Source organism: Battus philenor, unplaced genomic scaffold, assembly GCF_028537555.1.
Source record: "Battus philenor isolate CCGP_79_NKW_IND1 unplaced genomic scaffold, ilBatPhil1.0.hap1 SCAF_31, whole genome shotgun sequence".
Classification (NCBI taxonomy): domain Eukaryota; kingdom Metazoa; phylum Arthropoda; class Insecta; order Lepidoptera; family Papilionidae; genus Battus; species Battus philenor.
Window position 1 is genome coordinate 1,897,501 of NW_027181695.1, and position 109,908 is coordinate 2,007,408.

Sequence of the window (109,908 nt, forward strand, 5' to 3'; positions counted from 1 at the left end):
AGGTCTCCAGCTCTTCGAGATTGTGCCGTACCCGCCTGTGAGCGCCGTCTATTACTTCGGCTGCTGCTCGACTGCGGAACTTCCGGTACAGTTCCTGCACCCTTGCGTACTGTATTCTTCTCCGATTGCGGCTCGACAACTGGGTCCGTGCAGTGTCAGCCCGAGTCATGTTTGGTTTGATGCGGAGGCGCCTAGCGCTGCGAGATCCCAGGTCGTGTCGCGCTCGCCTCACCTCGGCCCTCCTGAGAAGGCCATCGATAATTCGAGCAGCACACGTGTCAACTGGGACCCCAGCGCGCGTTCCCGGATCATCCGCGACCGGTAGCGCGTCTTCGGCGGGTAGCTGAGGCGGAGCGGGCAGCGCAACCATCTGGGGTCGCGGCGTCTGGGTCGCACAACTGCTGCTGGTTGACGCTGTGCCGCTCTCAGCCAGACCTAACTGAGAGCTCTCTTGGGGCTGGACGGATCCTACCAGCCTTTTGTACTCGGCACAGCGCCTTTTACTTTTGATGGCTTCCAGGGTTCTTTTTAGACCTGGAAGGGCTTTTTGCAGCTCGATATTCGTGCATACGCCCCTCTCCCTGAGTAGCCGCGCCTCCGCGCGCGCCATCAGCATCACCTCCTCTTCGCGCCACCTACACTTCACCATCCTGGGGGCGGCCTCCGCATTTGCTACTTCGGGGTGGGCTCTACGTTTGTGGACACCCAACCCCGTTTTGGTGTTGAACTGACGTTCACACACCGGACAAGTCCAGGTTGCGACCGCCTGAACCGGGGCCGGAGCCCCAGCTCCAGCGGCCGAGGATTGGGCCAAGCTCCCCGACTCCTGTGGGAGGTCGGGGTGGCAAAAATTTTTATCATTTTTACTTGTTGCTTGTATTTGTGCCCATTGGTGGCTGGGGTGCAAGCCCAGCCACCGGGAGCGCCCAACGCTTTTGTACGCCCTACCCGAAGGATGCGTTTGGACTTGAGGTACACGTATGTCCCTCCCTTAGGGCTATTCGAGCATCTCATCTCGAACCTAGCACGGGTTACGCTCCGCCGTTAAGCAGAGCGCTCGCGCATACCAGACGTATCCAGTAAACCCGCTCACAAGCCTGACTAGCGCCGAAGGTCATAGACAAACAGCACTAGTGGAAATTGCGCTTTGTTCCTCGCACTGTAAGGCGGTACCCGCGAGGGGTAGTTCCGCAACGGCCACCACCAGAACTGCTAATTTGGGCCCTCCCCCCCTCCCGGATTAGTCGAAAGCAGCGGCGCCTCGTGCAGGCTCCGGTTAGGAGTTGAGTAGCGAACGTCCGCCGCTCGAGAGAAGCGAACGTCCGAAACCCCGTTGCTAGCTCAGGTACGGGTCATTAAATCAGGCGATCAAGAGCCGGCCGGCGAGCACCGATCAGCACCCGACCCAATACCGAGCTAGGAGCAAGAATGACAACTCCACACCCGTTAGGGGCTCCGGCTATTTCCGCAGAGAGTCATACTAACCTAACCTAACCTAACCTAACCTAACCTAACCTAACCTAACCTAACCTAACCTAACCTAACCTAACCTAACCTAACCTAACCTAACCAGTCCGCCGTGCGCTCCCGAGCAGATAACACGCTCCCACGTGGCCGAGAGTACTACGTAACCCTAGTAAAATCGATAAAAGTGGTTTATAGTGTCAAAATATTAGAGTGCGATACATGAAAAGAAGCGCGCTGCTGCGAGGAATCCGAATATAGTTTCAAAAATAAAATCGGACAAAATCTCAAATTTTTAAAAATAAAATAAAGAAACAGGCGCGGAGTGCGGCGTACAGAAAATCGTAAACGCTGCCAAAAAAGCAGCGGGAATTTGTGTATCGGCAACTGTGGTAAAGTGCGCCACAAAAAGGCCTATCGATTGACACCAAGATCAGAATTTTACGGCCACTATTCGAGGAGCTGCAGCCGAAGAAAGGGAACTCCAATTGGAAAAAACTTCGGAATCCAGTTGGAGCCTTTCTTCGCAAACTACAGTGACCATTTGGAGCCCAAAAGGCTCCGAGAACATCAAAGGAAGCCGCCGGGAGCCGGGAGCACCCTGGACTTAGTATAAGTAAGGTAGCCGCCGAGTATTACATAGAGTTATAAAATAAAAAGTGTGGTGGGTAGTTTGTAAAAGTTATCGCAGACCCTGCGCACATCGCAGGGTGCTATTCACAGGGCCCGCTTAAGGGCGGATAACAAAACAAAAGAAAAGTACTGCCCACCACAGAGGTTAAATTCCGGTAAATTAAATTATACAAACCTAGTTAAATATTAGAAATTATCATACTCGGCGGCTGCCACTGAGTTGTGGTTCTTTTGACCCAACTCATAGTTATTAAGAATAGCTATAAGTAGTCATAAGTACTAATAATTGATAAATACTGACAAAAATTTTTAAAAAGCAAAGGGGAGGGTAGCAGTAAATAAACATAGAACGAGCCGCTTGCAGTTGCCCGCGTGCCGCACCGCGACATCTGCCGCGCACCTGCGCCGCGGTCAAGGCCAGCGAGCCCAAACAAATTTAAACAATAAAATACAACTAGTCATAAATAGAAGTTTTAAATAATTAAATAGCCCTCCCTGTTGCTGTTGCTTTGTTGACTTTGATCTGATTTTATATGCTATTAAAGCATACCGACGAAATTGATAATATATTTTGAAATTATAGACAAGGATTTAATCCTAAAAAATTTTTTTAAAACCTTATTGGGTATTCCAATAGGTTTTTAGTATAAGAAATAAATATTAAAATTTTAGAAAAACGTAATAATAAGGCCCTATTGCCCTAGGTTAAGTAGAAATAGACCGCCTTCACATAGGGTAGAACAAAGCATAATAATAAATAAAGAAGGATCAAACAAACTAAGACCGTATTCAAGTCGACCCCGCTGCCCGCGCGCCGCGCTTCACCCCGCGTCGCCGAGCCGCGCGCGCCGCTTGAATAAATTAGACCGCATTCCAACCGCCCCCGCCGCCCGCGCGTCGCGCTTCACCCCGCGTTGCCGAGCCGCGCGGACGCGCCGTAATTACGTAATCCGCGCCGCACCTGTGCCGGCGGCCGAGGTCAGCGCGCCGGGCGGAGTAATAAAAACACATTACAGGTGTAATAAATTACGCGGTTTTAAAACAAGATTGTAAGAAACTACAAACGGAAAGTCGAGTAACAAAAATAACGGGGCTTGCCATTAGTATTAAGAAAATAAATCTTATATAGTCGCCCTATTGCGAAGGTTAGAAATAAATTAGGTATAAGGTATATTTACGTTTTTAATTAGTTGACAAATTTTATAAACAGATTTAGATATAACATAAATTATTATTTTACAATTGACAAAATAATTTTGACATATACATTTTAACGTTTAACGTTATATATATTTACGTTTCTGACGAGATATAAGATATACACGTTTTTAATAATAGACAATTTTATCTAAGATAAAATAAATTATATACAACTGACTAATAATAAATTGATTTTATATTTTAACGTTAATTTAATATATCAAACTTAACGTTCCAGACGAGTACCCCGACATGATCCGGACCCCCACAAAGGCCACCGACGCGGGCGAGGTGGGCCAGGCAGGCGCTAGTCAGCCGTGCAGGGTGAGCACCTCGCCCATTAGAAGCGTCCGGAGGAGTGTGGGGGAATGGGAGGGACAAGGGAAGAAGCCCAGGACCTCTCCCCGTAGCGTCGTGCCGGCCGTAAAGGTAAAGGCGCGTACGTTGCCGAAAGCGGTGGAGCCGACACCTGCTCTCGCGGCGGCCGGGCAATCCCCGAAAGGGGACAAACCGGCTTCCGCGGACCGGATGAGGGAGGCGCGAGCGTGCCTAACAAAGGCGAAAGTACACCTGGGCAGCTCGCGCAACCTAAAAACGGAAATAAAAGAGCAGGTGTTGTTAGCCATAAATCGGCTATACGAATTGTACAAGGAGGCGGAGCTCGCACATAGGGAGCGAACCCAGGACCCAATAAAGGGTCCAGTAGAGGAACCGGCGGGTGTGGCGAACCGGGTGGAAGTAGAAGCGAAGAATCCACCCGCAAACCCCCCGCCGGTGAGTCATTGCGAGCTCCTTAAAAAATTAGACAGCCACGCGAGACTCCTTGAAGCCAATACCAAAGAATTGGAGGGCTTGAGGGAGTCTCTCGTGGCTGCAAAAGTACAAGAAAAAGTGAAGCCTCCCGGCACGTACGCGAGCGTGGCGGCCGGCCCGGCAAAAAGACCGCCACCGGGGTGCGAACCTAAGCACTCGGTGGCGGTCTCGTCGGGGACAGACACGGGCGAGCAGGTCTTGGGCAAGATCAGGAAAGCTCTTAACGCCACCCAGACCGGCATAAGGGTCGACCGGATCCGCAGAGTGCGGGACGGTCGTGTTATTCTAGGTTGCGGCACAGAGGCCGAGCTGGAGAGGGTGCGCGAGGGGCTGATGAAGGCAGGGAAGGACCTGAGCCTCGCGGAGGTGAAAAACAAGGATCCACTGGTGCTCCTCAGAGACGTGATGGCGTATAATACGAATGAAGAGATAGTGAAGGCCATCAAGACCCAGAACAAACATCTTCTGGTCGACGTCTCTGAGGAGGATCAGAGGGCAGAGGTGAGGTTCAGGAGGAGGGCGCGAAACGTGCAAACGGTCCATGTGGTCATGCGCGTGTCGCCTGCTCTCTGGGGACGGCTGACGGCTGCGGGCTACATGCACGTGGACCTCCAGCGAGTGCGGGTGCATGATCACTCCCCGCTAGTCCAGTGCACACGGTGCCTAGGTTACGGCCACACCAAACGGCATTGCACAGAGAGCGAAGACCGGTGCAGCCATTGTGGTGGCCGGCACCTACGCGCCGAGTGTCCGGATCGGCAAGCTGGGAAACCTCCCGCCTGCCGGAACTGCCGACTAGCTAAGGCAGACCGGTGGGACCACGGCGCATTTGACGAAGACTGTCCTGTGCGGAGAAAGTGGGACACCATAGCACGGGCGTCCGGAGCCTATTGCTAAGGGCGCCCAGGTGACCCACCGCACTCTCCGCGCAGGGCACCACCAGTACCGCGTGGCGCAGCTTAACCTGCAAAGGTCCGAGCTCGCTACTGCCGAGCTGATATGCGAAGCGCCGAAGAGAGGCTGGGCGTTCGCATTGGTCCAGGAGCCGTATATCGGCGCTATTGGCGAGATGAGGCACTACCCAGGGACAAGGGTGGTACAATGTGTCGCACGAGGCAACGGGGAGGTTGTCAAGGCGGCCATTGTACTATTCGACGACACCATCGATATCACTCAATGTCCCCAACTCACGTCTGGCAACGTTGCCGTGGCCAGACTGAGGACTGGGGCTTGGGAGATAGGGGTGGTGTCCGTCTACCTGGAGCCTAATACGCCCGTCGGACCATACCTGGACCGGATCGGCTCGGCCGTGGAGGGCTTGGGGACTGCCAACGTGGTACTGGGTGGCGACGTCAATGCGCATAACACCTGGTGGGGTAGCCGGTCCACGGACCGAAGGGGGGAGGAGGTCGCAGCCGCCCTCGACCAACTGGGGGTGCACGTGATGAACCAGGGGTCTGAGCCGACGTTTGATACGTATCGGGGCGGTAAGCATTACTCCAGTCGCGTCGACATTACTGCTTGCTCGACCACCCTGCTCGACCGAGCGGTGGGCTGGAGCCTCGTGGACGACATATCCTCGTCGGATCACAGGGCAATTGTGTTCAATCTGAAGCTTGACAGGTCCAGAGGCACGGACGTCAAGCGGACCACACGGCAGTACACTACCCGTAGGGCAGACTGGGGCGAGTTCCATCGAACTGTCGCCCGGCTGCTATCGGATCGCTGCCTGACGTCTGCCGAGGTGAATCAAATCACCGAGGAGGGGGCGTTGGACAGCATGGTCGGTCGGTACGTGGAAACCGTGAGGGACGCTTGCGAGTTGGTCCTGCCGAAGGTCTCCAAGCGGAAGAGGACAGAATTGCCCTGGTGGTCCGAACAGCTCTCTCTCCTCAAGGCGGATGTCTTGAGGAAGAAGAGAAGGATCAGGGCCGCGAGGCCGGCTCGTAAGGAGCTGGTCTAGCGCGAGTACTGCGACGCGAAGGAGGCATACCGCCTCGAGGCGAGGCGCGCTCAGACCCAAAGCTGGAAGCGTTTCTGTGAGAGGCAGGATCGCGAGACCATGTGGGACGGGATCCACCGTGTGATGCGTCGCACGGAGGTGAGGCGAGAGGACGTCCCCCTCGTCCAGTCAGGTAAAGTGCTGGACGCAGCGGGATCAGCCAGGCTGCTGGCGGAGGTTTTCTTCCCGGAGGACGACCCCGGGAAGGACAATGCGGACCACAGAACTGTAAGAGCTAAGGCCGATGAAGTCAATTCGGGGGACCATGACGGAACATGCGATCCCCCGTTTACGATGGAGGAGCTCCGATGGTCCGTATCGACCTTCAATGCCAAGAAGGCACCTGGCTCTGACGGACTCACCGCGGACATCTGCCGAGCGGCCGTCGCCGTGGACCCCGTTCTGTACCTCGCGCTCTCCAACCGATGTCTCGCGCTTTCCCGCTTCCCCACGAGATGGAAGGAGGCAGTGGTCGTAGCGTTGCGGAAGCCGGACAAGGAGGACTACACGCACCCGAAATCCTACAGGCCCATCGGACTTCTGCCGATTCTTGGCAAGGTCCTTGAGAAAATGATGGTCCGTAGGATCCGGTGGTACACTGCACCGTATATCAGTAGCCACCAATACGGCTTCATGCCGCAGAGGTGTACCGAAGACTCCCTGTATGACCTGATCCAGCATCTGCGAACCCGGCTGAAGGAGAAGGAGATCGCAGTGCTGGTATCATTGGACATAGAGGGAGCCTTCGATAACGCCTGGTGGCCTGCTATACGGTGCAGACTGGCAGAAACTCGCTGCCCCGCGAATCTGCGGCGCCTTGTCGACAGCTATTTTAGCGATCGCAAGGTGTCCGTACGGTACGCGGGGGCAGAGTGGGCCAGAGAGACCACCAAGGGGTGCGTGCAGGGATCCGTACGCGGCCCAACCTTCTGGACCCTCCTCATCAACCCTCTCCTGGAGGAGGTGGCAAAGACCGGGACACACTGCCAGGCGTTCGCAGATGACGTCGTGCTGGTCTTCTCGGGGCAGAAGGCCCAGGACATCTCGAGTCGGGCCAATGCCGTTCTCGCCCATGTTCATGAGTGGGGGGTCAGGAACAAGCTGAGGTTCGCACCACACAAAACAAAGGTGATGGTGCTAACCAACAAGCTGAAGTTCGACTACCCATTACTGAACATGGGAGGTGAGCCGCTTGGCCGGACTGGGGAGGTCCGGATACTAGGCCTCACAGTTGACGATAGGCTCACGTTCAACAGTCACGTGAAGAACGTGAGCAAGAAGGCACAGGGCCTCTATCGTCAGCTGTGTAGGGCTGCGAAGGTATCTTGGGGTCTGAACTCGGAGGTGATCAGAACGATGTATCTGGCGGTGCTGGAGCCGACGATTTTGTATGCAGCGAGTGCATGGGCGCCGGCGGCTAGGAAGCTGCTGGTCCGCAGGCAGTTGGACGCGGTCCAGCGGGGCTTCGCGCAGAAGATCGCGGGGAACCACAGGACCGCGTCCCTGCACTCGGCCCTTATACTTGCCGGGTTGCTTCCTCTGGACCTTCGGGTCCAAGAAGCAGCCCGCTTATTTGAAATAAGAAAGGGTCATTCCCGGCAGGTGGTAGGGGACCGAGACCTGGAGGTACCGGTCAGCTACCTGAGACTACCGCACCCGTCTGGTCAAGTTGGTGTGGAGTTCTCCTGTCTGGGGGAAAGTGCGGAGGAAGTCCGACTTGCCACCGCGGCTGCCGACTTGGTAATTTATACCGACGGCAGCCGCATAGAGGATAAGGTGGGTGCGGCGTTCTGCGTCAAGCGGGGCGCCGCAGAGCTGTACACAAAAAAGCTCAAGTTGGGCAACTTCTGCACCGTATACCAGGCAGAGCTGCTGGCTCTAGCTGAGGCAACAGGGTACGCGGCCGGCGAGTCAGCGCAAGCCTGCGCCATATTGAGCGACTCGCGGTCCGCCCTCGAAACTGTCGCAAGATCGGACACCCTCCACCCCTTAGCGTTAAGAGTGAAGGAGAATGTGATGAAAGTGAGAGAAAAAGGGAAGGATGTAAGGTTGTATTGGGTGAAAGCGCACGCGGGGATGGAGGGGAACGAGAGGGCGGACCAGCTGGCCAAGGAAGCGGCCCTGAAGAGTAAAAGACGACCAGAATATGAGAGATGCCCTGTTTCATTCGTCGAGCGGCAACTGAGACAGGAGTCGCTCGACGAATGGAACAGGAGGTATGTAGAAGGAACGACGGCTTCGGTGACGAGGATATTCTTCCCGGACGCCGTTTCAGCCTACCGCGTGCTCCGCAGCATCGAGGTGGACGCGGTCTCGGCCCAGCTCTTCACGGGGCACGGGGGGTTCTCTGAGTACCTTCATAGGTTTAAGCTCAAGGAGGACCCCTCGTGCTTCTGTGAACCGGGCGTGGACCAGACCGTGATCCACCTTGTGGCCCGGTGTCCAGCATTCGGGGGACTCCGGTTCGGCTTCGAGTGCCGGTCTGGGGTTCAAATCAGGGAGGAGTCAATAGCCTCCCTGATAGGCGGAGAACATCAACACACATTCTTGACCCTCGCCAAGGAAATTGCAAAAAAAGCTATAGACATAAACAAAAGGCAAATACAATAAATAAATAGAAAATAGAGAATAAAATGATAAAATAGGAAACATATAAATTTGTGATAAATAAAAAATAATTATAGTGTAAGAAATTTAAATGTAAAAATAAAAAAGTAACGTTAAAATAAAAAATGGAAATTGTTACAAGAAAAGAGGAAAGAATGAAAGTTGAATAGAGCGAATGAGAAAGAAAGATGAATTGTTGTATGAAAGAGAGAAAATAGACTGAAAGAAAATGAAAATGTAAAGAAAGAAAGAAGAGAAAGAAAATAAAAATGAATGTGAAGAAATATAAATTGTAAAATAAGTCCCTGTCCCACCATAAGATAGGGGTACGAGAGGCCCCCAATAGCAGGGGTCATAAAAAAAAAAACCTAACCAAACCTACAACTTGAACAAGTGCTTCGTGTAGACTGGAAAATGTGCTTCGAAAATTGGTTCAGATTCGTGAAACTCTACATAGACGCTGGCAGAAAATCCTTTGAAAATATTTAATGAAACAAATGTAAACATTTTTACTCGAATCTTTTGTTACCATTCAGATTTTACATTTCAAAAGTCTAATTTTTCTAATTGGGACCTTTTTATGTATATGTGTTTATGTCCTTGTTATCACCGTCGTTTTAGCCTCTAGACTCTCACTACAAGGCGAAGGTCTCCTCCAAAAATATCTATGAATAAAATATCTGTCTAATTGCCTCGCTTTGGTAGGAGGATTGATGGTCGCAGTGTGGTATTATAGTACACAGAGGACGCTGCTGTCCATATTGGTATATGAAAACTTGCTTGTGTGTAGTAACAATCCTATGTTATTAATACAGTGTCATTTATATAAGATTGTATCTCGGGAATCGAACCCGCGACCTTCCATCGAATGTCTTAGTCCTCTACCGCCGGGCTAGCACTGCTCTTATATATATATATATATATAAACATGTAAATGTATATAATGATAGTAATTATTACCGTGTAGTTTATTGAAGGAAATTTCAAGCTGATATATGAATATTAATACAAATCGATTATCAAATATCAGTTTAATAAAAGGCGTATTTATAAGTTTAGTAATATAAAAGGTTGTGTTTAAAAATGCAGCAGTGTTCTTATATGACACAACATAGGATAAATGGGAATACTCTCTTATACAGCGTGATTGGAAATACGTATACAAGTTATAAAGTTGCATTGCTCATTTTCCAACAAAATATTTTAGATTTTACAACTTTTTCCAATAATACTGCTAAAATAATCTGTTTGATATATGTTACATTAATTTATTTATTCTATTGGAATACGATAGCCAAGGGTAAACGATAATTAATTTTAACATGTGGTTATCTAAACTTTTCGATCGCCTTTTTTGCTTACGTTATTTATTACTTCTTTTATTTTCTAAAGGCGAAATATTTGACCTCTGTCTTGCCTGATGTTAACCGATGACGTGGCCTACGACGGTACATGTTTGCCTAGGAGAAAGCTATTCACTCTTGTCTTGAATACTCGTAACTTATAATTGCAATTGGAAACAATGGTGCCGGAAAATTGATCCAATCTTTGGCTGTACGCACTGTAAAAGTATTAGCGAAACATAAAGTGCGGGCGAAGGGAATTTTAACCGTGTACGGATGTCGTGAATCCGTGCATCTTATTGTCCGATGGAAGAAAGGAGATGGGCGAATTATTTGGTGTAATTTCGCACTCTGCAAATTTTCAAATCCATTGATTTTTGTATAGAAAGTAGCCTATAATGATCGTTAGTAAATGAGCTTTATATAAGTCCTTTCAAAGCTCTTAATACTTATTTGTAACTAGCTGACCCGGCGAACTTTGTTCCGCCTTAATGGCAATAAATAAGCAGATTGTGTTTTTTTTTTGGAAAAAATACAAAAAAAAATTAAATAACTACATTAATCATTCATTTTTATTTCTGTATTTTAGTACATAGGTTGCTCTTCACTTAAGTACCTTGTGATACACGACATTTTTTGTTTTATTATCAGGCGCAAAAACAAACAACGCAGATGGTCTTCCGACCCGTGAACATGCCACGTATAATTGACCATGTGAAAAACATGAATGTTCTAGATTTAAACCACAAACTTTTAAGGATTGGCCTTGTGATTTGTTGATGGTCATGGCAAATGCAAGACGTATCGGAAATTGAAGTCTTTCGTGTAAATTGTGCGGTGGTAAGCCAGGCACGTCCAAAGAGTTTAAAAATTCAATTGGATAGTTGGTGGCTTCATCTTCATTTGTGACGCAGTCAATAGATTTGAATGAATGCATTGTTCCAATGATCTTATTTTGAATTATGTACTTCAGGTCATCTACATCTTTATTCTGAGCCGCTAAAATTGCTCGCTCACTCAACCATTCATTATTTTTGTAGTTAGAAATAATATTTGGAAATACATTGTTAATAAGTTCGTCTTTTGATGAGACAAAATTACAGAAATTATTTGGAAATGATATTAATCCGCTCGATTCATCGACAGGTACTTGACCATTACCGATAGTCAGCAATTGCTCCGAGAAATCTTTAGCAGATGTATCATTAAGCAATGTAACTCTCATGTTTGTTGTCAGCTGCAGTTTCTTCACATAGCGCCATAGATTTGACGATTTGAGGCAAGCGTTTATTTCATCGGCAGCCGTAGATCTTGGAATTACTGGCAGTATTTGGCGGAAATCGCCAGACAGTAAAATCATTGCTCCTCCAAAACATCTCGAGTCATTGCGTAAATCTTTTTATGTTCGGTTAAGTGCTTCTAATGCACGTTTATGCGCCATTGTGCATTCGTCCCAGATGATGATTTTCGATACCGCTAAAACTTTGGCCATTGCTGAGTGTTTTGCAATATTACACGTTGGTTCTTCAATAGTTTGAAGATTTAACGGTAATTTGAATGCTGAATGAGCCGTACGGCATCCTTCTAACAATGTGGCTGCTATTCCAGAAGAAGCAACTGCAACCGCTATGTTGGATCTCGCCCGAACAGTTGCTAAAACTAATGACATAAGGAATGTCTTGCCAGTTCCACCAGGGGCATCTAGGAAATATAAACCACCATTTTCGTCAGCGATTGCCTTCATTAAAGTATCATAAACTTCCTTTTGTTGGTAATTTAACAGGGGTACATTCCTTTGAACTACTAAATCTAATTCCTGGTGATCATATTCACGTTCCCGTTCCAATTCTCGATTAAATGCGTCATTCATTTCACGATTTGGCGCTGGCATTCCTAACCTGATTAATAAATTACCGCACATGAGGTAACACATATCTTCGATCAAGAGTAAAGCACGATTATGTATCTCCTCATTCATCTCAATATCGTGATTTCTGGAACTGACACGACTTTGATGTAAAATATCTTCTGACATACTATCCTTGTATTTGTGCCACAGGTCTCCAGACAGGTTTCCATCAAACCCATGTATTTGATGGAAAACATGTCGAAATTATGATAGCGAATAATGTGCGTATCTGACTTGGAGATGCAGAGATAATGGCTTCAGCGATTGTCATATCCCAATGGGTAGCGTTTTCTCATAAGTTCAATTCTTCACATGCAGCACGATATGTTGGGAATATTACACCATTAACAGTTCGTAGTGTCTCAAATGAAGTTGGCCCACGCACATTTACCAGCAACAACCGCAAATAGAAACATTCATCATTCTTTGGATTAACTGTATACATACGACCAAGAGCATCAGTAGAACGCACATCTGGATACCCAGGAACCGCATCACCTTGCTTCCGTCTTTGAAAATTCTTGGATGAAGCATTCCAAGTATAATAACGTGGCATCTCCGAGTAAAGCAAAGTTCGTACAAACTGATCGCTTTGGCAGATTGCAAAAAAACTGGTCAATGTAGTTGCTGGAGGTGTTTCAGCACGTTGAGTAGCATTCGAAGCCGTGAAATATACTCGTTGACCATTCTCCAGATGCACCGCCAAATGTATAACAGTAGGATGACGTTCGTGAATTGGAAATGCGAATATACGCCAAATCGCTTCATTACAGTTCACATAACGACCAACTTGATAGCGTGAAATTTCATCGTTGGTATTTGAGGACTGCAATCCAAAAACCGCCATATCACTGCCTTTCGTGACATATTTGCAAATATATTTTATGGACTTAACTGAATTGCAGTATTCAACGTTGCAATGTGTCTTGAACGTTTTAGAAATAAGTGGCGAATATGGAACAATCCAACTGTTGTCGACAACGAAATCCATTCTTTTCACTTTCGTTCTGACAGTTCGACCGTTGTCATCTGGTGATCGACGCCGATACAGCGGATACCCATCGTTGCCAGTGACAGTCTCCGCCGTTAATTTCCGTGGATATCGTTTAGAGCACTTTCCATCGACCATGCAAGGTGATTGGGGATTGATGGCACCACACGGTCCATGAATCATATTAGTAGTAACAACATCATGTAGGTCTGGATCGACTTCATGATCAGGAATCTCGGCACATATGATATCATCTATTTGGTCAGGCTGAATTCTTTCCACTAACCAAATAAGAATGTGTGCGTGCGGCAGGCCTCGCTTTTGCCATTCGATTGAATACATCCAGCATCGAGTATCTCCAAAGACGCGTTGTTTAACAATAAAGTTCATCAGGGACCGAATTTTTTGCCTGAATATACGTGCTGTGATGTCGTGTCTATTGTTCATTGTCATTTGATGTTTGTCCGGGAAGCAGCAATTGAGTAATTTCAATCTATTTTGGATTACAGGTAAAAGTAATAAAGAGATCTGGCCGGCCGTAATGACGAACATATGTCATTGCATCTTGTGCATATTCATGCATATGACGTGGGCTACCAATGTACGTCGCCGGCAGAATAGTAAATCGACCAATATTAGCTGCATTTCCTTCAGTACTAACTGCATCACGTAAATGGATGTACTCCTCAGAACGCAGTTTGGCTTGGTTCAACCTAATAAATGTTAAACGTTCCGTTTCTATTTTTACATACATGTCAACGCAATACTGCTGAAACAATCGACGAAACCGCAGCAAATAGTTGTCAGCATTTTGGCGAATCATCAAACGATATGCATAATAATTCATTGAGCTAACTTTCTTTGTAGTTTCTTCACCTGAAATTCAAAATTTGATAATTAACCATTTCAAAGACAAATAATACAGACATTAACCATTATTAAGATACTGATACTTTACCATTCAATGGATTTATCATTTTAATATTAAAATAATATCCATCTTCTCCTTGCCAAAACATCAGTGGGTATTGCAATGCGTCATATGATCGATGAGTTTCAGATATTTGTTGCAGTTGCCCAGTATCGCGACGTGTAAGCACAATATCGCGTTTTTTCAATTGTTCACCAACAATCAGGATGGCAACTTCGTCTACTGTTGGAGCATTAAATGTGCGTTCGTGTGTTCCAGATGGTCGTTTATCTGCTTTGATGACAACTTTATACTCATTTGGCATTTGCTCTAAAGCACTTTTAAACAACCTGACCAACGCATGATGTTCATGAAGCAGACACTGCAAGTCTTGAATAATTGCTCGCTTCATTCCTGCATTGATCCCTAGGCGTCGATCAAGTTGTTCTTTCATGTTGCCCATGAAATATATTTGTAAAAATTTATTCTGTGTATCTTCGAAAGGTAGTAATGATCCAATTCGATGGTGGATCTGTCCTTGTATCTACAAAATAAAAACCAGACAGTATTAACTGGGTTATAAACACTTTTTCTATGGGAGAGTAGAGTTCAGTATTAGCAAATATAATACATACCAATAGATAAAGTAAGTAAGTTATTCTTTAACTACATTCTATGTAAGTTCAAAAATAAATACCTTAAATGTCGGATTAAATCCTCCTTCTTCGATAATGTCTGCCCCAAATGACGTCATTTGGAAACAACTATTGTATTTTCGAGTATTTGCAAGAAAGTGGCGTGATTCTTGTGTTTCGCCACAAAGCAATGAATACAATGGATCATGTGGCGGAGTCAACACTGGCAATTTCACTTTACCATTAAGGCAGCATAATCCAGGCGTTTCTCCGGAAAACTTTAATGCACCACAATACTCGCAAACAACGTCCATTTGCCCAATGCAAACGCTAGGATGCAAGCTGTAATCATTGCTGCAATCGTATCGAAACGCTGCTCGATTCAAATCAGCTAAATATCTTGTTCTGCGTCGCACATTATCTATTTGTTGCCTTCTGTTGTTCGCTCGACGATTCTGCATTGCCAACCGAGCTGTTTCACGGGCTGCTTCACTTTGTTCTCGTGATTGAGAAGCACGAAGTCGAGCCATACTATCGCGGCGCTGTTCACGTGCAATTTCTTGTTCTTCTTCAGTCCTTTCATTTGCAGTATTTTGTATTCTTCTTGCATTACGGCTTTGTCGGGAAAGATTCGATCGTCTTGGTCGCGGCATTATTAATTAAACTTCACTTCACTTCAATCCACTAGTTAATTATTTATTTAATAGAAATAGTTTTAATATTGATTTCTTACAAATATCAAATTGTCATCCATACGTCAAAACATAGCTGTCATTTTACGTCAATTACATAGCTGTTATTTGCGTTTTGTTATTCCAAGTCTGATTCTTTTTTGTTATACCACGTTTTATAGTGACTGACGTTTCATGTCAAGTCACACGGGAACGCTGTCGAACGGGATAAAAAGTATCCTATGTCCATCTCCTGGCTCTAAGCTACCTCCCTACCAATTTTCAGCCGAATCTGTTCTGCCGTTCTTGAGTTATAAGTGGTGTAACTAACACGACTTTCTTTTATATATATAGATTAACCTGTACATAGCGAAAGTTAATTTTATCAAATGCTTAGCGATTTTAGGTAAATGTTCGGTGCTACATTTTAAAAAGTTACTTGTACATATCGATGAAAACTCTAAAATACATTATGTCTAATGTAATAACACAATAAGTTTTGAGTAAACTTTTTGTAAGCTCTATACGAGTATTTAAAATTTAAATATCCAACTAAGTAATGTTACCTTTCGGCTGATAATTTAAAATTTAAATTAAGAATTAACGAATGTTTTTCGTATTAATTTTTGTTGTTTTTTCGATCGTACTAACATTTAAAAACTTCTCTTTTAGAGATAGAGATTGTAGAAGGAGTATTATACAGACATCTCTCACGATGGACACTTTACGAAACTAAAACCGCAAAAAACCATCTGGCTTAATTAAAGAAACGGTTTGGCTTCGGAATGAGTTTTCTGACGCTGTCTCGCTCAATAATTTCGCTGAAAGGCTGTGGTTCATAAACGACCTATGGAAATGTAAATTTTTAAAAGTACTCTCTCAAGTGCCATAGATTTAAGATAGAACTAGATAAAAAGTCCTTCGTTATTTTGTTAGAGTTGAATGATTAAAAACTTGAAATTATTAACCAATAAAGTAACATCTACACATCTTCTCTTAAATATTAAAACAGAGAACATAATAATGCTTATACATACATGAATATTGTCGGCATTTCGTCTTCTTGGGATTCCCGTGCAGGTTACATGACTGCTTCATTTTTCTTTTTTATAATTTGTATATCATAAATGCAAGAACAATCAATTACAAAATATGTACAGCTACACCCGCCTAGTCGTTGGGTTCAAAATCTAGTCACGTACTACGTGCGTGAACATAAAAAAATAAAGAGATATAACTTATAAGCATTGCAAGATTTTGCATGCGGTTGTCGAGTCCGTCGTATATATATATGCCGGGTTAGATACTCCAGTACTCTAATAGCAAGCTTAGACAGGCCTCCCTATAATGCTGTGTTCACCTCAACGTACCAGATTTCTCTTCCTATCTAAACAATTTTTTTAATGATCCTACTAATCCCGTTTTTAAGTCCGGGATAGAAAGAGAGAGACATTATTTTTATTGACATGTCTACATATTTCAGCGAGCTGTTATATGCCCCTCTCTGTTTCTGCCATTGCATACAAATTTACTACGAATTCGTATACAAAAATTTAACAAACCCTTCAATCTGAGTGTATGCATATACCATAAAGTTATACAAGGTATGTTAGACCTTCCTTTTCTTATTCTTAAATCTAAAATTAAAATCATGTTATTAAATAATTCTTACTACAGCATGAAAGATTTTTAGGTTGATTGAAATATGTGGATTCTTTTATAGAATCATAAACTATGAATTTGATCATGTGACGATCTTTAGCAAAGTTGTTATGCATAACTAACTCTAACTTGGTATGACCAATTTTTGTTAGATGGCCACTGTCGTTCCCATGAATTTCAATATTGCCGTGACAGTTTACGCTGATTTGAATTGAAACAGCAAACGAATGATGACGTTTCGAATTGTAAGTGACATAGGAATTTATGTAAATCAAAAAATTCACGTACGGCTCACATAAATAAAATAAAAAGACAAAAATCTGATAAACTAAATATTTATTTTGTTAAATTCCACGCGGACGAAGTCACGGCTAATTTGTTTATAGTCATCATATATATACGTCAAGTTAAGCATCCTCGAAGAGCCTAATCTAAATACCAACTATGATGAAATTAAACTCCCATATAATGTCTACGAGCGTTCAAATGCAGCCTAGTCTGAGGAAAACCAACAACAAATTCAGACGAAGTTTTTTTAGCGATTTTAAGAAAAATCATTCTTAAACTTTGTTATCGTTTAAAAATCTTTTACCGTAAAAGGACTTTTAACAAGTTTTTGTTAAATAAACTTCTTTTATAGATGTAAGGCCGGTTTTAAACGAATTAAACCAATCGGTTTAAAACGAAAAAAAACCGTTTAAAACCGAAAAAAAAACATTTTTTTCGATTTTAAACGTTTAGTGTTGACGACTATGTTTTTCTTAAATATAAACACATTATCTATTCCAAGCGTAGACATTACCTAGCTAAGTTGAAAAACTATTACCTAGTTAACTATATTGGTTATTTTGAAAAGATTTATCAATCAGTTTCATTCGGTTTAAAACCAAACTCACACACTTGCACTTCTCACGCGGAGAGACGTCAAGATGCAACGTTGCCAGCTCGCCTACTCCACACCACACACACACACATACATAGCGTGTTGCGTGCGGACATGTGTTGCCAGTATTGTAAAAAAATGTGCAAATTTGGATTCAATATAAAGGTACTCGTACCAAATATGCCAAACATTACTAAATAACTAAAATGTAATGAGCTGTTATAAAATTAGATTATTAGGTACTCGACTTTTTCTTGAAAGTAATAAAAAAACTGGCTAATCTTACACCGTCCACTCGACAACATGATGATCATACAGTCAAGAAAGTCATGAAAATTTATGAGGCGCCACTATCTTTGTAAAACTGACTGACATTTCTGTCCTAAAATTAAATATGGCAACACTTTATTTCTTTTCATGACTTTCTTGACTGTATGATCATTATGTTGAAACTTTGAACAGAAATTGAGGAGTGGACCTTTGAGTAGACCTTAACTACTTGGAAATAAAGGTCAAAACTCCTATCCACAATTTCTTTATGATTTAGGTACATATTTTAATCTATTGTATGTAATATTGTTTCTTTATAATAATAGTACTTTATATGTAATATACTTACCTACATAGGTATAAACTGCATAGGTAACTAACACAAGACCAAGTATTGTCGATAATGATGTGTAAAAACACTGTTCTTATATTTTAGTAGGGAGTTTTAAACCGTTTAAAAAGATTTATTTGGGGTTTTAAACCGCCACTTTTGGTTTTAAACGTTTTAAATCGGCTTTTTTACATCTATAGTCAATATGATCAAACGTTACAGGCGGCAGTTTCTGTAAATCTCAAGCTACAAATTTCGGCAATTCTTCCGGGTCTACTTCTTTAATTGTGCTTATAGTATCTTCCAACTCACGTTGACTTTTTCCCTCTCGTTTACGATTAACTTTTGTCTTCTTTATTTTTAGTGAGCTAAACAGTAAACTTTTGGCTTCAGAAATATCCTCTGGTTTAAATGCTGTAGTACAAAGGCGAATCATCCCTTCCTCGTCCATAACGTCACATTTATTTTGAATGAAAGTAAGTAATTCATTCACCACGATATTGCAATTAGCGCACTTTAACACGGTGGAGGTCGTTGACCTCACCGGACCGGACATCGTTAACGCGTACAGTCACAACAAAGCGTAAGCGATGATGAATTACAGATGATTTTTTATTTAACATTAGGACTGAAATTCAGCATGTACCTATGTTGCCCAAAAGTATAATGTATAGCTCATACGTATGTCACAAACAAAGGTGGGGGTGGCAACTGCAACTGTTAATAATTCCGTTTATATCAGATAAAGAGTCGCAACATTTTAAGAAATTGTTACCGTTAACTATAATTGTATGTGAAACGAAATTAAAGAAAGTCAAAATGACTTTTTTGGGTATTGTTAAAAAAAGCGAGTAAAGATGCGCGGAGAGCACTTTGATTTATGTGTTGGAGTACCTTGGCATCCGGCGCGGGGTTGTATCCTTCGGCCGTGTGTTTGTAAAAGTCGGGGCAGCAATCTTGATTTGTCAGTAAATGAATGTCGATGTAATGAATATTTGCGGAGGCGGGGTGCGCGCGCGCATCTGCACGTCGTTTGTAATTGTTGGTAGTCTGGCTGCGCTGCGTGCACCTTCCTCCTTGATTGTTTTGTTTTTTTATAAAGTTTTATTTAAATATATTATTATTAATATTGTCGTAAGGATTTTGTTAATTTTTTTTCCATTCATTTCCCCGCATCACTCTGTAAACATATGAAGATCAAGTTGTCATCTCAGTTCTTTTTTTTTGCTACAATTTGATTTGCATGTAAGGGCTCAATTTCATAGACCGTAAGACCAAATCAGCCTTGTTGGATATATTTTTATATATATTTTATTGTTAAAATAACGATAAAATGCAACAACTAATCTTGACTCTCGTTGTACAGTAGAAATCGGCGAACCAGTTGTGGTCGCCTCTTGCCGACCTGGCGCGCGTGTGAACTTCACATTAATACACTTGAAGAAATAAGTATCAATATTAATGTTCATGAAAGAAACTAAACATAATTGTTTCCGATCATAACGTTCACTTCCAGAAAGTTGCGCATCCGGCGCAGTTCCCACTTTGCTGTTCGAATAATCGGCCAGTTTAAATTAAACAAAAAGATTAAAGCCTTGAACCCAAGGACCGAGTAGTTGAACCTTGTGGAAACTACAATGACTTCTCTAATGCGCGCAACGCCCGCAGCGGCCAGGTACCTAAAATACTTGGTTTTCAAAATAAAATTTTTGTATTTTATGAAAAATTATTTTCTTAACATCACAAAAGCAACTCGCGATTACACTGAGACATTGTTTACACTGTCCGATATTGGAGCCAAATTCTAAAAATAAACTTTTTTTAAATCATTTATTTAAGAACTTTTTTCATTAGGAACTATATTTCACAAACATTAGCGTCCGTGCCTTTGTTTTTACAATTACGTTTAATATTTCCGAACATTTTTTTGCTCACGTTTCTGCATGTCGGTGGTCAAGTCTCTCGAGCTTGCTAACTTAAATCCTAAACTATTTACAACTAAGCTGAAATCAACTAATTATTATCATTTTTTTAATTACCAATGGTGTCCTCTTTGTTTTTAACATTGCCCTAACAATGTACTATTTCATCCCTACTCCAGATTATCTCAAATAAGTGTTTATATCAAGTGCAATAAGATATCGGTATGAACTGCACACAAGCGTATGTTGTTCTACGACAAATAGTGATGAACAAAGTGTTTGCAGTGGAATGCTTTGGTTGCATCGCAGGCGCGCGTCTGCGGCGAGTGATGACAGCGCGCTATCGCGTGCATGCGCGGCTCCGGCGCGGCTCCGGCGCGGCTCCGGCGCGACCAAACATATTGTATTTCAAATGTGCAACTCCGCCGGCGGCCCGCGCCCGCCATCGTGCATTAGGCACGCACACTCCTATTGTAATTTGATTACCATAGTTTATGAACTAGTCACGTGGTCTACAAAATGATTGCTTATAAATGTGGAAGCTTCGAAGCGCTAAATACATATATACATCATTGGTCAGCAAGTAGTTGTAATACGTTGACACATTATCAAACACCTGCACAATGTGATCACTTCGGAACATGCCGCTTTAGTTTTTGGTCTTTTAAAATTCGACACGACAATAACTTTTGGCAGCATACTTAAGGACAGACATTCAATATTTAATTTTAATGTGTAGTATTGAAATTCAAATTTTGAATACACCGTTTTTACAATTTCATTACTCCTTAGATCGTTGATCTTCGGACACGGTGCACTATGTGTTGAGAGAAAATGATGAGAATATTCACACATTAAAAGCTTTTACGCCTCATTACAATCGCAAGGTAGTGTGCGTGTGAGGGGGAATTGTGAAAACACATTGCTGTCACTCGGTGAAGCTGCGCGCTGACGGAAACGATGATGGCAAGTGAGAGAGCCGCGGACACGCCCCGCGGGAACTGTGAACACCACTATTGTTTGTTTCAAATACTTCGCGCGTTGACCAAGCGGTGCAGTGCGGCCAGCCCGCGACAGTGATGAATCACTGACTTTTTGACGCAAACACAGTGTGCGGACATTGACGGGCAGGTAGCAGCAAACACAGCAAAGTACTTAATGATTGCTGTGGGTCAAGATCTGAGACCGCTAAAAAGAGCTGCCTCTTGGAGAAGGGATGACAATGGTGTACCGCTCACGTTTACACGATATAGTTGCACATCGTATCTGTATTGTGTAGTGTTCCTTATTTCTTCTTATCATTATTCCCTCTTATCATTATTCCTCCCTATCCTTATTGCTCCTTATTCGCGCTTCCTTTAATCGCGTTTACACGATTCGCGGATTAAAAATTGCGATCCAATTTCTTTGTGTTTGGCTAAAAAAAATTTTATTCGTAAAGTGTTAGGGTGTAATTAAAAGATGTTTGTAACACTTTATCAATTTATTTAACGCACGAACAAATATTTGTTAACGCTTGAGGGCGAGTAAAAAGAACGTGCATTCGCCGTGGGATCTTGGGGCGCACTGAGCTCCGCGACCGAGCGACAGCGGGCAATAGAACAAAGCTGCGCCTTTGTTGTTTGAAACAAAAGGTCTGCGCCCGCGTCACCGGTGCGTGCGCGTGCCCACTGCACTACGTCGGCACACTAGGCTCGCCCGTCGGCTCCGCTCGCCCACAAAATCTTACACCAATTATTCATCCAGACATCACATTAGCGCATCTACGACTCCCACATTCGCAGATTTAATAAGTATAGACAATAATAAAGGGATTTCAAAAGGCATCCGAACCAGTATCCTTTGTAAATGCCGTCAAATCTGTAGTGTAATTATAAGGAAACTATTTGATCTGCTTTATTTTGTGTGTTGTGTGATCGCTGTATACGATCTTACATAATCTATAGAAAGTTATTCCAATATAGTTACCGTATTCAATAATACCGATATAATTAAAACATCTCTTTTCATTTGCAGACATTACACACCCATTATGGTATCGGGACAAATTGCGATGGCAGTTTTGAACCCCTACTTGCAGCCGGGGCTGGTGCCAACTAATTTGAGGATATGCTTCCCGCGCGGCGACTATTTGCAGTCAGGGGTGCAGGGGTACCCGACCGTGGTCAATAGCGCGCAGCCCTTCGGCTTCCCCAACATGCCGCAACACATACCCCAAAACAATATATCACCAAATATAAGCCACAATATTCCGCAGAAGCCGTCAAACTACGTTATGCAAAATTATCCGTCCAACAAATTTCAGGAGATGCCACCTAATGTAATTCCAGACGTGTCACCAAATATTGTCCAGGACTTGTCACCCAACGTGAGAAATATGCCGCAGCACAAGCCGGCGCAGGAGTCAACAATACAACAGAGCAGTCCAGGGCTATACAAAACACATGTTAATATTCAACATTAATTTATTTAAAAGAAAAACTACCCTGCGTTACACTGGTTTGCATAAATTAACGCGAGTAGGAAACTCTGTAGTCCAAATTATATTAGCCATATGCACTTTATACACACTTATATTGCTCTCTTGGTTAGTAAAGCAGACTGTCCGTGTGTTTTGAACTCGACCATGTGTTGCTCGCTAGGTTAATGCCCGTGTGATGCTTATGAACTCTACTCGCATCGAAATTTATCATTCCATTCCATTCCTCTCTGTTGCCATTGCGTTCAGCTCGAAGGCCACCGAATTTGGTAATTTAACCTTTAATTAGGCGCATGGGGTCAGGGCCACTTGAAATTCAAAAAATTATGGCTTACAGTCTTCAGAGCGTACTAACGCTCTTTCTAGCTTCCTCACTCTCCGCGGGGTACGCAAATTAGTCGCATCCAGAACATTAACTCTTGCCCACACATCGCTGTCCTTTAGAGAGCTGACCCCATGCGCCCAGTTACGTTCCATTTTTTGGCGAAGGTAAGTTTTTACTTTTGTGATTTTTTTGTGTTTATATTAGTATATTGTTTACTATTTATCTTTGTATGTGTGTATTTTGATTCGGTATGATTTCTTTATGTATTTTTGAGTTTTTTCCTATGCTTTTTTTTTGAATTGAAATGCCTAACGACAAACAAGTATTGCAATGGCTGGATGAAGTGCTTGATGAAGAGCAAGATGTTGCTGCTTCGGATTCGCAAGACGAAACTTTAAACGATGCTGTCATTAATAGTGCTCATAATTCAGAAAGCGAAATTGAGGAGTCTGAACATATCCAAGACATCCCTGTATCAACGGAAGATATATTTTTTTTCTTGACATACTCAGAGAAATGGCCCGAAAGTGAAATGGTGTAAAGTACCACCATCGAACGCAGTAAAGATCCGAGTACAAAATATTATTTTACATTTACCTGGAGTATAAACCTATCTGGCATCAACGCATTTGTCATACACAAAGCGAATACTGAGAAGACTTTGACACATTCAAGACGGATTTTCTTGAAGAAAATAGCTGCGGAACTTGTGGAAGATCACCAAAAACGTCGCATACAACTACGTGCTGTACCAGCGACAACAAAAAAACGGCTCCGTGAAGTTTATAATGTGAACAAGGCGGTTTATCAATCAACATCTAAGCGCGGACACTGTTCATCATGTCCTAGAAAGGACGACAAAAAAGTGCCAACAAAATGTTTTAAGTGTCGTAAATTTATTTGTCAGCAACACTCAAGGATTTACTGCGTCGGATGCAGAACAGAAGATTCCGCTGATGAGGCTGAATAAACTTTATTTCTTAAGTTGATCTCGGCTCTGCCAAAAAAATTAGTTTAAGGAGAGGTTTACTGTTTTCGTTTTTTTTTAATATTTTTAATGTCATAGTAAGTATTTGTTTCTTAAAGTTAAGTATATTAAAGAACTTTATTAATTACTATAGAAATCCATTAAGTTTTACTCCTTTTTGATACTCCTTTCCCAATGTTTTTTTGGGGTCATTTAAGACCCCATGCGCCTAATTGAGTGATTTTCTTAATGCGCCTAATTAAGGGTTAACACTGCTACAAGCCGATATCTTTTGATAATATAAACTACAGGAACATCGAATGTAATCTGAACTTTGTAAAAGCTTTTTCGTACTTTTTGATCTAATGTTAGATAACTATTTTTGGATAGGGCGTACAGTTCATTGATTAACAGCAAACGAGCTGAACGTATATCACTTAATGTTTTTACATCTATAAACTATAAACAGGGAGACGCATAACGAAATCTATCTATGTATAATGACTATCCCAAAGTTCTGAGAGCCCAACTATGGCGACTGAATATCTCCCACACCGGTGTCATGTGTACAACAGCACGTGTAAATATATATGTTTACAAGTTAAATTAGTTGGATTATCATCTGATGGTAGCCCCCTGTGTGTGCTTATCTGATGCGCGTTGTAATGCAACTTTGTTGTCTCCAGTACAAACTAACCAGCACCACGACTTCCGGCCGCGGTACGTGTTCGACCGGCTGCCGACTCCGAGACAGTTCGACTCGACTTGGACTCCGAACAGTGAAGTGAGTTTCGCATCGATAAATACTGCCTTTTGTCTTTGTTCACAGTCCTCGGCCTGAGGGTGGGTAGAGCCAAATTCTCTACTCGTCACTTGGGTAATACCTGTCCGGCGCGTCCACGTCGCGGGGGTGGGCACCACTCACTCCAGTAGGCCGGAGTGAAATTGGTGGCTGAGTTCGGATAGGGACCTAGTGCCGCGGGGTATAGCGCGGCCCCTTGCCCAGGGTTACGGGTGAAGACCTTAACGGCTGCAAAGGCGGAGATGGAGTCCATTGGTACGGTAGAGCAGGCGGAAGAGGCAAATATCCCAGTCGCAAGCTGCCCTCAAATATTGGGGTCACAGGTTGCTCTGGAGCTACGCTGCCAGGTGGGGTGGTGTAGTAGGGTTGGTGATGAAGACCGCGGTCGGCAGAAGCACCCATAGCTCTCCAAGAGAGTTACTACCTTAGCGTCAGGCGGCAGCCGGCTGTAAAAACCCAATTGCCAAAACAAATTCTCCTTATCATGAAAGTTACAAGAAATAATAGACGAGATCATACTAGGGCGTACCCCACAAGCGACGCAAATACTTTAGAGGCGAATAAAAGGGCGACAAAAGAAGACAACACTAGGGCGTCCCCCGCAAGCGACGTAATTGACACTCTGAGATTCGCTACGTGGAACTTAGGTTCCCTTACCGGTCGCACCAGCGAACTAAGTGAAGTCCTCAAGCGAAGATACATTGATGCGTGTTGCTTACAGGAAACCAAGTGGAAGGGTTCCAAGTCTCGTGATATTGGATTAGGATTTAAACTAATATATAATGGAACATTAACACACCGAAATGGTGTGGCCATAGCTCTAAACTCTTGTCTAAAAGATAGAATCATTAGCATAAATAGGAAGTCTGACCGGCTCCTAGCCATAAAACTAGCGCTTGACAATCAGCCACCACTAAACATCATATCAGCATACGCTCCTCAAATTGGATGCTCTAAGGAGGAAAAACAAGATTTCTGGGAGGACTTGATGATGTGATAGCCTCTATAGGAGTTAATGAAATAAAACTAATCGGCGGTGACCTTAATGGGCACGTTGGCCATAAAACTCCAAATGGCAGTGAACACCATGGCGGTTTTGGCTATGGCAAGCTAAATCAAGAAGGACATAGTATTTTAGATTTTTCAAGTAGACACAATTTAATGATCATTAACACATGCTTTGAGAAAAAGGAAGAGCACCTTATAACTTACAAAAGTGGAGGTAAGAAGACGCTGGTTGATTACATACTGGGGAAGAAAAGCTTAATATCTAGATTCAAGGACTGTAAGGTTTTATCCCAGGGGAAGCATTAACAAGTCAACATCGAATACTTGTTACGAAGTTCAAATTGCGGAAACCACTGAGAAATGTCAAAGATAAAACACCAAAAATCAAATGGGCTAAACTGAACGGACCAGAAGGAAACCGCTTGTTAGAATGTATTACAAACTATTTAAAATCTGACTTGGACAACAAGTACCAAAACGTAAATGAAATGTGGTCCAAATTCGAAGATCTAACGGTCCCGGCAGCAAAAACTATACTAGGAGAGTCAAAAGGCATAATTCCAAATAAAGACCCTAGTTGGTGGAACGATACCGTGAAAGCAGCAGTGCGGAACAAAAAAGAGCATTTCAAGGCTTGGCAAGATTCGGAAAGCGACGAGGACCTAAAGGCATATAAAATAACCAAAGCCCACACCAAAATTATCGTTGCCCAAGAAAGACAGAAAGCTAGAGATAATTTCTATAGACAGTTAGAGGAAAACACAGACGATAATGATATATACAAAATTGCTAAGCAGCGCCAGCGCAGTACATTGGACATAAACATAAATAAATATATCAGAGATGTTAATGGTAAACTCTTGACCTCAAATAATGACATCAACAAAAGATGGAAAATCTACTACGTCGAATTATCCAACGAAGAATTTCCAAGCGAAAAACTCCCCTCCATACGTGTGACCTCAGCGTCCATCGAAGCCATAACAGAATCCGAAGTTAAAGTAGCGATACTAAAGATGAAGAACAAGAGGGCTACAGGGCCAGATCAGATACCTGCGGAGATATGGAAGCGTGGAGGAATAGTAGCTATAAGGTGGCTTACGAAACTCCTAAATCTTGTCCTCACGTCCGGTACAATGCCAGACTCCTGGCGGAAGAGCTACTTAATACCAATTTACAAACGTAAAGGAGACGATTCACTTTGTGGAAATTACAGAGGGATAAAATTAACATCACACACTTTTAAACTCTTCGAAAGAATTATTAATAATAGACTAAATAAGAAAGGACCAATATCTAGCCACCTCCGCACATGCAGTGGTTGTCGTGCATGAAAGTGCACCGCCCGCCAGCCCGCTCGTAAATGCGCATGCGACAGACAATGCCAACTACACAACCGCCACCGTAAATTCACTCAACACGTGTTTCACCCCTCCACGGGGCATCTTCAGGAGTTGTTACACAGATTAGTGCTAAACACCGAGTGTCTCCTTATCAATTTGCGCCAGGCCACTCTATCCTGGGTTGTCCCTGCATCAAGTTGAAGGGTTTCCAGTTCCTTTCTGATATTAGACCACCACGTAGCTTTTGGACGCCCTCTCCCTCTTGGGAATTCTGGGAGGCTTAAGGCAGTTTTTACCACGTGGTCATCTGGTTTTCGTTGAATGTGGCCATACCATCGTGATCTTTTTTCCTGTAATTTGCTGGGGATCGGAGCTACCTTAAACGAACGTCTGATATATTCGTTCCGAATTTTGTCCATTCTAGTGACGCCACCCAACCATCTAAGCATCTTCATCTCATTGACATGAAGTGTTTGCTCGTGTCTCTGACTTACAGTCCAGCATTCCGAGCCGTAGAGCATAGTTGGTCTGACAACTGCTTTGTAGACTTTACCCTTGGTCTTAATGGGCATACGGTTATCACATAGAACGCCTGACACTTCCCTCCACTTCATCCATGCAGTTTGTACCCTGTTCTTGACATCAGCGGTTGAGTCTGCATCGATACTTAAGGTCGACCCTAGGTACCTGAACTTAGTGACGGATGGTATTGGAATGCCATTGAATTGCGTCCGATGTTGATTTACCAGCAGTGAAGCCGAATTGGTTTTCCGTGACCGTTGTTAGCAGCCGCAGTCTATTATTAATAATTCTTTCGAAGAGTTTAAAAGTGTGTGATGTTAATTTTATCCCTCTGTAATTTCCACAAAGTGAATCGTCTCCTTTATGTTTGTAAAATGGTATTAAGTAGCTCTTCCGCCAGGAGTCTGGCATTGTACCGGACGTGAGGACAAGATTTAGGAGTTTCGTAAGCCACCTTATAGCTACTATTCCTCCACGCTTCCATATCTCCGCAGGTATCTGATCTGGCCCTGTAGCCCTCTTGTTCTTCATCTTTAGTATCGCTACTTTAACTTCGGATTCTGTTATGGCTTCGATGGACGCTGAGGTCACACGTATGGAGGGGAGTTTTTCGCTTGGAAATTCTTCGTTGGATAATTCGACGTAGTAGATTTTCCATCTTTTGTTGATGTCATTATTTGAGGTCAAGAGTTTACCATTAACATCTCTGATATATTTATTTATGTTTATGTCCAATGTACTGCGCTGGCGCTGCTTAGCAATTTTGTATATATCATTATCGTCTGTGTTTTCCTCTAACTGTCTATAGAAATTATCTCTAGCTTTCTGTCTTTCTTGGGCAACGATAATTTTGGTGTGGGCTTTGGTTATTTTATATGCCTTTAGGTCCTCGTCGCTTTCCGAATCTTGCCAAGCCTTGAAATGCTCTTTTTTGTTCCGCACTGCTGCTTTCACGGTATCGTTCCACCAACTAGGGTCTTTATTTGGAATTATGCCTTTTGACTCTCCTAGTATAGTTTTTGCTGCCGGGACCGTTAGATCTTCGAATTTGGACCACATTTCATTTACGTTTTGGTACTTGTTGTCCAAGTCAGATTTTAAATAGTTTGTAATACATTCTAACAAGCGGTTTCCTTCTGGTCCGTTCAGTTTAGCCCATTTGATTTTTGGTGTTTTATCTTTGACATTTCTCAGTGGTTTCCGCAATTTGAACTTCGTAACAAGTATTCGATGTTGACTTGTTAATGCTTCCCCTGGGATAAAACCTTACAGTCCTTGAATCTAGATATTAAGCTTTTCTTCCCCAGTATGTAATCAACCAGCGTCTTCTTACCTCCACTTTTGTAAGTTATAAGGTGCTCTTCCTTTTTCTCAAAGCATGTGTTAATGATCATTAAATTGTGTCTACTTGAAAAATCTAAAATACTATGTCCTTCTTGATTTAGCTTGCCATAGCCAAAACCGCCATGGTGTTCACTGCCATTTGGAGTTTTATGGCCAACGTGCCCATTAAGGTCACCGCCGATTAGTTTTATTTCATTAACTCCTATAGAGGCTATCACATCATCAAGTCCTCCCAGAAATCTTGTTTTTCCTCCTTAGAGCATCCAATTTGAGGAGCGTATGCTGATATGATGTTTAGTGGTGGCTGATTGTCAAGCGCTAGTTTTATGGCTAGGAGCCGGTCAGACTTCCTATTTATGCTAATGATTCTATCTTTTAGACAAGAGTTTAGAGCTATGGCCACACCATTTCGGTGTGTTAATGTTCCATTATATATTAGTTTAAATCCTAATCCAATATCACGAGACTTGGAACCCTTCCACTTGGTTTCCTGTAAGCAACACGCATCAATGTATCTTCGCTTGAGGACTTCACTTAGTTCGCTGGTGCGACCGGTAAGGGAACCTAAGTTCCACGTAGCGAATCTCAGAGTGTCAATTACGTCGCTTGCGGGGGACGCCCTAGTGTTGTCTTCTTTTGTCGCCCTTTTATTCGCCTCTAAAGTATTTGCGTCGCTTGTGGGGTACGCCCTAGTATGATCTCGTCTATTATTTCTTGTAACTTTCATGATAAGGAGAATTTGTTTTGGCAATTGGGTTTTTACAGCCGGCTGCCGCCTGACGCTAAGGTAGTAACTCTCTTGGAGAGCTATGGGTGCTTCTGCCGACCGCGGTCTTCATCACCAACCCTACTACACCACCCCACCTGGCAGCGTAGCTCCAGAGCAACCTGTGACCCCAATATTTGAGGGCAGCTTGCGACTGGGATATTTGCCTCTTCCGCCTGCTCTACCGTACCAATGGACTCCATCTCCGCCTTTGCAGCCGTTAAGGTCTTCACCCGTAACCCTGGGCAAGGGGCCGCGCTATACCCCGCGGCACTAGGTCCCTATCCGAACTCAGCCACCAATTTCACTCCGGCCTACTGGAGTGAGTGGTGCCCACCCCCGCGACGTGGACGCGCCGGACAGGTATTACCCAAGTGACGAGTAGAGAATTTGGCTCTACCCACCCTCAGGCCGAGGACTGTGAACAAAGACAAAAGGCAGTATTTATCGATGCGAAACTCACTTCACTGTTCGGAGTCCAAGTCGAGTCGAACTGTCTCGGAGTCGGCAGCCGGTCGAACACGTACCGCGGCCGGAAGTCGTGGTGCTGGTTAGTTTGTACTGGAGACAACAAAGTTGCATTACAACGCGCATCAGATAAGCACACACAGGAGGCTACCATCAGATGATAATCCAACTAATTTAACTTGTAAACATATATATTTACACGTGCTGTTGTACACATGACACCGGTGTGGGAGATATTCAGTCGCCATAGTTGGGCTCTCAGAACTTTGGGATAGTCATTATACATAGATAGATTTCGTTATGCGTCTCCCTGTTTATAGTTTATAGATGTAAAAACATTAAGTGATATACGTTCAGCTCGTTTGCTGTTAATCAATGAACTGTACGCCCTATCCAAAAATAGTTATCTAACATTAGATCAAAAAGTACGAAAAAGCTTTTACAAAGTTCAGATTACATTCGATGTTCCTGTAGTTTATATTATCAAAAGATATCGGCTTGTAGCAGTGTTAACCCTTAATTAGGCGCATTAAGAAAATCACTCAATTAGGCGCATGGGGTCTTAAATGACCCCAAAAAAACATTGGGAAAGGAGTATCAAAAAGGAGTAAAACTTAATGGATTTCTATAGTAATTAATAAAGTTCTTTAATATACTTAACTTTAAGAAACAAATACTTACTATGACATTAAAAATATTAAAAAAAAACGAAAACAGTAAACCTCTCCTTAAACTAATTTTTTTGGCAGAGCCGAGATCAACTTAAGAAATAAAGTTTATTCAGCCTCATCAGCGGAATCTTCTGTTCTGCATCCGACGCAGTAAATCCTTGAGTGTTGCTGACAAATAAATTTACGACACTTAAAACATTTTGTTGGCACTTTTTTGTCGTCCTTTCTAGGACATGATGAACAGTGTCCGCGCTTAGATGTTGATTGATAAACCGCCTTGTTCACATTATAAACTTCACGGAGCCGTTTTTTTGTTGTCGCTGGTACAGCACGTAGTTGTATGCGACGTTTTTGGTGATCTTCCACAAGTTCCGCAGCTATTTTCTTCAAGAAAATCCGTCTTGAATGTGTCAAAGTCTTCTCAGTATTCGCTTTGTGTATGACAAATGCGTTGATGCCAGATAGGTTTATACTCCAGGTAAATGTAAAATAATATTTTGTACTCGGATCTTTACTGCGTTCGATGGTGGTACTTTACACCATTTCACTTTCGGGCCATTTCTCTGAGTATGTCAAGAAAAAAAATATATCTTCCGTTGATACAGGGATGTCTTGGATATGTTCAGACTCCTCAATTTCGCTTTCTGAATTATGAGCACTATTAATGACAGCATCGTTTAAAGTTTCGTCTTGCGAATCCGAAGCAGCAACATCTTGCTCTTCATCAAGCACTTCATCCAGCCATTGCAATACTTGTTTGTCGTTAGGCATTTCAATTCAAAAAAAAAGCATAGGAAAAAACTCAAAAATACATAAAGAAATCATACCGAATCAAAATACACACATACAAAGATAAATAGTAAACAATATACTAATATAAACACAAAAAAATCACAAAAGTAAAAACTTACCTTCGCCAAAAAATGGAACGTAACTGGGCGCATGGGGTCAGCTCTCTAAAGGACAGCGATGTGTGGGCAAGAGTTAATGTTCTGGATGCGACTAATTTGCGTACCCCGCGGAGAGTGAGGAAGCTAGAAAGAGCGTTAGTACGCTCTGAAGACTGTAAGCCATAATTTTTTGAATTTCAAGTGGCCCTGACCCCATGCGCCTAATTAAAGGTTAAATTACCAAATTCGGTGGCCTTCGAGCTGAACGCAATGGCAACAGAGAGGAATGGAATGGAATGATAAATTTCGATGCGAGTAGAGTTCATAAGCATCACACGGGCATTAACCTAGCGAGCAACACATGGTCGAGTTCAAAACACACGGACAGTCTGCTTTACTAACCAAGAGAGCAATATAAGTGTGTATAAAGTGCATATGGCTAATATAATTTGGACTACAGAGTTTCCTACTCGCGTTAATTTATGCAAACCAGTGTAACGCAGGGTAGTTTTTCTTTTAAATAAATTAATGTTGAATATTAACATGTGTTTTGTATAGCCCTGGACTGCTCTGTTGTATTGTTGACTCCTGCGCCGGCTTGTGCTGCGGCATATTTCTCACGTTGGGTGACAAGTCCTGGACAATATTTGGTGACACGTCTGGAATTACATTAGGTGGCATCTCCTGAAATTTGTTGGACGGATAATTTTGCATAACGTAGTTTGACGGCTTCTGCGGAATATTGTGGCTTATATTTGGTGATATATTGTTTTGGGGTATGTGTTGCGGCATGTTGGGGAAGCCGAAGGGCTGCGCGCTATTGACCACGGTCGGGTACCCCTGCACCCCTGACTGCAAATAGTCGCCGCGCGGGAAGCATATCCTCAAATTAGTTGGCACCAGCCCCGGCTGCAAGTAGGGGTTCAAAACTGCCATCGCAATTTGTCCCGATACCATAATGGGTGTGTAATGTCTGCAAATGAAAAGAGATGTTTTAATTATATCGGTATTATTGAATACGGTAACTATATTGGAATAACTTTCTATAGATTATGTAAGATCGTATACAGCGATCACACAACACACAAAATAAAGCAGATCAAATAGTTTCCTTATAATTACACTATCCGTCTTAATGCCATGAGAGATCAATCGTGAAATCAGAGAAGTCGCGGTTCCCCGTGTCGGATCATGAGAGTCCTCATGTATATGCATAAATAATAAGAGAGAATCGTACGGCAGACTGGCATGATAATTCGCGTGATTCTCCGACGCGTAGTCAGCAGAAGGGTACTGTTGCACTGGAGCATCCTGTGGATTAGGCGATGAAGGCATCGCCTGTTGAGCTGCGGACAAAAACATTGGAAATATTATAAAAACTTTAAACTAGGTATAACACATGTCTCAACATATGTAACGTAGTCCCCGACGCCGCAAGTAGATGGCACGGGTAAAAGCACTCGGCCTGGGCTAGTGGACCACCCGCCTAATAAGCCTGTATAATAAAGATCATTGCAAGTTTCCGCCTTCAGCATTATTACATACATTGTGAGGTCGTGCAAAGGGATCATGATCCTACATAGACAAAAGTTGCTCAATAAACTCTATAGCACATATAGGATAAGAAATGCCACGAACATTATTGTGGTGTATTGAATACAAAGCTTGGTAATCTATTCTTTAACAGTTGTATTTTGGATATTTGTGAAAAATGAAACCGCAGCTAAAATGTATCGAGTATCTTGAGATTAGGGCATTAGGAACTTTTGTAACCCGACGTACTATACAAGTAATCATTTATATAAATAATACATGTGTACGTATGTCCGATTATTGACAGCATATATATGAGAATAATTGTATCTGTGATTTTCTTAACCGAAGACCTGATTCAGAACATTGTGATCGTTATGACCCAACATTAAATTTTAATGTAAAAACACAATATTAAGCAGTTCGTAAGACAAGTTGGGGCTGTGGAAGTGTTTCTAACTACGGCAGTCCGCTGGAAATTGTGACGGCTAAATACAACATTAAACTTCACCTAAAACCTAACAAACAATCCGGTATATTGTATGTATGTCAAATAGATATTGTACAACAACCTCGTAAGTGTATATGGTATAAAAAATTTAATCCGAGATTTTACTTACACATCGCTTGAGAGTTTGTAGGCAACGAGAAGCAATTCGGGGCGTGCTGTGACGGCGCGTGCGGAATGTTCTGCGGCAGCGAGGAATAGCTGGCTTGGCCACCTAGCGGCGGGTAGAACATGTTTCCATTCGATGCGCCGGGCTCGGAACTAGCTCCCGGCCGCGTATAAAAGAAGATGCTTTCGTTCGACGCTCTCGGCTCGGAGCTTGCCCCCGGCCGCGAATGAGTAAAGACGCTCCCTCCATGCATTGCCCCCGGCTCGGAGCTAGCTCCCAGCCGCGAGTAAGAGAAGAGGTTACCATTTGATGCCTCCGGCTCCGAGTTCGATCCCGGCCGGGGGTAAGCAAAAAGGCTTCTGTTAGACGCCCCCGATTCAAGGCCCCGCCCCGGCGGCGGGAAAGCACACTTGTTACTAATGAACAAGCTCTGTTCGGGGGCCGACGTTGGCGGCATATGAGGATAGGGTTTTGCGTTCTTCATAAGTTGCGCGCCCTGCTCGGCGGCCGACGTCGGCGGCATGTGGGAGTAAGGTTTGCCATTGTTCATACTGTGCGCACCCTGCTCGGCGGCCGAGGTCGGCGGCGGGTACATCATGGGCTGCACGTTCCACACGCCCGGCTCCGCCGTCGGTTGCGGCGGGTAGGGGAAGAGGTTTCTGTTCACCGGTCGCCGCTCCACCGTCGAAGTCGGAGGCGGATAAGCAAAGAGCACTCCGCGATCAGAGGACATGTTCGGCGGCGGGTTTGGGTAGCGATTCCCGTTCGTAACGCGCTCCCGTTGGCTGGCATTCGGCTGTTGAGCCGGGAACGAGCGTCCGCCGTGCCGGCCTTGGTTCATGGAGCCGGGCGTGTACATGTTTCCGTTAGTCATGTCCGAGTTTGTGTTCATCAGCGCTTGAATTCTGGAAAGAACATTGTCATGTCAATATTCATCGGAGATGCCGCAATTCTTTTAAACAAACTAATCAATATGGTTTTTCTTAATGAAAATAAATAAACTTCTATTTAATAAATACATGACCAAAAGCCAAACATTACATACGTTCGCCTTGTGAGATATATTACTTAAAACTTGACAGTGTAGCCGTGCGCGCAAACAACAGTAAATTAGTTTGTTCCAACTGAACAAAATAAGTACGAAGCAAGAATTAGGTGATGGAGTCTGTGTTTGTAATCGCAAGACGGTGCACACAGAGCGACGCGAAGTCGTCACCGACAACGTTCGCAATGCATTCTCTGCTCGAGTCACCAAATTTTAAAACTTTAATTCCCATTATTTTCTATTTTGTAATCTTTCAATCTTCTATAAGCAATGGGGTAGTTGAAAGAAACTAAAATTGGAGCCGCCATTTATTGATAATATTTAACATAAAATTACACTAAGACGAAGCAAGACGCGTCCTGATATTTGAGATGAACAACCTTTTCATTAGTATTGTATCTTTCACAGATAAAATAAGTTTCTTCAACATTGTAACTTATGAAAACTCTTCGATTGTCAGCTTATCCATTTATTTTATAATCCTATTTTATTTTAATATGTTTATCAACATGTTATAGTGGAAAATAAGCAGAAAACCACTCCACAACACTTTTTTTAATAAACTTTAACACCACTTCATCAGATATAACCTAAATCAAAATAACCAGGCGACATCACTGCCAAGGATTCTTATTTAAATATTAGTTTATTGAATAATAGCCTTTTTCCGCAAACTTATTGGGCAGTCTAATAGTATTTTTCGACTTGTTATAAAATCTGATTCCTTTTATTACAAATGAATTTGAGACATTTTGCTGTCGCTACTTTGTTGCAGACAGTTTATCACGGTGCCTTATAAACTATGTGGGCCTCCTAGTTTTTGAAATTTGTTATAATTATATAGTAATAACGTAGTTAGTACATAAACTTTAGTAGAGAAAAATTAAAAACGCCCGATAAAAGCCTTGATTTAGCCGCAGATTGTCGAAGCATTGTTCTATTTGTTATCCATCACAAGTGGAGAAGGCGAAAGGTAATCTTTAAGCGTGACGACGTACAAGTAACTCAGGCCTAGTAAACATTGAAGCAAACCCTGACGGCAACGCCTTGTCTCGATTCTTACGGGGGTCAAGCAATGAAATCCAACCTTCCATAAGGCTAGTCTAAGCATTTTATTTAACATTAGTGCCGTGGCTTGATTGATTCAGGTGCCACAATCAAAAATAAACTATCCGAAAGTGGATAGGAATTTCCATACAACACTCAGCAGACATGATATTTTCTTCGCAGATATTTATCGCGTAACATAAATAATTGATTTGGCACTGTTACTATTTGTTAAGATATTCCCGGAGAAACATCATAAGGACATTAACAGAGCAGCGCGGGCTATATTTAGAAACCAAATATACACAGCCAGCAATATTACCACGTGCTTCCTCTATGCCCCTGCTTACCCTGTGACTTACGTAGTTTTGGGCTGATTTTCTATTAATAACTTTGCGGTCGATGCTACCATTGCGGCGGCATTCGAAAGATGTAAAGTCGGTATCGCCAGTCTGGCCGCGAGATGTCATTAAAAGGAAAGGAAAGATTTCTGGATCAGTAGAGTTGAGATCACTAGAAAGTTAGCCACACTGAATGTCGCACATTTTATTTTAGAATAAAAAGAACTGTATGTATTACCAAATTTGTGTTCAAAATTTAAATTTATTTAAATTTAAACAGTGTTATTTCCAAAAATGGAAGTTTAGGAATGATTGCGAAGATGAGAGTAGAGACGATTATTTAGATTTTGAAGAATATGATGAAAATATAAAGTGTAAGTGGTAATTACATAGTTCTTCCTAAGAATTGACAGTGACGCGGAGAATAGTGAAGATGATGATGATGAAATACTATTAAACACAATTAATCAGTTTCAAGAAAATCCGAGCTGTCTAATATCCATATATTTGCTTTAAATCTATAAGGGAGAAATAACTTTGTAAAGCTAAATTTTTTCTGACTGGCTTGTGCTCCCGTCAGGGATATTTGCCGATCGCTAATAAAATCTACTTCACTAATATCACCTTATATAATTATTATTTACAATAAAATTAAAATAGAAACATAACATTAAATACTTGTGTTTTATTTAGATAACATTTGATTGCAAATAATAAACACTTTAGCCACATGTTACATTGTTTTTAATGTTTTATAATTCATATGATGATCTCACATTACCTACGTGACGTTTTATCAGATGTGCGACAGAGATAACGCTCTACGAAGCCGAATTTAGTCGATTGTCTCCTTCTAAAAGTCGATTTGCGATAAACCAGAAAAATACATAGTTAAATTTGTAAGCCTTGTATTTTGATATATATTACAGTGCGTACCCTTGCTTGGCTGGAATCTAGGGCGGGTTGTTAGACTCCTTCGCTGTTCGCATTATAAAAGTATTAGAGAAACGCTTGGTGAGGGTGGAAGACGTCAAATGTTTGACTAAAAACTTAAAAGAAATTTTAATTAACCCTGTGCTACGTGTGCAGAAAAAGAATTAATGTTTTAATAGTAATAATAATACTTTTTAATTTTTGCATTACAATTATTCCATCTATTCTCACCGTTAGGATCTTTATCGTGACTTAACGAAAACATAAATTTAAAACTGGCTTAAACGCTGAAGCCGTTCCAAGGTTTTGCTCGTAAGAAGACATTAGATGATTTTATTCATTTATATTACGATATAACAGGTTGTCAAATTCTCCCTTCCGCTTTTTTGCTCTTTATTCAATGCTTTATAAAAAGTGTTACAGTGATCGGATTTAGTTCAAATATGCGCCGTTTTGTTCGATAATCTGTTTCCATCTAGACGGCAACTTCATAATACCTCCTTCGTAGAAGCCCCCCTCCTTATTTGCGAAGAACTCGGACAGCCACTTTTCACAAACCTCTTTTGAGTTCAACTTTACACCACCAAGGGCGTTCGCCATGGACAGGAACAGGTGGTAATCACTTGGCGCTATGTCCGGGCTATATGGTCGATGTGATAAAACCTCCCATCCGAGCTCCCGTAGCTTCTGACGAGTCATCAACGAAGTGTGTGGTCTGGCGTTGTCCTGGTGGAACACTACACCCTTCCTGTTGGCCAATTCTGGACGCTTCTGGTCGATCGCCTGCTTCAAGCGGTCCAGTTGTTCGCAGTAGATGGTAGAATTAAGCGTCTGGCCATATGGGAGCAGCTCATAGTGGATGATTCCCTTCCAATCCCACCAAACACACAACGAAACCTTCCTGGCCGTCAATCCCGGCTTGGCCACTGTTTGGGACGATTCACCGGCCTTCGACCACGACCGTTTTCGCTTGATATTGTCGTATGTGATCCATTTTTCGTCGCCAGTCACCATCCGCTTCAAGAATGGGTCGAGTTCGTTCCGTTTCAGCAGCATATCGCAGGCGTTGATTCGGTCCAGAAGGTTTTTTTGCGTCAAATCATGCGGCACCCAAACATCAAGCTTTTTTTTATATCCAGCCTTCTGCAGATGGTTTAAAATGGTTTGGTGACTAACTCCCATCTCCTGGGCGATGTCACGAGATGCCACATGCCGGTCTAACTCGATGTAGTCCATTATTTGATCGGTATTTGTCGTCACAGGTCTTCCGCCGGCTGGCTTATCCATGGTGTCGTTTTCGCCGGCTCTGAATCGTCGAAACCATTCCTCCGCGGTTCAAAGTGATAGAGTACCATCCCCCAAAACACCATTAATCTCACGGAACGTTTCTCTAGCGGATTTGCCTTTAACGAAGGAAAACTTTAAAATAGCGCGAATTTCGGCGTTAGTGAACTCCATGTTTACACGTCTATAACTGTTGAACGCAATATCCAAACTAATCATGCATAGCGTCGTTTTGTAGGTTATGTCAAGACCTTTCAAATTATGTATAGTATTGCCAGATACGAGCTCTGTAGCGCTTTGTACATAGCCGCGAAATTCAAAAGACAAAAAGGCGGAAGGGAGATATTTGACAACCTTTTATAACATGAAATTAAATATTGTCACTCCTTTTGTTCTCTTTCTCATATAAAGAACATAACAGAACCAATCAGTTGCTAACATATGTTAACGGGTATCTACGAAGGCATTGTATTGATTGCGTTTTATTTATTTAAATTAACATTTTTTTAATATCTTTAATTTTAATTGGAGATTTTATACATCAGTGGACATGTCAATCTCATCAGGGCCATAAATATTCGCCGTTCAAACATTTAAAAATTATTATGAAGTAAGATGCCAATCTGCAAAATTGTTTACAGGCTTCCGACTTATTTCCGACAAAATATTAGGGAGACCTGAAAGTAACGCCTGTCGACATATTTTACAAAAAAACCGATTGATTTGTTACCGCTTCGGCATTGATTCGTATACTATATGGCAAAAGGTTGTTGACAACGAAGGTGAACATATTGTTGATTGGAAATAAATCCTTGTCAAAAATGTAGTAGTGTGAATTTAACTTAAAGCGACATTACTCCCGTTCCCCCGATATAATGCGCTGTGCTAATACCGTAAGGCGTAATTTTATTCGCCACCATTTTAATCGCCACTCGTTGTTTGGCACTGGTCGGTGTAACATCTGTGGATACTCCGCGGAGGGGTGAAACACGTGTACAGTTAATTAACGGTGGTAGTTGTTTTTCGCATTTATCAGCGAGCCGGCGGGCGGTGCACTTCATTGCACGACTACTGCTGCATAGCGGAAGTAGCTATGTATTAGACCCTTTCTTAGTTAGGATTGACTTCCGCAAGGTAACGCCTGAATTTATTAGGTAATTTTAATCGCCTCGATAAGACTGTCGGAAAAGCAGTGGTTTCATCATCATCACAACGCTTCAGCTGATAGTTGGTAGCTGCAGTGTCATATTCAAATCTACCCAGCGGTGATTTGCATGATCATGAGGCCAGTTCAAAGGAAGCCCTTGTGACAACGACCTGCCGCCTCCGATAGACGAGATGTTAAAGCAACTATGACGAGCAATGGCTTTTCCTCGCAAAAGAAAAAAAACTAATTGGCTTTCATAAATTTATGTGCGGTGGTGTAAAGGTACCTCCTTTAGAAATCATTTGTGTTATACCAGGTCCAGTAAAAAGCGGCCATACTTCGATGTCGATTACTTTTAATTCATTTTTTTACGTTTGCCAGAATGTCTAACTAAAATTTTCAATTTTCTTTCTCATTTAAATTCCACAATCAGTTATAACAATGATTGACTAGTTTTTCCTTATATACGCGTTATATCATGTACCACACAGATACTATTAAAGTAGCTTTATTTACTTTGTTTTACGGTCCAGTACCCTGTCCAGTACCATGTCTACAGGTATGAAGGTATTTTTTTTAATATGACAATAAAAATTCAATGTTTTTCGGTAATGCACCGTGTGAACTAATTTGTGTGTATTGATGCTAACATACACTTGCATTATAAGGCAAATAAACTAAATTTAATAATTTCACAATTAGTTAGCTGAGAAACATATTGCATTTTTTTAAATTTTCGATTTAATTTTAACAGTAAAAAAGAAATACCTATATTTATACAATTATAATTTTTTGACACGCAATTTGCGGCAGGTTCCTTGTGCATAATCGTTTAGTTTATATATAAAATTTATGCCTTATTTAACACATTCCACCGCCATGTGGGGCGTATACGACCCCCGCTGCACTTTCCGTTCAGGCCATTTGCAGTTCTCATTGAAAAGCAAAGTATTCTTAAACAAATGTATTGTAGGGCCAAATGTGCATATTGAAATTTATAACTTTTCCCCGCTAATTGTAGGTTTGCAGCATTGAAAAAGTGTAAAGCATACGACAAAATTAGCCGTGGCACGAAACGTGTTAAGTGTGTTATGTTTTTTTGTACACTTTTCCTTATGCGAGTTCAGTGTTATTATTTCGGTGTAGGATATTGAAAACGTGGTATTTTTAACTTTTAAAATATTTGCAGCACCTAAAGCCATTGTAAAAAAAACGTATTTTTTATGTTAAATATTGATTTAATGATTTAGGTTGCGTAATGTTGTTATTTTTTAGAGAAAAATGCAGCTGAGGCTGTTGGCGTGTTGTTGTGTTCAGGATGGACATGCTCCATCAGAAGCAACAGTCATAAATTGGTTTCAAAGATTCAAACGTATTGATCTTGATGTGAGAAAAGATGGACCACCAGAAAAATGTTAAAAAACCGGAAAGCAAATATTATTGAATGAAGATAAAACTAAGAGACAAATGGAAAAAAATGTTAAAGAATAAACAACAAACAATTTCTGAGCGTTTAAAAATAATATGATATGAGAGTATATCAAAAAATCAAATAAAAAAATGTTGTTTAGTTGTTTAGAAAACATGAGAGATTTTATTTCCAAATGCTAGAGAAATGTTTTTACATTTAATAACTTTGCAAACTATAAATAATGTTAAAAGAGTTCAATAAAAATAATAATGCATTTCATGATTTGCCAACGCACCGGACGACAACAAAATGGCAGACGCCCGCGCGACCTACGAAATTATAACGAACACCGACCGAGCGATAAATGAACAAAGTTGTCAAATTAAAACAGTTCGCTTTTAAAGCAGAGCATGCTAAAACTATTGCTTTTAATTTCAAAGCCACAACTCCGCGTGCTTGACACTCGCAAACACAAATTTCACAACAGTATTATATAACATAATTTTGATAATTTAACTATTCAATTTTAACTAACTTTGATTTTAATATTTTATTGTAAAAGAATAATAAACCAAGAAGAACATAAATATGTTAAAATATTTTCCGGCCGCCATTCCGTTTTACCGTCGGCTTCCGGCAGTTAAATGAAATGACGGTCGATGGCGTGGCTTTAGCTACATTACAGGAATAACATAGTTTTTATTAAAAGTAAGTTCGCTTCAAACATTGAAATAAGAGCGGCACAAATACGTTAAATCAGAAGAATTCCAGTTCATGGCGATGACAACAATGAATATTTAAAATAAAAAAATAATAGATCGCGCCGGCTAGGCATTATCAACATTTCAACTGCAGGAACATTAAATAGTTATTGCTTTCGCCAAAAGCCATGACCCGCACATAATATGCACACACAAATAACAATAACTTGATAGGTTTCATAAAATAGGAACTTACCTGTTTAGTTCCTCATCAAAATGGATGTATGTACACTCGTCGCCGTATGGACAGAAAATCCTAAATGGCGATTCGCGACATATGGGCACCTTACATCCTAGGTGGGCTAAGGTGTGGGCCGTGTCTGAAACAAACAGACAACAATAAGACTTCATAACATAAGCAACACCGGACAGACAAATTCCATTTAGAAAAAGGATGAAAGCAAAGGATTGCTGCAAATCAGTGATGAAAACGCAGATGATATGGTGATAATTACTAGATGAAACACAACAACACACTAACTTAAAGTCAATCAATTGAAAAACAAGGAGGCCGCAGCTCAATTTAAAGAAACACAAAGTTCTCCGAACATAGTTAAAAACAAAACAACATTACATACACCTCTAATATTAGAAACCGCACGTTAAGATCAAACATATGCAACACTGCCTAAACCCTATAACTAATATGGTTACACTTATACATACTATTAAAAAAAAAACTTATATGTTTAAAACAGTCCGTGGTTTCTAGGAACAGCTATAAACAAATTTACACAGTATACATGGTTAGTTATGTTACAATGAGAACCTTTATATACATTAACCATTAGCATTAATTGATAGTTAATACATAAAACACAACACATTTGTTACTCTAGCGTTCTTAACTAATAATGTATCTTAAAATACATTACAATTTGTCTTTTAATACATTCCAGACTGTTCCTTACAACTAATACAACTTAACACAGATAACATGTAGAGAGTATTCTTGTAAATTATAAACATAATTAAATATATCAATAGCAGATGTCGGTAAGCAACAATATAACTTAATGGTGAGTGCTATAGCCACCTAATGTCTTTCGCTTAAAACAAACAAAGTACAAGAATGTTTTAAAACAAGTTATTCAGAATCTGAAATGATTCATCACACATTGGATGTTAAGCAAGCCGTGTTAGAATATTAAATGTCTGATTGGTTTCCCGGAGAGCTATGGAACGGTTACAAATCACTTCGATAGCTGAAATGTTAGTTGCAGTCGATTCAAAAGCAATGTACAAGGCTTGGAGCGCGAACAGTGCGCCCGCGCTCATTATGTAAGAGGTGGGTCGCTTGGAACTTACTCGACTGCTCATCACACCTGTCTAGAACGGACACCTTTGGATTGCCTCCGGAGTCCCTCGCGTGCGCCTGCTGGACGTAATGGATCAGTCCGGAGACCACTTCCTTCACGGAGGTGACCACCTCCGCCAACTGTTGCCACGACGGACTCTTCGCGTCTGCAAAGACATAATGGTGTCATTACGTGACCACAGCTCGGGTAAAAATTTCGAAGCCCAAGTCTCTGAACACACCGATGCACTGTGTTCTGTTTACCGCTTCGAAAAATTATATTCAAATTTAATAAGATAACGTACAAAGCTAAAATGCGTGGCGTCCAAATTGTCCAACGCCCAGGCAAACAGCGTATTTCACAAAAGCTTATATCATTGAAAAGAACTTTACAAAAAGACATTATTAACATTTAAAATATATATAAACACATTATGTTAACTTAAAGAAACAATTAAAAGTTATATATTTCACTTATAAAACTTTTCTAACATGCAAACACTCCTCCTCAAGCGCCCGAACCGAAAGAACTTTAGCGAAACAAGGTCAACTCTGACCGCGGCTTCGAGTCAAATATAATTATTATTATTAAAATTGTCTGGCGCCAGTCGCGGTCTCACATAAAGATGGCCAAAGATGGGACAGTAACGGCATATAGAATATAACATAGTATACATGTATCTTTATCAGATGGATCATAGCTGTGTAGTGGTTGATGGCACAGCGGCGCAAACAGGTCCTCGTCGTTAAGCAAGAACTTGTCTTTGAGGAGGACAATGAGCAGTGCACTGGGTTTGTTTGACGTAAGCATTAAAGCAAATGGCGGCGGGTCGGATGGAGGGTGACACATGCGACACCCGACGCTGGACCAACCTGGAGAAGAGTCGATGTTGGCGAGGCGGTCGAGGTGCGCGCTAAGCAGCACGAGGTGCGCCGGGTCGGCGGTGCGCTGCAGCGCGATGAACAGCTCCTGCACGGACTGCGCGAACGACTGCGGCGTCTGCAGCTTGTCGATGATGCTCTGCATGTGGCTCTTGTGCGCCGAGTCGCCGTAGAGCAGCGCGCTCCACTGGTCGGGCGCGATGCGCAGCCCCGCCTCCGTCGCGATCTGCACGATCTGGGCGTCGTGCTCGCGCCGCAGCGCCTCGTACGTCCGGAACTCGTCCTTCAGCTGCATCAGCGAAGAGTCACACTCGCGCTTCGACACCTACGAACCCGCGCGAACACAAAGGTCACTAATCCGCCCTCGCCACACCGCCAGCTCAGCGGGGCGCGCAAATGTAAATAATTATCCTCAGCCAAACCTTAAAACAAGAAGCTCTGTACAGTAGTTGCACTACGTGTCCTATGCTGGTCTTGGAGGCCTGAGGGAAATGCGGCTCCAACCTTTGCACTACGAACATCACTAACACCTAAAAACACAAACGAATCTGAATACACCATCTGCACACGTGTCGCGATCGTTCAGATAAATTAAACGTATGTAATGTTGTGTGTGCAGAGAACAATAAACAGTGTTGGACAATGCCAAGAACAGCAACCGGGTGACCATAAATGTACCTTTCTAGATAAAGCCGAGCCATCTTCTAAGGCAAGTAAAACTAACTTGAGAACCTCTTCCTGCATGGCCGGACCTAGGAACTGGCAGCCCCGTGCTCTTACCGCCGCCCACAAGTTGGCGCTCAACTGCTGAGGGTTCTGAAACAAAAATAGTTTTTACGTTTTTATTGTTTTGCGATGTTGAACATACTTAATATGAAAACACTATATTTTTTAGATCTTGTGGCAAGAAAAAAATGGCAAATGAAACACCCAGCTGTCAGACATTTACAACATATTATTACTGATGTGTTGTCATGTTTTAAAATTTATTTTGTAAGCAATCCTTGTTTATTATATATATACTTTGTTTTTTGTTCAGTTCGCTATTGTACAGTTGCAGATGAATAACTGTTGATAGCATGAAGTCTATTGTGCTGGCATTATAACAAATTTGCTACATTTTTCCAAAGTTTTTCTCATTTATTGTTAAATTTTAATATTCTTTTATTGATATTCATGCCTCACTCGGGGATAGGCCTCCTGAAGGCGCTTTACCTCATCTAATTTTATCCAAGCATTCCCTATTCTCATCAGCTCATGTCTTCTAGGTGCATTGAAATTTTGTTTTCTCCTGGTTATTTGTAGCATATGATCTCAGCAGTCCATCTGATATCAGTGCAGTGTAAAAAGTCACCTTCGGCAGGTATAAGTCTTTGCTTATTAAAAACATTTTATATTCCTGTTGCTGTTTATTAGATTTTTTCTTTGTATATATATATACATACATAAAAATGCAGATGTTCAGCAAAAACAATTTATTTTCACACTTACAGAATCACTTTATTATTTGTTTCTGTGCTCTGAATTTTTTTCTTGTGGATTCTTGTTATTTCTTCTTCTGTCTTTTATATATCTTGGAACAACATTCAAGACAATTTCATTTGGCCCAACATTTGAACGAACACCGAACCACACCCGAGCCAATGTATCAGTTTAGAGTACTGTGGTATATCCTTGGCAAATAAGGGTTTCATTTAGTTTCCATTTTTTTTTAAATCATTCCAACTGTTTTGTTTAGTGCAGGGATGTTACCCACGTAATTTTTTTTCATTTTTTATTTCTATTGCTTTCTCCCCTTTTTATCCTCACAAATTCCAACAGTTCCTCACATCCTGCATAAAATCTTTTTTTCCTCCACGTTCTGATCTTCCTTCATATGTTGCCTTTCTTTCCTCATCTACATTAATTTACTTTATTTTCAATATAGTTTTAACCCGGCCTTTTATTTCAATCCTTGCTCTTGCTCCGAACAATGGTATGCTGTTTAGTTTCTATTTTGATTTCAGAAGTATATTGAGTTTTAATGATCCATTGAGCGTGCTCTGATTGCAGCTTATACTTCCTGGACGGTAGGTCTGTAATTTCCAGCTTCAGAAGTGTGTGTTTCTTTTTCACAAAATTCCCCTATTCTATGTTCTTTCTTAAAGTTCTTAGTTTCTATGTTCTATAACATATATAATGATATTGATATATGTTTAATTAAACCATATGCATCTGATTTAAAAACTTCATTCATTCCGTCCACACCAAGGCTATCAAAGTTCTTTTTTCTGTTCAATGAATGACACATAAGTACTGTTGCTAGAATCCATGTTTGCACTTGGGATTTGTTAATGAAATCAATTTCAATACTATTACAGTCCTTTCCGAAGGTTCTTCATATATATATTTTATAATTTTTGTTCAATAGAAACCCCGGTACATGTTAGCCTGTCTTTTGGTATCATAGAAAATATAATTCTGATGCTTCCGATGATTTCAGTGAAAATCATAAATTGTTTCAGTTTTAGTTTTACAAGATGTATGTAAGTTTATGGAAGTGTTGTCATTTATGGAGATGCCAATTTTTTCATTCACTTTTAAGTTCTAACAGTACCATCAACATGATAAAGGGCAGCTCACTCTTTCTTGCTAACCATGCGGGAAAATCGCAAAGCTGTAACTATATTCTGAAAGTTCAAGAAAGAATTCGAAAGAACCTACTTGATGCTGCAATATAAGTTCAGTGACAGTCCTCTCGCCCAAGGATCTAGCAGCTCGCGCAGCCCTCCCGCGACCCTCTTCATCGGTCATAGCACATTGTAAGAGAGTAACCAGTTTTCTTTGCATAGGTCTTGAAAATCTGTTAGTGCTCAAGCTGGTACTGGCTGAAAATATTTATGTCTAATTTAAAATGAAATAAAAAGTTGGAAATAGTAGACAAATTTAATTCTAAATAAGCAACAATTTTGTCAAAGGAAGATTATTGAAATCTTATCAGTTGATAAAATATACATAGTCATTCTATGGCTATTGCATGTGCACTTTTACAATTTGACCCAAGAATCAAATGTTTGTGCCATAGCACATTTTATACAAGATCACACATCTTAGGGATAATGTGTTCGCCTCCACACTCTTCCAATCTTTATTAAATCATGCAATTTTAAATTATTTAAAATAAATAGCCCCATAGAGTTGCTTTAGCTTCTTCATCGTCTTAAGGGTTTAATCTGAGCAAGTTGTAGACTTTGTTGAATTTTTTTTAATAAGACAGTCAAGAGGCCATCACCGGAAGTATTTCTCCACCAGAATGCCTTTCTGCAGAATCTGATTTGACTATGAACAAAGATGTTCCTTCAGCTTGCGGTTATATAGAGTATGGACTCAGTTCACATAACTATTGTAATTCAAATTGTACAAAGTAAATCACTTATGAAGCCACTATAATAAATACTCAAAAAAAAAAACTCTTAGGGTTTATACAAATAGCACGCAAACACTCACCACTTCCACAAAGTTTAAGATAAACCGCAAGCTGTTCCATGCACCGCACAATGGAGTCATACGCCTTTTTGTCTTGCTCTGGCAATGCTTTGATACATGGCGGGTGATGGGGGTGTTCTGGGGGTGGACATCCCGCTAATAGTAGAAGAGCTGTATTCACTACTAGTTCCTCGGGTTCCGATTGAATTACTGTCTGCAAAAAATCCGATGAGAAAATAATCTATGTAAATGAAAAATGTAACTCTTGTCTCTAAATAGGAACGTAAAGATAAGACAGTCATTCTGATCAATAAGTAGCGAAATTTAAACAAGTTGGCAAACAATTTGAACGTTTTGGACAGTGTTGTTAGTAAAGATTGGAGCAAATTAAATATTAAATGTAAATTTTGTAGTCTGCATGTACACCACACATACCTGATCGAAGGGACATTGCTTTTTGTGTAAATTTTTGAGGCAGTGTTTGCAGAGTGTGTGGCCGCATCCTAAGCTGATGGGGCTACGGGGCGGTGGGCCAAACTCTCGGCAGCACACTGGACAGTTGAGGTAGTCCGTCCATTGCGGCGCCTGAATTGGCATTCTGTAAAAATGTTATAATCATTTAAAGGTTTTTAACAATAAATATTTTAATAACTGTAATAGTCAAACCAGCACTAATGAAAAAACTGTTTATAATTTATCTATGTCAATGACAAAGTATTAAAAATCAAAACCGAGGAAGATTGGAATTGTTTTTCATTAAATTATATAAAATTGACTAACCTACAGTATTCTTATCATTTAATACTATGCAAAGTCAAGTTCGTTGGTAACTGCATTTTATATGCGGCCTCAGATTATAAGGCGTGGTTCACAAGACATGCAAAACAAATACAAAGTAGAATTACACCAATGTACAGAATAGAAACAATTTTTATTTTGTTTACTTGAAAAATAATACACATTTTTAATACATAAGACTTACAAATAAATAAATAGTTAATTTAATACAGAGTTATTATTTAGCAAATTTTGGGAGAAATGGGTTTTTCGCAATCCCATTTTGTTAAAAAAATTAATACACACAAGTCTTATGTTAGGTTACTACAATGCAATAAAAACACCTTAAATTAAATTATATATATTGCAAATGTCTTCTGCACTCTAAACATAACCAATAATACATGATTCATAACAATAATTATAATAATGTTACAATTAGGTAGCAGTAGTCAAGTAATATTTACAAGAAATACCAATTATTTACATTGATCTTCCATACAACTACAATTTATATTTGATTATTAATAGTTAGTAAAGCATAGACCAAAATTAATACTTGTATTGTAATTATTATAAGTACACGATTATTTTAATTGCCCCAAGCATAAAAATGTTAGCTTTACACACTATCCTTTATACTAAAAACATTAAAGATAAGAATAAGTCTGGAACGAGGGTGTGGCTGTCTATATAATAATTCTATATTACAATTTGCACTGATTGCGAAACAACAAAATATTTATATATGCCAGCGGTTCCCAAACTTAGTTAACTCTGAATCCTTGATCTTATAAGCAATACTTCCCAAAATCCAAATAAAATATAATTTAAGTGATGATGTGAAAAATTAGTTTCAAAGCATCCCAATGAAATTATTAACAACGCAACTAAGTTCTAGCATATACAAGCCTTTTGAATCTACTTTTTCCATTGTTCTAGCAGAGCTAGAATACCAATACAATAGTGTTTGTCTTCTAAGGCTTCCTCTGATATATGACCAGATATCATTGATTATATATAACATAACTGCTCATCACTAACCATGTGCCTTCCAACAACAAGTATTAATCAATCACAGTGCAATGTCTGGTGAATATAACAACCAGTGAATATTCTAGCCTGGTGTTTTACCCTGTGACAGTTAAGCTATTTCTCATCACACTTCAACAAGATTAGCACTTTTCAACAGTAACAACATCTGCAAGAGTGAGTCAAGGAATTCATAGACTTCTTTGTCCTGTTCAGGATACTTGCCAGTCAGGGGCTGAAACACAGTATTTAGATGCTCCAAGTATACACCAGCCTTTTCACATTCAGTTCTTGTTGATTTACCATCTCTCATTTTACTTGGAGGTATATGTAGTTCCAGCCTCAATATCTTTGTTATCTTCCAGAGCAAGTAGTTACAATCTTAGTATGGAGTGAGGTTCGCTAATTGTAAATAATTTTGAAGGCCATCACTACCAGCTTCGCAAGTCATGCATTTAAGGTCTTCAGAGGTCTTCTTAAAAGGTTATTTTCATTGCAAGGATATTTTGTAATATGCAATTTCTTTCGCAGGAGCCTTCTCTCATTTAGTGTTTTAACTTGTTATATTGATATTTGTGTTGTTGACCATAGCATGTATGTAAATTATTCTACTACCAGGTAGACAGATCTCTTTTTAAATTTTTTATTTTGTAGTTATTTCTGTCCATTTTGCAGCTTTACAAACTTTCTGTAGGCTCCATCAAGATAACCTTCCAGAAATGGCCATTGACTACGGGTCAACATGTTCTATTTCTTTTTGACTTGACGCTAATACCTTTTTTGGATCTAATGGCCAATAAGCAGGAACACCATGTGAAGCACATTGCAAGTTTAGATTAAGTTCACTCATGTTGTATCTATTTCACATATTACTCATCTCAATAGCAACAAATAAGTCAAAGCTGTTCCCGGTGATGGCTTTGTTTGGTTTCAACAAATCAATACAAATAACACCAATTTGGTCACATAAAATACACTACATAACCTTGGCAGCATGTATATTAATTGAAGTTGATATTGTATCAAGATAGACCTAGCAGTCTCCAGTATTAGCCTTGCTTTGAGTTGCTGTAATGAATTCATTTATCATCACCATTTACATACACAAGGAAGCACTTGCTGATTCTTGAATAGTTGTAGTAGTTATTCATAAGAGAATAATGCGGCTCTGTGTCACTTGGCTTCAAACCATAGTAACAGAAATAAGCTTCTCTTCTTATTTTAACTCTTTTTCACTAGTATGTCTTAACTTTTTCTCATGGAGAAATCCTACATGGAACACTCCTCAGATGCAATACACAACATACAGTACCAGCTTTTTGTTAAAACTATGGCATTGCCTTTAGTGGCGGCAGCCTAGTGACTAAACTTCTTGGCATAGAGCTATCATATACACACGAGATCTAGCTCGTACGCCATTGAAGGAAGTTATATGTGCGATGGATCACCTCAAATCCATATCCAGAGCCATTTTAGGGGGGTTGTAGTAGGACATGGTACAGCCCTCTCCAACATTAAGGTCTCCAATTGCAGATAACTCAGATGTTCTTTCTCTTTCCTCAGCCTTATTTCGCAACATTACTTTTTCACAGAGGTTTATACCAGCGCTCTATGACCGAGGCTTCTGTATCATCAGCCTAATGAAGCCTGGCAATAATAACTCACTATGTCAGTGAATTCTCAGCGCAACTCAATCTAAGCTTACAACCCCTCAATTGTGTTACAAGTCTCATCCTCTTCACTACCACAATTATGGCATATGGTTGATACAGCAACAGAGCTACTTCCTGCTCTTGGATCGCTTAATATTGTTTCCACCATTCTAACAGTAACTGTTATATGAGTATAGGACCACAGTAAGTCCAGTTCATTTTGTGGGGTTCAATCACCAGCCCAAAGCTCCAAGTACCATTCATTGACCCAGGCTTCTGGTCAGGCTTCAAGATCCCATGGAAGGGATCCCATATGTAGTATGTTGTAACCTATGTTAAATCTCTCAATTTTGAAATTATTGTCTCTAATGTTCTACTTGGAGTAGGATTTTCTTCAATATTTCTTAACCATGCTTCTGCTGCTGTTTCCTTTAAATGATAAGAAAAGTAAAAATATTTTTTGTAAAATACATTGACTTGGTATACAATCAGAAATCTTCAAACAACCAAAAGCCAATGATGCCACAATAAAATCACTATTCCATTAGATATTGTTTACCATATTTTAAAATTTGCTGAATAACATTTTAGATGTAATATTTAAAATATGGCCGGCACTTACTGCTGGTGTGATCTATACACAAACAGCGAGAACTTAGTTGTACACTTAATAAAGCTTTCATTCCACTAGCACCACAAATCATAACTGAGGAGTTTGGGGGTCTATAGGAAACACTTTGAGAACCGCTGATGTAGTCTGTAGAATAAACAAAAGTAAATTTATTCTGTAGATAAGACTCAAGTCAGGAGTCATTCAGATATCACAGAAACCACAATATAATGCCATTGTAATTACTGAACCATTTTGTTTTATACACACATTGTGTTTTCATTGTTAACTCATACAAAAAATAATATTGCCTAAGCTAGCATATGTTCCATATGTTTGGTCAGATGTTAGAACATATCTACATGGTGTTAATATAAATTTACTTAAATACATTTAAAAACATCAGATACTCTACCACTAAGCTTAAACATGCATAATGCATAAGTTTACCAAGAATAATGAAAATGAGATATGATTTGTAAGCAGAGGAAGAGTTGTGGACTTTTACATTGGAATACATCACAAAAACACTTTTTCTCCAGAATAACTTACACCTTTGGTATTAAATTACTCAAAATTTGGTGGCTCAATATTTACTGAAAGCCACAAATCAGACATTCAAAATGACTTCATTGAATATGTAAAACAATCACAACAGATGCTGTTTTACAACTAAGGTGCTTTGTAGGTAGAGCAGATGACATTGAAACTAATAGAAATCAATACCTTCTCATCCCAATACTTGCCATAGCACAAGTATTTATAGCCATAAAGCAATGACAGATGTAATCAAGAGGTATGACTTTTATGAATATTTGTTTATTTTGTTAAATTTCAAGTGTATCGCATTAATGCTTAACTACCTCAGAATAGTCTGAACGTCGAAATGATAAGCTATCGATTTTTAGTTGTCGATTAACGAGATTTAATCCTGTTTAAAATATTATGTTTATGGTTGTTCGAACTATAGATGTAAAAAAGCCGATTTAAAACGTTTAAAACCAAAAGTGGCGGTTTAAAACCCCAAATAAATCTTTTTAAACGGTTTAAAACTCCCTACTAAAATATAAGAACAGTGTTTTTACACATCATTATCGACAATACTTGGTCTTGTGTTAGTTACCTATGCAGTTTATACCTATGTAGGTAAGTATATTACATATAAAGTACTATTATTATAAAGAAACAATATTACATACAATAGATTAAAATATGTACCTAAATCATAAAGAAATTGTGGATAGGAGTTTTGACCTTTATTTCCAAGTAGTTAAGGTCTACTCAAAGGTCCACTCCTCAATTTCTGTTCAAAGTTTCAACATAATGATCATACAGTCAAGAAAGTCATGAAAAGAAATAAAGTGTTGCCATATTTAATTTTAGGACAGAAATGTCAGTCAGTTTTACAAAGATAGTGGCGCCTCATAAATTTTCATGACTTTCTTGACTGTATGATCATCATGTTGTCGAGTGGACGGTGTAAGATTAGCCAGTTTTTTTATTACTTTCAAGAAAAAGTCGAGTACCTAATAATCTAATTTTATAACAGCTCATTACATTTTAGTTATTTAGTAATGTTTGGCATATTTGGTACGAGTACCTTTATATTGAATCCAAATTTGCACATTTTTTTACAATACTGGCAACACATGTCCGCACGCAACACGCTATGTATGTGTGTGTGTGTGGTGTGGAGTAGGCGAGCTGGCAACGTTGCATCTTGACGTCTCTCCGCGTGAGAAGTGCAAGTGTGTGAGTTTGGTTTTAAACCGAATGAAACTGATTGATAAATCTTTTCAAAATAACCAATATAGTTAACTAGGTAATAGTTTTTCAACTTAGCTAGGTAATGTCTACGCTTGGAATAGATAATGTGTTTATATTTAAGAAAAACATAGTCGTCAACACTAAACGTTTAAAATCGAAAAAAATGGGTTTTTTCGGTTTTAAACGGTTTTTTTCGTTTTAAACCGATTAGTTTAATTCGTTTAAAACCGGCCTTACATCTATATTTCGAACATATGGAAATCTAAAAAGAATCGTAGAAACTAAATTCTTTCCAAAAAAGAATGCGCAAAGATTGCCAACTAAGCTTAACCTCCTCAGTCTAAACGTCGCCATAAGGCGACATACACCGCCATCTAGGAAAGGTAGGTAAAAGCCTTGTATTTTGAAGCAGCGGCAGTACGTTGTAGTAGTTTCTTGCTCCTCGATAGATGCCGCTACCGCTCATTTATAAGTTTTGTCATAAAATTGCACCGCTAATTTTATGCAAGTGATTGAAAATGAGTGCGCGAAAAAAATTCATAATTGGCGATTCCGGCCAAGGTAAGTGCAAACTGTGTACATTATTTTATGTTTCATAATGAAATCAAAGTAGTTATCATATTTCTCAATAGTTAGACTAAGTATTACGCGAAAAAAATCAATCGAACTTGTTCATTCCTGTCACACGCACACATAGAAACGTGTATGTCGCCTTTTGGAGACTCTGAGTTTTAACCTGTAAAAAAGTACATTTTTGCCATATAATTTCGTACCTCCTTTTTTCCCCCTAATTTAGATATTTTGGTTATATTTCCACGAGATTTTTATTTATTTGGATCTTAGATAATATACTTTTTCCAGATAAGGAACTGGAGGATGCCCTATACGACGTAATCACTGGGGAGGACTCTGATTTAGACTATGATTTTGGTGATGAGGATATCGCGGATGATTCGGCCTATGTTCCCGAAATTACTGAAGAAGATGACGAGGAAGATGAAGAAGAAAATGAGGAAGAGGATAACAGCCTTTCTACAATGGTTCGCTCTCATCAGTCGACATCGAGTCATGTCCCTTCCACACCAAGTACTTCCGAAAGACGTGTATTTTGGAAGTCATCAGATAATTTCGATCCATTGCCACCAGCCCCACGATTCGAATTACTGAACACTGTGGCAATCAATTTGCCTCCTCACGACTATGTGGCAAAGTATTTAACGAGCGACATTTACGAACAAATTGCATTTCATAGTAACCAAACGTACCTTAGTAAGACGGGCACTAATTTGAACACATCTGATAAAGAAATCAGAACATTCTTTGGTGTAACTATCATGATGTCATACCTTCGATTTCCTAGGATCAGGATGTATTGGGATCAGAAGTCCAGAATTCCAGCAATTGCAGACAGAATAACTAGAGATCGGTACTTCAAACTGAGGGCCTCATTGAAACTTCTAAATGATTCCGAAGTTCCGGAGGAAATAAAAAGTAGCACCAAGTTCTGGAAGGTCCAGCCCTTGATTTCTTGTGTTCGCAATGGGTGTCTCCTGAATTCCCCGTCGGCAGATGTTTGCATTGACGAGCAGATGATACCTTTTTATGGAAAACATCAGGCAAGGCAGATGATAAAAGGAAAACCCAATCCAGTGGGGTTGAAAAATTTTGTCTTAGCCTGTCCTAAAGGATTGCCACTTGATTTTTTTCCAATCTCTTTCACTTGATTCCAATCTTTAGATATTGGTGGTAAAGTAATAATGCGCCTGTCCGCCCAATTACCTCCAGGTTGTTCCATTTTTATGGACAGATACTTTACCTCAATCCATTTGCTAGAGTTGCTACATTCTGAAGCTGAATGCACTGGGACAGGCACCTTGCAGAAAAATAGAATACCATCTAATTGTAATTTCAAAACAGATGCACAGCTTCGTAAAGAGGGCCGGGGCAACCACTCTCAACAAATTTTATCCACAGGACAAGTAGCCATGGTAAAATGGTTTGACAACAAGCCTGTTCATATGGCGTCATCAGTCCATGGTGCGGAGCCAACAGATGAGTGCCGCCGATGGGATAAAAAGCAGAAGAAATATATCTGCATTCAACGCCCACATATAGTCAAACAGTATAATGAGAAAATGGGTGGAGTTGACTATTTAGATCGTATGATCAGTTACTATCGAATTTCTGCCAGAACTCGAAAATGGACTGTAAGGTTAATAATCCACCTATTTGACTTTGGTATTGCCGCTGCATGGATAGAATATAAATTGGAACAAGAAAACCTTGGAACACAAAAACGTAACATTCTAGACTATTTGGGATACAGAGAAAAAATTGTCGACTATTTACTGAACTTTGACACTGAAAATGATGTAAATGGTTCTGTTGACGATGATGTTACCATTGCAAAACAAAGTAAGCGTGCTAAAACAAGTCATCCATCTGATTACATCAGAATGAGAAACGTAGATCACATTCCTGTCATATTAGAGACACCAAACCGCTGCAGGATGCCAAAATGTAAGTCTAACAAAGCGAGACATCAATGTCCTACTTGCAATGTGATATTATGCATGGTTTCGGGGAGAAACTGCTATAAAAACTACCACGAATGAAAGTAACGATTCTTTGTCCCAACCAATAACATTGTTTTTTATTTCAGTTGCTTACTGTAATTACTTTTTGAATAAAAGATTTCGGAAAATATATGGAGTTTTTTCAACTTTTTAAAGCATTGAGACCTGATGTCGCCGTTTGGCGACATATTGGAAGGGCATTTTCCGCATAATTTTTATTTTCCTTGGGTCTTAACAAACCTAGAAATATATATATTGTCCATGGTTACCACTTTTTACAAAAAATACAAACAAAAATATACTCGGGACTGAGGAGGATAAGGTCGGAACGGTCGCTGTGATTTACGACATTTCGTTCTTTTAATAAAAATAAAATTAGCATTTGCTGGTTTGAGATCATTTTCTCGCATTACCTTAAAATTAACACGAACAGTCATCACAAAAATAACACATTCAGCTTCTACCCACATCGAAGCATGATCCGTCAGCAGCCCTAAACAGAGACATTTTTTTTACACGTCTTGTTAGTTCTAAAACTAGCTATTCATTCTGCCACTAATCATACTAATAAATAAAATCATTTTCAAAAAGGCTAATTTAGCGCTGCTTAATTAAAATACGTATGAAATTTAATATTAATATATAAGAAAAGAAACTTAACAAATTCATAATTTTATTATGTAAAATATAAAAAAAAACTTTTACGGTTAATATTTCATGAAAAATGTTAGAAAGTATCGATTTAATGCTAGTTATAAAAATGTTAATGTTATAACTTAATAATCCAAAATTTTTATCAATAATGACACAAAACAATCAAATCACAACAATTCTTTGGTTATATTATTTTAACGCAGTTGCCACGGCATTATGCTAATGTTACAGCTCATGAGAATTAAGTCGCAAAAAATAGTTTCTTCCTATATAATAATATTGTTTCACTTACTATAAATAATTTTTAATGATTAATGGCAATTATTCCTTTAATTATTATTTATACTGATTATTACTTATATTTATCCTAATCTTCGCTAGAATCTTAGAGATGGCAAAGATTAATTATAAAATAAAACACTTAAACTCTTTACACAATTTGTCGGTCATATGACGTCACACCTACATAAGCTATAACACAGACAGCCATATAGAAATGCTTAAAAACAGGTCAACATTTAGATGGTTTAAATAATTGCGAGAAATGAGCAGTTAGGGCCTACATACAGGAAAAAATAGTATAGATTTGTTACCTCCTACTAATATAAAAAAATCTAAAATTCAGCTAAATGTGTGATATGCCCATTTCCCTATCAGCCACAAATACACAAAGTAGTAACCTAAACCTGCGAATTCCTTTACTTAAATACATTTGCGCTATTAAAAACAGACACAAACTCTACACAAATTTCTACTTATTTTATCATTGCACTAATTATAACGGGAAATTAATTTGCAATAGCCATCGTGTTCGAAATCTTATTTTATTTCTTATTCCTCACAAAAGCAAGGTAGCCACTATAACTAATAGTTTTAATGTATACCCAAATTAATTACGACTAAACTATTACCACAAATATGAATGTGTCTCAAGTGATGTGATTGTTATATTCCTATCGATATATAAAATTAAAACAATATTTTGAACAAAAATTCGAGTAAAAGATTTCATTTAAAAATTTAGAGAACAGCTAAAAAAATTTAAGAAATGGTAGGTCGTAAGTTGCTTTCAGCGGACTTTACTTCAAACACATTGTTTTATGTATGTGATACAAAATTAGAAGATCTTTAATATTACTAATTAGTACCAAGGTGTACGGTTTACTGACAGAAATTAAAATAAATTTGCATTCTACTGTAAGTAATTCCTGCAAAACTACAGTAACCATTAAAATTTAAAAATTAACAAATTAACAAAATAAATTCAAATGCAAACAATGAAAAAAATGCAAAGTATGTAAAATAAACTTTCAACTGGAAAAAGATATAAAAACTGTACACTTTTTAAGTCAATAAATTTTATTAACAATGTTCTTAATTGTTAAGGTCCATTGAAAAATCAGAATATTTGTTATAATTTTAGGATTCGACAATTTATTAATCCGTTGACGTCCTTAGCTCCTGTTGCTCTATGATTCTATTGATTGGGAATTACTAGCGATAATACGATGAAGCTTTGCAGTTCACGAAGTTTGTTTACTATGTGATTTTAATCTGATACTGATTGGAAAAATAAGGATTGCTCTACACCACACATTCGTTTAGACAACTTGGGGTCAGGGGCCTATTTCTTTTAAATACCTTTTGATTAATCCCCATCTGTGGCGTTTTATCTTAAACTTTGAATATTCAGAATTTAATTTTCTTATTTGTTCGCCTCAGCATTTGAGCTACTATGTAAGTATAATCGTTTGAGCTGAAATTCGTAAATTACTTAATATTTATTAAAAACGTTATGCCTCTTACAAAATTAAATATGAGTTGTAAAATCAGTGCCAAAAATATATTTAATTTGGTGTGCTACAGGCTTGAACCTTTTTAGAAATTCTTGCATAATATAGCGTAATTTTCGTTTCACATTATTTTGGCAACAGTGTACCTGTCGTTATATTGAGAGCAATTATTACATTATTTAACATTTGCCTCTATTTAAAATGCAATTCAATATTAAATAAGTACATTTTAACAGTTTAAATTATAAAATGTAGTATTTAGTATATTTGAATTTTTTAGTTTTACTTTATGAATTAGACATTACATAAATAAAAAATACAACGTGAAATTGATTATAAAAAATTCTAAACAATTTATTGGGTAGCAAATGAATGCAAAGCTTTTGAATAAGTTTTTATATTGTATTGTAAAAATAATATGATTCACTATGAAAGCATATGGAATGTGACAATGTTTGAGTTGGACATTCTCCAAATTATTATATTTAATGGATTCAGGCGTTACATTGCGGAAGTCCATCCTAAATAAGAGAGGACCAATATCTAGCCACCTCCGCACATGCAGTGGTTGTCGTGCATGAAAGTGCACCGCCCGCCAGCCCGCTCGTAAATGCGCATGCGACAGACAATGCCAACTACACAACCGCCACCGTAAATTCACTCAACACGTGTTTCACCCCTCCACGGGGCATCTTCAGGAGTTGTTACACAGATTAGTGCTAAACACCGAGTGAGCTCAGTCCGCTGTCGCTTTATTATTTATATGTCACCTCCTCCCCACCACAACTTAATGTCACGTGACCGACCACGTGGGTATTTTTATTTTACCCTCTCTTACGCATTTGTTATATTTGAGATTGGAATTGCAAAGGATTGCGTATGGACGTGTTGGAACGGCTAGAAATAATAAGACACGCGGGTAGTGGACCTGTATTTAATGAGCAGGTCAATGTCTCCTCCTCTCCATTATTGCAGGTTTGTCTGGGGAATCGGTCGGGGCACTCGTCTATTACGTAAAATCTCAAATATAACAAATGCGTAAGAGAGGGTAAAATAAAAATACCCACGTGGTCGGTCACGTGACATTAAGTTGTGGTGGGGAGGAGGTGACATATAAATAACAAAGCGACAGCGGACTGGAAACAGAAAACACTTGACTCGCTCGCAGGTAGTCGACGCGGACGGACGTGCGCTCCCATAGTGCAGTCCCCGGCAGCCCATGCTGCCCGCCAAAGTTACCGACGAGTAGTTGTGTGTGATTCAGTGTTCGACGCGACAGTCCGCCGGGCGGTCGTGTCTTGTGCAAGTGCGCGCAGCCGACGGTGCGCTCAGAGCGCCCGAGTGTGTGAGTGTGCACGTGCCACGCTGAGGTGGAAAACGCCGCTTATTTCGTCTCCCTTGGGAGACCAACTCGACGCCCTTACCTCCCGTTGGTGGCTGCCGCGCAAGCGAGCAGGCTACCGAGGGAGGAAAGACTCTCTCTCCCTGCCGCTAGGCGGGGAGTAACTGACGCGACCACCGAAACAGCACCAAGATGGAGGAACTAGGGAGGCACCTAGTCCTCTTCCTCCAGGAATCCCACCCCAAGCTATGGGAAGGCTTCATAGCGAAGCATAAACGCTTCCTCGGAAGCGAAACCGACGACGGCACAGCAGTGCCGGAAAAAAACCCCAAGGCCGCACACAGGCCAGAGACCCGTCCGACCCCACAGGGCCGGCCCTCCACCTCCTACGGGAGGTCCAAAACGACCTCAGAGTCAGAGTCCAGCGGCTCCGACATGGAGGTCGAACACGTTAACTCGACAGGTGACGAGGGCTTCATCCTCGTTACTAAAAAGCGCAAACGTGCGCTCAAAAAAAGCGAAACCGAGGACACCTCGGTCCTCCCATCCCCAGGCGCGTCGCCGCCTAAGAAAGTGGCCCAGACGGAGCGCAAGGCTCCCCCAGAGATCGAACACCAGGAACCCAGGGGTCCCAAGCCCCCTCCGCCCATCATCCTGCAGGAGAAGGGCAAATGGGATGAGCTATCCCAGTGGATAGCGAGAAACAAAATTTCATGCCCTAAGGCAAAAAACACCCAACAGGGTATTGTTATCAACCTAGGTACGGTAGAAGACTACCGTAAAGTCACTAAACACCTCAGGGCCCAGAGCATAGGTTTCCACACCTATGCCCTCCCAGAGGACAAGCAACTGAGGGTTGTCATTAGAGGCATCCCCTTAGAAGTCGACGCGGGTCTTGCTTTTGAAGACCTGAAAGCTCAAGGCATTCCAGTCAGGAGTGTCTATAGAATGTCCAATTCAAGGACAAGGGAACCCATCCCACTACTCATGGTGACGATAGAGCTCTCCCCGGAGGGCAAAAAGTGTACAACGTGAAAACATTGTGCAAGTTAAGCGGGATTAGGGTAGAGGCCCCGCACAGGAAGGGCCAAATAGGGCAGTGCCACAACTGCCAACTGTACGGCCATTCGGCGCGTAATTGCTACGCGCGCCCCCGATGCGTCAAATGCGACGGGGACCACAGCACAATTAAGTGCGACCGACAGGCCAACTCGGCCGACCCACCCACATGCTGCCTGTGCAAGGCCGAGGGGCATCCTGCGAACTACCGCGGGTGCTCCAAAGCCCCACGCAGGCACCGCGGGGGAGCTAAGCGCAACCAGCGCTATCAGCACCGCCCCCGCCAGGAAACGCGCGGCACCACAACCGCCACCCAGCCGCCGCCGGCGCCCTGGCGCCCGGCTCCGACACCAAGGGTCTCGGCATGGGCTAAGCCCCTGCCGGGAACGCAGCCAGCTCGAGCTGCGGCGGCCGCAAGGCCGCAACCACCAGCTCCAGCAGCCAAGAAACCAGGTAAGACCGACCTAGGCGCGGGACTGGAATCCTTAACGGGATTCCTGGACTGCATAGACATAGATAGCGTATTAGCGCTCTCAAACGACCTCCACGCCGCCAACGGGTGGAAAGAAAGGATGGAGGTGGTGGTCAAACACGCCGCAACCATCAGGGCTCTGAAAGCAGAGCACTAAATCTGTTACTAACCACTATGGATAGTACGACCAAAACAAGGACCAAACCAAAAACACTAACTGTCGCGTACTTTAACGCGGACGGACTCCAGTCACAGAGGGACGAGATCGGCTTGTTTCTCAGGGAACATGATGTAGACATCATGCTCATACAGGAAACTTTCCTAAAACCCGCAACGCGCGATCCAAAAATAGCAAACTACGACATAGCTAGGCAAGACAGGCTGACCGGACCAAAGGGCGGCACCCTGATCTATTACAAGAGGAAGCTTCACTGTGTGCCTATCACACCCCCTCCTCTAGTTAATTTAGAAGCCACCATCTGCAAAGTGGCATTGACGGGCCATCAGCCCCTAGTAATAGTTTCTGCATACCAACCGTGCGGAAAAACAATGTTAGAATCGGACCTAGAAGCCATTATGAATCTGGGTCCAGCAGTGCTTCTGGCAGGTGATCTCAACAGTAAACACACCTCCTGGAACACGTCAAGTTCAAATCAAAACGGTAAGGTGCTCTTCAGCCTAGCGGAGACACTAAACTTTGACATAGCCGCTCCGAGTAAGCCGACGAGGTACGCGCATAATACCACTCATCGGCCGTCCATTATAGATATAGCGCTGCTTAAAAATATAACGCTAGAAGTAGCAGCTATGAAGGTGGTCCAAGATCTTACATCGGACCACCGACCAGTCATTATGAAACTGGGCCAGTCCGGCGGTGAGGTCCCCCTGACCAAAACCGTCGTCAACTGGCGTAGCCTCGGGATCAAACTCGAGGCCACGAACTCCCAGCATCTGGACGAGATCCCAGACACAATTGACACGCCCGACACAGCATGCCGAGCGATCAAATCTTTAACAGCCCATCTCTCATCGGCGATCGAAGAAGCCACAAGGGAGATACCCGAGTCGGAACACCGACTCGGGGCTCTCCCAGGCTCCATTCGAGGACTGATCAGAGAAAAGAATGCCGTTATGAGGCGACATGACAGACACCCCTCCGGGGAGAACAAACAGAGATTGCGCCGCCTACAAAGGCTAGTGAAAGCGCGCGTCTCAGACTATAGACAGGACAAGTGGGATGCGCTGCTTCGAGACCTCGAACCGTCAAAAAACGCCTTCTGGCGGTTGGCTCGAAGCCTGAAGACCAACAACTGCGCTGCCATCCCTCCCTTAGTTAGGACAAACAACGCCGATCCCGCCTTCGATGATCTGGAGAAGGCCGAATGTTTAGCCGACAGCCTAGAGAACCAGTGTACTCCATCTACACACTACACAGACCCTATGCACTTACATCTGGTCAACACAGAAGTAAGTAGGAGAACCGCCCTCCCCCCGGAGGGCGAAGAATTACCAAAGGTAACGGAGGTAGAAGTCGCTGAGATCATCGACGGTCTCAAACCTAATAAGGCACCCGGGCCGGACGGCATCACCAACAAGGTGCTCCGAGCCTTGCCCGGGCAGCTACTAACTCTGCTTGCAGGTATATTCAACGTCCTGCTGGCCAACTGCACCTTCCCTGACGAGTGGAAGGAAGCGGTGGTCATCGGCATCCACAAGCCGGCCAAGCCCAGGGAGCTGCCAAGCAGCTATCGCCCCATCAGCCTCCTCTGCACCATGGGAAAAGTGTACGAGAGAATCATCCTGTCAAGATTGAAGAACTTCGCATTCGGCCAAAATCTCATCCCGGACGAACAATTCGGGTTCAGGCCGAAGCACTCATGTTTACATCAAGTGCACAGACTGACAGAACACATACTGTCAGGTCAAGCAAGATCCAAGAAGAAACCCGTCCTCACCGGCGCACTTTTCTTCGATGTCGAAAAAGCGTTCGACAAAGTTTGGCACGAGGGCTTAATATATAAGCTCTATCAACTCAAGGTGCCTGACAGGCTTGTGCTCACCATACAAGCCTTCTTGAAGAACCGCACGTTCAGATATCGTGTGGAAGGCGCCCGGTCCTCCAGACGACCGCTCCTGGCAGGAGTACCACAAGGCTCCTGCCTCTCACCGCTCTTATTCTCGCTGTACACCAGCGATATACCGAAAGACCCCCAAGTCGGACTAGCCATGTTCGCGGATGACACGGCCCTGTTCTACACAGACATGCACCAGGGCCGAATCACGATTAGACTCCAGACCGCCGCCAACCGCCTAGGCGAATGGTTCCGGAAGTGGAGAATAGACATCAACCCGGACAAGAGCGAAGCCGTTCTCTTCGGCCAGAAGTTCGGAAGGAAGCAAATGCCCCGACTCAAGCCAATACCCGAGAAAAGGAAACTCGGGAATATCACTCTCTTCGACCGACCAATCCCATGGAAGGCATCGGTCAAATATCTAGGAGTCACCCTGGACTCCCGCCTAAACTTCTCACCTCACATTAAAACCGTGAGGAACAAAGCCGCCTTTGTATTGGGTAAACTCCACCCTCTACTCTGTGCCTCCAGCAAACTAGCGCTGAGGCACAAAATCCACATCTACAAGGCTTGCGTACGACCCATAATGTCGTACGCGAGCGTAGTCTTCGCTCACGTCAGTGAGCCAAAATTGAATCACCTGCAAGTGATCCAAAACCGCTTCATCCGGAAAGCAACCGGAGCGGAGCCCTACCAGAGGAACGTCGATCTTCATAGCGACCTGAACCTCCCAACCATTCAAGAATTCTTCGGAGAGGCGTCAAGGAGATACTTCCAGGACGCCGTACATCATCCGAACAGTCTGGTGGCCCAAGCGGCCGACTACGAACCAGACACCAACGCAACCACAGCAAAGCGTAGGCCCCGCCAAGCAATACCGGACGAGGACGCTCCGACCCCGAAAGGTATTAAAAAACGCCCCCCGAAAACACCAAGGGGGGCCCCCACCAAAAAGGCCACTCTCAAAGTGGCCAAGACACGCCCAACCAAGAGGGCACACCGAACAGCTACTGCCAGGAGGCAGTAGCGAGAAGAAAATCAAGATCAAGACAGAAGACGAAGAAGATAACGCCGACGCAGACTCCATCACCGCCATCGAAGGAGGAAGCCGCAGCAATACCAGCAAGTCCCTCGCAGCGCAGCCACGCGTCGAGAGACGGCAGTAGGATAGTCTAAAAAATTTATTCAGCTCGCGGGTCGAAGACCCGCGAGCCCTGTATCCGACGAAGCTGTGAAAGCCCGCAAGGCTAACAGCAAAAACATTAACAAGAAAACTGACTGACAGCGGACTGAGCTCACTCGGTGTTTAGCACTAATCTGTGTAACAACTCCTGAAGATGCCCCGTGGAGGGGTGAAACACGTGTTGAGTGAATTTACGGTGGCGGTTGTGTAGTTGGCATTGTACATCGCATGCGCATTTACGAGCGGGCTGGCGGGCGGTGCACTTTCATGCACGACAACCACTGCATGTGCGGAGGTGGCTAGATATTGGTCCTCTCTTATTCCAAATTATAATTTTATATTAGGGATACTCATGTAGTTTCTAGGTTTGTCCATAAATAATGAGTTTTATATATGTATATCGGTTGATGGTGCTAAACAAAATATTATAATATATCTTATATAAAAAAGAGAGCTTCTTTATGATTTGGACACTCAGTACCAATCTTTTGCCCGTTTACATTGGAGTAGATCTTACTCATTTAAATAAATTTATTGATTGTTATTCTTTTATTTTCTATCAATAAAACAACTATTTATTTTTTAAATGTAAATAATAGGTCAAAGGAGATATTAGCCGGCTGTTAAGTTCACATATGAGGATTTTGATGTTTGTTGTGCCTTATAACATTTTTAGGGGGTTTTCAGGTACCATAGCTGAATTGTGGCAAAGCCTTGAAATTGGAAGTATGTCCAAAATGGCAGTCTTGTGGAATCCAACAACAACATCTGAGGAGTAAGTGTGTGTTGTTGATGTTTTGCTGTACGATGGGAGTAAATGTTGTGGAATTTAAATCTGTTCACTGTTTCTCAGCTGCTTTACAATTACTTCATGGCCTGAATGGAGACTTAAAAGACACAGTGCCTCTAGTCTTCAGATGTGTATGTTGCAACAGACTGACCAGCTGTTCTTCAAATTGCTTTGCCTTCGGACTGCAATGATTTCACTCAACTTGTAGACACCTTAAACGACTGATACAATTAGTCATACTCAATATTTGATTTCTTGTTTCACTTGTTACCTGTTAACATTAAAAACAATTTTATAACCACACTTTGTAGTACATTTAAGATTTATTGTCAAGACACTGTTGCATCTGACTGCATAACACAAGGCATTTGTTAGGCTCTATATAGCTACTGTTAATGTAAGCATCTATACAGATTGAGTTTCCTACTCATTAGATGGTTCACCAAATGGCAAGTAATGTTTGGCCGATGTGATGTCATATATAGGGACTGCAAATGGATTCTTTATTACCAATAGCTATTCTAAGACTTATGGTACAAATACAACATCTGGTGTGTATAGTTTTTAGAGCGCTAAAACTGTATTATTGGCCAGGTCTGAAGGGAAGGGTCTACGGCTATGACTGATGTCAGGGGTTCTATTTTCTGTTGTATCTCCACTCCTAGCCAAGTACTTTCCCTTGTATTGTTAATACAGTTGTGTGAAGGGCCATTAGGTGGTACATTCACCTAGAATTCTTCGTGCAACGGTATTGTCTTGATAGCGCTCATAAATGAAATGAATTTTTAAACCGCAGGGATTTGATTTACTTTTAAAACGTCAAACAAGTTAGGTTGGAAAATATAACTTACGACTTATTTCAGCGAAACAACTTTCTCTGGAGTAAGCCTCGTTTCTTTTGCATATGAAACCTTCCTTTAACTGTGTGAAAGAAATTATCGAAATAATATGAAAGTTGAGGTTTGTTTTAGTGCTTGACAAATCGAATATTTTTAGGTTAGGCACAATTTATAGTTCATGGGACTTGTAAACAGCTGATATTTTAAAGGGGGCTTTCGACTAGTGTTCGGAGGATATGAGAGGAGTAACCTTCATTGTTTAGTGATGCTGAAATGTGCACAAACCGACATAGCTGTCGAAAACATAGTTTGATCCTTTTTACGTGCCAAGAGACGAGCAGTGCTATTTTACTTTTATGAACGTATATTGTTTAAAATTGAAGTGACCGACGGACTCTTTTTATTCATAAAGCTTCATTGGTCGGACCTGTACGCTCTGCGTGGTTGGCAGGCCTGTTGTCATGGCTAGATCGTTCACTACGAAGTTTGCATGTAATCTCTTTCCTCTCCCCAATAATTTTTCGATATAATCCGATTTTACATTGTAAGAAAGCAAATATGCGAAGGCAATATGTAATATTTTTGTCTCTTCCATTTAAAACCCTCACATTTAACAGAAAATAATATTAATAATCCATTGACAGTCGCCCAAGACCCCGAGCTCAACGCGTTAAGTCTGAAACATTTACTTGTTATTACACAGCAGGGGTGAGCAATCTTTTTAATCCACGGGCCAATTTAAATTTTTAATTTTTTTAACGGGCCGCTCATAATATGATTAATAATTTACAACACTTTGAAAGACCATACACAAATTTTAATGAAAATAAAAATAAAGATGATTATAAAAAATAATCCTCTTGAAAATTTTTAGGAGAAATTTGGAATCTTTTGTTTTTGTTTATCGGTAATTATTTTTAATTAATGGGTTTAACATGTGTCAACATTTTATTATAATTAATTTCATAATAATAAGGGAAAGTTGATAAATTATTTATAGAAATAGTTCAACGGGCCGCGTGTTACCCAACCCTGGTATACGCAGCATATCATTAAACTTAAAGATTTATGAAAACTTATTTAACGGTCCTAACCTTTAATGACCTTGACTTGTAGACTTCGTATTCAATCAGTGTCGCGTATCGATAGGTCCCGCTACCCACAGTACGATCACACCCGGTACATTCGCGCCGTTCTGACACTTAGACACGTGGTCGAGTTTCCGGACGGCGCGACGACTATTAGCCAAGCCACTTCACACCGTCATCGGCACCATTCGGTCTCATCAGAAAGGAGGCCACATTGGTCACCAACATCAGACCATATTAGATAGAAGCGTTGCGGGAGCTTTCCGAAGTGCTAGTAGTGATATTAATTAGGCAATTGTAACCGACCAAGACAAAGTTCGTCTCTTTCGGACGCCCTCATGCCGGAACGCTGAGCGGGTACTATCGATAAGTGACAGCTTAAGCCCGAGGTCCTCTCGTGGGGTTCCTTGCGCCCAGTCATTCTATGGAGCGTACACTAAAGTAATCTATGAGCGTGGCGGACTCCAAGAACGGTAAAATAGTAGTAAGTAGCGGCCCGACCCGAGGCTGCCCCTGGAGTCCTCGGGCTTCGCTACTTTAAAAAAGGTCTTAGATAGCAATCAGCACCCTGCCATCTTAAACCCGCAGAATCTGCAAATACCATTTGGGCAGCAATGACACTTCGGTCCAAAAAATAAACAATATTATAAATATATCATTCTCCTAGTTGGCTAATTCAAATTTATTATGCGGTCTGTGTTTATTTAATGGCTTAACATTAGAATTTTTTAAATTATGAAATGTCGGTATTAATTATATAAGTAATCAAACCATAATGCATTCTGTAATAATATTGCTATATAAAAAGCCGCCAGATGTGAAAGTTCCCGCGGACGTCGTCACAACGCTCAACCTTTTGTTTGTCTCGCCCACTCGTCTCGCTCACTCGCACGGCGTGCACGATACGCGCTCTTGCTTGCTCTTGGCAGGTAGCCAAGACGCGCAGCACGTGCGCCCGCGGCCGTTGGAGTTCTGGAGAGTCGGATTTGAGCCATGGTTCGATGCGCAACCGCGCGTAGGCGAATTATTCATTTTCCGCGCACAAATTGTTTTAATAATTAAATAAACGTTTTTCCACATCACAATTCGAAATATAAAATAGTAACATGACGTTAGGACAGATGTTAATTTTTAAAATTGACGTTATGCACGTTTACGTTACTGCTTCAAAACAGTCGAACATTTAAAATAATACGACTAGTCGGTGCGAATACCATATTGCCAGGCATAAGCCGCCCCCAGGGATCGCTAGGATGACAGGTCCACCTAGTTCTACTCTACTATAAGACACTCCGTCTATAGATTCGTAGCCATCAATCGAAAACCTTTTGTCGCCAATGGCCGGCGTTAAATTCAAATGTAAATAATTTAAATTAATGGTAATATAATATGAATGGTTTTAAAAAGAGATGGCGAAGTACTTAAAGAAATACGAGTAATTTAAAAAAAAAAACGAGAAGAAACAAGTAACCATGCCCCCTTTTATGTTAGCTCGGTCTTCCCTTGCACGTCGTCTCTCTTTCTTTTTTATCTCTTGTACACCGTTCTGTTATGCGTTAAGTTTGGTATGACGGACTTTTTTAATTACACCCCCTTATTAGTTCACTAGCAGTAAAGAGCGCGACGTGAGTGTTGAGTTAGGACGATTCAATGCGATACAAGCTTTGCTTTATGACGTCAGACCCTGTTATCAGACGCTATGCATTCAAAGAGGATACGATACTCATTGCTGCAGAACAGCTTTGTACATTTAACAATTATTCAACAAATTCTCCGTGTCTAATCTAGACATTTAAGTTTACAACTTAATTTTGGACTACAAACACTGCCCAACCTAGCGACAACTTGCTTAACAGGACGCAATTAGGCGCCCAGCCAGCCACCCAGTTTTTATTTGTAGCCAGATGCAACATGTTTTTAAACTATACAGCTTCTTATCGAAGGCACCGAATTATGTGGTTATCATGAATAGTTCGTAGCCGTCTCGACGTAAAAAGTAAAAAAAGAATTGGGTATTTAAGATATATATATCATCTGTACATTTAGTAAAATTACAAGGGATTTTGTTTTGGTGTGAGGAGTGAAGTAGTTTGGACGCAGCTGGGCGGTCACGGTCGCAATCATCGCTTGTCCCTCCCCGCGCATCACACTATGTTCTCCGACCATGGTTTACTTGATAATATATATACAGGATGTTTTCGTTTCATGCGGTCATGTGTTGTTTCTGTCCATTACTTTAAAAAAAAACAATCTCATTATTTATCTTAAGTTAATGTATTTTATATAGGTTAATTAGGAACGTATCTAGAAATAACATTGTTCTACTTTAGATAAAGAAAATTTCGAAAAATTTTTAATATGAAATCGTAATTAGGACGACAGTTGTTGTAAATAGAAATATGTTATAGCAATTAAGAAATAAATTTTGTGAGAGTTGTTTTATTTCATACAACTCCTCGTCCGACCTGCCTGTGCGCTGCGCCGCACTCGTGTGTTTCGTCTGAGCGTCAACGCAGTTCGACTCAGTCGTCGAGGGAATCTGTCTCAACGAAATTCTACATATCTCTGCGTCCGTGAGGCTCGACGCCTCCTGGTGCTGCCTGGTCCTGCTCCTGGTGCGTCTGCACGTTGCAGAGGTAATGCACCTCGCGACGCTTCGCAAAGTTTCTGCCGAGCGTGTGCTCCCCGACGCCTGGCCGATGCGCGTCGCCGAGGCAATGCGCCTGGCCTGCCATCACGCTCCTCTGCTTCTCTGCTTCTCGTCGCACCAGCATCGCGTCCACCGGGAACACAGCGACCAGCTCAACGTGCAGCGAACAGCGGTCATCGCTTCGGACAGACTGAAACGTAAACACCATACAATTAAACGTTCAAACTACCAGTTACAATTTTGCAAAAATTGTAAAACAAATTAAGTCTTGTCAAATTTTGTAGCATGTTCATATTAAAGTGATCTTTCTCGGCGCTTATTTCTTACAACCGGGTCACGTGTAACTGAATTATAAAAGTAAATTAGATATTTTCCGAATTAAAAACCCAGGTAAATATCGTGGCTTCTTAATCCCTCCCCGCATGCAATGTTAAACATGTAATTAATAACCTAATAAAGTCTTAGTTTCAGAGTTGGAGTGACGCCTCGATGAAGTCAGTTGCAGGTCCGTGCGTAGATGAATACAAAGAAAGGTAAATGTGCATATTTTTCTTTACTCTACCAAACAGCAGTACGGCATGTGTTATTGTTACCTTTTCTGTGATGGTTGGTTTCTGTTTTTTAAGACCCCACGCTCTCTGTGATCTCGGCCACAAAAACCACGATTCAGTCGCAATGCAAACGCCATTTATATATCTCCGTTCTCTCTTCGATATATTTTTTTATAATGGCCACTATTAGGAACCTCTTGTACAACCTTTGTCTTGAGTTCTTAGAGACAGGTTTTTAATAAATAATTTATTCTCTTTCTTTTCTTATTATTTCCATACTCTTCTTTTGTCCGTCTCAATATCTCTCACTCCTTTACTTTTCATACATCACCTTTTTTTCTTTATCATTTGCTTCTGGACTGCTTCTTTACTACTTATTATTTTGCTATTTTGTTTATCTATATTTCATTTTATTTCTGTATTACTTATTTTGTATCACGGCTATTTTCCTTTATCCTTCCAAAGATTGTTATGTTTTGCTATCTTTTATTACCTTACCAATTGGCTTTCTGCAATATTCCAGGAAGGTCTTACGACTTTCTTCTTGTTCCATTACAGTTATGTATTACATCGTATTTCTTATAAGTGTATATGCTATACATGTATGATATGTATGTATGTCATGTCCATATGTACACGTTAACTACCCGTTATATATCCCTCTGTAAATTCCGTACTATGGTTGTCTGAAAAAAATTGCCTCTATATTAAATGGACGTATTTTAAAAATAAATTAAATATGTATTGTTTCCTGTCGTATTTTAATAACATATATGTGCCATATTTCATATATCATTGCTGTTTCTGTGTTCTATGTGTACACAAGGTGATTAGAAATTTGAGTAAAAACTTTAGTTTTAGGCTTTCAAATGAGCTATACATTCAAATTTTAAAGCTTTTACAATTATAACTAATCACCCTGTATTTTATCATATGTAATCCGCAAATGTTTAAATCTTTGATCTATATTTGTGATTACATAATGAACGTGATTGGGTTGGTGGTGAGGTGATTAAAGTACATCCCCATGTGTTGAGTCGGGAAGGTTGTAGATATTCACATATATTGAATTAATCAACGTCACCCGGAAGTTGCGTGGGCTCGCATGCGCGTCGTTTGCCCTAGGACTCTCGCTCTCGTCCGTGTTAGTGTTGCCAGTTATATCCTATGGCCAATATATCAGAATATAGTTTTAGATAAATTGGATTTTGAACCTTAAACAGAAGCAGACTTAAATGCATAAAGGATACTAGCTCAAAGACACGGTATGATAAAATTAATTACTAACAGATCTATCAATGATTGTAACTGTACTAAGTAAGGACCGCCTAAACACTCATCCGATGTTTCTCAAGTTGTCAACTTGTTATTTTAACCACAGATGCACGTTATCAGTTATTTAGTCTATGCATTTACTATGGAGTATCTTGAGCAGTGGTAGCCCAGCAGTACCGAAAACAATCTTATATAATTCACACGCTTGTGCATTAATTATATAGTATTGTCCCTGCTCACAAACAAGTTTCCGGAATAAAGTTTAATTATGAGTTTTGATTTCAAATCTTAATTCGATTTTATATTTTAACGTATTTATAACTTTTAAATTTTGTTTAAACGTTTTATCGTTATAATTTTGCATTTGCAATTTTAGACTAAGATTTCAGTTAGTTATTTGCGTACATGATACATACCGGCGCTTGCCGCATTCAGCCATTATGTCGCCGGACAACAAAGTGGGAGGCGATCTTTTGGACAGGCCTATGTTTCTCTTCTTCTTCTCTGTTTCTATCTTGATAATGTTTTACGTCTGAAGTAATTTAAATTAAAAATAAAATATAAAAGTATTCAATAGTATTTATTATATATGATTCAACAAGTTACTAGTCCTGCCATCTACCGACAGAATCTGCGCTTGCTGAAGGCCGACTTTTAAATTGAATAAAGCCTGCGAACTTGCCAAACTATCTTTGGCTGTTTTGAATTAAACCTTTTTTTGCAATGTTTAGGGTGTAATGACAAATAATTATATTTATTACTATGAATATTGTAATTATCCCCAATATTATTTATAGAACGTTGATGTTGTAGTGTGAGAATACATGTATAGTATTAAACTTAAATGAAATTACCAGGGTAGCACGGGTTGCGCAGTGGGTAATGAAATGCTGTATGATATCACACACGGGCAGAGGCTCACAAGCGGTGAAGTATATCAGGTGTTGCAAATCCACGGGCCAATCACGTTCAAAGTCCATCTTCAGTAAAATTGAACTTAGGTATTTGTACTACTAAAACCAGTTTTTTCCAACGTGGGGCCCACAATTAAGCAATTTTATCGTTAAGTGGGGTTATTTCAAAGTTAACTCGACACCAGTTTAACCTTTTCACTTTAATATAAAAACTATATATGTTGCACAGGTCGGCGTAAGAATTAGGTGGGGTATGGCACGAAAAAAATTAGTACATACTGGACTAAAACAAATGATCAATGGCCAAATGAAAACTCCTTTATATATATATAAGTTGTTCGTGCATGTATCGATAATGAATGTAGTATGTAGGTTCAATTTAAACTTTAGCCGAGAGTCTCATACCGCTAGTAGTAATTAATTCACTGTGAAACAGCTGGAGGATATGTAATGGTTCCTACTATCTCTCTGAGCAGTGGTAGAAGACTTCCAGAAGATGGGCAGCAGCGTCCTTTGCGTACCATAATACAACATTGCGATCGCTAAGCCGCCGGCCAAGCGTGACGATTAACGGTTTATCCCCCAATAGATATCTTATGGGATGGCCTATACCCTACTAATCTTTTAATAAGAATAACGCGCAAAACTCTTGTCTCATTATGTATGTCATATATATATATATATATATGACATACATAATGAGATATATATATTTATTTATTATTTATATATTATTTATATATATATTTATATTTATATTATTATTTATATATATTTATTATTTATTAGATCCACGTTAATAGCTACCACAAAACACACATGAATTAAATAGTCGTCAACCACCGATTTAATTTTGCAAACCGTATTAATTTGTGTTTCTGTATATCATGTTCTTATGTAATGTGAGATACTTGAAATTCTCAATGGTACGAAATATTTTGATAAATTTATTCACTTGATACGTTCTGGTAAACCGACGCATCGGTATAAATTGATAAACGACCTACAATAAATATTGAACACTGGCAGTGGCGTACCTAGGGGGGGGCGGTGGGTGCGGTCCGCACCGGGCGGCACTTACCTTGGGGCGGCATTTTTTATATTTACTTATAGTTGTAAAAAGCAACTTTTTCATTTCAAATTTATTTTCTTTCTTGAATAATAAATGATTATTATAAGTTTAATATTTGATTTATATAAATTATGATTAACTTTATGATTTCGAATATTATTCCTCGGTGTATATAAATGCATTTTAGTGTAAATTTTGGATTCTAATTCAAGAACAAGATAATAATTTTATTTTATTGAATTCATTAAAATTCATTGAATTCGTAAAAGGATCTTTACGACTTTGTTCGGCAATTTTTCCTAACTAAAATTTTTTGATGTCAGTTTATAAATGTCATTTCTTTTGAAAAGTTTATATGATTACTTTGAAGAGATGTATTAATATTTTTTTAAATCAAAAACCACTATTTGATTGACATATAATAGAAAGGGCGGCAAACTGGAGATCGCCCCGGGCGGCAAAATTCCAGGTACGCCACTGCACTGGGCAACAAGCCAGTAACAACTAATACAAAAGTCGTATTAAAATCTCAGGCTCAAGAATCCACGTATTTTTATAGACTTCGCGATGTTAACTTAATAGATTACTATGTTTCATGTTACTTGGTGATCTAACTTAACAAAGTAAATAAATTTACAATTTAAACAAACAATGAAAGGAAGTTACAAATAATTTAAAAATTCCATTATTTAACTACTGCTGGACCACTAACCACTTCTTCATAGTATTACCAATAGGACAGCATCTTCGGTCATAGAGGCTCCAGAGGCAAGGATGCTGATGATGAGCTGGCCCGGTCGTTTGCTGCCCGAAGCTCCTCATTCCACTACCAATGGGTAAGGCCAAATCTCTAGTATTGGAGCGTACCAGGAGTCGACACAGTAAGCAATGGACGAGTCATGAGGAGCGCCGATAAGCAAAAGAAGCAATGCCTGCCATAAGCTGCCGGCTCTCTGACGCCTCGCTGCGGCTGTCGCGACCCCGACTACGCCTGGTGGCAGGAATTTTAACCGGTCATGGTCTTTTTAACAAACATCTATTTACATTAGGCGTTACGGATAGTCCTTTGTGAAGTGTATGGTACATGTGGAAGTTAAGAATCCTTTTAATATTTCGTAATATTTAAAAGTAAAAATAAATTTGCTTCCAATTTAAATTACCCTTTTTTGTTCAAATATGATGGTTTAGCACATTGTGTCTTTTTATAGTTTCAAAAAAATACCTGAAGAGGATACCGTTATCAACACAAGGTCGTTGAACAAGTGCTTCGTGTAGACTGGAAAATGTGCTTCGAAAATTGGTTCAGATTCGTGAAACTCTACATAGACGCTGGAACCCAGGGGTCGCCGGCACAGACCCTTGTAAAATCATTTAACAGTTTTGTTTTGTCCCTGTTACTTCAGTAACCTCATCGCTGCCATGCGATTGTTTATATTAAGTAAATTATTTAAAATTAATTTTCACATATAAATACTTTTGATACAAAAAGTAAAAAAATGTTTTTCATACACGTTAGCTTGTAATTTTTTGGTAGTTAATGTTTTTATTTCTCTATAACGCTATAAACACAGTTTGACAATAACAATTAAACGCAGTTCCACGCACGCATGCGGCGTTTCGTCATCCGCATCGAAGCTGATGATATTGACCTGACAAGATCTAACATCATCCTAAGGTTACGAGACCAAACACTGCTTTGTGCAGTTGGACATTCTTTGAGCTTTTTATTTAATCTGAGATGGTAGTCGATTGTCCTGGCACGCGACGGCGCTGGAGGCGTTCACCAGTAGACCCCGGGCAAGCGTCCTGCAGGCGTTACAAGCTTCAGTGCGTTACGTAGGCGCGTGTGCCGGAGCTGAGCGAGGCATGAGTCAGCCCCAAATAAGGGAGGTCGCGTGTACAAATGCACTTCTCCATCGCCGGCCTAAGTTGATCCGCGGGGACGCGCCGGCGCTCCGCCAACTCGGTTAGAACTTAGCGGATGGAGGCTCTTTCTAAACTGGACGGCCGAGTAGATACGGCTGTCCTTTGAGGACTCTATTAAATTGTTTGCGTGACTCATACTTCTGTTTATTTGTGTTTGTTATGATGCCGTCAATCAGTTCAACACTGTCTGCTGTTAATTGCGGCGTGCATTAACATTGTTAACTTCTTTCAGCCGCTACTATGAGACTCTGCGTGTATCTCGTTTTTTGTTTGACGTCACTGCAAGCCGCGTGCTTCGGAATGAGTACGTCGGGTAAGTGCACGATTCAATTGTTACATACGTGCGGAGTACGGACAGGGTCGGCGCGCGTGTGCTGAGCTGTGGTCGGTTGGCAGCAGACGCTGTGCCGCCGCTACTTGCGTGTGTGAGATAAGGATGCAGATGTGTTGCTGATGTATTTTCCATTATAAAATATAATACGCAATCTTTAGACACATTTTTTATTTCACCTTTTCCACATCTAAATGTGTGTAACAAAAAGTATTATGTTCATTATTAGAAATCGTGGTGCTGCGGGCGGTGCGCGGCCGCGATGCCCGGCTGCCCTGCGGTCAAGGGAAGGTGTTCCTCGACGGACCGGACTCCTACGTACTCTGGTTGAAGAATGACCAGGAGTTCCTGTATCGATTCCCGAACGAGGACACGGAGAACAGGTGAGACACTTCCCCTGTCCTGACTTCTGCATTTTTTGTGGCTCCTTATTAATGCTTACAGTTGCCTAGTTCATAATTAAGTTCGCGAGTCGCCTTGAAAGCTTCGTCTCGGTTCGTTACATAGACTTTTTAATCGAATGTAGTCCAAGTACGCCAGTGCATCGAGTAAATATTTTGACTCTGCTACCTGTTGACAGAGATGCGACGGGAATCTAAACACTGCGAACAAAATACTTTCGCCTCTTCTTTTATTTCATTTAATATTCTTTATTGTAGACGCTAGAAAATATATAAATAGTTTCATAGTAATAAACAAAAAAGTACAATAGCGGTCTTATCACACGAGGCAATCTCTTACAGACACCATAGTATGGAAACAGTAGTAATATAAATAATGGGTAGTTAACGAGTACAAAACATACGTATATACAAACATACATACAGAAACATAATTACATATGTATATTGCATTTATAATTATGTAATAATAATAATACATAAAAATACATATCACGATATTTTATAAATATAACACATTAATAAATAAAATATGAACTGAACTGAAATTGAACTGAAACCTACTTAGATCGCAATGTCGCAAAAAGAATACAGAAACAGAGAAAGGAAAAGAAATGAATTAAAGTATAAATAATCATGGGACTAGTGCACAGTGCTTAACCATGTTCTTCTCCTAGCATAGAAGTTTTCTGAAGCATTAGTTATCTCATCTTTAGAAATTTCGTCGACAATCCAATAGCAACAACCGATCGCGAACAGCTCCGGTCGTCGCAGTCACCATCGCCTGATCGGTCAGATCCGGGATGCCCTCGCATCCATCCAGTCATTTTTTAAGAAACGTAGAAATAAAAAATAGTGACTCCTGCCGTGATTTTTATGTAATAATAAAACAAACAATGTTTATATTATTACAAAGAAAAGCAACATTTTTTATTGTACAAATATTAACGACTATTACAGTGTGTTAGTTATATTAATGTATTGTAATATAAAAACATTAAAACATTTAAAGCTGATTGTAAGCGGTCCGCGTCGGCTGCAATGCGGTCCATTAGACGTTGGGGCCGGTCTGCGGGCGAGGTGTTGACTGACAATCGTGCGGATTGTTTTGGGGACTCATGGCGGCGCTTCGAGCGAGCCCTACCCTCTCAATTGCCCACAAATCATCACCCAATAGATTAAGGGAGGGACTAGATGACGGCCAGTCTTCAGCTTTGATGGAGCACGGGTCGTTCGTTTTTACCGTCGTCGTACATGCCGTCCGGCGCCGTCTCGCTAAAAGGACCATCCTGGGTTATTGAATGTGGTATATTAAGAGGCTTCACTACATTGGTATCTTAGCACAATTGTGCCGATGTTTTGATACCTTATTCACAAACATTTGGCTCAGTCGCTCCTTCATAGCTAAAACCACACCAAACCATCACTGAAGTGGAACAATGCCATCGTTGTGTTTTGTTCACTAATTTGGAAGCTTCTTTTGAGCTTCAGCATAAAGAACTTGCTTGTAAAAAGATTGTAAAATTTTTCTAAAACCTAAACAACACTTTTGTGACCTCCCTTTGCGTACCCCTTGAGTTGTTATTTTGATTTCACCACCCTATGTTATTTAAATTCTCCAGTTAAGTAATTACTGGTGCGTGTCTTACAGGCAGGGAGCCCTGGGCTAATACGCGACATGGTTCTATGTGCTATCTTCATGTCCCGAGATTATATCTTTGGCTTTTGTGACAGGATTCGAAATCTTTCCCTGCTGCTGCTTTGCTCGCCTTGTCCGCACGCACCCCGCGCGGCCAGATCTTTTTCTGCCTCAAACAGAGGAGGCTTCATTTCACATGTCAACAGCCCGGCGCGCAACAATTGAACTGTATCTGATGCCATAACTACGTCTCGTAATTTAATATAAAAAATATTTTAGCGTGTCTTGGCGCCAAAATAAGAACACAAGGAACAATTATATAAAAATGATAGATTTTAGATCCGAAACTAATGTTTTGATTTATTTTCAATTACAACTGTGTTTATGGACAGACTGCGTAAGTGCATGTTGTGAACCAACGCACAGGCAACGGGACATAAGCTAAAAATACTTTTCAGGAAGAACATCAGTTGTAATTAATTTATGTTAAAACGCGTTGTTTTGTAAAGTTATTTATATTTTCGATATTAAATCGAGTCCAAGGATTCTCCTAATGCCATAGTGGGACGTACAATTACTGAAGCCACTTGAACGTTCAAAGTAATTAACTTGAAATTATTTATTTAACGGATACGTGTTTGGTATCATACCTGTTTAAGCATTCAGCGGAAACTTGAAGGCGTCGCCGGCGGGCGGGCGGGCACGCCTCTTTGAAATGATTTTGCCGGCGGTGACCGGCGCACGCGACACGGGTCGCCGTAGTATTCCAGACCTTTCTATGAGCTTATAGCTTTTATAAAGCAATCATCTCAGCGATGTGGTAAAAGCCGGAAAGACTAATTGGTTAGGTCTCTGGTTTTGTTGCGTTGGGAGATATGCCGCTTCTCATGAATAATATGCTTCCGCAACACACCAATAGCGTTATTGTCTGAATCAATATTAAGTTTGGTCGCTCACGGCGTGCTCCTCCAACATAAGCGAGCAGTGCCGATGTTATAATTTATTGCACTTTGAAACATTCATTTGTGTACAAGCAGAGAAGGATAGAAATTTCAAACGTGTTAAGATTTTGTTTCAAATTAGGTTTCCAAGACGAATTCACAGAATACAACAACTTCAAAGAACATCCTTCAAATAACAAAGCTAGTAGCTCTCGTAAGGTTCTAACGAAAGTCCACAACAAACACGTCCGAGTTTTAGGTTTTGATCACATAAAGGCATTTTTAATATTATCTTGCACAATAATAAGACATCCTACAGGATGTAAAAACTACACAAGGGGTTTTTACTACTTTATGCTCAAAGAAAAAAATTAAAGTTTATCCCACTTCCTGGCATTGAGTGTGTTTAATAATTCAAAGTTGTAAATATACCAAATGTAGAATAAATGGTTGGTCACTTAACTCCGGAGTACACGAGCATCAGCTTTAGGAACTTAATAACTTTTTGACCTCCTAAATACTAGCGTAACTAATAAAATCCTTATGAAAATATTTCAAGAACTATCAAACTGTAAAAAGTTTGAGGCAAAGTGTCTTCACTTCTATGCTTAAATTCAACAATAACTTACGTGGCGGTTAGCGCTCGTCAAGAATAAATATATGATAGAGTCAGAAGGAGGGGGGGGGGGGTGCGGTTCAGCTAAAGAAAAGCGCAGAGTTCACATTTTGTTGTTGAGGTGGCGTAGTTTATCAATTGTTATTGTCACGCGTGTGATGGGGCTTGCGCAACTCATCTTGTGAGGTTGTTCAAATTTCGCGAGCGACGCTAATGCGGAACGTATAAGGATTGTCGTCGTCGCAACAAAAAGAAGAGCGGCGTCGTTTTGCGAAAACAACTCGAGTGTTGAGTTTCGGCCGCGCGCGCTGCGCAGCACACACATGAGGTCGCGCGTCGGCTGCGCTCCGTGTCATCCATCGGGCTTGTTGTTGCCGCGCGGACCCGACAGAGTCAAAGCTGGTTCATTACATTAGACCATCATGATCCTCTGCGATCGTCAGCTTAAAATGTTAGTTAAAAACGCGCCGCCTGTTAAGAACAACAAACAACAAACTCAATGTGGTTTGTAAAATTTATTTTGATGAACGTTTTAACAAAAAAAAAAATGGTTTGAACAATTAATTTTTAAACACTTTGATTCAGGACGTATTCTGAAATAGAGTAATATGCATTTTGGCAGAGAATAAATTTCCTGAATTTACTAAGAGACAAAGACAAAACCGCGCCGTTTGATAGTTTGGTAGAAAATCGTACACATTGATCCACTTACAACTTTCGTGATTGATAGTAATCATGAGACAGGTGATTATTTGGCTCATGTTTTTCACTGTATTTGTTTTTATTACAAGTGCTAAAACCCATGGTGGTTCACATAATATGTAATAACTTTTTATTTATTAATTAATAAAAATAAAACATACATATACAGACATGTACATTTATTTTATGACATAATAAATAAAAGTTAACCAATTTATGCAAATTTTACAACATACTTTTTAATTTCTTATATTATACCAGCTGTCCCACGCCTCCGTCGTGGGGCAGCATTACCTTTACGAGTGTTATTTCATAAAATCCATTACAGCTAACTTTTTAACAGTAAAAGAGTCATAATTCTAAAACCTCATTTTATGAATGAAACGCCCTATGGGTGGACTTCCGTAAAATCATCTCTTATGAGCATTCTACTCAGTAAAGGGAATACTCCTTATAAATTTCAGGTCTTTAAGTTTCCAAAGATATTGCGAAAAGTATACAATTACTTACGTACATAATAGTAGTAAATTAAATTTGTTTTCTTAATATAAGTAAATCGTCTAGAGTCGATTTGTAATTGGTACTATAAACAAAGGCATTTTTAATGTATGAGATTAAAAATGTAATTCAGGGTTATTTGATATACGATAAAATAAGTGACACTTGAGCGAGCGATCGAACCCGCCGCCTGCGCTGCACGCCGCTCGACACTTTAAAACAAGCACAACTCAAGAATGTTATTCGGAAAAACTTGAATTGTTTTTTTGTGCACTTTGAATAATTCATGGTCAGGAGCAATGCCAGAAAGGTCCAGCAAGGGTATCGGCTATAGATTACATTCGTCTACCGGAGTTCCTTGAACTGAGCACAGTCTAGAACAAACTGAGTGGGGTGCGTTGTGGGGTCGCTTCCAACGTCAGTCAAATATATATGTGATGTGTAATGATCTCGCATTAACTGTTACAATTTCGTAACTGTACATCGATATCGGCACTTTAACAAAGCGAAAGGAAGTCAGATGCTATTGCTGGGGCGTAGTGTTGCACGTGCACGCGCGGCACCAGCGCGCGGCACCAGCGCGCGCCGACGTCAAAGGCGATCTCGGTTGCAGTGGTCTACAGATGATGCACATGACACTTTACATGGCTCGCCGCCAACTCGACCAATGCTGCGGATACTGACCGGCGTGAGGATGCAACGGTTATTCACTTATCATTACTTTGCGTCGTTTAAGTTACATCTTGCAAATAATGTGACTACTTAAAACTTTCGAGCGAAAAAGTTTAGTGCAGAAAGTTTCAACATTTCCGGATGCAGACATCTAACCAGTCCTATTGGAAGTCTATAGCAGACGCCTGCACCCGGGACAGAGCGTCCTCTGGCTGAAATAATTATATTACCCGTTTAGGAAAACCTTCCCTGTGTCTACAGGAGTCACATATATATGCTCCGTGATATAAGTTCTGTGATAAATTTAAAAAGTTCGTAATCGTCCTGACTAATAATGTCAGGGTTAGTAATATTTGTGAAAGTGTTCACAATTGAATAATTGTAATATTGCGCGTGCCGTTGTTCACGGCGGAGCTCAGTTTAAGTAAATTTTTTATAAAATCAGGCTCATTCGGCATTCGCCACTTTATCATCCAAGGCGGAGAATATTATCATTAAATATATATGTGAGAAGTTCATGCACTCAAAATGATGTGCGCTGAATATCTGCATCATCATCAAGTCCGGCGCCGTGTCCCTGCTCCGGAGCCTTGAGGCGCCAGCGGGCGGTGTTGTGGTGCCACTACAACTTGCCAACCCACTCGGCCACTCGGCCACTCGGCCACTCGGCCACTCGGCCGCTCTCATCGGTCTGCGGGTCGCCTCGCTTCCGATTCGAGCGCGTACATGCATCCCTCTCCGAGCGCCCCGTCGTGCGCTTAGTTCTATGAGCGAATACGAGCTTCCTGTGCCAGGAGTCACGGGTAACACATTCCTGCTAGACTTTCATCGAAAGGCACTGAAGGATATCAGACGAGAAAATATTTGGTAGTTCAAAGAAGGAGTGTGGATATTAAATAATTTCACAAAACAAATTCAATTGGTAAGTCACTGCTTTTAATGGCTGTTCGATGAGAAACTCGGCAAGCATTATGTTATACACATGACGACAAGTGCAGTGTGTACATCGCGGTAGTTCGTTGACAGCCGCTGCGCCCGCGTCCGCCCGCGTCCGCCGGCCGGCGCGGCTGTAGCTTGTCTCCTTGCAGGTCAGTGAACCACGACCGCACGTACGGCACCTCGTGCGACTCCGACTCCTGTCACGACGACACCTCCCTGTTGCTGAAGCGCGTGTCCGACCGAGACGGCGGCATTTACAGATGCCGCGTCCACTACCAGGAGTCGCCTTCGCAGGACTACGTCATCAATGTGAGGCTAGTCGGTACGTACCTATTTATATAGTGCACTATGTAACATATATACTATATATATTAAAACTTGGGCAGTGTAAAGAATTTTGAATAATCACACAACTTCGCAGTGGCTTCTTGTAACTACTATCTTTAGAACAATTTTTAAAGTGAACACAGTATAGGAACTCTTTTGAGTTAGTTGTGGCACTTTTCTCAGATCAAGAAAGATTTAATTTGATCGTCAAGTTACCGGGCCCAGCCAAATTTTGTAAGTGGTCTACGAGAAAGACAGTGTGACCTCTGATTTATAAAACGAATGCGCCCAACTTTGTTATTTTCCTTGTCCTCGCCTGGGTTTGAAATTAACTTTGAGGTAATTTACAGATTCTCCAGGAACACCTAAAATATACAGCGACGCCGGCGAGCTGCTGGAGCAGGGGCACGTGGCGCCGCTCAGCCTGGGCTCGAACCTCTCGCTCGTCTGCGAAGTCGATGACGGTAACAAATCATATTTTAACTTTAAATCTTACTTAGCTCAAACTGTAGTCCCACAGAAACCTTTGTACCGTGCCATAAGGCTGCGAGGTGGGAAGCAGAAGAAAAAATAAGAGCATGAGCATTACCTCTGGGAGCTTCGATGACGAAGTAAGGAGCCAGGTGACATGTACACCATCCCCTCCTGTCTCGCGCATAAACAAGAGGCGGTACTGTGGTTTCGGTAGCAAAAGTGCTACATACATCCTAGCACTTAGGTCGTTGTATATTGTATAACTTCTGCTAAGAGTGGGTCACGTCTAATCAGAAACCAAATGAAATAAAAAACTGACAATTGTTTCTTAAAACATTTTTCATAACATAATTTAGATGCTTAAATTTAAAACATATAAAAAATGTTGACACACACATAATATTCGTCTTAAAAAGTTAACAAATCTTTCATGGGTGTACGTATTTATAATAATTTTTCACAAGATAACCTTACTTTTCCAAGTTTTAAATTTAAACTGCGATATACATTTTTTTTTTAAATCTTATTATACTATTTAAGAGTTTCCAGTTGATACAAATGTGTTGTACTTGGTTTGTTGTACTTATTCAAATGGTTGATGCTATAATGAATACATCAACATTAAACATTTTATTAAAAAGAGCTGCTGTTGAGTTTTTGCTCAGCAGATCAGTCTTCCGAGCTGGCTGTAGCTTACTGACGGCCTGCCTACACCCGTGTTTCTCAACTCGGGGCCCACGACCCACAGAGGGGCAATTTGATTGCTAACGAATTCATTTCGAAGTGGACCTAACTACCTTTTTATAATGTTAAAATCTATTGCTGCTCGAATAAAGATATTTTGAATTTGAGTTTGAATGAACAACCAATGGGTGTTTGTGTTGGTGAAGAACAACCGGAAACGCTGGTGTACTGGCGGCGCAACGGAGTGGTGCTGGAGCGCGCGCACAGCGCCCGCCCGGGCCTGCTGCGCACCGAGGTGTTCCTGCGCAACGCCACGCGCGGCGACCTCGACGCGCACTACGAGTGCCTCGCGCAGAACGCGGACGTCACCGAGCCGCTCGCGGCCAGCCTCGTCGTCAAGATGTACCGTGAGTTCAACTGCAAAACCAACCAGCATACACCATACACCATCAGCTGCCCACCGCGCAGCAGCTGCAATCGATGCACACATAGAGTTAAACAAGTTTTCATCATCATCGTCATACGAGCCAATAAACGGCCGCCCTCAAAGATCGCCGCGACGAGCGGTGCAACGTGCACGCGCTCTCAACTGCGTCATCCGTCAATTTAGTCGTTGGCTTACCTCGCCCTCAGTAGCGTCCCCTACGCACCTTAACGCCGCCAAGCGTGCCATGCTTGGCGATTATGGTATATCCCCATAAATGATGAACCACGAAACAAATACACGACTTTAGAAAATCTTTCTGATGTTCATAAATGAAAGTTTCACAAAAAATAATCTACATGAGTCTTAAAGCGAATGGACTGTGAAGTAGTTCTTTTCGACACTTTACGAAATAAAATTTTAAAACAACACGTAAACTTAAATTATTTAACAAAGAAGTAACATGGTTTTGATCAAAGAAGTCAGCTACTCTGGAAAGAACACGGGCGTGAAATTATGCGTTTTGTTTGCGCTCAGTGCCGCCCCTATCGGTGGAAATTCGGCTGAACAACAACTACGACTTCGAGGCGGGGCAGCCGCGCGTGGTGGACTGCGTAGTCGTGGGCTGCGTGCCGCCGCCCGCCATCACCTGGCACTTGGGCAACAATCTTCTCCGCTCGACCGTCCACAAGGTGCCACCACACACACGCACATTGCTTCAGTTTAATGTAATAAGTTACGGAGTGGGTCACAGATACCAATCATTATTAAGAAAATAATGTCATTCTGTACTTTAAAACGAACAATTTCAATAAGGATCTAAAGATAAAATACGTCGGAGCTATTACAAAAAATATGTAATAAATCAACATACAAATGTAATCCTAATAATTAATAATAGACGTAGTGATATAATTCTTCAGTAAGCTTATTTATTCTAAAATATACTTTTATAAAATACAAATCAAATTAATATTAATCCACACTCAAAGAAGCAATTACTCAGAGATTAACGTGGTACATGAATATTATTTTGTTTATTAGGAGTTTACTAAGTACAAAACATTCAAAAATGCAAGGATAAAAGGTCCATTACATAATTTTAATTTTAAAACAATTTAAGAAAATTGAAAGTGTAATAATTTGACATACTGTTTAGGAATATTCGTAAAAAAGAATTTCTAGCCGATATTGACTTTTTTAACAAAGGCACTGACGTCTGTCAAACGAAATGTGAAAATGTCAAATGTGGTTCAAACGAATGCAAATACGTTTAAAATTAAAAAGGGCGTTGAACTACAGATACTTTGAACTTGACTAGATATGTATACACATTCTTTTACCCATTACACTCGGCAGACTGAGTTTTATGTGTAATGATTAGCAGTAAGTTTGTGTGACATCCTTGGCAGCAGTCGGCGAATGTGACAACGCGATGTTTGGTTAAAAGAGAAGATAATTGTTCACCTATAAAAACATTCTACACTGTAAGTACAGACTTTAGAGCTGGGTTTACAAAAGTGACTGCTTAAAAGTGAGAAGACTGTACTGTAAAATTTCAAATGTTTAAAAAATGGATGGTTGACAATAATCGAGAGCTTATGATATTGTTCATTCAGGAGCTGCACGATGGCAACTACACGGTGTCTTCACTGACACTGGTACCATCACTGCGGGACAATGCACATGACCTTGTGTGCCGCGCGCACAACTCCCACCTGCCCTCTGTGTTTGAAGACAGGGTCACCTTGAATGTTGGATGTAAGTCAATTTCCTTCTTTTGGGTATTTTTCAATTGTGATCATCAATAACCAGAGAGATATCAAGTGTGTTTGTTATCTAGGGTTTATTCAAGTTCACACATACATGCACGAGAGAAATTGATGACAAAAATTTATTATTTCATTGTTGTTAAAAACTAATATTTCTTTATATTTACTATTATTTCCTAACAAAAATCTAACCTAAAATTTCTGAACAACTCATAGTTGTACAGAAATTTTAGTTTTGTAATATAGTAATCTTGTAACGCTTTTGGCTGAGATTTCATCAACCTCAACCATCAACCATAGTAGAAATTTGGGTGCAGTGGACATCTCTTTTTTCTTCACCAGATTTAAGCTCCAGTACAATACATATTCACTTTTTTTATGATGTATTTCATTATGCGCCATTGCAAGAGATCTTTTTAACTTGTACCTAAACTACTTTAGTTTGAAAGTTGCTCCGATTAAAAAAAAATCGTCATAAAAGAACCAGCAGTACATTATGATTTTTTGGAATATGATAAACAAAAATCTGTTTACATATAAATACTGTACTCACATTAGTTATTTCACTGTGAATAATTACCATCACCATATATTCTGACTCCTACAAATCCTTTCAGTTTTGATTCACTTCATACTAATGACTTTGAAGAAAGTTTATCTGGTACTGTATTTGAAGTATTTATTGACTTGATGGAATATTTTGGTTCCTGTATGCAGACCGACCACTTTGTTTGTCATCTCGGGACGAGAAGGTTGGCGCTATCCAGCGGGAAGCAGAGACTTTGACCTGTGTTGTTGAAGCTTCACCAGAACCCTTGCAGTTCAGCTGGACCTTTGCTGATTCCAGATCTCTATACACCAGTGTAACGGTAATGAAATTAAATGATATGTTTTTTTAAGTATCACATTGAGTGAACTTCTTGAAGAATAAGCTTTGTAGGATTAGAGTCGATCCTGTACCTAAAATTTAATTGTTAAGCATGATATGATATTTATTTTTCATATTTACATTGAGCCAATTTTCTCTCTAGGAGAAACTTGTTTGTAAAAACAGAATAACTCAAAACAAGGCTTGACCGCTGCTTAGGTTGACACAGAGTTTCATTTAAAACATAACATAAAATGTAACTGAGTTTGTTGTGGTCTTTTTTCGGATTGACTTTCACTTCATCAAATTTTGACATAAAAGTAAGTCGAAATTTTCATTTAAAACTCCCAGGCATTAGGAATGCAGGCACTTCTTTTTCCTATGCTGTTAATAACATTTGCCAAGCATCGGTTTGTCAAAGGTTTAATTATCTCCGAGTTGCACATGTTATAGTCAATTGTTTAAATTTTGCATGTCCGCAATAAATACAGAAGTCGATCTGTTTGGGGCTTCACCTGCTTCGTTGACTGATCAATATGTTTTATTTCTGTTAGTGTCAGCGGTGTGAATATGTTTCGCGAATTGAAGATGCTCCGAGAATGAAGTTGAAGAACCGAGACGAGAATTTATAACGTAAATTCGAATTGGCCCCGGCGCGTGAGACATCACATGGCTGGTGAACGTTACCGACTCAAACAGAGTGCGTCGGGTCGTGAGACGTCACCTCACTGGTGCGCGGGTTCATCGGAGTGTCTGTTATAAAAACAAAGGGCCGATAGCACGCTTCCACAACCCGATACATATCATACATATCAACCACTTGAGATGTACAGTGCCCCTTCAAGTGTTCAAGTATTTTTTTCTGTATTGCAAATATTGTGGCATTTCTCCCATTTATATTTTTTTGAGTTAAAATTAATTTAGACATACGGAACGCCAACATGCAACGTTACAGAGATCCTAGAGATTTATTTGAGTGTTCTGATTCGTCTCCACAGAAAGTCCCAGGGCATCAACATCGCTACTACTCGACGCTGACGTGGTTGCCTAGGAGCGGGGACTTTGGGATGCTGTACTGCCGAGCTTCCAACGACTTCGGGGAGCAAGACAAGCCGTGTGTGTTCGTGGTGACGCCGGGCGGCGTTCCCTACCCGCCAGACTGCGGCATGCTGCGCCCCCACCCTCGTACCCTGCGCATCGAGTGCCTCAAAGGTAAGCTACTAACTCTACCGCAGCAAGCATCTGTCCACGCTCGTCCTCGTGAGTGCATGCTGTACTGTTGTCTGTTTTCCAACGTGGAGCCGGGCTCCGGTCAGCTCAGTGGTTATAGAGCACACCGCATGCAATTAATTGCCTTTGCGATGAAGGAGACCTGACGATGGAAACACTGCTTTCATCCCCTATTGCTAGTTACGATGGAGATATTCAATCAGAGAATCGCTGGTGCCACTTGGCTGCAGGGGTTTAACATACTTATGGTTGGGTGTACAGGAAATTAAATCTTAGTGGTATTAGTTGGTGGCTGCGACACATTTTATAATGTTGGTAAACTGGCCCCTATCTACTAATGCCTGAATTATTACTACTATAATTGCATGTTTATGTAATTGTTCAGGATGGGACGGCGGGCGGCCGCAGGTGGTGCACCTGGAGCTGTTCAGCAGCGAGGGCGCGCTGTTGCACAATCTGAGCAGCGTGGCCGGCGTGTTCCAGCTGCACGATGCTGTGCCCGACGGAAACCTCACGGCCATCCTGTACTCGAGCAGCAGCCGCGGCCGCTCTCAGCCCAAGACTATACACCTGCAGACAATCGGCTCCTCCAACGTCTCCGGTGAGTCCACCATAAGCGCACCGGTTAACTATTGCAAGCCGAAATTAAAATTTTATGATTCAACTATACTCCCGCCGGAAGGCTCCCCGGTAAGAATTTATTGCTTGAACATTATCGGTTAATTGTTGTCAGAGCAGTGTAGTTCATGGGATGCAACGCAATCTGGTGTCGCGTTACATCAATAAGGGTATACGGGCTCATCGCCCCCGTGAAGAAGTATATAGAGGTAGCAATTTTCATGATTAGCAGTGTAATGGCCATTAATGAAAAGATTTTATATGAGAAAATACATGCAAACTATTTCCAGCATGCCACTCCGCTGTTAGTGCGGTTTCGAGAACAATTGCAGCACAATAGCCCGCGCGACCAGAAACAAAGTAATATAATTAAAAGTAAAATACCATAGATTTCTTCTCTCAGTTTAAATAAGAAATTGTTGTCCCGGTATTTATTAAACGAACTTCTAACTCGCAGCCGTGTTTGTGAACGTAAACAGAGTTAATGTATTTAAAATGGTAAAGTCCTATTTTTGAAATTTTTATTATCGATTTTCGAATTTTATTATTCAAGTAGGCAATTTAAAAAAGTTAGTCCTACTAATGGTTACGCGTGTAAAAGCTTCAGGGGTGTGAACATATAGTTCATTTTTCAGCAAAAAGCACCCTGTATGAAGTGTTGTCTCTGAATATGCAACATGGTACAAAAGTTTATTTTTCTGTTTAAAGCCACAGGGCGATGGCTTATGGCAGTACAGCGTCTGCCAGGATAATAAACAATCATTTATTTTAACATGAATTAATCTGAATATTGATAATTCTTTTTATTACTATATCATCATTATATTATTTATTATTTCCGAAACAAGCAAATGATAAAGTCATTCACCTGTTCAAAGATTTTATACCGACAATCAATGATAAATCAATCACCCTGAACACAAACATGTTTTGAGTATGTATAAAAATGTTATATCTGTCTGCAGCGATCAAGGAACACGTCGGGAAGTCAATGTTGCACCAGGGTCTGGAGGCGACCTCCGGGTTCCTGCTGGTATTGGTGATTGTGTTGGCGGCATTGTTCTGGACGCGCTGCTCCAAACCCAGTGACCACCACGGCTACGACAGTCCGGACGTGGTGCCGTGCTCGGACGGTGAGTCTATTAGACCTGCAGTCTTAAGGAAGTGGGTGCGTCTAACATTTGAACAAGTGGAATTGCTTGGAGCTTGCTTGCTGGAAGGTCCAGCGGAGTAACTCGCTAACTCTAAACCGGCGACGCTTCGATGTGTTATCGGGAATCATTTTCAAAGGTTTATCAAAAGAAAAATTATATTATATATTAATATACACTATTTACTGAGAAATAATTTTCACAGTAAATAGTTTCACGAAACACAACGATCACTAGTCTTTCTATCAGTTTAAGCTGTTTATATTAATAAAAACACTCGAGAAACGTTATTTAAAATTCGTCGACTTGTAAAGTTGATTCCGTGAAATAAAATGGAAGCTTTCTTAAAATGACACATTGTTTCTAAATGAAAATCTTGCGAGGTTTTCACCTGCAGTGTACTTTATATTTAAAACATTAAATTGACATTCGAATTATAATGAGTCATAAAGATGTTTAGAAAATATTTGCTAACATTATTTATTTTGTTTTTGCGTTGTGAACATAACGCTGGGCGCGAGATTAAAATAAATAATTAAATATGAGATTTGACGAATGTTTTTCCAAATAATTGCAATTGACAAGACAAGCGTTAGTAATATTGAATTTGTCAATTACCTTACATAAAAAAAACTACTTCGGCCCGGCTCATCCGTATTTTGATCCCGAAAATATATCTGAAATAGAAATGAAGGGGTCTAACAAAAAAAATTAAAGAACCAAAGTCCTGTTCTATAGTACCCGGTGTAAATATTAACACTAGCTATGTCACATTTTGTCGGCCGTGCGACAGAGATAACTCTCTACGAAGCCGAAATTAGCCGATTGTTTGTTTCCAATGGTCGATGTGCAAAATTTATGACACATTTATGTAATATTTTAACTATAGTTATTTTAAATTATGTTATACTTATTTTCATGTTTTTTTTTGTTTCCAGGAGTTATACACACATCCCATCTTAATAGACATGAAGAATAACTCTTTGAAATTGGAGTCCGGCACACTAGGTAAAATCCTTTGTCTGTCCTGCTTTATTAAGTTATAATATTATTATTTAGCTTGGCCGCGTTTCAAATTAAGTTATTATGTACACGACATGTGTCTATCAATTGTTTTGCCTGGCGAACAAGTTTTAATGCATCACTACCTGCTGTGTCTTGTAGCGTCTTACAATCATTTTTCAGTAACAAAAGACGCGTAGATGGTCAGGGGAACTGTTTTTTAAAACAACATACTGTTTATAAATCGATGCTTAATTCGTCGTATTCTAAATAACATCGGTGTCCGGCGCGACGGCAAGTCATAAAAGTTAGCTCGCGAAGTTTTTATATATTTTTACGTGCACGTGTTAATGTCTTTATTTTAGCCTTAAGAATGCAATAGAGGTTGACAAATAAATAAAACACAAATTGCTTAATATGTGGTACACGTGTATAATTGAATATGCAATGCCAAATTACAATCGGACGTTATATTACGAGTGCAATGAATGTGTGCTGTGCGTCTCGGCGTATACTTTTGAAACTTACACCAAAGCTAGTTGCTGAGCTGCTAAACAAATGGATGAGCTCGTATACGTACGGCTTCAGATCCATAAAAAGGTGCATGCATTTTCAATTTCTTACGTATTCTTTGCCCGCTAGAGCTATAAGAACAGATATAATAGAGACTATGTGAATAACAAGTGAATTGATGAATTACAAATGCTTGCAAGCGCTGCGAAGAACCTTTACTCACAAGAGGGAGAGGGAGAGTGACAAGCGCACAACTCCAACCGGCGTCATTAGACAGCACATGTCCTGACGGCTGAAGTGATGAGCGGGCGCAGCCCAAACACCGAATGTTATTTACATTTATTTGGTTTTAATTGAAATCTTTATGCAGTGCAGACTTGTTGTTCGCAGGCGCAGAGTGGCTGCCGTCAACTATCGGTGTCCTATTTCATAAAAAAGATATGTTACAAAGGGTCGTGTCTGCAGAGCAAGAGGAGAACGCTAACGCGACCGCAGTGTACAGGTGCTCACTTGCAGCTACTTATTTATTTTGAGGCTCCAAGCAAGTTACACATTAAAGCAATAAAAATAATTAAGAAAAGCCCGCTAGGTCACACTTGGGTGAGTGAATTAACATGGTAGTTGTGTAATTCGCATTGTTTGCCGCATGCGCATTTATCAGCGGGCTGGCGGGCGGTGCACTTCATTGCACGACTACCGCTGCATAGCGGAAGTGGCTATACATTAGTCCTTTTCTTACTTAGGATGGACTTTCGCAAAATAACGCCTGAATCTATTTAACTAAAAAAAAAATAATGGTGTTAAAATAGGAAAGAAACAAGAAATATAAAAAGTAACAATACTAATGTACCCGATAAGCAAACGAAACAAATTGGAGGACAAAAACAGAACTAAACGTCCGGACAACAAAATGTTCCTATGTTTCGTCTGAAATGGCCCTGAAGTTTTAATAAAATTTCAGATTCAAAATCTGGTGGTGCGAACAGTGGACCGAGGTGGCGGTGGACGACCGGCTGCCCACCGCCCAAGGCCTGCCTTGCTTCTTGCGTTCAACGAATATCCAAGAGCTCTGGGTGTCGCTGCTCGAGAAAGCCTTGGCCAAGTGAGTTAAAACATTAAATTCCCAACGGCGCCAAGTGTCCCTTCGCGTGGACTCTTTGACATTGCTAGACTTATTTGTCAAAGTACACCGGTGTCCCTTACAGGCCTCTACCCGATAGTGACGCCTAAGCCTTAGGTTCGATTCCATTCGAACTGAAACCCAAATGTCAAAACAACATTAATCGAGGAGGAAATGTTTCGCGTTTCGGTTTGTTGACGGCGCTGCCTTGTGGGGCTGTTTCTGCTTAACCAAATTGATGACAAATAAAATGTGTATTGTATCGTTTCAGGCTGGTATTTACAAAGCGTGTGCATTACAGGTTGCACGGCTCGTACGACGCGCTAAGGTACGCCAACAGTATGGACAGCCTCGCGGAACTGACCGGCGGCATCCCGGAGACGCTGCCGCTGGGGCAGGTCGCGGGCGTCGCGGAATTCCTTCACATCTCGCGATACAACACTCTGGTCACGTTGGTGCGTTCCAGGCGTCAGGTAAAAAGTAATATTCCAGCCTTTTTATATTTCAGAATATTCAAGCTCGCTCTTTTAGTAACACGAAACATTCACGTTTGCGCGCCGGGAGTCGTGCAGATAGCTTTTCGGTTAAATTGAAAAGGGTAACGGCATCTTGAAGACTATTTTCATTTGAATGTGTACCTGATATTCGGACGGAGTATTGTCACTTGATCCGGTCGTATAGTTCGTTTGCGTTTACAGTTACCAAAGGAACTTGTGCGCGGCTGTGCTCTTGTGCGGCTGTCTGTGTACCTCTGATCGGACGGCTCTGACGGAGACGGCCTGCACTCCCGACGCGAGCGTAGTATACGTGGCGCAGTGTCCGGCGCGCGATTCCAACGCAATGTCGATACAAGTCTAAAACAAAGTAACTAAGTCACTGCTGCTATATTGAGATGAGCCTTTGTTCCAGGCGGTGACCGGCTACTGTGGACGAATAGAACCTTTTATGAATTATTTAGTGCTTGACGTACAAGAGGTAATGAACCACGTTTACTCAAAAACCCTTCGTTAGCGTCTGTCTCTCTGTTTAAGCTACAAACGATTTGACCTTTGAATGAATCTTGTTATATTCTCCAGGTGACGTGTCGCGGAAAGTCTGAATATTTCGTACTATTCGGACATTTAGCTACAGACAGTATGAGATTTAATCACCTTATTGTTGATGAAAAAAAGTAAGTGCACGTGCCCTCTGCCTTTCTAATGTGTCATTGCTAACTCGCGAGGGACGCCGTCCGACGTCGCGGGCGCCGTCGGACCGAAGCTCAGCGTTCCTTCACCTGCTTCCAGATGGTGGAGCTTACGGACCTTGAAGCGTCTACTGCCGACGCACTTGAATGGGTTTTGGATGCTGTTCTCGGATGTCGTGGACGTGTTCACGCATATGGAAATGGTTCACTTGACGGAGTCATCCCCGAAACACATTCCATGGAGGGTTTGCACGTATAACGGCAGGTGGACGAAAGGCGTGAACGCAGGCGGATGGGCGACCAAAGCGAGCTCCACGGACGGAGGTGAGTCGTCAAGCTGCACCCCCTGCAGTTATTTTTCAATTTGCAACATTCTCTTCAGAAGAGAGGAAAATCGTACGACAAGGCCCAGTGCGGGTCCCAGTGCCCGGACGGATTCCTTTATCGCAACGATTTACAGTCCATGGCTAATAGAAGAAAGGAATTTACGTTTCTTTTCATCTTTCGTTTTAAATAATACCATACACCCATCTATCTATGGCCAGGCATTAAGCAGGTCTTTTTTCTAAACATTTGATCTCTTTTTGACTACTTTCGAAATTACAGTAAACTTTTAAAAGAATTCTTCCACATAAATCCTCAAATCCAATTTAAGATGAAAAAGGAATTGGTCTCGGAGCAGGTGGTAATATAGTTGAGGCATCATTATCCCACAAGGCCAAATATAATTGGGTTCACGCTGTACCATCTGGCGAGGATTCTGAACTCGCCGACCTCGCGGAGCTCGGAATCTGACTTCAAAACCGAGTACATAAACGCGCGCCATACAACCGCTCGGTATATAGCCCGTTTTTAATGAATCAGATAAACTTGTACATGCAGTGGAATACTGTCATAGCCTCGAATGATGACGACAATCCAGTACTCAGACTCTTACTCTCACGCCCCGCTTCGTCTTATGATCCCGCCGCCATACACGTTGCTCTCGTTGCCGTTCTGTCTATACGCACAGCGTCATCTGTGGCCGTCCCACTCTCACGCCCCGCGTCGTGCTATTGTGCCGTATGAGGCTGTAGATGGTAAGGTAAAAAGAAAAAACAATTCGACAACAGAAAATAAATATATTTAATTAAAAAGGGCAGTGGGCAGAGCGCCTGGTCTGATTTTATACCGCAAGTCAGTAATCCGCTGATGGTGGCAATAAGCAGCCGCACGATCTCCCAGGACTGGTCAGGCGACAGCACGTGTTCGTTCCAGTGCGAGGTGATATAAATTCAACCTGAATGACCGTAGGTTATTTTTTTAGTCTAAAACCACTTGTGAATAAGTTTTATGATATATCATTCAATTATGAACCATGTGTCAAGTGAATGCAGGAATGGATTGAAGTGTTTTGGGTGTAATAAGTTTGATTACACTTGCGAAACTGTAGGGTGAACCTAATGCAAGCGTAAGACAGCAGAATTACTTCGAAGATGGCGGATGGCAGGCGCATACAGAGTAACAGCGGTGGTGTTGGAGATCGTCGGGCAGGTTCGGGGGACTTCGGTCGGTGTACGTCTATGTTCGGAATGAAGTCTGAAATCTACGGCAATCCGGAGATGGGCGTGAGAACGGGAGAACACCGAGAACGGGAACGAAAGGAACGACGACCACCGACTAAATCAACATGAGAGAAGAAACGTTAACTTGACAGGTTGATTTTAAATAATTTTGGCTTAAAAACGCTCAAAAAAGAAAACTATGAGGAATTTATTAACTGACTAGCGTGAAAGTCTCCATACCGTTTTACATTGATACTGCATAGATTTAAATATTTTTTAAAATCAGGTTTGTTCTGGCAAGCCTTTGACAGACTATGAGGTTATGTAAAGTGTAAACCAGAGTTTCTCAAACTTTTTTGTGTCGTATACTCCTTGCCATGTTTTTCCGTTTTGGGTAGACCTCCTACTTACCTGATATTGATTTCCTGTAAATTTCTAACTGTAGTGAAGTTTATTGTTAAAAACTTAAAGTAAAAACACATGTTAATTTATACATTTATTAATTGAATTTAAATTAAAACTACTCAAAATAAAATTAAATAAAAATAAAATAAACTATAAATAAAATAACATAAGCAATAAGTCAATATTTCTAGTGAGAAGGATGAACCTGATGCTCTAATAATAAATTATCAACATTTGGCGTCAATTTTGTAAGGGTTAATCTTAAATCTCCTCGGCTAATGATGTCCAGTCTGTTTCTTTTTCTCTTCATAGGTACTTTTAGAAATAATCAAAAAATCGTAAATATCAAAACATTTACGTTTTGATATTATAAGATAGTATGATGTAAGTAAATAGGTACTATCAGTGTATGTGTTGAGATCCACTATCGTGGACCCCCATTTTCATTTCATAGACCCCCAAATTTTTTTTCGCTGACGTAGACCCCTTGCAGGTTGTCATAGACCCCTAAGGGTCGATAAGACCACTTTGGGAATCACTGGTATAGGGTGTCCGGAGACGAATTTGGATTTTAAATTAAAATAAAAAAAAACTATACAAGTAATTTTCAACTATGTTATAAAAAATCCGCACAATTAACAAAGCCAGTCTTGCCCTTTTTTGGCTCTTTTACATAACAATTACGGAAAATTTTTAATATAAAATACAAATTCTATCACTGGACATACTGTAAGTTTAAAAAATATTTCTCATTTCCCATGCAAGCGTAGTATACATAATATAAATAATAGAAACCATAGATAAGTTTTGTGTCTCGACTTCATTGAGTTAGCAAATGTTTGAAATGCTACATTTTAAAAACATCGCACAGAATATTTGTGTCCTACGGTTTTTGGCACCATAAATAGCTTAGCTGTTCACAAAGAAGTTTCCAGAGGAGAGCATCGATCACTACGTACCCTTATACCACACTGCAATCGCCAATCCACCTGCCTGGCGACTATGGTATATCCTGCCATAGATATCTCTGCGTGAGGTTTAACATTTTTATATGACACTCGTTTTTGGGCCTTCGCATTCCCCCTGCCCGACGTTACAAATAAAGATAAAACGAATTTCTCAATTTTTATTCTACATTATTTTACGTGCCCATTATATTTTATTATTTTTTTACACTTCTCGTGATATGTCATTCTTAGCTTGTTTTCTATCATATCTAAATCCTAGATCATAGTTTTCTACATTAATTATTACAATTTTTTAACATGAAATCGTTATGTTTATTTAATTTATTTACATTTTTTTTTGTTATTTTACTGTTAGGCACTGTGTTACCACTTTTTTCTAAAAGCCTTACTCCTCTAATTTATATTCAGATTTATTTGCATTGCAGTGGGCGTATGTGGTCTGAAACGACAAAATGATTTAATAGAAGATATCACATCTTGAGATTAATATGTTGTATGAATTGAATAAACATATTTTTTTATTGATTTAAAAATGGAATACCGACAGAGGTCAAAAACTACAGCCCACGTTGGAGCACTATTCTTTTTATTTATTTATACGATACTATGCACCATAGATAATAACTAAAAAAAATATATACAAAGGTTACAAGAAGCGGTCTTATCGCTCGAGGCTATCTCTACCAGACAACCTTTGGGAGGAAATGAGAAATATGAAGGAGAGGGCGGTTTAGTGTGTATATACATACGAATACGCACACGCGTCTATACAATAACACTTATAAATATATATATACATATATTTACGTCTAAAAGGTATTATGTATATTGGGTTTCGATATAAAACAAGAAGAAGAAGAACCCAGAATGTTCGATATTGTATCCGAACGTAACACTTTTTATTTGGACTTGAGTGCGTGTATCGGAACGCACGGCGTCTTTCACCGGCTTCTAACAAAAGACGACCATTTTTGCATCTACCATCAACGGACATTTTGCAAGTGTAACATATTTGATTTCTTAACATTAAATAATTAACTAAATGTGCTTGTTTTATATCGAAACCCAACAATGTAAATACGAATAAATATCAAATACTACTCAATATCCTATTTTAGAGGTCAAGGAAGTGCTCTTTTAACATCTACTATTTTTTTTTTCAAACCATTGGCATGGTGTCCTTCATTTAATTTCTTTCTTAATTATCATTTTTGTAAACATCGGCCATGTTCTTAACTTCCTTACTTCTTCTTTTGCATCTTATATTTAATGCTGCTAACTTTTATTTCTACTCATGTTTTATTTACAACGCCTCGCTTATTTTTATTAAACAACTATGTGCCTTACTTCACCGGGTCAAGGGAACACTCGTTCATTGTGATTACAGTCTTCTTTATTGTATAACGTACTGCAATACATTACGTCTAATTATCCCAGACGTTTTATAGTCTAGGGCGCCCTTGGAACCTGAACACCGGGACGGGCGGAGCGGGCGCGCGCGGATGCGGCCTTCGTGTATGAAAATCAACGAAGCGGAATATATATATAAAGTCGTTACAACGTATTACACATGATAAATTAATATATTTACTTTTCAATTTATTAATATCATTATTCACTTTGGAATGAAAATATTCGTAGACTGAGGAAAGTAAATGCCATCGTCCAGCAAGTACAAGTTTTAATTGTCACGTTATTTTGGACCTCTGGTTCGCCTCTATCTTAGGGCGGGCAGCGTTTTTTACAATTTAATAATTATTTCACTTTCATTTTTATTTCTTTTACTCTCTTTTTTGGAAATGTTTAGTTGAAATTGCAATAAGCAGGCCTCATACCGTTTCGAACTAATCGAAGTACTAGATGGAAGACCACGGTAACCTTGTTTAGGCTGTCGAAACACGCTGAACGCGTGCCGCTTCCTAACACTTTTATTAGACACTTATTGAAGAAGTCCATGTTCCGCATCAATTATTCACTTCTAACTATTTAAATATATAAATTAAAAGTGGATTTAGAGACTTAATTCATTTTGATATTTATTTTTAAAAATGATTTTGTCAGGTTAAAAAGGTGTTGAATGTTGATCCAAGTACAGGAGCACATCATGAAAAATGTCCCATTGAAATGGGAAAAAAATATATCTCTTCCTGTTTTTAACTTTAACTTAGGGCTCTCCTCGAAATTTAACTACGAATTTGTATCAGAGATGAGACCCGTTGACCGTCCGGTGGGTTGAAGAAATGGCTGTTGCGTCTTTAGAGTTCTGGAGTGGAGACCAGCAAGGAGAAGAAGACGACGGGTGCGGGCTGTCTTCAACTGATACTATTGGAATTATATAGGGGAGGCCGATCTCCAGCGGTGGACGTTATGGTGATGATTTATAACGCGAGTATAATCTATTTAAAAAAATACCAAATAAAATGTCCCTGAATAAAAAATCAAATCAGTCACCAACTGAATGCCTTCAATTTGTGACTATTGAATTTTAATGCGATTTCTATACCGACAGACAACGAGTCCACGCATTTTTTAGCGCGAATGGCCTAAAATTCAAATTTACATATACAGGGTGATTGGTTATAAGGTTATAAAGTGATGACAGCTCATTGGTCAGGAAAATGATTCAAAACTTTTAAATTATTTCTATTCATATAAATCAGAATACATAGATTTATAAAGTTATACTATTGCGATGTTTATTATATCAGAAACCTTTCTCGTTTTTTGGATAGGTTGTACCAAAATAACAATTTATTTAAAAGACTGTTTAGTTTCTGGTTGACTCTTCTATACAGATCAGCGTTCCGAGCCGACTACTGGCTAGTAAGCCGCCAGCTTATACGGTTCAAATATTATAATTAAGACCTATTTCAATATATTTTAAAGTTTGTACATTTTTTGACCCTTTATATCTTTAGCGCAAGACCGATCATCTTATACAGGCTTATACAGTTCAAAGCAGAGGTCAACTTGCCCAAAGCTTCAGATGACTAGAAGTACCGCTACGTTCTACAAGAGCTCCAATCATTAGAACTGAAACAAAAAAGTGACGTTCACTGCACCCCGGCAGCTATAGATAAATACGCCATATTGATGATCTGCCGTCTACAACAACATCTTGCTACTTAAGAAAGAAAATGGAAAATAACCACGCATCCACTTTCGTCACTGTCAAGCCGCAAAAACTCGCTGGTGTTTCCGTAATTTCAGCCATTTTGAAGGAACATTGCTATGGCCTGTTGATTTACTTAATATATAAATTTTAAAAATCGAATAGACTCCGCAGGCGGTAGTAACATTTGAAAATTGCCGACAAAGTATTTAGCAAGAGCTACAACCTTGACTCGTCGAGTCCCTGCCTCGAAGCTCGCAATCATAACCGATGGGTGACCACAGTATGGGTGCAGTATTGCATCAGGAGATCAACAATCTTTGAAAAGGTAATGAGTGCAACTCAATGACTCTACAGCGTGCACGATCGCGAATCACTAGCGATTTACATCGCCGTGAAACACCTGAGAAGAATTATGGTGGCGACGTAACAATGTATACCCATCAGCACCTACCAGCTCTAGGTAGAATCTGCAATATAACAAGGAATCCCCTGTTATTCCCATTCTCTATTTTTATTTGTTTAATTCATATGTTACGTAACCAATACAAAGTTATACATAAACAATTGCTGTGACAACCGCACATTGAATAGAAAATACTAAGATTTTGTAATGAACGAGTTATATGAATTTGATGTTCTATGCTTAGTAATAATTAATAAATAGATTTGTCGATGATATCACTGTATTACTTTAATCATAAACATTGTTTAGTCTTAGGTTCGTATGGAACAAAATAACTAAACGCCAGACAAGCAGCCTTTGGGAATAAAAACCGCGACCCTTGAACATTAATTCGTTCATTGATTTTACATTGAATCGTTTTACTTATAAATTAGTAATTAAGTATTATTTATCTTTGCTTAGGAACACTAATAGCCCGAAGTCTCGACTCTTGAGGTATTAAAGCAAGTAGCTGGGCAGTGTTTGCGTTACGGATATATTATTATATTTATATATCGGTGTTATTATATACAATTTACTGCCTTAACCCTCTGCGGTGGGTAAATTTTTCGCTTGGGAGTACCGGCCAGTCGGCGCAAAGGTAGCTTGTCGGAGCCACTGTTGCTTAACCGATTTAAGTTAGGTGTATTTATATTTAAAAGAACACAATATATTGATGCTAATTTGCAATGTTTAATAGCGTTTTAACTACATTAATATGAAAAGATTCAACTTTTGTAATTTGCCAACGTGTGATATTTTTCAAAGCAATCGCCGATATGAAGCCGTGGTTTCCGAACGCACGTATCACAAAATGTTCGTGTTTCTCGACTTTTACCGGGGGTTTTCCTATCGGACCATACCGCGCAATCTTTTTTAGTTCATGAAAGCATTATATGTAGCTTATTATCTAATATGTTATCTACGAATGATGCGGACGGCTGTGCTGCAGGTGGTGTTCCTAGCAAAAAAGTTCCAACTAATTCGTCGACTAAACATTTCACAAAGTTGAAGTGGTTTAGCGGCTTTTCCCTATTCGTTTCGTGCACCGTTTGGTACATTATGTATGAATTGACGCACGCCTCAATACTCCAGAAAAACATTTTTCGCTAGCATTTTAGCGACTTTCGCAAAAACAGTATGATGCTGCATATTGATCAGCCCGATCGACAGCCCTCATTTTATTTTGGTGTAATTTACAGCTACCACTGGCTGCAACACATTTATCGCACCGCCACCGCCGCGTCTCCTTGCTGTAACTTATTGGAGACTTGCGGTATCGCTGGTGGTCAGGAAAGTCACTACCCGTTTGCTTTTCCATGCGAGAACTAACGTATTATTTTTTTCATACACTACTTTACTTTTTGTTATTCTGGACTTCTTAATTTGCGGTGACAGATATTTTCGGTTTGGCATTGCTGTTCCTGTTAAGTAAAATAACGCGTGAGAAGTCTGAAATGGCTAACTTTCTGTTAATCTCAATTTTTGTGAAATGATCTTTCGAGAGGTGATCATGCCGCCACATGATCGACACCGACTTCTACGACAGATTACAAATACAGTGGCGGCATCGACCGCAAAGGGTTGATACCCAAGGCACCGGGGACAGAACAAGATCGGCCCGCGTCTTTCTTGACTCAGTAGTTCTCACTTCGCAACACACAACACACACCACACTGCACTAACAACACTATACATCTACATGGGTATAGTCCTCCTCCGTGTGAACGGCTCCGATGTAACTGGAATACGTCCACCCAGCGAAAATTTACACCTCGCGTACCTGCTGTATCCGCGGGCTCATTATCAAAGAAACTGCACAAAGCCAAAATGGCTAACAGCAATAACTTCAACTGCAAACAATAATAGTGTAATTTAAATTGTTTATTAATATTTACAATTATTTATATACCATTTACTTAGTTAGATAATAAAATAATTACTGCGCACAATTCACAACATACATACAAGAATTAGTAACACAACAATTATAGAATTTAATAAGCAAAAATTAGTTAAAACATTCTTATATTTGAATTTTTTTTTAAATAATAATAGTAGAGTAAATGTATTTTACTAATATGTTGAGGAAATCGTAAGTTAACCCGTGTAAGTTTATTGAAGACTCTCAGACCAGCGCGCTTGGAACCCGCAAAGCCTTGAGGTAAAGGTAGCCTTAACCACCCAAGAGGAAAATCTGATTTCAGTGCCAGTTGTTACATTAATAAGTGAATGACAGCCCAACAGCTTAAGACTGAGACTTGCAATCGCAGGTATTGGGTTCGATTTTCAGGATACGATAAAATATATTTCAAACATTATACATTAATTACATAGTGTTGCCACTGCTCACAAGTTTGTAGAAGATGGGCAGCAGTGTCCTCTGCTTACCATAATACCACACTTCAATCACCATTCTGTCTATAAAGCGCGCCGATTATGGTATATCTCTACATCGATATCTATATGGGAGACCTGTGCCTTGAAGTGGGCGTCAATAGGCTGAAACAACGAAAGACGACACACTAAACTAAGTACAGACGTTTATAAAATCTTTACCTATCCGTTCTATTTTGGGTTTAACCATAGAAAACCGGTTAATTATGTCGGTAACCGCATAGAAACAAAAGTGCTAAAGCTTGATGTTCTCACTCAAAACTTTAAAACATCCAATGCCACCTGTTAAACGGACGCGAAATATATTTTCTTTCATAATTGTAACCAATAGAAAGAACTAATTATGTTCATTTGAATCTTGTTGATGCCGGCATTAAACAACAGATGGCGCTAAAACAAAACAAAAGAGTATCATACATGGTGTAATATCGTGCGTCACAGACATAAAAAGGGTCACGTTACTCAGTGTTGTACAACGGAGAAGAAGTGCACCTTATCGCTGGCCATCCTGTGCTTGGAGGGCTCCGCTACGATTTCTAGTAAGAGCTGAGAGCAAAAATAGAAAGAGATAACATCACCTCGCTAATAGGCGACGATCAAAAAATCAAAACTTTTTAACGAAGACACGATGTTTTTGTATATTCTGTTATATTTTCTATCCAATTTTTAATCTTATTGATGTCGGTATTCTACAACAGATGGCGCTAAAACAAATTATCAAAGAGCCATACAGATGACGTTATATAGTGCGCTACAAACTTAAAAACGATGATCAACTATGTGCATCGTTCCTAGGTTTTGCGGAAAGGTATGCCATAAATAAAAATATGACTCTAGGGCAGTACAGGGATCGGGCAATACCCGAAGGCAAATAAATTAATTAAAATATTCTAAAAAAGATGTACAGATATTGTGCAAGTTAAAAATTGTTTTTGTGATTTTTTTTTTAAAAAAGTAGGAATAAATTAAATAAAAACTAATCAATACTGGGAAAGCAAAATTTACCTGCGATTCAAACGGTGATCTAACAGCGAATATGAGAGGAAGAAAGCGATGAAAAGCAGATAATATATTAGCGACGGATAGTTAAATATTTCGAAGGATGAAAGGAAAACGCTTAAAAATTTGTAAAGCATGGAAGGAGAAAGAGAAATAAAAATTATGGCTGAAAAGTTATTTACCCGAATATGTAACGTGCCTGCCCCACACGCCCCAAAAACGGGGACTATGTATAAATGAAACGAGGAAGAATGTGACATCGGCAAAGATCATATACTATGTTGTTTTTTTTTGCTTTGTTATCATCTTTTTTGCACGATCACAAAATTTGCTTCAGCGAAAAGAAAAGACTACTGTTGATTACCATTGGCTTTGTCAATATTATTTTGATAAATTGATATTTCTATTCCTCACTAGTTAATAACACAACACAACATTCTAGAAGAGCGCAAATTTTTTCCAAAAATTCTGCCATTTTAAAAATTTCTAAAACAACACCAGAAAGAGTCGTTCTCCGACACAAAGTTTCCTCGATCAAGTCATCAATTTATATCCTGCTCGGTCATTTAGAATACTGCAAGCGCAGGCCTAGCAACAACAACTCCATCTATTGCATATCACACTCACACAAGCGTCAAAAATCAACCTCTACACATTGCGAGGGCGATCCGAGGTGGAACTCGAATCCCACCTTCGGTCGCCTAATAGACCGAGCTTTCATCTTACATCGTTCACTTACACTCAATACCTTCGTGCGAACGACTTAGAATGATTCTGTTAAGTTCATGGAGCCTTCAGTTCCAGTAAGGGAAAGGGCTGCCCTAACTATCGCCGCGATGTACGGTCCTGCGCGGCCAGCAACGAGCGACTTCCCGCGACCATAACTATCTCGTCAGTCCGCCTAGTGAATGGTCTACACAACCCCGACCTAGTGGTCGCATCTCGAGAATATTTCGGCCTCGATGCCTTTCGATTGTATGGGATTATTCCCCCCCCCCTCCCCGTTGCCACTTCACACGAGCAAGTGAAACTCCGAGCGTGGTCCTCTCCATTGTTCTCCGGGTGACCTTGAACCTTCTTATGAGGCGCGTCGTAAGTGAAAACGTCATCTTGGATCCGTATGTCATCACCCATCTTCAAACATCGCAGTATTTTAGACGCGAAGAGGTTTAGGAACTTCCTGAACGCTGTTCATCCGAGTTGGATTCAGCGAGTGATCCGTTCAATAATTAGAAAAGTTTATTTATATGCAACGTTTATTTGACCCTGTTGGCTTAGATTGCCGCCGAATCTGTTTAATAAAACACTTTAAATTGTTGTCTTGTGTTGTTTCATTAATGCACTAAAAACGATAGAACTACAGATTTTAAATACAATACCCGGCGATAAATATTGCACATCGACCTTTGAATAGATACTATCGGCTAATTTCGGCTTTATAGAGTGTTATCTCTGTCGCACGAAATACAACGACTAACAAATTAGCCGATTGTCTCTGATCCAAAGGTCGATGTGCAATATTTATCGCCGTGTAATGTAATTACTTCATGGTGTCAAAATAAAACGAAAATTTGCCCTTTCAACAGTTTTATTTTTATTAATTTGTAAATATTTACAATAATACACAACCGACACAAGTTTTAATCATAAATATTTTGTCGCGACGTGATCTAATTCATTAATAAATGTCAAAAAGGTGACAACATTCATCGAACTGCAGACAACCGGGCTGTATATCAGTGTCCATCATGCTTCGTGACGAGACTCGATGCGATCGCAAGATTCGTCGACGTGGCGAATACGGCAACCGCTGTACTGATACTAACGCACAACCTGACGATGGCAATATGGAGTAGGGATGAGGAAGTGGTCGCGCTAAACGTAATCTTAAAAACTAAACATTGTTAAGGCGTCGTTAAAATAGAATAAGAGACTTAGTAAACACTGTGACATGCGAAAACGATTGCAAAAAGTATTTTGGAAATATTAAACGTAATTTTTAAAACAACGCTATCTGCTCTTCTATCCAACATTCTGCGAAAATACGAAAAATGATAAATTGGTTAATTAATTGTCAAATGGTCCGGGTACTCGGAATTCAAACTTAAATTGTTTACAGAAAGAAATATTACAGGTGTGAAAGCCTTAACGACACCCTGTTAAGGTATATATATATAGTTCAACTGTTAACAAAAAGTTTTTACATCTACTTCCAATCGTCATGTATAAAGTGTTCCAAGACATGTTTTATTATTTTTTTCTATTGCCAATAAATAGGCCAATAACTTCCGGCAGTGCAATGTTTGCAGAGACAGATTGTTAAAAAAAAATAATTTTAATATTCAGTCAAGTTTCATAAATCCGAGACATTTTTTTTTATAAAGTTAATATAAGAATATATATCTCATTCTATTGTTTACCTTACCTAAGAGTCTATTTGGGAACTCTGTGAGTCTGAGCTAGTGCTCTGGTCACCAGCGACTACCCCGCAGCCAAGCACAGAACCGACGCTGTGACCATCCGATGTCCCTGACGTATTTTAGTTGAGTTTCTCAGAAGGGAAGTAGGACGCTTACATTGTTAGGCAGCTTATTTCGCAAAATAAAGTCTAAATAATTGATATAACTTCTTGCCTAATTTGCACATTATTCAGCGATAAGCCGTCTGCTGTTTTTGTAACTGTTTATAAACCTTTTTTATATTGATATAAGGGTGAAATAATTGCAAGATTTATATTTATTTTTTTCTCTTTAATATCTTGTTTAAATATCGCATATTAATGATATGTGAAGACTGAATAATGTTCACGTCTAATTGACAACTTATTGTTTATGTCTTCAAACTCGTATAAATACTTTTTGAAGACAGATTTTGTTTTACATTTATTTTTTCAAATTTTAAATTTTCTTAGTGTTCAGAATCATGAATAAGTTAAGATTGCTTTACATTATTTGCACATTATTCCGCTGTTCTGCCTTCTTTTTTTAAGACAATTAGTTAGTTTTGCCTCTACATAAAATTCAATCAATGACATCGTCTATGTGTCAGTCCAGTAAATGTATAACAAATATATTTCAAAGTTTAAATTCTAAAATCTTGTATTTAATGAATATATTTTTTATATTAATTAATGATAAGGATAAATAAAAATATAATAATGATTGGCTCACGCGTAATATATTATTCTTTGCTGGGATAGCAAACAAAAGTAAATCTAGTTCGTAGTTTCAGCCATTAGGCGCATACTGCAAGGCAAAGGTCCCTCGAAGATATAATATCATGGAGTTACAACGCGGGTAGTTAAGAGGATAGACGCAAAAAAGTGCTCTATGAATATTTATTGTTTTAACATGTATACAAACAAAGCATAAGTGTCTATCTGCCGGGATTTGTGTTTTTCTCTTTGCTGTTATTCACTAAATTCCTTGTTATCGTCTCTCGTAATATCACTTAATATTAAACTCATCTACCCCGCAATGAATTCTTCAATAAAAACCTCTGTGGATGAAATGAAAAAAGAATTCATCGATAGAATGGCTGCATTTGAAGCTCAGTTACAAAAACCTGCAGTTACGACATTCAGTAACCCTAACTTGGCTGCTGAATTTCACGCGTTCCGTGCCTTTGTCACCCAAGCCCTATATCTACTGCAAAAGCAAATAGAGACTTTGGACCACGCGGTAGACAACATAGAAATGCAGGGGCGACGGAAAATTTTATTGCTGCACGGTGCTGCAGAGGCCCAAGGCGAAAATACTGCACAGCTTGTCGCGGATACTATTAAACAGCGGTTGAAGCTCAGAGATTTTGGTGTCGAAACATACAGAGATGCTATCGCATGGGCCGACCATCCAATCAGCCGAGACCCATCCTGCTGAAGATGCGAGACATCAGCTCTCGCGACAAGATCTGGTTCAATAAAACCAAATTAAAGAGATCGACCTTCGGGTCCAAGAAACAGCCCGTTTATTTGAGATAAAAAAGGGTCATTCCCGGCAGGTGGTAAGGGACCGAGACCTGGAGGTACCGGTCAGCTACCTGAGACTACCGCACCCGTCTGGTCAAGTTGGTGTGGAGTTCTCCTGTCTGGGGGAAAGTGCGGAGGAAGTCCGACTTGCCACCGCGGCTGCCGATCTGGTAATTTATACCGACGGCAGCCGCATAGAGGATAAGGTGGGTGCGGCGTTCTGAGTCAAGCGGGGCGCCGTAGAGTCATACACAAAGAAACTCAAGTTGGGCAACTTCTGCACCGTATACCAGGCAGAGCTGCTGGCTCTAGCTGAGGCAACAGGGCACGCGGCCGATGAGTCAGCGCAAGTCTGCGCCGTATTGAGCGACTCGCGGTCCGCCCTCGAAACTGTCGCAAGATCGGACACCCTCCATCCCTCAGCGGTAAGAGTAAAAGAGAATTGTATGAAAGCAAGAGAAAATGGCAAGAGCGTTAGTTTCTATTGGGTGAAAGCGCACGCGGGGACGGAGGGGAATGAGAGGGCGGACCAATTGGCCAAGGACGCGGCCCTGAAGAGTAAAAGAAGACCTGAATATGAGAGATGTCCCATTTTATTCATCAAGCAACAGCTGAGATTGGAGTCGCTCGACGAATGGAACAGGAGGTATATGGAAGGAACGACGGCTTCAGTGACGAGGATATTTTTCCCGGACGCCATTTCAGCCTACCGCGTGCTCCGCAGTATCGAGGTGGACGCGGTCTTGTTGAAATTATATACAAATAATCATTAATTAATATACATATACCGCCATCTATTGAAACATAGATTGTATAGTGTTCCTACCGTCATTGTTATAAAGTGAAATGTAGGTATGTTTCTGAACGTAAATAAAAAGTTAGTTCTGTTCGAATCTCACAACCGGCGTTTTATTATAGGTTATGCGCCCAGTCGAGTTATAAAATAAAGTGTTTTTCTGGCGAAAAGACTTGCACAAGCGTGCCGATTAGTCTACGCAGATTGAGAACTATACGTTTTGTGAACTGTGAGTTGTGATATATAGTTAAAAATTAAAAATGGCAAATAGCTATATCGTGAGCGTGCCTAAGCTGAAAGGTCGGGAGAACTACACAGAGTGGGCTTTCGCAGCGGAGAATTTTCTCGTGTTGGAGGGAACTTTTGATTACATCAAAGTTACTAAACCCGAAGAAGGCGCAGCCGACTTAAAAACTAAGGCGAAACTGATTTTAACTATTGATCCATCTCTTTATGTACATATAAAAGAATCTAAGACTACTAAAGAGTTATGGGAGAAACTCAAAAATTTGTTTGATGATTCGGGTTTCACCAGAAGTTCAAAGTCAAAATTGAAGGTTATAAAATGCTACAAGTGCAAACAAACAGGACATTATCGCAATCAATGCACCAGTTCCGATAAAGATTCAGAAAATAACAAGTCTTGTGAACGTAAACAATCAAACGCATTTAGTGCTGTGTTTTTAAATGGTGCTTTCTCCAAAAATGACTGGTATATTGACTCCGGAGCGAGTGCACATTTAACCGCCAATGAACACTGGCTCACAAATGTTTCTGTTGAGCATTCGATCAAAGAAATTATGGTCGCGAATAAAGAAAAGGTGTCGGTGAAATGTTCTGGTGACGTATCGATAACAACTTTAACAGATAACTGCGCGTATGATATAGTTGTTGAAGGTGTATTGTGTGTTCCTAGTTTGACCACTAACCTAATTTCTGTGAGTCAACTAATTGTTAAAGGCAATGGAGTACTGTTTAACAACAGTGGCTGTGAGATTTACAATAAATGTGGTGAATTAGTTGGTACTGCTACATTAATAAATGGTGTCTACAAGCTAAGAATGCCTGAAGTATTGATGGCAGCTGTGATGAACTCGAGCGATATTTGGCATCGCAGGCTTGGCCATGTCAATAGCAACTATCTAAATAGAATGGAGAGAGCAGTGGAAGGAATCACACTAGATAAAAAGGCAAATATTTCAAAATTGTCTTGTACGGTGTGTTGTGAAGGTAAGCAAAGCCGCTTACCTTTTCCGCAGAATGGCTATAGAAGTAAAGAACTTCTGCATACTGTTCATACAGATGTATGTGGACCGTTCAATGCTTCGATTGGAGGATCCAAATATTTTATATTATTTGTTGACGATTATAGCCGCATGACATACATCTATTTTATGGAAAATAAAAGTGAAGCTTTTAGTTGTTTTAAAAGATATAAAGTTCTTGTAGAAAACCAACTTAACAAGAAAATTAAAATTT

At 40.5% G+C, this 109,908-nt stretch overlaps 4 protein-coding genes across 4 annotated transcripts; 3 read left to right on the top strand and 1 right to left on the bottom strand.

The window, feature by feature from the left end:
- Positions 1–34,372: 34,372 nt before the first annotated feature.
- LOC137927514 (roquin-1-like) lies at positions 34,373–52,251 on the bottom strand (the record flags this gene model as incomplete). Its single annotated transcript, XM_068771317.1, has 10 exons — positions 52,218–52,251; positions 48,030–48,192; positions 47,616–47,808; positions 46,833–46,996; positions 44,808–44,945; positions 44,552–44,659; positions 44,121–44,454; positions 43,259–43,414; positions 42,147–42,270; positions 34,373–34,886 (listed from the first exon to the last, which is right to left on the bottom strand). Coding segments are annotated over exons 2-10 (1,893 nt in total), but the record flags the coding sequence as incomplete, so codon positions are not given.
- Positions 52,252–74,536: 22,285 nt separating this feature from the next.
- On the top strand, positions 74,537–91,967 carry LOC137927515 (nephrin-like). The gene is made up of 14 exons (XM_068771318.1): positions 74,537–74,598; positions 75,508–75,728; positions 76,249–76,402; positions 82,577–82,749; positions 83,105–83,218; positions 84,119–84,319; positions 84,874–85,028; positions 85,956–86,097; positions 86,826–86,977; positions 87,975–88,188; positions 88,592–88,807; positions 89,790–89,957; positions 90,914–90,983; positions 91,881–91,967. The coding sequence occupies exons 1-13, from the start codon at positions 74,537–74,539 to the stop codon at positions 90,952–90,954; spliced, it is 2,013 nt and encodes a 670-aa protein (XP_068627419.1). The 3' UTR covers positions 90,955–90,983; positions 91,881–91,967.
- LOC137927518 (calpain-C-like) lies at positions 91,931–94,591 on the top strand. Its single transcript, XM_068771319.1, has 6 exons — positions 91,931–91,992; positions 92,452–92,592; positions 92,882–93,083; positions 93,687–93,744; positions 93,833–94,120; positions 94,452–94,591. The coding sequence occupies exons 1-6, from the start codon at positions 91,931–91,933 to the stop codon at positions 94,589–94,591; spliced, it is 891 nt and encodes a 296-aa protein (XP_068627420.1).
- A 12,955-nt stretch (positions 94,592–107,546) lies between these two features.
- Positions 107,547–108,279, top strand: LOC137927519 (uncharacterized; the record flags this gene model as incomplete). Its single annotated transcript, XM_068771320.1, has 2 exons — positions 107,547–107,630; positions 107,927–108,279. Coding segments are annotated over exons 1-2 (437 nt in total), but the record flags the coding sequence as incomplete, so codon positions are not given.
- Positions 108,280–109,908: the final 1,629 nt, after the last annotated feature.

Coding starts and splice junctions, on each gene's coding strand:
- LOC137927515 (XM_068771318.1), top strand. CDS start 74,537: ATGCTGATGATGAGCTGGCCCGGTCGTTTGCTGCCCGAAGCTCCTCAT. Junction 86,978..87,974: donor CTCTATACACCAGTGTAACG/GTAATGAAATTA, acceptor TCGTCTCCACAG/AAAGTCCCAGGGCATCAACA. Junction 89,958..90,913: donor CGTGGTGCCGTGCTCGGACG/GTGAGTCTATTA, acceptor TTTTGTTTCCAG/GAGTTATACACACATCCCAT.
- LOC137927518 (XM_068771319.1), top strand. CDS start 91,931: ATGTTACAAAGGGTCGTGTCTGCAGAGCAAGAGGAGAACGCTAACGCG. Junction 92,593..92,881: donor CTCGAGAAAGCCTTGGCCAA/GTGAGTTAAAAC, acceptor GTATCGTTTCAG/GCTGGTATTTACAAAGCGTG. Junction 94,121..94,451: donor AGCGAGCTCCACGGACGGAG/GTGAGTCGTCAA, acceptor ATCCAATTTAAG/ATGAAAAAGGAATTGGTCTC.